This window comes from Dasypus novemcinctus, chromosome 13 (genome assembly GCF_030445035.2).
Source record: "Dasypus novemcinctus isolate mDasNov1 chromosome 13, mDasNov1.1.hap2, whole genome shotgun sequence".
Classification (NCBI taxonomy): Eukaryota; Metazoa; Chordata; class Mammalia; order Cingulata; family Dasypodidae; genus Dasypus; species Dasypus novemcinctus.
The window spans coordinates 88427868-88568617 of NC_080685.1; the positions used below are offsets into that span (position 1 = coordinate 88427868).

Genomic DNA, 140750 nt, shown 5'->3' on the forward strand with positions numbered 1-140750 from the left:
CAGCAGCTCCAATGGTGCTGGAAGTTTCAGTGGCAAACAGAGATGCTGTCTGGAGCCTTTGGCAGGCCCCTATAGGAGAATCACAAAGCAGATCCTTAGGATTTTGGAGCAAAGCCCTGCCATCCTCTGCAGATAACTACTCCCCTTTTGAGAAACAGCTTTTGGTCTGCTACTGGGCCCTAGTAGGGACTGAATGCTTAACCATGCACCATCAAGTTACCATTAGACCTCAGTTTCCTATCATGAGCTGGGTATTGTCTGACCCACCAAGCCATAAAGTTGGGCATGCACAGCAGCACTCCATAATAAAGTGGAAGTGGTATATATGAGACAGGGCTCAAACGGGTCCTGAAGGCATGAGTAAGTTACATGAGGAAGTAGCCCAAATGCCCGTGGTCGCCACCCCTGCCATGTTACCTTCTCTTTCCCAGCCCACAGCTTTGGCCTCTTGGGGAGTCCCTTACAATCAGTTGACTGAGAAAGAGAAAACTCGGGCCTGGTTTACAGATGGTTCTGCACAATATGCAGGTACCACCCAAAAGTGGAGAGCTACAGCACTGCAGTCCCTTTCTAGGACATCCCTGAAGGACAGTGGTGAGAGCAAATCCTCCCAGTGGGCAGAACTTCCTGCAGTGCACCTGGTTGTTCATTTTGGTTGGAAGAAGAAATGGCCAGAGGTGCATTTGAACAGTGATTCATGGGCTGTTGCCAATGATTTGGCTGGATGGTCAGGGACTTGGAAGGAACATGATTGGAAAATTCCTGAGAAAGAGGTCTGGGGAAGAGGTATGTGGATAGATCTTTTTGAGTGTGTAAAAAACATGAAAATTTTTGTGTCCCATGAATGCTCAGCAGAGGGTAACATCAGCAGAGGAAGGTTTTAATAATGAAGTGGATAAGATGACCTGCTCTGTGGCTAATGCTCAGCCTCTTTACCCAGGCACTCCTGTCATTGCCCAGTGGGCTCATGAACAAAGAGGCCATGGAAGTAGGGACGGAGATTATGCATGGGCTCAGCAATATGGACTTCCCCTTATGAAGGCTGACTTGGCTATAGCCACTGCTGAGTGCCCAATCTGTCAGCAGCAGAGACCCACACTCAGCCCCAATATGGCACCACTCCTTGAAGTGACCAGCCTGCTACCTGGTGGCAGGTTGACTACATTGGGCTACTTCCACCATGGAAGGGGCAGTGATTTGTTTTAACTGGAATAGACACATACTCTGGATATGGGTTTGCATTTCCTGCACACAAATGCTTCTTCCAAAACTACCATCCGTTGACTTACCAAATGTCTTATTTACCGCCATGGTATTTCACACAGTATTTCTTCCGATCAAGCAACCCATTTCACAGCAAATGATGTGTGGGAAGGGGCACATGCCCATGGAATTCACTGGTCTTACCATGTTCCCCAGCACCCTGAAGCAGCTGGATTGATTGAAGGGTGGAATGGCCTTTTGAAGACTCAATTATGGTGGCAACTAAGTGGCAATACCTTGCAGGGCTGGGGCAATGTTCTCCAGGAGGCTGCATGTGCTTTGGGTCAGCGTCCACTCTTTGGTGCTGTTTCTCCTATAACCAAGATCCTTGGGACCAGGAATCAAGGGGTGGAAATGGGAGTGGCTCCACTCACTATTTACCTCTAGTGACCCACTAGGAAAATTTCTGCTTCCTGTCCCTGCAAACTCAAACTCTGCTGGTCTACAGGCTTTAGTCCCAGAAGGAGGAGTGCTGTCACCAGGGAACACAACAATGATTCCATTGAACTGGAAGTTAAAACTGCCTCCTGGCAACTTTGGGCTCCTTTTACCTCTGAATCAACACTCAAAAGAAGGGAATTACTGTACTGGCTGGAGTGATTGATTCTGACTATCAAGGGGAAATAGGACTGTATCTACATAATGGGGGTAAAGAAGAGTTTGCCTGAAATACAGGAGATTCTCTAGGGCAACTCATAGTACTGCCATGTCCTATGGTTAAAGTCAATGGAAAATTGCAACAACCTAATCCAAGCACAACTAACAATGGCCCAGAATCTTCAGGAATGAAAGTTTGGCTCACCCCACCAGGCAAAGAACCAAAGCCAGCTGAAGTCCTTGCTGAGGGTAATGGAAACATGGAATGGGGAGTGGAAGAAGGTATGATAAATATGAACTTCAACCACGTGACCAGTTACAGAAACGAGGACTATAATGGTCATGAATCTTTCATCCTTGTTTCATTATGATGGTGATTGTATATATATGCAAAGCCAATTTCTTTGTCTTCTTCTCCAAACTTTTCCCTTATCATATAACAAGTTGTATCCACTTCATGTCATAATATTTGAGGATGTCAAGTTTGAGAGTATTACCCAAGACCTTGCACCCTGTTCAGTATGGAATTAATGCGTTTCCTGTTGTACACAGGCGAGTTGAACATTGTTAGGGGGAAATATATATAATTATGCATGTCTGTTATTGTTTTTACTTAGAGACTATGTATGGTTTAAGGTAATGTATATGGTTGCCACGTTGACAAGAGGTGGACTGTGATGGTTAGGCTATTGTGTCAACTCGGCCAGGTAATTGTGCCCCGTTGTTTGGTCAAGGAAGCACTGGGCTAACCGTAATACAAAGGCATTTATGGACTTTAGTCACCATTGACTTCTGCAGTGGTAAAATCATAGATAGCTGGTTATAATTACATCAGTCAGGAAGATTGCCATCAGCAATGAGTGCCGCTTAACTCAATCAGTTGAATGCCTTAAAAGGGGAAGTGATTCCAGCATTGGAAGAGAATTTCCCAGCTCATCTTTGGATAGCCATCATCTCCCAGAACTTGTCAAGAACCTTCACTGGACTTCCATTGCAGCCCCTGGTTGCAGCCTGCCTGCGGAACGTGGACTTGTGCATCCCCACGGCTGCGTGAGAGATTCTTATAGAATCACATACTATTGACAGACATCTCTTGTTGATTCTGTTTCCCTAGAGAACCCTGACTAATACAAAGGGGATCATCATAATTTCCCAACTAAGCAGCATGATGATACATTAAGTAAATGTGAGAAAGGGCCAGGCACAAGGCTTTACCTTTTCTTTTGTTTGTATCTACCTAAGAGAAATGAAAAACATATGTCCACACACAAAAACCTGTACACCAGTGTCCACAGCAGCATTATTCATAATATCCTAAAAGTGGAAACAACCCGTATGTCCATCAATTGATGAATGGATAAACAAAATGTGGTATGTTCAGACAATGAAATATTATACAGCCATAAAAAGGAATGAAACAATGGTACAAGCTATGACATGGATGAACCTTGAAGACATATGCTACATGAAAGAAACCAGACACAAAAGGCCACATATAGTATGAGTCCATTTATGTGAAGTATCCAGAACAGGCCAATCCATAGAGTCAGAAAATAGAACATTGGTTGCCTAGGGCTGGGGGGAGGATGGGAGGTTAGAGAGTAACTGCTTGTGGGTGCCAGGTTTCATTTTTGGGTTATAAAAATGTTCTACAATTAAGTTATGGTGATGGTTATACAACTTTGTAGACAACCGTAAATGGGTGAACATCATGGTATGTAAATTTTGTCTCAATAAAGTTGTTAAATAGTTAAACTGTGTGTCCTGAATTTAATCTGGCAACTCTACTTCTGTATTTTCCCTCTTTCCCCCAGTCTTGATGGCCGTTTTGCCCTCTCTTAACCTACTGAAGTAGTTGGCACGTGTCTTTTTCTTGAGGAACAAGGGTACTGCTTGATGGGTGGGAAGGAATAAGGGTGGCATCAGAGAGTCCAGATGCCACATAATCTCCCCTAACCTCCAACAGATGCCACATAATCTCCCCTAACCTCCAACAGATGCCACATAATCTCCCCTGCCTTGATTTCCCCTTCTGCCCAGTAAGAGAGAGGGGAGCAGAGAATCCCTTGCCCTCGTGCCCTTGGAAGTGGTGTTTGAGGAACCCAGGGAAGGTCCATGTACCGTATGTACTGGTGGGGTGGAGTGGGTGGTGCAGAGGACATGAGTCTGTTCCAAGGTGGGGTGGTGTCGGGTCTTCCAGGCAGGGGGAGGGTGGCAGGTGGGTTGTCCAGAGGCACCTCGTTGGCCAGAGAAGCCAAGAAATCCCTGGTGGCCCCCGGGGGGCTGGAGTCATGGGCCCAGAGATGAAGAGGAGCTGGTGCCAGGGGAAGGCTGAGTCTTTATTTGATGTGTAATTAATTTGGCAGGACAAACTGCTGGCCTTGGGAGAAGGGCAGAGAGGAGGGTCGGTGGGAAGTTTCAGAGTAAAGGAGATTGGAGCGGAAGGCCTGGGAGCTCCCTAAGGACTCAGTTGGCACAGGAGTGGGGGTAGGGGTAAGGAGAGGGGAGTGCCTGGAGATTATGGAGAGCAAGGTACCCCCGGGTCCATGAGCGTTCAGATCTATGTCCCCAGCCTGCTCTCATTTACTCCTTAGGTCCTTGGCAGGTGGGGTCTGGTCTAAGCTGCTGGTCCCTGGATTCATCTCCTCACCACTGCTTCCCTCCCTCAGCCTGGGAGCATGCTCAGATTTCCCTAACACCAACCTCTTTCTGACCCCGCTCTCCTGTAGCGAATCATCTGCCTTTTATTTTCTTTCCTGTTACACTCTTTTAAAGACTTGTCTGCACCCACGGCCTCCACCTTTCCCCACCTGCTCCAGCGTTAACCTTGAGACAGTGCTTCTACTCCCACCCCTCCCCTGAGGGTTTTTTGAGGTCTCCACTCCCTTCTTGTCACCAAATCCCACCCCTTCCCCCTCAGATTTTTCTTGCCTGCTCTCCAGCCCTGAACCTCTCAGCACGGTTTCTTCCTGAAACACGCGTCAGCCGGGTCCTCCCCTCGGGCTGCTCTTCTCTGTATCCCCGGTGCTCTCTGCTTCTCCCTTCTGGCTACGGTGGGCACAGCCCAGCTCCTTCCCAGCTTCTTCTCTTCTGTACCCTTTCTCTGGGTGATTGCCTCCCTCCCAGGGCCTCGACAGCCGCCTTGATTGAAATGACCCAGCTTGAGCTCTGATCGCCCTCTCGGCATTTCCAGAAGCCTGTTGGACCTCTCTGCCTGGCTGTTCCCCTGGACACATCCCTGCCCCCCCAAGCTGTCCAGGAATGGACTCCTCACCCCTCCTCTTACCCTCAAACCAGCTTCTCCTTCTTATCTCCGTTCCAGTCACCAGCATGTCCCAGGAACCCAAGCTTGAAACCTGAGAATCATCCTCACCTCCGCTTTCTCCTCTGGCCCCTCGGGCTGGCTAGTTCACAAGCGTAGGGTTCCTCCTTTGCAACTTCTTTCATGCCCATGTGCTTCTCTGTTCCCCCTGCTTCCTTGCACGGTTAGCTTTTAATCCTGGTTGACCAAGGTCATGGTCTCCCCCTCTCTCCCTCCTCCAGTTCTCTCCGGACAGCATCACTGGGTGAGCTTTCTAATGCACCTCTCAGCATCTTCCAGGACCCTCGCAAAAATCCTCAGAGGCTTCCCATTACCAACAGGATAGACCATGATATTTCAGATTTACAATCTGAAAGGCACCTTCAAATACACAAAATGGGTAATGTTGTTGTTCGCCTTTCTGGATAAGGAACTGAAGCTCAGAGAGATGGGGTGGGTTGTCTGGGTTGCACAGTGGAAAAGGGGGGTGCCGGGGCTGGGGTCAAAGCCTTCTGGCTTTAATTGGGTGCGCTGCCCCTGCCCTCTGCTGCCCAGCCTGAGGCAGTGGCCAGCAGAGCCTCTGGTTGTGTCCTGCACACGCTGCGCAGTTTCCTGCCGCCTTCGCCCAGGCTGTTTGCTCTTTCTGACAGGACTGTCCCTCGAGCCACCAACCCTTCTCCACAAATCACAGCATCCTCCCCCTCCTCCAAGGCCCAGGCTAAGTGTTCCTTTCTCTGAGAATCCTTCCCAGCCCATGCCAGCTTTATGTGCTCTCTCTTGTCACATCACCTTGAACTCGAGCTAATTCTGAACAGGGCTTGACACCAGCCCTGCCCCCCAGCCCCTTTGCGTTAAGATTTTGGAGTCACCTTAGGAAAGTGCCATCTTCACGGTAGGCCCTAAATAAATGCCAGCGCAATAGATAAATGAATGAATGAGGCTCCTTGAGAGATGTCTCCTCTAAGAATCCCACTGAGACAACCCTGGGTCCGTGATTCCAATCATCCCCCTGACCCTTCCCCATGCCTCCGTGGGTAAAACACATCCCACATGGGTCAGGCCTCGGATGACCTGAGTTCCAGGCTCAGCTCCACCAGAGGGCTTCCCTTTAAGCCCTCTCAGCCTCAGTTTCCTCGTCTGCAATTAGGGACTGAGACCACCTGCTTTGCTCTCTTGCAGTAATGGTGAGCATTAATTAGGATCCTGTAAGTGAGAATTTCTTTATAAGCACCACACGGCTGTGCACCTGGGAGGGGCTATGATATAAATTTGTGTCTACCAGCACTGCCTCCCTCTCTGTGAGCTGGGGAGGTTGTGAGAAGACAGGAACGGTCACTTCATCAAGTTCTGTGTTTAAAGGGCTGGATGCTCAAGGAATTCCGGGGCCAGGGTGCAGAGCACGGCTCACCTCCAGGTCCTCCCCAGGCCCCAGGCTCTGCCCTGGGTGGGTATGGACAAGTTCACTCTCTCTCTAAGCCTCCGTTTTCTTGTCTGTACTGTGGAAGGTTTGGATTAGAGCTCAGATTTTCAAGCCGATAAAAGCCATGGAGCTAACTCAACACAGAGCTGATCTGGCTGAAGCAGGGACTGGTCCCTGGGCTCCCGTGACGTGACCCTCCTGCCCAGCCTTGGGTTTAATTTTGGGGTTATGAAAATGTCCTACAATTAAATTATGGTGATGGTTGTGCAACTTTGTAGACAACCGTAAATGGATGAATTTTATGGTATACAAATTTTATCTCAATAAAGCTGTTAAAAAGAAATTTAACTATGCATCCTGAATTTAATCTGGCAACTCTCCTTCTGCCCTTCCTCCCTTCTTTCCCCAGACTTGCTAGCCATTTCTCCCTCTCTTAACCTACTGAAGTAGTTGGCACGTGTCTCTTTCTTGAGGGGCAAGGGTACTGCTTGATGGGTGGGAAGAGATAAGGGTGGCATCAGGGAGTCCCAATACGCTCCTGTGCTTAGCTCAACAAATGCTGAAGGGAATGAATAAATGAATGGATGAATGATGAGGTGAAGGATGAAACTAAAGCAACACCCTAGCTTCAGGATTCAGGAACATGGACTGAAAGACCCCGACCTATCCCAGACCTCCCCTCCCTGTCATAGACAGACAAGGGAACACTTACCCTGTGCTGGCTTCTGGTTCTTCCCATAGACACAGTGTTTTCTCCACAGGAGTCTCTGGCCTGGGAGAAGGCAGAGGGAAGGAGGAAGAGAGAAAGGGGAGCTGAATTCCAAATCTGAGAAGGGGGAAGGGGAGGGAAAGGAGAAGAGGAGGGAGCTTCAGGGAAGTTACTGCAGGGGCAGACGTGGCTTGGAGGCGGGCACCCTGGGGCAAAGGCTGGGGGCTTCCCTGCCACCCAGAAATCTTTTTGTCTGAACTTGCTTGCCCTTGTCCAATTCCCCTCCTCCTTGCATATGCACTGCCCAGAACAATGCTAAAAAATTAGTCAGGGACCAAAAGAACCTTCCACCTGCTGGAAAGGGACAGACGTGAATCCTAAAACCTCATCCACTCCCCAGAGAAGCCCCTGGGGGCTGAGCCAAGCCTTGACAGCCAGCCCCGCTCTCCTGGCCACCTAAGGGATGGGCAGGGGCGGGCTCAGCCTTTCCTGACCTGTGGCTTTGAGTCTAACTTGGAGGACGTGCAGGGCCGCTCTGCTGAGCAGCCTCGGCGTCACCCCTTCTGCCTCCCAAGCACCCCTGCCGACATGGGGAGCCGGCGGTGTGGAGGGAGGGGCCCGTGCAGAAACCCAGGACAGGGGCTTTGGGAAGAAAGAAGTTGGGCCAAGTGGTAAACAGGGAGTGGGGATGAGGACAAGCCCTGGGGATCTTCATACTTACTGTGACGTTAACTTGCCCCCAAAGTCACAGGCAAAACAGAAACCTTTCACTGGGTACCTTTAAGGACGCCTGGCCCTGGTACCTCTGGGGTTTGATGACATTTCTAGGCACCCTGGCTGGACAGAGCAGGTTCCAAAATTGTGCATTCCCCTCCCTTTTCCACCCCCACTACCCCAGCTGCCTAGTGCTGCCTGTTTGACTTTTTGATAAATCTGTGCTAGGTCATCTCCATAAGTCAGCTCATTAAATCCTCATAGCCCTCCTGTGAGCGGGTATCCCTGCACTGATTTCGCAGAAGAGAAAAGCAAGGCTGGCTATTAGGAGGCAGGGTAAAGTGTGCAGGCAACTCTGCAGAGGCTGTGCATGGACCTTGGAGAAGGGAGGCTCACGTACCAGAGGTCCTGCGCACACTGGGAAGGCCTGAGAACTTGGCTCAGTGTAACTTCTTTTTTTTTTTTTTTTAAGATTTATTTATTTATTTATTTCTCTCCCCTTCCCCCCCCACCCCGGGAGTCTGTTCTCTGTGTCTATTTGCTGCGTCTTCTTTGTCTGCTTCTGTTGTTGTCAGCGGCACAGGAATCTGTGTTTCTTTTTGCTGCTGTCATCTTGCTGTGTCAGCTCTCCGTGTGGGTGGCACCATTCTTGGGCAGGCTGAACTTCCTTTAGCGCTGGGTGGCTCTCCTTACAGGGCTCATTCCTTGCGCGTGGGGCTCCCCTTTGCGGGGGAGCATGGCACGGCACTCCTTGCGTGCATCAGCACCGTGCATGGGCCAGCTCCACACGGGTCAAGGAGCCCTGGGGTTTGAACCGTGGACCCTCCATGTGGTAGACGGACGCCCTAACCACTGGGCCAAGTCCGCTGCCCAGTGTAACTTCTCTTTGACCTTGGTGCCCCTGCTCCACCTACCCCTGCTCCGTTGTCCACTCCCCACGACAGACCTCTGAGCTTGCACTCCCTCAACTTTTCCCCACCGCAAGTCTCTCCTCCTCTCAGCCCTGAGATCTGCCCTTGGCTGGGGTAGCAGGACTTAGAAGGTTTCCAGGTGGCAAGGTCTACCTGGTGTCCATCTGAGCCTGTCTTTGCCAGGACTTATTGGCTGTCGGCGCAAGAAAGGTTTACAGACATCAATTTGTCTAAGTTTACTGATGAGCAAACTGTGGTCAGGAGCAGAAGAGTGGCATTCCTGCAGCCACACAGATAGTGGCAGTGAAGGGTCTGCAACAGCTTCCAGTTCTAGGCAGCCCCAAATGGCCCGGCCATCCAGGAATCTGTGTGCGGTGTGGCCACTCCCTGGCCACAGCGGCTCCCCGGGATGGACCTTGTCTTGGCCAGCTCTGCTCTCATACAGGCTGGGCTGAGCCCTTGACAAGGCCCGGCCCTGGGAACAGGCAGGGGTGGAAGAAGGTGTGAAGGGAAAAGGATTTTAGCTTATTTTGTTCAGAACTGAGGAGCAAACAAATTACCTACAGATATTATGCAAATGTATCTATTACATGTCAACAGCTCACGGATAAGAAGAATTGGGGTGAGAATGGATGCGTGGGTGGGTGGGTGGGGGGGGTGGTCAGGTGCCCCCTGGAGCTGAAGAGGCTCTGAAGGTTAACAGGGTGCCTGTCACCCACCCTCTGCCCCGAGCTGGGCCTGCCTGGGTCATTGCAGGCTTCTGACAGCGGGGTGATTCTGAGATGCTGGGGACTGGGCAAAAATTAGGAAGAGCTGTGAGAGGACCAGGGATGGGAACCCTTGAGTCAAAAAGGACTTGAGCTAAGGAAAGGACTAAGAGGCAGGGGAATGGACACAAAGACCCATCTGCTCGTGGGGCTGGGGAGTGGGCAGGATGTCGGGATGCCACTTGTGAGAGTATTGATGAAGTCTGCAGGGGAAGTGGAGAAGAAAGAGGGGGAGTGGTTCTAGGGAAAGACTCCAGAGTACAGGTTACCAGGAAATGGGTTCTAGGGAAGGGTTTCAGTTTTGTTGTTTAAAGCACAGATTCCGTGCTCCCCCTGAAGGCAGAAATGAAAAGTATCCCTCCCCAACCCCGGCTCCTCCTCCTCCAGGCAGGAGCCTCCAGCCATGCTCTGCCCCCTCCCCCCACCACTCAGGTTCCCATCCTGCCCTGGGCCCCGCGGTGATTCTGCCAGGTGCCCAAGCAGTCTGCCCACCCTCCTCTGGGCAGAATCCCTCTCTTGGCATCCTTGGATCCAACAAGGGAGGCAGTGTTGCCGAGGGCTGGGCATGCCCACCTGGCACAGCAGGGTGCCTGCCTGGTTCTCTTTGCCCCTTCAGGGCCTTTTCCCAATACCCATGCACAGAATTTCTCAGGTCTGGATCCCTGCAAAACACCTGTTCTGAGTGTGGGTCTGTCGCCGGGCTGGTCTAGTCAGCCCAGTGTGCCACGAAACAGAAACTGGGGCAGGAGACACGGTGGGGAGAGCACTGTGCAGAGAGCACTGTGCCAGGGGTCAGGAGCCTGGAGTTCTTACCCTGGTTCTGTTATGATTTGCTGCGTGACTTTGTGGTATTCCTTCCTTCCCTGAGTCTGCTTCTTCACCTACACCAGGAGGGGACTGGGCTAGATCTTCATGCTTAGGTACTGTGCTATGAATAGAAGGCACAAGAGGAGGTGGCACTGATGGAGCTCTCCTGGGAAGCTCGGTCACTTGCCTGTGCCTCAGTGTTCTCATCTGTAGAATGGAAAATGCCAAGAGACTAAAAGGCAGTTCTGAAAGATGGACGAGAAAGGACTGTAATGACTCAGGATGGAGCAGGAAAGTGACATCCCCTCCAAGGATGTTGGTTCTTGAGACTGTGTGGGGACTGGTGTCAATGGCAGGAGGTTTTTTGTTTTTTGTGGGTTTTCTCGATTTTTTTTTTTTTTTTTTTTGATTGAAGGGTGCAGGAGGACACAGGACAGGTGCCAGTACTTCCAAATGATTGTTGGGGCCCCGAGAGGGGCATTACGGAGCTTGCTGGCGAGAGGCTGAGCTGAGAGGGTGGAGCGAGCTCCTCAGGCGTGTCCTGTCTCCGGGATCCCGCACCCAGCGGCGACGGAGCGGAGACCCGGCGGCTGCACCTCTACCCAGTCCCGCGGCTGGATTCACACACCAGACCTCTGGAAAAGCTCACATTTTTCCTTTCTCAGCATCACTTCCTTTGTTTAGGAGGAGGGGGTGGGGGAGGAGAGAGAAGAGGGAGGGGCCCGCGGGTGCCGCCGCCGCCCCCTCCCGCCGTGCGGAGCCGGGTTGTCACTCAGCTCCCGCACCGGGGGCGACGGAGGCGCCGGCGCCCGAGTCGAGACCCAGGCAGCTACCATCCCCTGCACCTACCAGGCTGGCCCTGGATCTCCGGGCACCCCTGGAGCGAGCGGTTGCCGAAGGCTTCGAGGTGGGGGGCCACTTGGGCAGCGCAGTTCAGGTGGCCAGGAGCTCTGCCAGCTTTGGTGACCTTGGGTAAGTCCGTGCCTCAGTTTCCCCCTGGGGCTCCCCAGGGGTGCGGGAGATGGTTGAAAGAAGGGACCGGAATGCCCCGTGGGATAGGTGGTGGGAAAGAGTCCCTGGCAGAGCCAAGCGGGACCAGGGGATCGTTAGGAGCCAGGCACCAACCATATCTCGGTGGGTGGGTGCAGGCGGGAGTGCGCGCACGCTGCTGGGTGGGGAGTCTGCGCCCTGGCTTTTCCCTGGGCTCTGTCCCCCAAACCCACGTTTGCTACCCCTGTCCCAGGTGCGGAAGAGGGGTGCTACCTCTTTAAAAGCTCCTGGCCCGAGGCTCTGCCGCACCATGTGATTGCTTGAAAGGCCGGGCTGGGAGCGCTGCGGCGGGAGCCTGGAGGACGATGAGCCACCGCGCGGTGCCCAGAGCCCAGCCCTGCCCAGGGCGGCCCCTGGGCTTTGGGCGGCACCAGGTGCCTGGAACTTTGGGCACTGTCGCCGGGACCCGGTGCTTGCCAGCAGGCAGGATGGTGAGCTCTCTGCATCCTGTTCCGTGGGCAGGGGTGGGCAAAGTCGGGCATGGGGGACCCCTGTGGGCTGTGTGTGTGCTGGGAGCTGCCTCACACCCGATGAAAAAAGCCAGTGGAGGAGTGAGCTCTGCTATTTTAAGTTGCTGAATGGACCCTCTCGGGAGGATAAGAAGAGGGCACAAAGATTAGCAGAGAAAGGGCCTGGGGACCCCTGCCAGTCTGGGCAGGTGCTGGATGTGCCAAGTGGGGCATGTCTCCAAAGGGCAGTGGGCGTTCCAGAGGTGCCTGGGCTCCCCGGCCCCTCCCAGGCGGGCCTCCCCACCCCGGCCTTCCATGACCACAGGTATCTGCCTCATGCCCCTCGGCGCCTGCCTGCTGATGTGCCCAGCCTGTGCCCGCCATGCCGCCCTCCATCTCGGCCTTCCAGGCCGCGTACATTGGCATCGAGGTGCTCATCGCCCTGGTCTCTGTGCCTGGGAACGTGCTGGTGATCTGGGCGGTGAAAGTGAACCAGGCGCTGCGGGATGCCACCTTCTGCTTCATCGTGTCGCTGGCGGTGGCTGATGTGGCAGTGGGTGCCCTGGTCATCCCACTCGCCATCCTCATCAACATTGGGCCGCAGACCTACTTCCACACCTGCCTCATGGTCGCCTGCCCTGTCCTCATCCTCACCCAGAGCTCCATCCTGGCCCTGCTGGCAATTGCCGTGGACCGCTACCTCCGTGTCAAGATCCCGCTCCGGTGAGTGTGCACCAGCAGATGGTGCCCGTTGCCAGTGCCCCCGCCCCATGGGCACCCTGCCTTCCCAGGGCCTTGGGTGGTGTGAGATGTGCTGGGTGGCCTTGAGGGCCACCTAGAGAGCAAGAGAGGAGAGCACAAGACCACCCCTAAGCCACCCATCTCGGGGGCATTGCGTCCCAGCCTCACCCTGCCTCCCCACCCTGCTCTGCAGTGCCGGGCTGAACTGCAGTGGGAGAAGTGGGAGGGGAGCCAGGGCTGGAGGAGGGTGAACCTGGCACTGCCCAGGACCCCAAAGCTGGAGCAGCTGCAGTTCTCCTGACCCGGGAATCCAAGGCTGCCTGCCAGGCCTGCAGTGGGTGGGGGGGGATTTGGAGGGGTCACCACCATGGCCAGGTCCCAGTGAGCACTGGATGGGAGTGAGCTGAGCTCCACCAATCTCCCAGGAAGTGGAAGAGAGAGCAGAGGGCTAAGGTAGGGGGAGGACGTGCTGGGAGTGGCATGCTGGGCGCAGGAATGCTGCCCGTGCCCCCAGACCCAGGCCGGCTTCCTGAAGGCACTCTTCGGCTCCCTCGTTCTCCGGGTATCTCTGTGCCAACCACTCCCCGCTCTGGGGCTGTCCTGCTGAACCCAAGTGGTCTGATTACCTTTGCTCGGCTCCCACTTAGGGGATTTGTCACAGGCAGGAGGAGGGAGAAATGGTGGCACCTGCTCTTGATGTTCCTTTTGCAAAATTGTGACTTTGCTCATCACAGCAGAGGTGCTTGTCCTGCTTCCAGACCCACTGGGTTGGAGGCTGGATGGTGTCAGTCCTCAGTGCAGGTGTCTAGTCCACGTTGGGGCTCCCTACCCTGGCCTGCCAGGCCCTGATGTCGTCACCAGGCAGTGCCTGGGCCACCAAGTGCCAGAGAGTGCCTGGGCGCACTGCCAGGAACTCGCCCTGCTTGGGACGATCTTGTCAGGCATGCTTGCCCTCTCTCTAACTTCTTGTCACCAGTAGATTCCCTTTCTCCTAAGGAGCTCCGGTCATCTCCGGCACCTGCCCTCTGCGGCATAGCTTCCATATCTGGGACGTGGGGCCTCTGGCCCCCCTCGGCGGCCTTTGCAGGCAGGGCTAGGTACCCACGGGTCTCCTTTTGCATTACATTTCACGTTTGATTTTTGAACGCCTTTTCACACACTGTTTTTTCTCACCGTGATCCTGTAAGGGAGGTGGAGCAGGAACTGGTAAAGGGAGACTAAGACCCAGAGGGTCTCCTGAACCTGTTTGGGAGCAGGGCTCCGATTCCACCACCCACCTGCCTTCCTGAGACCCCTGTGCCCCGGCCCCTCCAGGCCCGCCCCTCCTCCCGGTCTCCCAGGAAAGGTGGGGCGAAAACTGCTGCTGAGGGGAGAAGGGCAGGGAAGGCTGGCCGGGATCCCAGGGCCCGTGCGCACTGGCACGTGGGCAGCCGCCGCCAGCAGCCCCCGGCTGTTGTTGGGCTGCGCGGATGACGCTGGTCTCAGCTCATTAGGATGGGCCGAGCCTCTGGCCCGTCCATTATAACCAAGGGTCGCCACGTTAGCAAACTCCTACAAATGTGCAGATGCGGGAAGCTGCTGGAGAAATCCTGTCTGCTGAGCGGGAGCCAACACAAGCCAAAGGCCTGGTCCTAGTGTGGCAGAGGTCAGGGGTGGGCAGAACGTGCCCTGCCTGCCCTGTGGGGGTGGGGCTGGCGCGCTGGCAGGAACCGCAGGCTCGTTCCTCGGGGGCAGTTCCCGTTCCTCGCTCCGGCCTGGAGGAGCCGGGGTCTAGAGGAGCTGTCTTCTGGGCAGCAAGGTGGGGCGTGGGTAGGCTAAGAGTACAGGTCTGGGGAGCCGGTGTGGCTCAGTGGTTGAGCACCGGCTTCCCACATACACAGTCCAGGGTTCAATCCCCGAACCCGGTACCTCTAAAAAAAAAATACAGGTCTGGATTCAAGTTCTTACTCTGAATTTCTAGCCGTATGACCTTGGGAAAGGCACTTCTTTAAGCTTATGTTTCTCATTTATAAAAGGGGAGTTAATAATGCTACCTACTTCCTAGAGTTATTGGAAGACTATAATGGCCTCATACATATAAAGCACCTAATACTATGCTTGTCACGTTATAAGAAAGCAGTAAACTGCAATTTTTATTTTTATTTTCATTATTAACAAATGGCACAAAGTGGGTCTGGACGGAGAAGACCCCCCACCCAGACAATTTATGCAGGTGGCACACACGTAACACAGTCCCAGGGAGTGCTAAGTACCATTATATCTATAGATGCTTCCTGCCCCTTGGTGGCTTGTCATTGCTTCAAGGGCAGTGACCAGAGCAGCGACCACATCTTGTTTGCTTCTGTTAGTTCTCCAGGATTCTTAGCACCGTATCTGGCACATAGCAGACACTCAGCAAACACTAAATTGGACTGACTGAGTTTCCACAGCTCACATGGTTAAGCCTCAGGAAGGCCTTCCAGATGTCTGACCTCTAACCTTCTTGCTGTGGGCTGGACCTGTTCCCCCTTCTGCCTCAGGACTCTGACCACGCGTGCCCCTGCCAGCTCAGACACGGCTCTTTTAGAGCCGCACGCCAGCCCGGCCAGCGAGTGGAAGGCTGCTGAGGCCCCGCGGCCAAAGGGGGATCCGAGAGGCTAAGCTGAGGTGAAGTGCCCCTCTAGGCCCGTGCCTGTCACCCTCAGGGCCCCCCTGGCAGCGTGCTGCCCTCTGACCAGCTGGAGTCAGGGGGCTGCGGGGTCTGTGAGAACACCTCCCTGCCAGAGGGCCCCCGGGCGCCGGGCTCTCTGCCCAGACAAGCCAGTCAAAGGCGGATGCAGCCCGGGCACCAGGGAGCATTACTGAGCGAGCGCTGGTGAGGCGTGGACTGGGCATCCAAACGACAGGGGTCTGCAGAGCCCCTCACCAAGTGAGGCATGGTTTGAGCGGAGGGCTGCTCAGTTGACCACAGGTTTTGTTTCCTTCCACTTACCAACAAGCGAAGAGAAAGAGGGAGTCACATCATGTAGGGTGATCCAATTACAAATTTTAAGAAGCTCAAATTGTTGATTCATCAATAACCTGTAGTCATTTACATGTATTTTGCATGCTCTTTGCATAACACCACTGCATGTCTGGTAATTGATACCCTCATCCCCTCATCTCCTAGTTCCAGGGACTCTCTGGCAGTTCCCCCCTCCCCCAACCCCACCCTGGGCTTTCTTGATGGCACCCTGTAGCAACTTGATCCTTACTCCAATAGGCAGGTTGCAGGGAGGACTGCTAACAGAGGGCTCCTTGCCCAAAGCCAAATGTGGGAAGGACACATTAGAAAGGGCTGCTCACGGCCCAGTGGGGTGGGCTGGGGTGATGGGGTGGTAGGGGCATTTGGGAGTCAGACATGAGTTTGAACCCTGCTCCGTCACCAACTAGCTGTGCAACCTTGGACAAGTTATTTGGCCTCTCCGAGCCATTTTTCCCCTCCATCTGTTAAATGAAAGGGTTGGATTAGAGGTCTTAGATTCCTTTCAGCTCTAGCTCTCTGTGGTTGTTTCTTATCGTAGCTCTTGCCAGCACTGTGCTGGGATGTGAGAGTGTTCTGCTTGTGCTCTAACCGCTTAGAGACTGTGAGCTAGGCACGATGGTGTTTGGATGCCTGATCTCCTTCACTGCTCACAGCCTCTCCCTGGTAGGTTATAGTTACCCTTGTTCTATAGATAACTCTATAAGCTGAGGTCTGAGGCTGGGAGAGTTTCTGTAATTGGCCCAGATAAACAGCTTGTCAGGAGCAGAGCCAGGGTTTGAATCCAGGCTTGTCTAACTTGTGCCTTTAACCAGTAAGATCTTCTGCATCTTGAATTAGCCCCAAGAAGCGGTAGGATTTATAAGGCAGTTTCCCCAGGGCTGTCTGTGGGGTGATTTCTCTGGACTTTGCCGATGGCCTCTGTACTCTGCTCAGCTACCCTGGCGCCTGTGCCTCCCTCCCCGGCAGAGGCACCTTCACTCCAGTGGGCAGGGGAGCCCCTGGCAGCGCTGCCTCTGGCCACAGCTGGACGCCTGCCTGGCTGGGCTGCTGGGCCAGACCTGGGGCAGGAAAAGGCATCTGGTAGATTAGGGCGGGTTCTTGAGGGATCAGTTTAGCCTCCCTGCCCCGTCCTAGGGCCTGGCGTTTCCTCCAGGACTTAGTGCCTCGTGGGCTCGTACCCTGGCAGGCGATGGTCTGTGGCCTTCAGGGTTCCAGAACATTTGCTCTCTAGTTGTGCCCGGCCGTCTCCAGACCTTCTGTCTAAAGATGGATTAGTCATAGACCTTGAATGAGAGAGAAGAGGGGCCGTCGGAAGCCTGGAAGCCCCCCCACCCCACTCCAGAAAAGGAAAGAAGGCCCAGAGAGGGTACGAGCTGCTGGAGACCACTCAGCCCTGAGCTCTTTCCTGCGACTCCCGAGGGCTGCTCCCTGGCCCCGGATGCAGAAGGCTGGGACAGGAGGGGTTCTTAGCAGTTGCTCTGTTCCTCAAGGAGCAGAAAAGAAAAATGAAGCCTCTACAGGTTACATCAGCAAATTAATGGAAGACTTAGAGGGGAAAGGGGGGTAACTTTGTGTTGCAGGAAAAGAATTCCTTTGTTTGCATTAGGGAGAGCCTTCAGGGGTTCTGTAGAGTGTGCTGAGCCAGGGGGCCCTGGGCTTTAGCCGTGGGGTGATCTGGATTCCTGGAACGATGAACAGGCATCCCCCAGCCAGCATTGCAACGGCTTCCAGGAAGGCTGAGTGTGTGAGGGGCAACCCGCCCAGATGCTAGCGCTGCTTGGAAGCAGGGGAACGGCCAGGATGCCTTCTGGAGAGCCCTTCCAGCCCGGGGTCAGAGGTGCGTGCGCGCGTGTGTGTGCGCGCGTGGGTAGGGGCCACACTCTGACGTTTGATCTTTATTTATGAACAAATAGCAATCCATATTTATTGTGGAAAATTTGAAAAAAAAGGGGAAGGATAACAAAGATGATAAAATCACCAGTAAATCTACCACCTACTGCTAACCACTGTTAACATTTTGGTGCTCCAAAATTTTTTTCCACGTGTATATATATAGATAGATTATTTTTACCTAGTTGAGAGCATCTATATATGGTTTTATTTCCCGTTTTATCGCTAGCATTATATTATAAACATTTTCCCATTGCAATAAAAATTGTTCAGTAAGGATTTTTATAATGGCTTAATATTAGATCATACATTGCTACTCATCTCAGCTAAAATAGCCCTTCCTTTGGGAGGCTTCGCTGAGCCCTCTGCACCGGGAGCAGGTTAGTTTCCTTTGTTAGGTACTCAGGTTGGATCCACTTCTTCCTCATCACTCATCTCCCGGCAGTTTTCTATTTACTGACTCTCTAGGACTTGGTAAGCGCCTGAAGGGCCAGGGCCAGACCTGCTTTCGTGCTCAAGTATCCTCCGTGCCTGGCTCAGAGCAGGCATGCCACAAATGTTGGTTGAATAGATGATTATTTGATTATCATTTTATTAATTCCTTCTTATACTGTTGGGTATTTAGATTGTTACCAATATTTTTGTTATTACAGATAACACTACCTCGATATCCACAGCTCACATTGTTGATAGGGTTGGACACCTCTGGAACTGTGGGCTGTGCGGCCTAGTAAGCAACACGGCCTCCACCTCTCCATCTCTAAGGCTTTTCATTTGAGTGTCTCACTCCCACACTGCACATCCCTGGAGGTGTGTCTGGCAATCCTCAGCCCATTGTCCTTCCAGACTAGATCTGGCAGGCCTGGAAGGACTCCTGGGGACTAGCAAGGAGGCCTGGGTGGTTGGGATGGAGCAATAAAGGGGGAGAGTGGTTGGAGATAGAGCAGAAATATGATGGGCTGCTGGTCCATGCAGGGCCTTGTAGGTCACTGGAAGGACTCTGGCTCCTACTCTGGGAAATGGGGAGCCATTGCACGGATTAGAACAAAAGGAGTGACATGGTCTGACTTAGGTTTTTAAGGATCGCTCTGGCTGCTCTATTGAGAACACATGGTAGGGGGCAAGGGTGGAAGCAGGGCACTAGCTAGGAGCTATGACAGTAATCTAGGAGCAAGGAGGGTAACTCAAACCAGTAAAATAGCAGAGGAGATGGTGAGATGTGGTTAATTCTGGATGTACATTAAAAAAATTTTAACCTTTTATTTCCTTTTTATTGAAGTAAAGTAAATCTTTAGTACATAGCTCAGTAAGTTTTCACACAAACACACACATACATATCTATGTCACTACTACCCAGATGCTATTCAGTACAGTTTCACCTCACAAGGCTCCCCTGTGCCCTTCCCAATCAGTAATCTTCCCAAAAGTAACCACTATTCAGACCTTTATCCCCATAGATTGATTTTACTTGTACTTGAACTTTTATGGATGGAATCAAGTAGTATGTACTCTTTTGTATTCGGATTTAGAAGCTCACAATTATGCCTGAGAGTCATCCCTGTTACTGAGTCAACAGTGATTGGGGGCTTTTCCCCCTCATGGCTGTGTAGAATTCTATTGCATGAATGTACTACAGTTTTGTTCAAATTTTGAGTATGTTTTGAAGATGGGTCTGAAGGATTTGCTTATAGACTGGATGTGAGTATGACAGAAAGAAAGTGTTAAGTAGGACCCCAAATTTATTCACTAATGTTATAACATATGCTTTTTTCCATGTCAATACAAATTTCCAACAACTGGAAAGATGGACTTGGCATCATGGGAGGTGGGAAAGGCTGCAGGTGGTGCAAGTCTGGGGAGCAATGAAAGAAGATTAGATTTAGACACATTGCGTTTCGAGTATCTATCGATGCCTCAGTGGAATGTGGAGCAGATGGTTGGATGTGATTCAGGAGATGGAGCTCAAGAGAGAGGTCTGGACTGTGGATAGAAATGTGGGAGCCATTGGCATGTAGATGGTTTCAAATTCATGAGGCTAGATGAAATAGCCAAGAGAGAAAGTACAGAGAAAGAACACAAGGCGATGAAGGACTGAGCCCTGAGAGGGTGGGGAGAAGAGGAAGCACCAGTAAAGGAGAGCAAAGGAGAATCATGACGTAGGAAGAAAATCAAGGGCCAAGAGTATGTCCTGGAAGCCATGTGTAGAAAGTATACTGTTCTAGTCTGCTAGGCTGCCAAAACGCAGGGACAGTGAAATGGATTGGCAGTTAACAATGGGGATTTATTAACTTACAAGCTTACAGTTTTGAGACTGAGAAAAATGTCCAAATCAAAGCATCATCAAGGCAATGCTTTCTTCCAGAAGACCTGCTGCTGGCGATCCTGCACTTGTCTGTCACACTGCGAGGTGCCTAGTGGCGTCTGCTGGTCTCTCCCTTCTCTTCCAGATTTTGTTGCTTTCAGCTTCTTGCTTCCGTGGCTTTCTCTCTGTCCAAATTTCATTCTCTTATAAAGAACTTCAGGAAGAGGACAAAGACCCACCTTGAATGAGGTGGGTCACATCTTAAGATCCTACTCATGAAAAGATCCACTTATAATAGGTCCACACCCACAAGGATGGATTAACTTTAAAAAATGTACTCTTCTAGGGTCCATTCATTTCAAACCACCATATGTACCAAGGAGGAGCAAGAGAGCACTGCTTCAGGTGCTGCCAATGGGTCAAGTGCCATGAGAACTGAGAATGACCACTAGATTTAGCCAGGCCATTGGTGACCTTGACGAGAGCAATGTGATAGAATGATGGGCAGAGAGCTTGATTGGAGAAGGCTCAAGAGAGAAGAGGGATAGAATGGAAGTCAACAGGTAGAGATTACTCTTTGGAGGAATTTTGTTGCAAAGAGGAGCAAAGTAATAAAAGCAGCTGACAGAAGAGGTAGCAAATCATTTTGTTTCTGTTTTGTTTTTAAGAAAGGAAGGATGTTAGCATGTTGTGTGCTGATTGAAGTGATTCAGTAGAGAGTGAAAATGCTGGAGCAAAGGAGAGCATTTCTGAAGTGATGTCATCGTTTAGGCAGGGAGGAATTGGCTTCAGCCAGGAGCAAGGAGGTTTATCTATGGGAACAGACAGAGCATGTGGGTGCAGAAGATGGCAGGTGAAGTTCTCTTCTGATTGTTTGGCTTTCTTAGAGAAGTAAGAAGCAAGGTCATCAGCTGAGAGTGAGGATGTTGGAGAGAGTAGCAAGTGTGAAATAATTCTCTAGGAAGTGGAAGAGTGAGTAGAAGGGGGAAGCACTAAGGGCCCACCCCGAGCTCATGGTGGTGAAGTTAAAGTGAGACCAGGCACGTGGTTGTGTTGATCACAGCCACGTTCAGCTACACAGGCGCAGCTACGGGCGAGGCGGAGGGTTCATTCCTTCACGAACTCAGAAGGGTCTGGTTCCGTGCCTGGTATTGGGTCTCTCACAGACAAGAAGTCGGTGCTGGGTCCTGCCCTCGTGGAACTTAAAGACCTGCCAATACCCACGTAAACAGACGGCTACAATTACAACTAGAGAGTGTGAAGAAGTACGCCACCTGCTCTTGTCTGTCACAGGCCTTTCATGGCTTCTCCAGAACGCTTTCTCAACGTCCCGAGAGACCCATAAGGGCTGAGGATTTAGGTAGGGCCCAGGTGGCCTCGTGGTTCATGGTCAAGAGTTTGGATTGTATTCTAAGTGCGCTGTGAGTCCTCTGAATGCTTTAAGCAGGGAATGGCATAATCTAAATTACATTTAAAAAGGTCAAAAATCCTTAACAAAATATTAGCAAATCAAATCCAGTGACCTAATAAAGAGACTACATCATCACCAAATAGGGTTTATTTCCATATGCACAAGGGTGGCTCAGCATTTGAAATACTAACGGTGTAATTCACTGCATTCACCCTTTGCTGTGTGGAGGGTGGACTGGAGCCCGTCAGAGTTGTGTGGGGACACCAGTTAGGAGGGCATTGCTGTCGCCGGGGTGGGGGCAGGCAGGGCACAGAGGAGGCCGTGGAGACGGAGAAAAGCGGAAACGGATTGGACGAGCAAGGCGGGAGATGGAGCCAGATGTGACTCCCCAGGTTTACGGCTGTAAGCCCCGGTGGATTCTGGAGGCGGGGAAGGGGAGGGAAGGAAGAAGTGGGGGGAGGCTGAGACCCTGTTAGATAGGCAGGCGGAGGCCCTGTGACGGCAGCCCCACTGTGGGCCGGTGGCTAGGCCGCTCCTTGCTCACAGCCTCTGGGGAGGCGTTCCTCACACCGACAGCAAGCTTCCCAGCTGCTCCATCCTCGACTCCTACCCCACTTCTCCGCAGGCTACTGGCTTTCTCAGCAGGGACCGCAGCAGTGAGGACACGTGGCACCGGGCTCCCCACTAAGCTTCAGAAGGAGGCAGCGGAGTCGAGGCTTCTTCTCTTGACTCCATTCAGAACGGATGCAGTGGATTCTGGGATAGCTGAGCCCCTCCCCCCAAGCCTCTGCCCACCCATGTGGTTGGGGTCCAGTCCCTCATTTCCCACCCCCGCCCCCGGAATCTCCTGCACAGGGGTGGTGCCTCCCCCAGCCAGCGATTAGGGCCCTGGCATAGCCGCCACAGGGCACTGAGGCCGCCAGCAGCCTCCTCCGCTAACGCGGCAGCGAGGATGGCCAGGCGGTAGGCAGGCACTTACAAGCACCAGCTCTAGCCTAGTGCTGATGGGCAGAGCAGGCGGGAGGGGGGCAGCTCCAGGACTTCAGGGGGCCCTGGGTCCCTGTCAACCTGACCTGCTTGAGCAGCCAGCAGCCCATCCATGGAGCAGGGGGGGCCTTGCCTTGCGCCCTGATGTGCAGCCTGCTCTCGGACGTCACCAGGTTCCACTTCTCAGCTGCCCACCCCTGGGAGAGCAGAGGCTGAGGCTGCAGCATGATCAAGAGCTGGTACTCAACCCCTGGTTTTTTGTTTTTTTACCCAAATTGAATCCAGGTCTCTGATGCACATGCATCCAGTGTGAATAACTCACCAGGCAGTGATTCTCTTGGGGGCAGGAGAGGGAATGGTGTGTTTGAAAAAAGCTCCTCTACCCTGAATGTTCCCAATCATTGCCCATCTCAGAACGGTATCTCTCCCCTCCTGCTGTATGGAGATACACTTAGAAACAAAGAGCAAGAGATGTCTCCCCAGGCAGACAAATTTGTATAAAATTCTATTCAGGCACTTAGAGCTGTGTTGTGTTCAAAGAGTTACTTAACCTCTCCCAGTCTCCATTTCCTCTTCTGCAAAGCAGACTCCTTAATGCCTCCTTCGTAGGTTGCATGATAAAGGCTGTGCTAGCAGGCTCTCAGCGCAGGGGACTATTACTATTGTGAAATAACCCAAAGCTTGTGTTCGGTTTCCGTTAGCAGTTGCTGTTATGTGACTGCCTAATCCCGCTGGGTTCAGGTGTTGTCAAAATGAGTTTGCATGCACCACGTTCTAGAAGGGTATAGTTCTAGGCTTCTCTCCTGCTCATGGTATTTCAGTACCTAACACATGCTTGACCGGCACTTAGCAGGTGCTTAGTCAATGTTTGCGGAGTGAAGGAATGAGAGAACGCTTAGTGGGGGAGATTAACCTGCCCGGTTGGGAAGGAGTCAGCCAGATCTTTCACATTCACCCCCAGAGGGCAAGGGCAGGAAATAAAGAATGTAGGGTTATTTAATGACGACATTTCCAAGAGTTTAGGAGGGGTGCTAGCACAGAGAGGCGAAGGGACTCACCCACGCTTTCCTGGCAAGGTGGGAGCAAGTGGCCTGGTCTCCTGGCTCCAGCCCAGCCCCCTCCTGTCCCCGTGCTGCCTGTTTCCTCAAGGGGAAGGGGCTTGATGATGCCCCCCTTTCCAGGGTGTGAGCAGGCCCCTCATTCTCTCAGGACCTCATCCTTTGAGCCCCCTGGGGAGGCTGGCAGCTGAGGAAGCCAAGGCAAGGGCTCTCCTGGGGGCTGGCAGCTCCGTGAATCAAATTGTCCCCCGGGAGGAAACCGTTCAGGGTGTTTGGGGACTTGCTGGGCTGGGCAGACATATGTGCAGAGCAAACACAGGCCTGCCTGCCCCCTCCCCAGCCTGCCCCCTCCCCAGCCTGCCCCCTCCCCAGCCTGCAGGCCGAGCGTCTGTATGGACTCCTGGGGAGCACGGCCTGGAAGCATTCGGAGCTGCCCTGCAGGCCCCAGGGGCTGTGAGAGGCCACCAGGCCCACGCCTTCCCGCCCGCCCCCCATTGTGACAGGAGGCCAGGGTGGCTGGAGATTCTCAGTGGGGGGCGGGGGGGGGGTGCTTAGTGGGGAGGTCTGGGTTCTCGTGGTCACACGGGGGAGGCAGTGCAGGAGGTACAGCTTTTATTTTCACAAATCAAACGAGAATTTTCTGAGCTTCCAGACCTTTCTGGACTCTTCTTGCCCACTCCCCTCCTCCATTCTCCACAGTCCAGAGGAGTCCCAACAAGCTAATCTGCTTCCTGTTTGTGCCTCCCCCCAATTCTCACCCCCTGCCCCCGCCGTTAATGGCATTAATCCTTCTTAATGTACTAGCGCAGTTTACACGGTCAAGTCAATGAGCGTTTTCTGACGACACGAGTCCTATCCTCAAGGGCACAGACCCACAGCCAAGTCGGGGAGACTGACGAGTTACCACCTGCCACGCTGGCAGGAGGCCTGAGCAGGCCTGGCTCCCATCCAGGCATCCAGGGCCAAGGTCACTCCCCTCGCCAAGGGTGCCCAGCCCCACCCTCTTCTACACGTGCTCAAAACTCACTTTCCCTGCCTCCCAGTCAGCACTTCTTAGCCTATCCAGGCTTTAATTGAGGAGGAAAAAAAAAGATTTGGCTTCTAAGACACCCCCCCACACACACACCTGACAGCTATTCCCTTCCCTTGTCTAATTCCTACCCTTTTCTTTCTTTCTTTCTTTCTTTTTTTTTTTTGAGGTACCAAGGCTGGGGATTGAACCTGGGACCTTGTTTGTGGGAAGCCAACACTCAACCACTGAGCCACATCAGGTCCCCCTACTCATTTTTAAAACTCAGCTTAGGTGACACCTCCAGGAAGCCTTCCTTGTTTTGCCTTCATGTCCCTCAGCTCCCAGCATTTCCCTTTAGCATAGCCCCATTCAAATTACACTTTGGTCATCTCTGTCCCTGGCCTGTGGTAAATTTCTGAGGGAGGGGTCCAGGCCTATTCATCTCCATATCCACCCACAGTGCCCTGCCCACTTCCTGCTCATTTTTCATATACGATAGCGGATCTAGTCACCGAATGAATGTTAATGGTAGCAAGTGACTCCCGAGCGCCTCTCTTTGCTAGGCCCTGTGCTAAATACTTCCTAGAGGTGATCGTATTTAAACCCTGGCACCATTTCATGAAGAGTTACCAGCAGCATTTTGTACTAATGGTATGATGTCCTCTCCATTTTCCACTTGAGGAAGCTGGAAAGGTTAAATGACTTGCTGTCAGTTACCGATGAGCATGACCAGAATTGCTGAAAGAATGACTGAATGGATCAATGAAAAGACCTCTGTCTGAACCTTGACTTCAAAACTTACTGTTGGGTGACCTTGGGTAAATCACGCACGTCTCCGGGCTCAGTTTCCGCATCTATATTTTGGGCATAATTCCAGTCACTACCTCAAAGAGTTGTCTGTGAGGCAGTGTGCTTGGGGCGGGGAGGGAGAGAGGCTTCCTTGTTTGGGGTAAGTTGTCTCCTGTGTATTTGGGGGGGCACGCTTTGCCCTCCATTCCCAGGCTGGTCTCCTGCCTGCTGTTCAGAGCCCGGCCCAGGGCTGGCCTGACTGGGTGGAGGCAGAGGAGCTGGTGTTGGCTGCAGGGCAGGGGGCCTGAGGGGGGCAGAGACCTGCAGCATGAAGCAGGAGCCCCTGAGGATGAGGAGCTTCAGGAGGGGATGAGGCCTCCTGCGGAGGGGCTGGGTTTGCCTTCAGAGCTGATGTGTGACGGGAAAGCCTCCTCCCTCTCCATGTCTCACGAGGCCGCCTGCCTCCTGCTGGGGGCTGCTCTCTCTCCTGGCTGCTGGGTGACCGGCCCTCGGGCCCCAACCTGGTCAGGCAGTGGGCTTGGCAGCACGGAGGCTTGGCCCCAAGGGCTCCCGGAGCACAGGAGGGGCGAGGAGGGCCTTGGAGCTCGTGGTGCTCTGGGCGCTCACTCCTGACGGACAGGGCAGCTCCCGGGGTCCAGGGGTCTGCACAGAGTTGGGGTGTGAGCCCCTTTCCCCTCCTGTGCCTGACATCCCGTCGGCAGGGAGTGGGCACTCCTTAGGCCCCTTCTAGGCCCTGAGTGTGAACTCAGTCTTCAGTCAAGACTTGGAGAAAAAACGTTCAAGGGAAAAACCAGCGAGGAGAATCAAGGACAGGAGAGGCTGAGGGAGAAGCGGTTTCCCACAATCCACCCAGCGCAGAGGAGGGACTCGGGGTTGGGGAGAGCAAAGACTCTGAACCCTGGGCCTGGCTGCCATCATGCCCCTTGGACAAGCCCCCTGGCCCCTGGGCTGTACCCTCACCGCTGAGATGGACTTCCCGGGGTTGCTGCAAAGGGTCCAAGGGCGGCGTGTGCGGAGCCCAGGAGGAAGGCAGGTGTGGGGAGGGGCTCCGGGTCCCTGTGCTCCCTGGTGTGCAGGCCATTCGTCTTGCCCCGTGGCCTTGGCCAGTCTCCCTGAGTCTCAGCTTCTTCGTCTCTAAATTAGATATGACAATATCTACCTCCCGGAATTGTCAGGAGGATTAGAAGTGAAAACGGATGTGTAAGGCCGACATCTGCCGCCCGTGTTGGGGGCCTCATTCCTCTCCTTCCCTGCCTTGTGGTGGGAGGGGGGTGCTGGTCAGGGTGTGTGTGCTTCTGTCTCTGGGTCTATGTCGTGGCTGCCTGGGCAGTTGACACACCCGCCCACCAGCAGGGCTTGAGACGCTCCCCTGTGAGCTTGCTGGGGCCTCCTTGTTGGCTCAGCCCTCAGGAAAGTGGCTGTGGCGACATTGGGAGACATACAGAGCCTTCCAGGCAGGTGAGGGTGTCATCGTCACTGCCCTGGGCACGTCCCCCCTGCTCTGAGCTCCTCTGTGGGCCCAGGAGCCCGGTGGGGGAGCATCTCCTGCATGTCAGGCGTGGCATTGGCTGCCTTCCTTGGAGGGATGTTTCATTCTCTTTAGTCGTGAGGTTGCAGCAACACCATTTTACAAATAAAGAAATTGAGAACCAGGGAGATAAGGTAACTTGAAAAGTGTTACCCGACAAGTAAGTAGCAAAATTGGGATTTGAACACCTGCCTGCCAGATGCTAAAGTGAATGCTTTTTCTAATACGTCCCACTGCTTCCCACCCCACCGTCCTCAGGGGTTCCCAGACCGTGGGGAACAGCCCCTTGTTCTGAGGGAGCATCTACGCTGAGGAGAGACAAAAGGGTGCAGGTGACAAGAGAAGTCAGCATCGGTCAAGCTAAGAAGGCTGACACTTCTGGAACAGAGGCAGCTAGGAGCATGGACCTGGCCTGCCGCCTGGTTTCTTTAAACCCTGCCTGCTTTCTCTCAGGCCTGAGAGCTGGCATGTGCTCATTTGCATGGCTACCTCAATCACAAGAGCTGGGAAGCTAAATCAGGAGGTGTTGCTAGCTAGCATCACTGCATCAGAAATACTCCCACGAGGTCCACGGAGGTGAGGGTTGTGGAGGTAGGCTGGAGAGACAGCCCACCAAGCCCCGGGCTGGGTCCCAAGGAGACCCACCCTGCCACACTTCTGACAGGTGGGGCTTCCTGGAAGGGGTGCTGGCCCCAGAGTCAGATGAATCAGGTCAGGCTCAGCTCAAACACTAACCACCCAAGCCATGTCCTTGACTGTACTGCACCTTCCTGGGCCTTGATCTTCCCACCTGTAAAATGGCAACAACAAAACCTGCTCTTATCTTTCAAGCAGAAGTGTGTGGGTCAAGTAGAGGAATGGGTCTGGAAGTGCTTTGTGAGTGGCGCTGTGTGGGCCACTGCCATATGCTGAGGCTGGAGCCTCTTGCCCATTCTCTCTGATCCTGGCTTCTAGGATCCTTGCCTCTCCCCATATGTGGGTGGGGGTGGCTGTTCATTAAGAAAAGTAGGTCACGCTGGTGGACTTGAGATGGGCCCGGCAGGGATTTGAATCCCTCCTTCCTGCAGCTCTTAGACAATGCCCTTTCTTTTTCTGGTTCCCTTGGTCACCCTCCCCCAGCAAGGGTGGGGAGAGCTGGTTTTGTGCCAGCTACGAGGCTGAGTACCACTGGGCCTTGCTGCTCAAAGTAAGGTCCAGGGACCAGCCGCCTTAGCCCCTCCTGGCAGCGTGTTAGAAATGCAGGTTCTCAGCTCTGCTAGACTTGCTGGCTTGGAATCTGCATTTTAACAAGCGCCCCAGGTGAGTCCCTGGCACATTATGGTTGAAAGTGTGGGTCATAAGGAAGGGTATAGCAGAACCTAAGACCACAGTTCTGGTCCTCAGAATCCTCACAGCCTCGAGGGAAAATCCGTGCAGGAACCCAGCACCCTGGTTGGGGAGCCTACCTGTTCCAATGTCAAACACTAGCTGCATGACTCTAGCAGATGGCCCGGTCTCCTCGTCCATGGAGGTGGCAATGCCGTCCTCCTAGGATGACCTAAGAAGAGGAGACGAAAGAGTGTGTTTAAGGTTCAATGACACACGGTAACTCCAGAGATACCGCGAGCTGGGCTGGGCAGATAATAGCTCCACTGTACAGAAGAGGAAACTAAGGTGCTGAGAGGTGAAGCGATTCGCTGGCATGGCAAGTCTGCTGTGGAGCTGGGCTTCAAACTCAGGCCCCCTAAAACCCTTGGCCGCCTTTCCAGTTCCGCTGCGCTGCCTCCCTGGCCATCCAGCGTGGCTCGGTGGGAGATGGCACCGACGTGGGGGTCAGGGGAGGGAGACGAGCGGGGACTTGGAGGTTGGGGCTCTTGAACTGGACCCGAGGTGTGTGTTTCTCTCAGGTCGGGGAGGGAAGCTGCGTGGGTGCTCAACACCCCATGTGCACCCAGCTGCCACGGCTCACATCCTGCCGGCTTCCTGCCCGGCTGAGTCCCCCAAGGACCATTGCTGCTGGCTCTCTGCATTTTCTTTTTCCAGCCGTGAGCATAGCATTTGACGTTTTCGTGAATGGTGGATGAAAACGGAAGGCTTTGGCTGAATAAGCTTCCTCTTCCCCACACCTCCCAAAGTGAGAGTCCCTCATGCAGGGTCCTGGCAGATGCGAGTGCTTTACACGGGCTTTGCAGAAGTGGGAGGAGGGACTGAAAATGAGTTTATTGATCAACCCCCAGAGAAGCTGCCTGGCCAGGCTCCTGCTCTGGGGCTCTGCCAGGCGCTCCGTGCTGCTCCATTCTCTCGGTGCAAATGGCAGGGACCCAGGCCAGCTTCCCACGGAGGAGGAGAACAGGCTGTTCCCCAACCTCCACCCAGCTCTGGAGATGAGAATGGGCTGGTCTTGCAGCAGGAGGAAGTGTGGTTAGACTCTTGCTAGAACTACCTAATTAAGCGACTTGATATGTTGGAGCTGGGTGATTGAGGCAGGACCTTCGATGGGCATCTCGAGGGTTCTCTGCAAAGCCCCTCATCTGTTAGGCTGGGTGCAGGGCTCCTCGGCCTGCATGGGGGGGGGGGTGCTGCTGTTGAGGTGGGTAAGGAGCCGCAGACTGGCCTCCCTGCCTGCCCTCTTACTTTAGACACATTTAGTGATTGTTGACATAGTAGGAGTCGTATCTACCATGTTGGTCATTGTTTTATATTCGTTGTAGTCTTCCTCCCCACCTCCCACCCCTCTTTCTGCCTTTTCAGGTTTCAATGGAGCGTTTTTATGTGATTCCATTTCCTTCCCCAAATATTATCGGGCGCCCACTGTGTGACAGGTACTGCAGAGTGTGCTAGGACTACATTAAACAGTGGTCTCTGCCCACGGGGTATTTGCAGTTATAAGCTCAAAGAGGAAAACAAAAGATTTTACTGATTGTCTCACCTGGGGGGTGGGGTGAGGAGGAGGGAGTCAGCCCCCACCATGATCCAGGGGCCCCCGCATCCTCCTCCTGCTGGATGTGGTCCTGGGAAGGGGATTCTCTTCTCACCTGCCTCTCCCCTTTCCACTGCCTCTGGGTCCCTCCTTCACCTTAGCCCATCCTGCAGCCGGGCAGAAGAGAGGGGGAGAGCCCTGAGCAAATGCAGGGGTGCTGGGAAGGGTAGGGCGGGCATGGCTCAGGGTGGGCAACTGTTGCTGAACCCTTCTGTGTACTGTTGCAAAAACCGGCTCCTTGACTGGGCCTGGTTTCTGCGTTCCCGTAAGTGCCACTGTCCAGCTCTGCAGTGGGGCTCAGTGAATACTGGGGTGAGACGTAAGGCAAAGAAGCATCAGGAAGCACTAAGCAAGGACAAGGGCAACTGCTGGAGCTAGTCAGTACAGCTGTTACTTGGCCTCAAAAGCCCACTGACCCATTGTGATATGAGGAGAATGGCCAGGACCTGGGAGAATGTGACTTAGCTCCTTCCAGGTCCCAGGAGTAGTGCCTCCTTGGGTTCTGATGCAGTAAGACAGACTGAAGTTAGACACTGGTAAGGACTTTCTGATGCAGAAGCACAAGCTGTGGAACAGAGATCTGAGGTGGGGGCGGACTCATTCTATGTAAAGCTCCCCAAGGTGGAAAGCTCTCTGTCTTCCCTGTCCACCGCCCGGCCTCCCACACCCTGGCGGCTGTCGCTGTTCTAGAGCAGAGGGCCACATGCGTGAACTTTAGGGAGCAGGACCAAGGAAGGAACCCAGGTCCCCGCGAAAGCAATGGCTCCTCACAGCCGAGTGTCCGCTTCCTCCCAGGCCAGGGATGGTCCGGGAGGAGCACGCCCCCCCCCCCCCCCCACCGTGTCTCCCTACTCTGAGCTCCAGCCCAGCCTCCTGGAGGATGGGATAGGTCAGGGTCAGGGTCAGGGCGGGAGCTGGACCATGGTCCCTCGGTGGAAGGAGGCCTTCCAGGAGGGGACGCCTGGCTCCAGGCCAAGAAATGCCGGGAAGGGAGGTGGGAGGAGGGCCACCGGCGACCCGAGCACCCTGATCGACCCCCCGCGCTTCCCGGTCCCCGCGTGCAGCTTCTCGCGCAGCCCGTGCCGGGCTTAGCGCTGGGCCGAGCAGGCCCCTCGACCCCCGCCCACCACCAGCGCCAGGCCCAGGGTGCAGTCAAGTTAGCGCAGGGAACACAGGCCAATCCTGGGCCCGGCGTGAATTAGGTGGGAGAGCCCCGGCTGCAAAGGGGAAATGAAACCGTGCGATCTGCCTTCCAAAGTGAAACAGAAGCAACTTCTTGTTTATCTATGTCCCTGCAACCTGTTTCCTATCTTTTCAAGAGCCTCGAGTGTATTTTCCAGTAAAATCAGGGATGCCCTCCCCGTGGTGATTAACAGTCGACACCAGTTGCTACTATTTATACGGAGACCGGATAAATCACACACATCCAGCCTCACCCTGAGGGAGCCGGCAGGGCAGGTCTTCTGGTGCCAAGCACCAGAGGTTCAAACTGAGGTTCAAATCACTGTGACTTGCTCAAGGCCAGGAGTTGTTAACTGATGTGACCACAGACTGAACTCAGATCTGACTCCAAGCATACCTCATTCATTCATTCATTCAGCAAGTATTTTCTCTTTCCATCCCATGTTGCTCCCAGTCTTCCTTTCCCTGGGGGCACAGCTGGAGTGTGAAATCATCTCATCACAGGGGGGACTCCCTGCTCAAGAGTCATAGGTGCCTCTCACCGGCACCGTCGGGGTTCCTCGTCCCCAGGCTGCTGGGAGGAGTCTGGCTCTTGTGCTCTTCCTTCCCTTCTTCTTAGAGCATGAACCTGACACATTCCGGAAGAGGGGAACCCAGACCTGCCATCCCTCATCCACCAGACGAGGCTGCGTCACCCCAGGTGCTCCCGGCAGAGCCTGGACCAGAGCTCAGCCTCCTGACTCCCACCACCAGGAGGTAGGCCCAGGGAGGCCTGCCCTCCTTTGGGGGTCCTGACATCGGCGGCTCTACACACAGGCACCCCCCCAAATGGGCAGCCTGGCCCCTCTGTGCCTCTCGAGCCCGGGAAGTCCTGCAGCTGGGCTAGCCAGGGCTCGAGGCTCCCTGCTGCCTCTTGTAAGTGAGCCCCTCCTACAAGGCCGGAGAGGCTATGGGGCGCCGAGCGATCCATCAGCCTCCCTTCCCCCATAACTTCAGGCCTTTCCACTTCACTGGAAAAGGAATTTTGCCTTTTTTGCCACCACAGTCATCTCAGTAAGGCCTCACTGCACCAGCCACTCACAGGCCATTAAATCTGAATGCAGAGAGGATTTTTTTTCTCGTCCCACCTGATGAGTCAGAAACGGTCACCCACGGCAGGTGGGGCCCTTTGGCCTTGGTCCTTTCCCTGTCAAGGCCTTACCCTGGGAGCAGGAGAAAATCACCTTGCAGAGCAGGAAGCGCCTGAGGTCTGGGTCCAGCCTCGCTCATTTACTCTTGAGTCAGACGTCCTCCTCCTCAAGTGCCTCCTCTTCCTGGTGGAGGGGCTGCATTTGGCTTTGGGACTCGACGCTGGCGCTTAGAACCACCCAGGGAATTGTTTCGAATGCTTGGGCCTCCTGTCTGTGCAGGAACATTCTGACATATCCTAGACCAGGGGAAAGGGAAACGGGATGGCAGACGAATACTCTTGGAAAATGTGCCTTCCCAAACTCTGCCAACCCCCCTCCCTACACCCCACTCCTGCAGCCTCCTCTGGAGCAGAACAAATCCAAACCCCTCTCGGCAGAGACAGAGAACATATCTAGAGAGAAGCGATGTGTCACCTCCAGGTCTGTGGCAGAACTCATGATGCCAGGTACCTGGGACTTTTGAGTCTGCGGGTTTACACCTGGAACTTGGACCTTGTGTGTTTTAGAGCTGTAAGTGCTCCCCCCTCAGACTGGCAGCTCAGGGGCTGTGCCTCCCCCATCAAACTGAGAGCTCCTTATGGGCAGGAACTGCATTTCCTCTGCTTTCTCCCAGGGCCCAGAAGCTCTGAAGATGAAGGAGGGAGGGTGGGGGAGACTGCTCAGAACAGGGGGCGTTACTGAGTCACATAAATGAACATAATTGTCTTTCCTACCAGCCTGCAGTGTTATTTGTTCTCAGCAAGTGACCTGCAGCTCTTTCCAAGGCCCATTACACTAATAACCTAATCAATTTATGCTGCTCTTTTCTTTCAAGGCACTCTGCCCCTCCTCTCCGCAGCCCTGCAGGCTGGTCCTGGAGGACCGCACTGGTGTCCCTTTTGGGGACAGATGTGGATGATTCCACAGGGCCTGAAGCCAGCAGGATTTGAGGCAGGATTCTTAGGACCCAAACATCCTGGCCCCCGTCAAAGCCCCTGAGCCGACTCCCCTGGGCAATATTACTGTTAAATATTTGGCCCCTGGAGTGTGCCCAGCGTCTTTGATTGCATCTGGTTTCCGGTTCTCCTTTGGGAGGAAGAATTGCTCTGCAGGAAGTAGTTTAAGAGTCTGAAAGCCTTACTTCCCTGGTCTTGAGATTCAAGTTACCAGTTGCAAGTGGCTGAGATCTTTGATAAGAGGAGAGGCAGGAAGGCTGCGGACCAGTGCTCAGCAGTATCACTCCTTCCAAGACGCCGAGGACGAGGGAAGGGAAGGCGAAGGGGCTTAGTCCCTGACCATCTGAACTGCGGCACTGCGCAAAAGGGCCGCCCTTCCTGCTTCCCATGGACCCCTCAGCCTCGCGGCCCCCACTGCCCACTGCCTAGGCCAGGAGAGGGTGGGGGGGACAGGGCTGCCAGGCCCGAGGCCCCGGCCTGGTCTCAGCAGGTGGCAGGTCATGCCCTCACCCCTGCCTTCAAACAGACCCACCTCAGCCTTTTCCAGACCCATCCCGTGGACTCTCTCTCCCCTTCTTGGTGGACACATTGATGAAGAGTCTGGCCAGTTGCCTCATACCTCTGGCTGGAGTTCTCTGTGGTGACTGTACTTAAGTCCATCTGACCCATCTTCACTCCCAAATAGTCTAACCAGGAACACGGGGATCGTTTCAGGGGCCCACCATGGAGAGCTGATGGGTTACAGGCAACGAAGCGGCTGAGAAGCCAGGCAAGAGACAGGCATTAGCAGAAAGCAGCCCCGAGGTGAAGAGGCAAAGCGGGGAAGTGGGACTCCTGGAGCCCAAGAGCTGAGGTCAGCTGCTGGAAGCTGGAGCCACGGTGGGGCTGTCTGGCGGGAGCTACAGCCCAGGAGGAGATGCAGCCACTGGGACAGAGAGGGGCACCTAGAAATATCTTGGCTTCTCTCTTCCTCCATCTCCAGCCAGTGCCTGCCATGGACGCAGCTGACTCAGACCCTTGGGAAATGCACCTTCAGGGGCTTGTCCCGCGGGGATTGGGAGCAGGGCATGGAGTGAAGACACGGACAGATAGGTTCAGGCCCAGCATGCACCCCGGTTTGTCTGTCCCATGATGGGGCGGTTCCTCTGCTTGGGAGTCCCTGGTCAATCAAAGAGGGTTCTTTATGGCCTCTACTCCCACCCCAGTCCTTCTCTCGCTCATTTAATTAGAGAACTTATGGGTTTACAGAACAATCATGCATAAAACACAGAATTCCCATATACCATCCTATTTTTTACCCCCTTGAATTGGTATGGTACATTTGATGAAAACACATTTTTATAATTGTACTTTTAATTATAACCCACAGTTTAACTTGAGATTCACTTTTTGTGTTGTAAGTTCCATGGGTCTTTTTTTTTTTTTTTAAGTATTCTAGTACAATAAATGCAACCTAACATTTCCCCTTTGACCACACTTAAATATATAATTCAGTGCTGTTAATTACATTGACAATGTTGTGCCACTACCCATTATTAAAACGTTTCCATCATCCCAGATAGAAATTCTGTACATTATATGCCTTAACAACCTCTTCTCTAACCCCACCCCATCCCCTGGTAACCTATAGTCTAGATTCTGACTCGAAGCATTTGCTGATTCTAATTATTTCATATTACATAAATATTTGTTCTTTTGTGCCAGGTTTATTTTATTCAAAATGTTGTCTTCAAGGTTCATCCATGTTGTTGTTTGTATCTGAATTTCATTCCTTTTTATGGCTGAATAATATTCCATTTTGTGCATATACCGCACTTTGTTTACCCATTTATCAGTTGGTGGACTCTTGAGTTGCTTCCAACTTTAGTAATTATGATACCACTACAAACATTGGTGTACAATTATCTGAGTCCCTGCTTTCATTCTATGAGGTATATTCATAGAAGTGGGATTGCAAGGTCATACGATAATTCTAAGGAACTGCCAACTGTCTTCCACAGCAGCTGCACCATTTTATGTTCCTAACAGCAATGAATGAGTTCTCCTGTTTCCCTACATCCTCTCCAACACTTGTAAATTTGTTCGTTTGTTTTTTGTTTGTGTGTGTGTGTTTTATGATAGCCGTTCTAGTAGCTGTGAAATGGTATTTCATTGTGGTTTTGATTTCCATTTCCCTAATGACCAATGATGATGAACATCTTTTCATGTAGTTTTTGGCCATTTGCATATCTTTGGAGAAATATCTATTCAACTCTTTTGTCCATTTTTCATTTGGGTTGTTTAATGTCTTTTTGTGGTTGAGTAGAAGGATTTCTTCATGTATTCTGGTTAGTAAACCCTTATCACATATGTGGTTTCCAAATATTTTCTCCTGTTCTGTGGATTGTCATTTTACTTTTATGATAAAGTCTGTTGATATACAAAAATTTAAAATTTTGATGAGGTCCCATTTATCTATTTTTTTCTTTTATTCTTGTGCTTTGGGTATAAAAGTCTCAGAAACCATTGCCTAACACAAGATTCTGAAGATGCTTCCCTATGTTTTGTTAAGGAGTTTTAAATTCTGGCTCTTATGTTTAGATCTTTGGTCTATTTTGAGTGAAATTTTTTATATGGTGTGAGGTGGGGGCCCACTTTCATTCTTTTGCAAATGGAGAGCCAGTTTTCCTAGCACCATTTATTGAAGAGACTGTTCTTTCCAAATTGAGTTTTCTTTGCTCCCTTGTCAAAAATAAATTGGCCATAAATATAAGAGTTTATTTCTGAACTCTCCATTTGACTCCATTGGTCTACATGTCTGTCCTTATGACAATACCATGCTGTTTTGACCACTGTAGCTTTATAATCGATTGGGAAATGTGAGTCCTCCAACTTTTCTTTTTCAGAATGAATTTTGGTATTCAGGACCTTTACCCTTCCACATAAATTTGATGATTGGCTTTTCTATTTTTGCAGAGAAGGTTGTTGGAATTTTGATTGGGATTTCATTGAATCTGTACATTGTTTTGGGTAAAACTGACATCTTAACAATATTATGTCTTTCAATCCTTGGTCACAGAATGTTCTTCCTTTTATCTCAATCTTCCTTGATTTTTTTTTTTTTTTTTTTTTTTGCAATGTTTTGTAGTTTTCTGTGTTCAAATCCTCTAGATCCTTGGTTAGATTTATTCCTGGGTATTTGATTCTTTTAGTTGCTAATGTAAATGGAATTTTCTTGGTTTCTTCTGATTGTTCATTGCTAGTGTATGGAAATGAATTGACTTTTGGGTGATGATCATATGTTCTGCTACTTTGTTGAATTCATCTGTTAGTTCCAGGAGCTTTGTTTTGTATTTTTCAGGATTTTGTGAATACAGGATCATATCATAGGGAAAAGTTTTTTTCTACATTTCCAACTTGAATGCCTTTAATTTATTTCTCTTGCCTAATTGCTCTAGCTGAAACTTCCAGTACAATGTTGGAATAACAGTGGTGACAGTGGGCATCCTTGCCTTATTCATGATCTTACAGGGAAAGCTTTCAGTCTTTCACCATGAAGTAGGAGGTAAGCTGTGGGCTTTTTATATATGCCCTTTACCATGATGAGGAAGTTTGCTCCTATTACTAATTTTCTAAGTGTTTTTATTAAGAGAGGGTGCTGGATTTTGTCAAATGCCTTTTCCATGTCAATTGAGTTGACCAAGTAGTGTTTTGCCTTAATTCTACTAATGTGGTGTATGACATTGGTTTTCTTATGTTGAACCACCCTTGCATACTTGGGATAAATCCCACTTGATCATAATGTGTAATTCTTTTCTTTTTTCTTTCGTTTTTTAACTTTTTATTTTGAAATAATTTCAAACTTACAGGAAAGTTGCAAAAATAATTCAGAAACAATACATGGAACTCCAACAAACCCCCTATCTACACAGTGAGATTTACCGTCAGCATTTTGCCACATTGATTATACTCCATTTAGTTGTTTGTTTGTTTGTCTTTAAATTAAGCCGTTTTAATATTGACACACCATACAATCTATCCAAAGTGTATAATCAATGGCTTTTAGTATAATCACAATGTTGTGTATTCATCACCACAAAAAATTTTAGACCTTCATTACTCCAAAAAGAAAAACTCCACACCCCTTTAGCTGTCCTTCCCCAGCCCTAATAACCACTAATCTAATTTCATCTTTATAAACCTATTTATATCTACATTTTATGTAAATAGAGTCATAAAATATGTAGTACTTTGTATTTGATTTCTTTCACTTAGCATAATGGGTTTTTTTGGTCCGATATTAACATATTATAGTATTAACATACACTTGTTCAGTTTCAAAAAAAAAGTCTTCACACCCAGAGGAACAGACCAATTTAAAACAAAACAAAACAAGAAAGTCTATATATTCATATTTCATATACTGTTTTACTATGCTGTATAATTCCATGTTACATTTTTTTAGCTTTCTTTTTAATAATGTATATGACCTTAGACTTTCCCTTGAAACCACTTTCGTACCCACATAATATTACTGCTAGTTACAAACATTATGTTGGGTTTTCCTATTTTCATTCATTTCCAGAGATTAACACACATCCTTTTTACCAATTCTGCACAAATTAACCCTTTTAATTCTTTTAATGTGCTGTTGGATTCAGTTTGCTAAGATTTTTGCATCTATATTCATAAGAGATATTAGTCTATAGTTTTCTTTCCGTGTGGTATTTTCATCTGGCTTTTGCTACGAAGGTGATACTGGCCTCATAGAATGGATTAGGGAGTGTTCCCTCCTTTTCAATTTTTTTGGAAGAGTTTGAGCAGAATTGGTGTTAATTCTTGGAGTATTTGGTAAAATTACTCTGTGAAGTCATCTGGTCCTGGGCTTTTCTTTGTTGGGAGGTTTTCAATTATTGTTTCAATCTCTTTACGAGTTATTGGCATGTTGAGATCTTCTGTTTCTTCTTGAATCTGTGTAGATAGTGTGTGTGTTTCTCAGAATTTGTCCACTTCATCTAGATTGTCGAATTTGTTGGAGTAAAGTTGTTCTAGTATCCTTTTACAGTCCTTTTTATTTCTATGGGTTCAGTAACTCCCCTTTTTATTTCTGAATTTAGTCATTTGTGACCTTTCTCTTTTTTATCTTCATCAGTCTAGTTAAGGTTTATCAATTTTATTTATTTTTTCAAAGTACCAGTTTTTGGTTTTGTTGATTCTCTCTACTTTTATTTTATTCTCTATTTCATTTATCTCTGCTCTAATCTTTGTTATTTCCTTCCTTCTTCTTGCTTTGGTTTGGTTTGCTCTTCTTTTTCTAGTTCTTACATTTTTGAGATTAGGTCTCTAATTTGAAGTCATTCTTCTTGTTTTTATTTAGAGCTATAAATTTCCTTCTTAGCACTGCCTTTACTACATCCCATAAGTTTTGGTATGTTGTATTTCATTTCATTTGCCTCAAGTTATTTCCTAATTTCCCTTTCGATTTCCTCTTTAACCCGTTGGTTATACTTGAGCATGAGAGTGTATTGTTTAGTTTCCATGTATTTGTGACTTTTCCATTTCTTCCTCTGTTATTGATTGCTAGCTTCATTCCATTATGGTCAGAGAAGTTATATTGTCTGATTTCAATATTTTTTAATTTATTGAGACTTATTTGGTGACCTAAGATACACACTATCCTGTCATGATCTAAGTGTACTTGGGAAGACTGTATATTCTATTTTTGTTGAGTGAAGTGTTGTATGTATGTCTGTTGGATCTATTTGGTTTAGAGTATCATTCAGGTCTAACTTCCTTACTGATCTTCTGTCTAGATGTTCTATCCATTATTGAAAGTGATATATTAAAGTCTCCCACTATTAATATATTATTATCAATTTCTCTCTTCAGTTCTGTTTGGTATTTGCTTTATATATTTTGGGACTGCTGTTAAATGCAAATATATTTATAATTGTTATGTCTTCTTGTTAAATTGCTCCTTTTATCAGTATATAATGACCATCTTTGTCCTTTGTTACTTATGACTTAAACTCTATTTTATCTGATATTTGTATAGCTACCCAAGTTCTCTTTTGACCAATACGTGCATTATATACATTTTTCTCTCCTTTCACCTTAACCTGCTTTGAATTTACAGTGAGTTTCTTGTAGACAGTGTCTAGTTGAGTCATATTTTAAAATCCATTCTGCCTATCTCTGTCTTTTGACTGGAAAATTTAATCCATTTACATTTAAAGTCACTACTGACAGTGCAAGACTTTTCTTCTGCCATTTTACTCTTTAGTCTTTGTAGTTTTATACATTTTTTTTTGTCCCTCACTTCTTCTGCTAATATCTACTTTAGTATTTATTTGATTTTTTTTGTACTATACCATATTGAATTCCTTTTCATTTCTATCTGGATATATTCTTCATATAATTTCTTTGTGGTTACCATGGGGTTAAAATTTAACATCCTAAATATATAACAATTATATTTGATTTGATAACAACTTGATTTCAATAGCATACACATACACTGTTCCTATAGTATTCTGTCCCCCCACCTTTTTTTTTACTTCTTACAAATTGTACCTTTGTACATTGTATATCCAAAACCATAGATTTATCATTACTTTTTATGCATTGCATTTTATCACCTGTAGAAAGTAAGAAGTGGAATTACATACCAAAAAATACAATACAATTGCACTGGCATTTATAATTACCGAAATGATTACCTTTAACACAGAGGTCTGTATTTCTTTATGCTCCTTTGAACCACTGTCTTGTGCCCTTTCCTTTCAGTCTGAAGAATTTTCTTTAGCATTGCTTCTAGGACAGGTGATGAACCCTCTCAGCTTTTGTTTATCTGAGAAAGTCTTAATCTCTCCCTCATTTTTGAAAGAAAGTATCACCAGATATAAACTTCTTGGTTGGCAGTTGTTTTATTTAAGCACTTTTAAGTATTTCAACCTACTACCTTCTTGCCTCTGTGGTTTCTGTTGAAAAATTGGCATTTAATTTAATTGAGACTCCCTAACACATGATATGTTGCTTTTCCCTTGAAGCTTTCAGAACTTTTTCCTTATCCTTTGCATTCAAGTTTGATTAATATGTGATAGGGTGTATTTTCCTTCAAGTTTATCCTGTTTAGTGTTCTCTGGGATTCTTGGATGTGCATATTCACATCTTTTGATGTGGAGTTTTCTGTTATTATTCTTTTGAATATTCCTTCAGCCCCTTCTTTCTTCTCCTCTGGGACTCCCATAATATGTCTATTTGTATACTTGATGGTGTCCCAGGAGTCTCTTAGGCTATTTTTTCTTTAAAAAAAAATTTTTTTAGGCGGTATGGGGGATCGACCCCAGGACCTCATACATGGGAAACAGGTGCTCAACCACTGAGCTACATCTGCTCCCCTGAATTTTTTTTTTCTTCCTGCTTCTCAGTCTGACTCCATTTCAGTGGTCTTCGGGTTTGCTGATTCTTTCCTCTGCCAGCTCCAATCTGCTGGCAAAACCCTCCTGGGAATTTTTTATTCAGTTATTGTGGTCTTCACCTCTGTTAGTTCTGTTTGGTTCCCTTTTAAAATTTCCATCTCTTTATTAAGATACTTATATTGTTCATTCATTGTTTTCCTATTATCCTTTAGTTCTTTCTCTGCATTTCCCTTCACCTCCTTGAGCATATTGATCATTTTTAGAAGTCTTTATTCAGTATGTCCACAGTCTGGTCTTCTTCATTGGTGTTTTCTGGATTTTTATCCTCTCCCTTTGGGTGGGCCATCATTTTTTGTTTCTTTGTCTTGTAATCTTTTATTGCACATTGTACATTTTAATATTTTTCAATGTTAACTCTGAAAATTTCCCCTGAGATGTCCATTTCTTTGCGTTTGTAAGCAGCTGGTGATAATGACAGATTTTCTTGAGTGTCGGCCCTTCTGGCAGGAAGGTCTGCCCCCAGCGAATGCAAAGCGCAGGGTCCTCCCTGTCTTTACTGGGCCTGTGCCTTGTCCTGGGCTTGAGCTTTCTCATGGCTTAGGAGCCCCTGTTTTCAGGTGTTTGAATGCCTCTTCCATTTCCCTGTACAGAGGTCTCCCTCTCGCAGGTGTTCCACTGCCAGCCTTACAGCAGGCGAGCCTTGCCCCAGGATGCCCACCTCAACTGTTCCTTACACTGCTCTCATTGTCTCCAGCTGCTTTGCTTGGAGACCCAGTTCTGGGAAGGCAGAGCACAGAGAGGAGTCTCCCAAGTCGGACCCTTAAAGGGAGTGTGGCAGGCTCCAAACTGCCCTAGAGAGGGCATGAGGCAGGGGTCAGGAAGGGCGCCAGGAGCTTCTTTCAAGGTTCCCCAGAGCTGCGCTTTCGTGAGCTGCCCAGCAAATGCAGGCCTTCAGCTGCCCTCCAGCTCTGAGGACATGTGCCATCCATAAGTCCCGTCTGCCACCTTTGTCTGGGGCAGGTTGGAACAATGGCTGCAGGCCCCAGTGATCCCAGGTCACTAATCAAAAGCCATGGTCAGCAGTGGCCATGCTCGCCCTGGACCTTGGGGAAGTGGATTTTTAAATCCCTTTCCGGCACCAGCAAGCTATACCGGGGGCCGGCCCCCACTGCTGCCTGCCGTGAGAGTGCGTGGCGGGTGTCAGTCTCTGCTGCGTGGGAGAGCATTTACCGTAATTTACCAGCCTCTCCCTCCCGCTCTTCCCTGGATGCTGTGTGGGGTTCTGCTGGACTCTGGAGTTTTGAAATAGTTGATTCAGCAGACAGTCCCTGCTTGTTTAACAGTTGTTCTGCTGGAGGGACTGATTCCTGAAGCTTCCTACTCCACCATCTTCCCTCAATTCCCATACTTTCTCTTTTTTCTGTCAAATGCTCCTTTGCCTGCCTGGTTCCCATGATCTGCTCATCATCTGATGGCATTCTGAGCTTTTCCTGTTCTAAGGAGGCTTATTGTTCTTGTACTCAGTCTGTCACAAAATCAGTCCCCAGTGTGTCCAGGAAGAGTTCTCCTCTGTGCACAGTTGGCTTCCAACTGGAAGTGAGCTCATCCATGAAAGGGGACTATTCATGAGGCGAAGGGCTGATGACAGCGCTCAGGCACACTTGTGACTCCTGCAGGGATTTAGCTGGGGGTGGAGACACTGCTTTTCTCGGCTGAGTTCTAGAAACCTCTGGGGAGGCTGGTTCTGGCCGGGGGACCTCTACTGGCCTCACAGTATGCAGGGGCATTGCTGGGGCTGGGGGCTACCGTGGACATGTTGGTGGCTGGCTGGTGCCTGGTGGCATTTGCTCATACCTGTCAGAAGAGGCCCTTGTCACAGCAGCCTCTGCACCTCATCTCCTGCCCAAGTGCCTGCGACAGCCTCTCAGCTGGTGTGGCTGCTCCCCCTCTTCCCCTGCTGCAGCACGTCCTCCACACAGCAGCCTGGGTAATCTTTTAAAAACAGAAATTGGATTATATTCCTCCTTTGCTTACTATGGCTTCTCCCTCCACTTAGAATAAATCCAAGAAGTTTGACTGTGGCTCCCAAGGCCCTGAGTGACCGTCCTCTGACCTGGCCTTGCTTGTCCCTCACTCCCCAGGCTCTTGCAAGCAACCAGTAGGTGTCTGGCTCAGTGGTGGGCCTCCTCCCGCTCCCAGCACCGTGGGCCCTGAGTGAGGGAATGACTTTTCCCACCCACAGCATTGTAATTGCCTCCAGGGCTAGGGCCATGCCACTTGAATCTGACCATCTCTAATTGAGCACCTACTATTTAATCCTCTTCTCTAGTTCCCTCACGTGGTTGGTCCTCAATCAATCGTTTCTGACCAAATGGATGCATGGCTTTGTTTATCCATTTTACAGTTTTTCATGTATTTATTCATTCATTCAACACATTATGAGCCCTCTCCTAGGTCCTGGGATGCCGTCATGAGCACATAGAATGAAGTCTCTGTTCTGATGTTCTAATGGAGAGACAGATATTAATTACAGAAGCAACATATATATGCGTGTATCAAGAAAGCTAAACTGGCTGGAGGATAGAGTGACGGGTTATTTTAGTGGGATTAGTTGTCAGGGATTCTTCTCTGAGGAGGTGACATCTGAGCTGAGACCTGGGTGAATGGGGAATGAGCCTTCCCAGACATCTTAGGGAGACGAGCGGGAAGCACAAAGGTCCTGGGGTGGGAGGGTGCCACAGACATGCTTCTACAGGAGCACCCAGGAGCGTGTTAGTATTGCTTTCCTAGGCGACTAGAGTGGGGTTCAGAGTGAGGGGAGGTGCCCCTTAGAGAGATACGGTCAGGGGAGACTCAGGGGGTGGTACCATCTTCCACCCAGTCTTCAGGATGAAAACCTGAGAGTCATCCTCAATGACTGCCCCGCACCTCAACATCCACGATCAGCTGCAGGTCCTGCCGGCCCTGTCTCCAAACACATCTCGAAGCTGTACACTTCTCCCCATCCGCACTGTCACCCACTGGGCCACCGCACCTCATCTCCTGCCCAAGTGCCTACAACAGCCTCCCAGCAGGTTTGCTTGCTCGCCCTCTTCCCCTGCTGCAGCACATTCTCCACACAGCAGCCTGGGTAATCTTCTAAAAACAGAAATCAGGTTATATTCCTCCTTTGCTTACTATGGCTTCTCCCTCCACTTAGAACAAATCCAAGAAGCTTGACTGCGGCTCCCCAGGCCCTGAATGACCGTCCTCTGACCTGGCCTTGCTCGTCCCTCACTCCTGGGCTCCTGCCCGCTAGCCCTTCCCCCTGGCCGGGGCTTCTGCCTGGCAGGTCTTCCCATGCAGAATTCATAGCACTCAGCTCCTCACAGAGGTGGTCTCGGTGTCTCCCTGCCTTGTCATTCTCTCATGGCCTCCTGCTTATTTCATTTGCTAGATCTTTTCACCCTCTGAAATGATCTGGTTTATTTGATCACATACCTCCCACCCAGCTCCCTGCCTCTAGGGTGTTACTTTCACAGGCACCTGGTGTCTTTTCTGTTCCTAGACCCGATCACCTAGTACCTGACACCTGAAAGGCACTGGACGAGTATCTGTGAGTGAATGAGAAGAGAGAGGCTTCACCTGCCTCGTTGCTCCCAGCAGGAGCAAGACAGCCAACAACAAAATGAGTCGATCCGCACTATTTATGGATTCCATATTTGCAAATTTGCAGTAGCTTTAGTGCCACAGCTTTTGCATTTTTCTGCTTTCTGTTGGTGTTTCACTCTGTATAATGGCCCCCAAGTGCAGTACTGAATTGCTGTCTAGTGCCCCTAAGCCCAAGAAGGCTCTGCTGTGCTTTATAGAGAAAGCACATGTGCTAGATAAACTGTCCAGGCAGAAGTGGTAGTGCTGTTGGCCTTGAGTTCAAAGTTAGCGGATCAACAATACATGTGCAATATGGTGTGCACAGGAAACATAAAGCAAGGCTAGGGACTGAGGAGTTAATGGCATGTTGTGACCGGAACAGGACACCAGATCCTAACCCTGTATTTCTCCCACAAACAGTGGTTCAAGATTCACTAATTCCAAATTCAAAGTGACTCTATAGAGCATAACTATGTGAATAATTAGAATCGTCTGTACCTGGGAAGCTTCTGAGCAGACCAGTCTGACGGCTCACAGTGAGGTCCCAGGCAGGTTAAGACAGTAGCCTCAGAGCTGCTGAGGCCAGGGAGGTTTCCTGGAGGAGGCGAGGCTTCCTGTGCAGGCCTCATCACAGCTGCCTTCTGCCCTGAACCTCTGCCCTCCAAACCTCCCTTGTCCTCCACCTCCCAGGCTGGCAGAGCTGGGTCCAGCGTGGACTTCAGACACTGACAGATCTCAGTCTTAGAAATTCCTTTTCTGCCTCTTAAGGGCTGAGTGGGCATGTTTCCTAATTTCTCTGAGCCTCAGTTACTGCAATTTGAAAATGGCAATAATAATAGCACCTTACTTAGTGCTTGTGCTGAGATGCCATGAAGTCATGTCTATAAAGACCCAGCAGGGAAGCGGACTTGGCCCAATGGATAGGGCATCTGCCTACCACATGGAAGGTCCGTGGTTCAAAGCCCAGGTCTCCTTGACCCTCGTGCAGCTGGCCCATGCGCAGTGCTGATGCGCACAAGGAGTGCTGTGCCACCCAGGGGTGTCCCCCGTGTAGGGTAGCCCCACGTGCAAGGAGTGCGCCCCGTAAGGAGAGCTGCCCAGTACGAAAGAAAGTCCAGCCAGCAGCAGACTTGGCCCAGTGGTTAGGGCATCCGTCTACTACATGGGAGGTCCACGGTTCAAACCCCGGGCCTCCTTGACCTGTGTGGAGCTGGCCCATGCGCAGTGCTGATGCGCACAAGGGGTGCCCTGCCACGCAGGGGTGTCCCCCATGTAGGGGAGCCCCACACGCAAGGAGTGCACCCCATAAGGAGAGCCGCCCAGTGCATAAGAAAGTGCAGCCTACCCAGGAATGATGCCACACACACGGAGAGCTGACACAACAAGGTGACACAACAGAAAGAGACACAGATTCCCGTGCCGCTGACAACAACACAAGCGGACAAAGAACAGCAAATAGACACAGAGAACAGACAACCAGGGTGGGGGGGAGGGGTGAAGGGGAGAGATATAAATAAATTAAAAAAAAAAAGAAAGTGCAGCCTGCCCAAGAATGGCGCTGCACACATGGAGAGCTGACACAACAAGATGATGCGACCAAAAGAAACACAGATTCACGGTGCCACTGTTAAGGATAGAAGTGATCACAGAAGAACACAACAAATAGACACAAAGAGCAGACAACTGGGTGGGCGGAGGGAAGGGGAGAGAAATAAATAAATGATAAATCTTAAAAAAAAAAAAAAAAAAGACCCAGCACATAGAAAGCATCCATATTGTTAGCTCTTATTAGCTTCTATTAATTTGCTATTTTTTTAATCCCACCCCTTTGCGCCTTTTTTTTTTTGCTTGCTCTCTGCTCTCTGTGTCCATTTGCTGTGCGTTCTTCTGCGTCTTTTGCTTGTCTCCCTTTTTTGTTGCGTCACCTTGCTGAGTGGGCTCTCTGCGGTGCTTGGGGGCGGGCAGCACTCAGCAGCTCTCCGTAGCGCTTGCAGGCCGGCGGCTCTCTGCAGCGTGTGGGCCAGCCTGCCTTCACAAGGAGGCCCTGGGATGCAAACCAGGGCCTCCTATATGGTAGACGGGAGCCCAACTGATTGAGCCACGGCCGCTTCCCTGAACTATTAATTTTGAACTTCCTCTAACTCTTCCAGAATCTCCCTCCCCTCATTTGGCAGCCCTTCCACTGTGTCTTGCATCGTATTTGGATGCCGGATTTGTAGACCTCCTTCCCTAATTTCTACTCCTAAACCACACTCACTCTTGCAGCAGCTATGGTATGAAATGTTTGTTTAGTCAGGCCCGTTCTTGTCAAATGGTGAAACTCAAAGTAGCCCCACTTCTACCTCTTTCCTCAAGCTCTCCTTTTCCCTCTCAGGAATGGTACCCTGTTACACTAGGTGCTCAGTCTTTTCATGTTACATGTTATCATTGAGAGAAAGTATTGACTAATAAACTAATTCATACTATGGAGTTAATGTTGTCTTGTTTTTTCTTTGTTTGTTTATCTCTCCTCCCCATTGTCTGCTCTCTTTGTCCATTTGCTGTGTCTTCTTCTATGTCTGCTTGTTTTCTCTTTAGGCAGCACTGGGAACTGATCCTGGGACCTTCCGGAGTGGGAGAGAGGTGCTCAATCTCTTGCACAACCTCAACTCCCTGGTCTGCTGTATCTCTTATTGTCTCTCCTCTGTGCCTCTTTTTGTTGTGTCATCTTGCTCTACCAGCTCTCCACTCAGGCCAGCTTGCTGTGTGGGCCAGCACTCCTGTGTGGGCCAGCTCTCCACTGAGGCCAGCTCATCCAGCTCTCCACTCAGGCCAGCTTGCTGTGTGGGCCAGCATTCCTGCATGGGCCAGCTCTCCACTGAGGCCAGCTCACCACGAGGGCCAGCATTCCCTCACCAGGAGGTCCTGGGAATCAAACCCTAGACCTCCCATATGGTAAACAGGAGCCCAATCGCTTGAGCCACTTCCACTTCTTGTTATCTTGGTTTTTAAAGATAATACAGAGAAAGGGAAATTCTTTGTTTTTTTTTAGATTTATTTTATTTATTTCACTCCCTTCCCCCCCCCCCCCCCCCGTTGTCTGCTCTCTGTGTCCATTTGCTGTGTGTTCTTCTGCGTCTGCTTGCATTATCAGGTGGCACTGGGGAACTGCGTCTCTTTTTTGTTGCATCATTGTACTGTGTCAGCTCTCCGTGTGTGTGGCACCACTCCTGGGCAGGCTGCACTTTTTTCAGGCAGGGCGGCTCTTTGCAGGGCACACTCCTTGTGCGTGGGGTTCCCCTATGCAGGGGACACCCCTGCGTGGCACGGCACTCCTTGCGCGTGACAGCACTGCACTGGGCCAGTTCACCACACGGGTCAGGGGGCCCTGGGTTTGAACCCTGGACCTCCCATGTGGTAGGCGGACGCTCTATCAGTTGAGCCACAACCACTTCCCTAAAAAGGGCAATTCTTCACCCAAAGAATAATATATATTATTATCCCAGTGGTGGGATTTCATACGCTGATGAAGGAGATGCTGTTGCGCTCTCCTGGTTTCTTCAATTCCGTGTTTAAGGAGTTGCCTGCCCTGCTTCCTTGTGTACAGGCCCACTTGGATTAATTGTCCCTTCTGTTGCTTTTCTTGTGTCTGCCTGGGACTGCACGCTCCTGAGGCAGGGGTGCCTCTGGCCTGGCCCCAGGATAGCCATGGGCGTGCTGAGGCCGTGCCCCCCAGCAGAGGGAGCGAGAGCCCCACGTGCTGGAGGCCCGGTCCCCGTGCCGCTCCGCTCCCCCACGCACAGGCAGAGGCGAGCTCCTCCGCTGGCCTGGGAGGCAGCCCTCCCTGTGAGAGCCTGTCCCACCGCAGACGAGGTCCTGGGCCCAGCCCTTTCCCACAAAGGAGAAAATAGCAAGAAAAACAGATCCCAGCTGATACCCTAAGCCCCAGGGTCCGCTGGGACCTGGTCCTGGAGGAGCCGCAGGAAAGCCTTCCCCCCCGGGCTCCAGGCAGTCGGAAAGGGGAGAGGGCCTCGCTGGCCAGAAGTTGCTGCCTCCCTCGGCACGCCCCCCACCCCCGGCAGTCTTCAGCCCCCCTCTCTCGTAGACCATCAGTGCCTAGGTGTGGATCCTGGGCTAGACATGCCCCCAATCCTCAGGCTGGATGGCAGCACCAGAAGTCATCCCCTCCATTTTGTTCCCATTTTAAAGCTCTTCCCAAAGGGTCATTCTCACTCTGCCGATCATCCCCACATCTAAATGGCCTAGAGTCAGCCAGGTGCCCAGATGGAGAGCTTGTTTTGGAGTGAGGAGACCTGGGCAAGTTATTGCCCATTTCTGTGAAGCGAGGATTCCATCGTCTTTCGTGTCATCTCGCACGGTGGCTGCAGGTGAGATATGAATGGAAAAGGGCTTCGGACGGGGTCAGTGTGGCACGAAGGGCAGGTGTGATGGTAGCGAGGGGAGGGGCCCTGGCCTCCTTCCTGCTGCAGCTGCAGCTCTGTTCGGTCCTGCTGAGGCTGCCCCAGGACCTGGCCCCCCTCCAGCTGGTGACGACTGTGGCAGTGTCCCCCACCCTTCTGCCCAGAACTTCTTGGATCTGAGAAGACATGTGGGCAACCCTGAGCGGCAGGAACAAGACCTGAGCAAGACCAGTTAAGAGCTGTTAAGCTGTGTTTGTTGAGCATCTAGAGAGACTGGAGTTTTCCCAGGTGTGAGTTCTTCCAGGGCTTTGAAGGGGCAGGAGCTGAAAGGACTAGTTGTGACAGCACCCCCTATCGGCAGGGTGTTTACAGAGCATTTTCACATGTTTTATCCCATTTGATCCTCCACTCTGAAATAGGAATTTATCTGGTGGACCTGAGGCCAAATTCAGGTCTTCTGACTTCCAGTGTGTGCAGCAGGCCCTGGTTATTCTTCTGGAGACATAAGAAGACGAAATGGGCTTTAATTACGCAAAGGGCAAAGATTATATTTAAGAAAGCCTTTCAATGGGGATCCAGTATTTTATGCATGATTGTTCTGTAAACCTACAACTTCTTTAATTGAAGAAAGGGAGGGAGGAAGGAAGGAAGAACTTCCATTCAAGGTCCCCCTTGGTGGTTGAGGGTACAGGGTTGTACAATCAAAAAGGGGGGATGAGGGATGGGTGGAGGCACCACACAGTTGGAGTCATCAGGGTCCTCAGTTTCTCCATTGGAATGATGAGGAAATGGAAAATGAGGTTCTAAAGGTCTCTTCTAGATCGGGGAGGGGTAGGACACCTGGTTTCTCCACCCCCCAACTCGTTCCGCTTCCCACCCCTGTAATGGAGCAGGTGGTCCCTGATGGGGGGAGGAAGCTCATCACATGAAGGAGAAAGCCCAGGCCCTGCCAGCGCTGGACGCCTCCCCCTGCACACCCAGGAGCCTCAGAAGCTGTTCCCATGCTCAGGAGGCCACTCCATCCGTCTCAGAGGCTGCACTGGAAAAAAATAACTGGGCAAGCTGCTGCCACTGAGCTGGCACTCGCTCCGAGGCTGGTGTGTGGGCAGAGGACACGGCGGCTGTGGGCTGGTTTGATTTGAAAGGAAGTGGGAGCTCCCGAGATATGGAAACCTGTGTCATCTCTGGCCCATGGCAGCCTTATCCGTCCACCATGCAGGATACAAATGGTTTCATCTTCAATGTGTATCATGACATAAAAAAAGTTCAGACAACTCTGTCCCTTGACATCTTCCTATTTTCTTCAAGGAACATATCACAAACTGTAATTGTCTTATTTATTTCCTTACTTTTGTGTTATCTGTTTCTTCACCCAAAACGTAAGCTATCTAGAGGCAGGGATCTTTTTTATCTTATTCCCAACCCAGAGAGCAATGTCTGGCACAGAAAGCACTTAATAAATGTTTGCTAAATGAATGCACACATGCATGCGTGAATGAATGGATGAATAGACAAAAATATCTAGCATGCAGTAAATGCTCAGCGGACGTAAATTTTCTTTCCAGGGAATAATTCCTAATTAGATTGGGGGTGCAGGGCTGGAAAAGATGGAGATGGGGGATGGTTCAGTGCAGGGGAGTGAGGGACAGGGTCAAGAGAAGGGGAGTGTGGGCAGGTATTTTCTGACACTGTGTCAGCTGGAAGGGGAGGAGTGGTTTGTCAATCACCTGGCTGTTTCGGTCAGTGCATGTTTGTGTTCCGAATCGCTGCACAGAGCTGTTGTCTTCTGTGCGGCCTTGGGCAGATCAAATGACTGCTTTGAACCTCAGTTTCCTCGTCTGTCAAATGGACCCTCATTCTGCCAGTGTTTTCCCACCTCATGAGGGCCGTGGTGACGTGATGGTGAGATTGCCAGTAGGAATGTGTCGAGCCCATGGGAGCGATTTGGGAGTCCTCATTACGACTCCCAAGGAAGTCCTTTGTTATTTTCTGTGATTGCCTTTACCAGCATTAACCAAGTTTCCCTCCTTCCGCAGGACAGATGAGCAATGCACTGCCAGCTCTAGCCTAGCTCCTCCAGCCGGAAAGACGTGTCCCTCCCCGCGTGCGGGGGCGCTGGACCGGGCGGGGACCCAGGGGGCCCTCGTGGCAGCTTGGCAGCGGCTCCTCACCCTCTGCCCTCCGCTCCCGCAGGTACAAGACGGTGGTGACGCCCCGGAGGGCCGCGGTGGCCATCGCCGGCTGCTGGGTGCTCTCCTTCGTGGTGGGCCTGACGCCCATGTTCGGTTGGAACAACCTGCGCGAGGTGGAACGCGCCTGGGCGGCCAACGGCAGCGCGGGGGAGCCGGTCATCAAGTGCGAGTTCGAGAAGGTCATCAGCATGGAGTACATGGTCTACTTCAACTTCTTCGTCTGGGTGCTGCCGCCGCTCCTGCTCATGGTCCTCACGTACCTGGAGGTCTTCTACCTGATCCGCAAGCAGCTCAACAAGAAGGTGTCGGCCTCGGCGGGCGACCCGCACAAGTACTACGGCAAGGAGCTGCAGATCGCCAAGTCGCTGGCCCTCATCCTCTTCCTCTTCGCCCTCAGCTGGCTGCCCCTGCACGTCCTGAACTGCATCACCCTCTTCTGCCCCTCCTGCCACCAGCCCAGCATCCTCACCTACATCGCCATCTTCCTCACGCACGGCAACTCGGCCATGAACCCCATCGTCTACGCCTTCCGCATCCACAAGTTCCGGGTCACCTTCCTCAAGATCTGGAATGACCACTTCCGCTGCCGGCCCGCACCCCCCGTTGACGAGGACCCCCCGGAAGACAGGGCCGAGGACTAGACCCGGCCTCCCGCGGCCACCCGCCCCTCGCCCAGCAGCGGCTCCGCCCGGCCGGGCCTCCCGAGGTCCCGGGCCGCCCCCCCCACCCTGACCTCCCCCCCCCCCGCTGGGCTGTGGGGTACGGGGGAGGCTCTGAAGAGATGCCCATGGAGCAGCGCCCCCCAGGGGGCCACTTGCCCTGCACCTTTGGGTCCTAGAGGAGGTGGCAGGGGGCTCAGTGGGGGAAGGAGCCTGGCACCCCGGGGAGGAGGAAAGTGGCTTGAGCCTGGCCCACGTGTTGCCCTTTAGGGCCAGGCGGGTCCAGGGGAGACTGCGACTGCAACAGAGCCATCTGCGCGGGGGACAGCGTGCTCGGGCCCCCACAGTGAGGCAGGGGAGTCTGCTGGTCTCGGGGCGGGGGCAGCCGGGGACCGAGCTCACGGAGGGAAGGAGGGAAACAGAGGGTGTCCTGGCTTGTTTTCCTGCCTGTTCTGTCTGAGAAGGTGGCCAGAAGTAGCTACAGGGCAGGAATCAAGGGCGCCCCAGCCCCCCCGCCCCCAGGACTCCGTGCTTCCATGCGGGGTGCCAGGGTGCCTGCGCCCCTTGCCCTGAAGAACCCAGGATGGTACTTGGGAGAGGCAGAAAGAGCGGGCCCAGCAATCGCTTCCCACGTTTTCTTTATTCTCCACCAGCCCTTGGACCCTGGGTCGGGGGCTAAGCGTTCTCCCTAGCCCTGGGAGTGAGTGTGGGGCAATGAGTGTGGCTCTCACACAGCCCCCAGGGGGCAGCACCGAGCCCCCATTCTTGCCTGGCGCTTCCCTAGGAGACGCCTGGGGTGCGACTGCCAGTCACCTGGGCTCCACCTGCCGCCGCCACCGGGCTGGACTCTCCCAGGTGACACCCATCTCTGCTGCCTCTGGCCAGATGCCCAGGAGAATCACAGATGTGCCAACTCTTGGGAGCGTTCTGCCTGTCTGGGGAGGGGGGTGGGCAAGGGAAGGGTCCTTCGGGGTTCCCAGCGATGACTGTGGACACTCCTGGGATGAAGCGACAGACTGGCCCAGGCCGGAAGAGACCCCCCGCTGAGGTGGGGGGTGGGAAGGTCCTGCTGGCATTTGGTGCCCCTGGCAGTGAGCCTGGGTTTCAGGGCTCAAGTCAGATTCTAGGCCTCTGGGGCCCTGGAAGGGATCAGCCCACACCCTGCCAGGCCTGAGCCCCTTGTTTGGAGGGGGCACGGGGAGGGCGTCGCGTTGTCTGGTCTTGAGTGTCAATGCCGACTCCAGGCCCGCCCCTCTCTGAGAGGTGGGGTCTCCCTGGCCCCCAGGGAGGACCACGAAACTATTAATAATAAAAGACTGAACCCTCAGGGAGAGCACAGCGCTGGCTGCCCATCCCCCCGCCTCCCCCCGCTGGAGGGCAACGCGACCACCTCAACAGAGAAGATGCAGTGGTGGGGGGGAAGGAAGCTGGGAAGGGGAGGGGGCCACGGAGGCGTTGGGAGCAAGGAGGGGGCCAGAGAGGGTCTGTTCCTATAGTTACATACTCAGTGGGGGCGGGGGCAGACCCTGAATCTGAAAGCAGGATCCTGAGTATCGCAACGTGTCTGGAAAAGCCCCACGGCGTCCTGAGACCCCTCCCACGGGCACCTTCCTCATGGTGACGCATTTAAGCCCCCTCACGGCGACGCTCGCTGTCACAGAGGCCCCCGCACTCCAACTCCACACACCTTTATTGGAGCGTGTCTTGCTCAGAGCACAGCCCTTTGCAGGGACGCTGACGTCTTTCCCCTCGTGTCGGGGGAGCCTGGCCCGTGGCCCGCGAGGCCCCCGGCTGGGGACTCCAGCCCGTGGGGGCGGGAGGCAGGCTGGTCCCCGGAGCTGCTCCATCAGCCGCTGCTCTGGAAACGGGGGTGTGGCATCTGTGGGCTTTGACTCTGGCCTGGGGTGCCCGAGCCCTCGGGTCTCCCGCCCCTGGCAGAGGACACACCTCGTGGGCCCATGGGGTCGGGCAGAGCTGGGCAGCCACACCCGGCCTCAGGAGGTGCAGATGGGGCAGGGAGAAGCAGCACCCCCTTCCCTTCCTGGGTGCTTCCACCCCAAGGGCCCAGTGCCCAGGTGAGCTCTGCCCACCTCAACTCTAGGACATTTCCTTCCTTCTCCAGAGCCTCAGAACCCCTTGGGGAGAAAGGCAGGGCAGGGACTGTTGTCCCCATTTTTCTGATGGGAAAACAGGTCCAAAGAGAAAGCTCTTGCCCAAGGTCACCCTGAGCCGGGACTAGACCCCCATCCTGTGGCCATCACTGAGTCACCCCCTCCAAGCCTCACCACTGTCGCCCTGGCCCTGCGATGCCGCGAGCCCGCCCAGAGCTGACTCCCCTGCCTTTCGTTCCTCACCCTATACGCTGCTCCCGGGACCACCTCTGCTAGGTGCCACCCAGAGCTAGCAGGGGGTGGGCCCGCCATTTACCTCTCTCCTCATCACAGCCTCCTCCAGTCGCTCCTCAGTGAGTGGCTGACGCTGGAAGAGGTCCAGAGATGGTGCAGGTTAGAGCTTGGGAGAGTGGGGGGCTTCTAGGGACGTGCGGGGACGAGAGGGGCTTGAGGTAACACGCCGCCACCCAAGCAATCTCCCCCTCTGCATGCAGACCCCACGCCCTCCTTTCCCGACGTTGCACCCGCTCTCGCCCGGAGAGCCCTGTGGACAGCCGACCTCAAGTCTTCACGCCCCCTTCTCTGCTGCCTTGCTTTCAGCGCTCAGTCTTGTCTAGTCCAGCCCCAAGAGGTGGCTCCTACTGCCCTCTCATCTGCAGGAGGGTCCCTAAGACGCGACCCTCACCTTTGACCTCCAGCCGGCAGTCCACAGACGCCTCCCCCAGCACGTTGGTGGCCTTGCAGGTGTAGACGCCAGAATCAAAAGGGCTGGGTTTTCGGATCTCCAAGGAGCAGATGCCTTGCTCGGAGACGGCTCGGTACTTGGGGTCTCCCTGGATGTCCATCTTGTTTTTCATCCAGATGATCTTGGCCTGGGGAGCACGGTTGGAGGAGAGCCGAGGCAATCCTCAACCCCACTGACCTCCAGCACCCCGCACCCCCAGGGCCCAGCGGGGCCTGGCCCCTCACCTTGGGCGAAGCCCGGACACTGCAGAACAGCTGGGTGCTGTAGCCAGGGGTGGAGGTGTGGTCAGCCAGGGGCTGGGTGAACGAGGGCGCTTCTGAAAAGTCTCGCTCGATAAACCCTTTAGGTTTGGCCACAATATCTGGGTCCAGGGGAGAGAGTGGGACCAGAGAGTGAATTTGAGGCTACAGGAGTGGAGGACTCTCAGGACTATTGACCTAAGATAATCACTAGGGCTTATATCTCCATATCTCATTTGGTCTGCAGAGCATTCTTCTGGAAGGGTAAGTTGTGTCATCACCACTGGACAGAGGGCCCTTAGTGGGGAGTGACTGGCCCACAACCACTTAGTGAGCTGGGGCTGGAGCGATGGAAGGTCCCATGTTGACTATGGCTCTCTGGGCAAGGGCTGGCAGTCTGGGGGCAGATTTTAGCATCATGTGGGACAGGAACAATCCATTTCATCTCTGCCCCCTTCCCTGGGGCTCGGGGGCAGGACCCCAGATCCTGGGATCTTGGGAAGCAAGGCCTAGCCTGTTTGTCAAGTGGCATAGGAAAGTGGAGCCCAAGTCCAGGTGGGCCGGGCAGGTGAGCGGAGAGGAGGGCCGGTGCCCCAGAGAAACGAGCGGGCCTGAGCAGGGCTGGAGCCCAGCAACCCAGGAGCCCGCGTTTCATTTCTGTTTGAGTTGGGAGACATCCCTGGCTTTCCTTTTTTAAACAAAATTTTCTTCTTAATTCTGTGCAGCTCAGGCAGATAAGAAGAGTGAGGCTTCCCGAGCCCACACAGACTCTAGGTTGGGTTAGGGGTGCTTGGAGTGTGCGGGGTGACAGGGCTTGGGTGCCAGCATTTGATGCAAGAGGGTCACGTGCCTGTGTGGAGACGGTAAACACCTGTATCTCTCTGTCCATCTAGGCTGTGTTATTAGCAAACTCGCCAGAGTCCACCTCTCCACAGGCACGTCATCCTTCAGAGCAGGGCCCCTGGGACACCGTGTACACGACAACGGTGACCACTGGGATGCTGGCAGCCACGTGGCCTCCTTAGAGAAAGTGCACGGCCTCCCAAGGGGTCGTTTGCATGGGTTTGCTCTGATGTGTTTGCCAAAATCAGCCGACCACATCCACTGCTTTACAGCCACTCTGTGGATGGGCGCGCGGAGGTGGGGCGTGGGCTGGGGAGTGCAGCAAATGTTCCCGGGCGAGGGTCGCTGACACACCCGGGGCACGAGGAGATGGGCGCAGGAGTCTGCTCGCCAGGCCTGCCCGGACCCACCTGCCTTCTGGATGTGGGCGAGCGCCTTGGTGACTGCGGCAGAAGTGCTGAGTCCACACTGGTTTTCCGAGAAGACCCGGAAGGAGTACGAGTTGCCCACGATGAGGTCGGAGATGGTGCAGGTGGTCGGGTGGTAGCGCTCCAGCACTGTGAACCATTGCTGCGGGGGCCGCCCTGTCACCCCCACCTTCGCCCCTGCCCCTGCTCCCCAGAGGGCTCATCCTCGCCTCCCACCCTGGGAGGTGGAGCCATCCAGCTTTGGGCCCACGGGGCTTTGAATTGGGAGAATGGGGTGCTGAGTCGCTCAGGTGAGCCGTCTGGGGTCCTCAGAATTCTAGAACCTTACTACACAGAGTGTGGCCAAGGACCACAGCCTCAGCAACACCTGGGAGCTTAGAAATGCAATCGCAGTCCCCATCCTGGGCCCGAATCAGAATCTGCATTTTAACAAGATCCCCAGGTGATTCCTACACGCGTTAGGATTCCAGAAGCACCTCTGGAGCTTGGGAAGGCTCAGAGAGCCCAGTCCAGTCCCCTCAGTCTTCATGAGGAAACGGAGGCCAAAGAGGTAACGGGTTTTGCCAAAAAAAGTCACGTGGAGAGTCAGATTAGCTGCATTTCAGCAAGGGCCCGGCCCCTAGACGCTGGGTGGACCCGGCCTTCCCAGACACCTTGACCGCTTCCCACCCCCACCCTGGGCAGCTTTGCTCCCGCCCCCGCTCCACCCTGCCGGCCTCACCCCTGTCTTCTTGTCTGCCTTCTGCACAGTGTAGCCCAGGAGCTCGGTGTTGCCTGTGTCCCGGGGTGGCGTCCACTCAAGGGTGGCATTGCAGCCCCAGACGTCCAGCAGCCTGATGCTGCCGGGGGGTCCAGGTTTCTCTGCGAGACCAGAGTGGGGGTGAAGGCAGGGCTGGCCACAAAGCCCCACACCCAAGCCTTGGCCGCTGGCCCCCTCCCGTGACCGGCCCCCATCGGCTGTCGGCCCCGGGCCCCGTACCGATGACCAGGACGTCGATGGCCGCCTTGGTCTCCAGGTCTTCCAGCCGCAGGGTGAGCTCGTAACAGCCTGAGTCAGAGCGCTGGGCCGAGCGGATGAAGAGGATGGAGTCCTGGTCCCCCGTGCGCACGTTCACGCGCTGGCTGTCCAGGGCATGGCCGTCGTGTGTCCACGAGGCCTGAGGCCTGGGCTTCCCCTGAAAGGGAGGAGCCCTCGGGGTGGGTGCGGGCAGGTGCTGGGCCCAGTAACCACCTCCAGGGGTCTCTGCCCACCCCCGGTCCTTCCCAGGAGGGGCACAGAGGCTGGCGGCTCAGGTGCTGCCCAGAGCCGTCTCCTCCAGGTGGAGACTCACAAACGAGTCATGGGCACGGCCGAGGGAGAGGAAGGCTGTTTGGACGCGCCCCAGGCAGACCCCCTGGGGGTCCGGACGTTTCCTGGGCTCCCTGACACACCTCAGATGGTGTCTCTGACTCCCACCCAGGAGAGGCTCACCTGGAAGGGGATCTGCAGGTTGACGGCCTCTCCCACCTGGCGGATGTAGGTCTGACGAAGGTGGCGGGGGACGCGGATCTTGGGGGCCTCTGCATCAGAGCAACAGTCCGGGCTTAGCACAGCAGTGGGGGAACCACTGAGGGACTTAGGAGGCAGGCACGGGGCAGCCCTGGGTGCGCGCTGGCCATCTGTGGCCACTACTTGCGGGAAGCGCAAAGCTCACTCTCGAGGTCCAGGGGCCCAAATCCCTTAAGGTCCTCGGGGAGCTGAGAGCTGGGAGGTTCCGGAGGGGGGCAGGGCCCCCGTGGTGTGAAGTGGCAAGCAGCCCGGCACTCCCTTGATGCCCCGGCCTTGCCAGGCTGGGATCTGCCCTGCAGCCCGGGCGCTCCCAGGCTCCAGAGGGGCCCCAGCCCGCTCTCTGTCTCCCCCTGGTGGACAGCAGGTGCTGCACCCTCCCTGCTGCGTTCGCAGGGAGGGGAGGCAACGCCCCCTTCCTAGTAATCAAGCAGCATCCCCACCCCAACGAAGATTCAGAGAAGCCCCTGTTAGGCCCGTTCCTCTATCTCCAGACCATGTTGGGGGAATTCGGGTCTCTCTTCTTAAACAAGACCAGAGCAGGGATACCTCCTCCTTCCTCTGTCACCCTTCCCACTACCTTTCAATCTCACCGCGGGGAAGTCCTTCCTGAGATCTTACTTCAGCCCCCTGCTAGGGTTGGGAGCCTACTTCCTGGCCATCACCTAATCAGGTATAAACACGTGTGGCAGCCACTGGGCATTCCAAGGGGCGCTGCAGCAGCTGCCGCCCGGCTCTCCCTGAGCAGGGGCCAGGGCTAGGGCTCCTCAGTGGCAAACAGGTGGCAGCAGTTGGCCGGTGGCAGGGCAGAAGGGCGGGAGGCAGAAAGAACACCGTGTCTCTTCGGATTAGACGTGCGGGCCCTTGGCTCTGGGAGCATCAGGGTGGAATGCTTTGGTGGCAGCTGCAGGGGGTCAGGAATGCTTGGCAGCTCCAGGTGGCCACTGAGGGACAGCTGAGTGGCCACTGATCCTGCACAGGGCCACTGCCCTGCCCTGCCCACGAGGACAGCCTGGCCGATCCCCACTTGCTCAAGGCCTCCTCCCCCTCTTCTCTCCAGGAAATCCCTCCTGCCAGAGGAATTTCAGTGGAGAAGTGGAGGCAGGGTCTGGCTAGCTCCCAACCAGGAGGGCTTCCTGGCCCTTGGGGGCAGAGTCCGTGTGCCCATACCGCAGCTTCCAGGTGGGGCGGTCACGCTCTGACTCAAAGAACAGGAATGGGGCTTGAAAACTACCAGAGAGGACCCCCCCGCAGCCTGGGGGGGACATGCACAGGGCTGTGCGGAAGGTGAGGTCCTGCCCTCATGGGCTGGGTGACCTGGAGGAGAGGCCTTGGGGACCTCGGAGCCTGCTTCTTCACCTGGAAAATGAGGGGCTTGGCTCAGGGGGATGGGTCGTGATAGTCCACGATTCTAAACCGGTGCATCTCTCAGGCCTCAGAGATGAGAAGCATTTCCTTGAACCCAAACTTGGTCCCCATGGAGGCCCTGAAACCCCCTCTCTTTCTGGAAGTTTGTCCAGAACTGTGGGTTCTGCCCCAGCCTCTGCCAGGAACCGTCCAACCAGCAAGAGGGAAGGTGGAGAAGGCCTCAGGCCACCTGCTCGTCTATGTCCTTCTTCACCCTGGGGCGCTGGGCTGTCCCCGGAGACCTCGGATCAGACCCAATGACTCACTGCCATTAACAGACTGAAACCCGATCAGCCCTGGGAGGGGAGCAAGGGGAGGACTGAGGAGAAAGCACCCTGCAAATAGAAATATTAGCAGTGAGGACAGCAGCTGGCCTCCCAGGTCCTCCGTGGGGCCCTGCCCTCCGGGGATGGAGAAGCCTCTTCTTCCACCGGGTCCCTGGTGGAACAAGGCGGCAAGCAGGGCCTTCTCTCTCTTCCCAAACCTTTGGGAGAATCCGGAACCCAGGCCGTATGACATGAACAGAAAATGAGCTGGAAGGAGTAAGATTAGACAGGAGGAAGAATAGCCTGACTCTGAGCATTGGGAGCCCGAGACCAGTGACCGGGGGAGCTTGAGCTTTCATTTCTGGGGGGCAGGGAGGTCCACCCACAATGCCTGGGGGCCTGGACCCCTCAGGGACTTGTCCTCCTTGACGCTCAGCGGCCCCTCGCTGCGGAGGGACCTGGCACTCCAAGGCAAGACGGCAAGAGCAGCATGTGGCTTGTGCACGTGAGTGTGGGGCGGGGGGTGCCAGCACTGTTCCTCAGCCCACTCGCCTCAGTTTCCCCATCAGATAGGGCGTCTTGGAAGGGTTGGGAGCAGGAGGTGGGAGGACGGGCTTTTACCGATGATCTCTCGGATGTGGATGGCCTGGTCCAGCACGGCCGGGGGGCCAGCCCCTGCTGAGCTCACCGCGGCCACACGCAGGGAGAACTTGTCGCCCAGAGCCAGGTTGCGCAGGATCTGCTGGGTCACCATCGCGGGCCGGGCATTCACAGGCACCCACTCTGAGGCTGAGGGAGATGGAGAGAGGCCTTGAGCCCCGGGACCGTGGTCCCCAGGCCGCGGCCCCCTCCTCAGTGGGGCCTCCCTTCTGGCTGGCGATCTGAGGGTGCCAACCTCCCTTCCCGGCCTTCTTTCCCCACCCTGCCCCTTCCCTGCCGTCTCACTGTCGAATGGCATCAGAGACCCCTGATGTTAGAGCCCAGCTGTCCCGGAATCACGGCCAGAGGTGGGGTTGCTTAAGTCCAGAGAGGGTTGGACACATTTGCAAGGCTACACAGCAAGGTAGAACCAGAGCCAGGCTGAACTTGACTGCCATGGAGGTGGGCAGTGTCCACAGCATGGTGGCCAGGGCACCCCACCCCACCCTCCCTCCTTACTCCCCTCACTCTGCCTCCAGCTGCTTCACCCTCCATCTCCTGCATTGCTCTCCCCAAGCAGAGTCCTCGGAGACTCAGCACCTCCTCAATTTCTCATCAGACCAGTGCCCCAGGGTCCCCAGCAATTCTTTCTCCATTACTTAGAAGTTCCCTGGAGCTTGAGGAGGAGGAGCCTCCGGAGGTCATTTTGGACATCCCCCTGCCTTCGTAGGTACACTGGTGGAGCAAGGGGACTGCTTTCGCTCCCTCCTTCTGTGTCTCTACCCCCACCCCGGCCCTGCGGCAGCACCTGGGGCCCGATCCCTGCTTCCCCCTGGGCTCTCTCCCCCTGGGCTTAGCCGGAGCTCACCTCCCTCCCGGCAGAGCTCCAGCACGTAGCCCAGGAACCCCTGCTTCCCCAGCCTGTCCGGGGGCTCCCAGCTCACGGTCACCGAGCTGCTGCTCACGTCCTCCACGGTCAGCCTCGACGGGGTGCTGGGGACATCTGGGGGAGAAGCCAGGTGAGATGGACGGCCCCTTCCCGCTCCCTGCCACACCTGCCTTCCCTCATCCGCCTGCCCCGCCTCTTGTCACCTTCATTTGGGGGCGCAGGCTTGCTGGCTGCGGGGGCGGCGGGGGCAGGGACCTTCGTCTCAGGCTCCCGGGGCTCCTCCCTGGAGGGCTCTGATGCTGCCACCTCCTCGGTAGGCTCTGCAGTGGGCACCCCGGCAGGCTTAGTTGTCGTCTCCCCTGGAACACAGGTGGGCGCTTCGGAGGGGCCTTTTCCTGTCATCGCTGGGTTCTGGGAGGGGTCTGCAGTGGAGGGTCTGAGCGTCCAGGCTGCCTGGACACCTAGGTGCAGGCTTATATAGTCAGGGGCGGCCCCACCCCCAGCCAAACTATTCCCAGCTGTGGGGTCAGGTCGGGCAGGGACCTGGGGGGCGGGGAGGCGTCCAGTCCAGGAATAGCTCCCGGGAGGAACCACAGGGGCCCCTTGAGGAGCGTGCTACCTCCTCCGTCACCCCAGCTGGGTCTCAGCACCCAGGCACCTGGTGCCCAGATTGGGGGAGGGCAGCGATGGGCGAGATGCCTGGGGCAGGTCAGGGCAACGGGGCAGCCAGCGTCCATCTGGAAAAGGAGCCCGGGTCTGTGTTTGGCTTCTATAGTCCACTTGTGCCCAAGGAGTCTCAGACCGAAGCAGCCTCTGTGTGGAGTGTTCCTGAGGTCCCAGGAACCGGGGACGCCCCATCACCCGGGGACTCTTGTGCTGTATGAGGTGCGGGCTCTACAGAAGGAGGGGGTTCAATGCCCAAGGTGGGACTTGCTGCAGAAAAGTCCTTAGGAAGAGGGACTGAGCCCCCTGGTTACTGCTCCTGTGGGGGAGGCTGGCAAGAACCGGTCCCCCTTAATCCCTGCCCTGGGTCTCAGTTTTCCCAGTGCCTGCGGAGAACATCTTGTACCGTCCCTTAGGCCCTGGGCATGGGATAAAGTCACAAGCAGATCTTGAAAAGACCCCGAAGGAGGACCGCGCCCTGAAACTTCTAGACCCTGAAATAGGACGTGAGCATGGGTACTTGTATGGGGGGAACAAGGCAAGTCTGGCCAAACTTCTAATCATTGATTCACTCATTGATCCCTTCCTTCAACAAAACTTTGACTCGTCGTAATTTAAAAGCCAGAAAGTGCCAGGTGTCAGGGAGGAGGCGGAGGGATAGGGAACGCTCGCAGCTGGTGGGTGTGCGGGTTGGAACCACCACTCTGGAAAAAGTGGGACTATCTCTTACAGCCGCAAATGCGATATCCTGCGGCCCCGCAGTTCTGCTCCTAGAAACTCCAGCGCGCGGGCCCTGGGAGACGCGCGCGAGAAGGTCCTAGCGGGATTATTCGCAGTCGCCACGATCTGGGGAAAACAGCCGTCCATCAGCAGCGGGATGGATAGAGAGCTGTGTGTGTTTATGCAGCTGGAAAGCAAAATACGGAATGGAAGTCCACAGGTGACTTCACAGACGTAATGGTGAGCAAAAGAAGCGAGGCTCACAGAAAGGCCTGTGGTGTCATCTCACCCACATCAAATTCAGAAACAGGCAGAACCAAGCTCTCTTCTTCAAGGTGCAGACATAGGGGGCGAGACCATGAAGCAAATCAAGGACAAGGTTATTCTGAAAGTCAGGCTAGGGGTTGCCTCAGGTGGAGGGACAGGGAAGCAGGCGGCGGTGGGGGCTTCAGAGGATACTAATGACGTCACACTCCCTGACCTGGTGGGGGCTGCTCAGGTTTTCACTTTCTAACACTTCCTTAAGTAAAATACATTTTGTGCCATCTTTAGCATGCATGAGATGTACCACACCTTAAAAATACATAAAAACTGAACCTACCCTGCCCCCGGCCTGGCACCAGCCATTTCTCCCAGGATCCCTGGTTCCCGTCAGAGGGAACGGGTGTTAAGGACCCAGATCTGGGCACCTGCGGAGCACACACCTTCGTTAAGCCGCCTCATCTCCAAGGTGAGGGTGGGGGCTACTGAGGCTGGGGGCCAGAGCTGCTCCCCGACCTCACCGTGCTGCCGTGGGGGTCCCTGCTGTCTGCAGCGTGACACACCCAACCCACCCTCACCCAGCATCAACACAGATTATGTGAGCGCGATTCCCTGCGGCACCTCTTGTTAGCTAGCGCTCTGTGTGCACCTGTGATCATGCCAAGGGGGCCGGCCTACCCGGCCATAGAGGCCCAGTGCTCCTTAAAGAGAGGAACCCATTACCCTGGATAATATGTGAGCACAGGGCCCTGCTGGGTTTTAGGTGGGCTGTGTGTGTGTGTGTGTGGGGTCTACAGGGTGAGAGTTTGAAGCTACTTGTTTACTGCCCCGTTCTTTCCACAAGACTAAGGGCTCTTTGAGGAAGGCTTCTTTCTTCACCACCAGCCCCTACAGCAGAGCCGACCCACGGCTGGAACTCTGGAAGGGACTGTCGGGCAGATAATAAAGGCCAAGTGTAGCTCCTGTATCCTGGGCACTTACTGGATGCCAGGTGTTGTTCAAAGGGCTTTAATCCTCACCACGAGCCCTCTACTAGCACCCCCACTTTATAGATGAAGAGACAGAGGTTCAGGGAGGTTGAGTCCATTGCCCAAGTTTACACAGCCAGGAAAGGGCAGTGTTAAATTCACTCCCAAGCAGTCTGGCTCCAGAGTTGATGCTCAAATTAAAAGGGGAAGTGGACTTGGCCGAGTGGATAGGGTATCCGTCTACCACATGGGAGGTCCATGGTTCAAACCCCGGGCCTCCTTGACCCGTGTGGAGCTGGCCCATGCGCAGTGCTGATGTGCGCAAGGAGTGCCTTGCCACGCAGGGGTGTCCCCGCGTAGGGGAGCCCCATGTGCAAGAAGTGTGCCCCGTAAGGAGAGTCACCCAGCGTGAAAGAAAGTACAGCCTGCCCAGGAATGGCACCGCACACATGGAGATCTGACACAGCAAGATGATGCAACAAAAAGAAACACAAATTCCTGTGCCGCTGACAACAACAGAAGTGGACAAAGAACACGTAGTAAAATGGACACAGAAAACAGACAACTGGGGCGGGGGGAGGGGAAGGGAAGAGAAATAAAATAAATAAATAAATAAATAAAAATACAAATTAAAAAATTAAAAAAAAGTAAATAAGTAGGGAAGCAGATATGGCTCAAGTGATTGAGCTCCTGCCTCCCACATGGGAGGTCTGGGGTTCGGTTCCCTGTGCCTCCTAGAATAAATGAGTAAGACAGTGGACTGGAGTGATGGGCAGGCACAGTGAGCCGGCACAACAATATGATGCAACAAGGAGACACAAAGAGGAAAGACAATGAGAGACAGAACACAGCAGGGAGCTAAGGTGGCGCAAGCGATTGAGTGCCTCTCTCCCACATGGGGGGTCCCAGGCTTGGCTCCTGGTGCCTCCTAAAGAGAAGACGAGCAGACACAGAGAGCACACAGTGAATGGTCACAGACAGCAAACAATGGGGGGAGGGGGGGGACCAGGGAAGAAATAAATAAATCTTTTTTTTAAAAAAGTAAATAAATAAAAAAACTAACTTGTAATGAACCCGTGTGCATTTTGTTCCCTTCCTGGGGGTGCAGGTGGGGCGACCCGTTGTGGGAGTGTGGCTGCCTCTCACCCCTGACTGTCCTTGTTGGAGAGTGGCAGTGGAGGGTGCCCGTGCCCTTTGCCAGGTGACTCAGTGTCCTGCCTGGCAGGGGTGGGCCCAGGAGACCCAATCCCCATCCCTGCCTGACTCTGCAGCTATAAGGGTGTCTGAGTCAGGATCCTGAGTCAGCTGGGAGGCTTGTCTGGGGCTGGGGGAAGGTTGCCCAGGGCTGAGGGGACGGGCTGCCTGGTGGGGCGGGGGCAGCTCGTGGTCCTGGGATTTCACAGCCCCCGTGGTGTGGGCTGGGCAGTGGGCAGGGATTGGGGAATGTTAGCTCCTCTGACCAGCAGTGAGATGCCAGGTACCCTGAGACCCCGGCCAGGCTCTCACTTTCTTTGCCTTTAGCCGGCCTGTGACCTTGGGATCAGTCGCCTGTGCCCAGCTCCAGCAGGTTCAGATTTCAGGGCAGTCAATAGATATTTCCTTCCCTACACCCAAATCAGTGTCACAAACACTCAGGCCAATTTGCGATTATCCAAGTCACAGATAATCCCGACATCAGGGAATCCCCCAATAAATTCTCTTTGGTTTAGAAGTGGGCATCTGGGTTCTCTTTGGCTATGGGTATGTCTGGGACCCTAAGAATTCACAGAAACTTGGAGAGAGGATCTCCAGCTCACGGAGGCTGGAAAACTGATTAGTCTTCAAGTCTAGCCGAGCCCGGCCCGTTACCCCCTGCCTGTCTCCCCCTGTGCAGAGGAGCCTTGAGCTCTGCCGGGAAAGCCGCGGGAGCGAGGGTGGCGCGTGCCCCGAGCTGCTCCGGGGGGATGCCCCCGGGTTTCAGCCCTGCGGTGGAAGGAGCTGCCCCTCAGGTGATGAGCAGCCATCACTGGGAACATCAGGCGGAGGTGAAGGCCGTCTCTCAAGCCGGCCCCGAGAGCCCAGGGTTCAGGGCTCTTTGAACTGCCTGGCCCCCACCATCTTCCTGGGAATCAGAGGAGATGAAGTGTTGGGGTTAAAACCCCTCCTTCCCCCTCTCTGCTGGGCTTCAGGAAACAGAAAAGGCTTCTTTCAACCAGGAACTTAACTAAGAAGACCGGTGACGATGCCTTAAGAGCTGGTCATAGGTTAAGTTAACCTCACAGGTTAAGTTCAAGGCAGATGAGTCAGAGGCCGCTGCCCACCCATCGGGGCTCCCAGGGGCCCACCAGAAGCCATGGTGGCCTCCCCCTCTGCAGGCAGCCTTGGCCACCAAGGCCCAGGAGAGGAGTCCAGAAAAGATGGGGGAGGCGAGCCCTGTGGGGCCGGTGGGGCCACCAAGATGGACTGAAGCAAGTGCCATTTTGCTGTTAAGTTTTGTACTTTATTGAACAGCTGCAGAAGTAGAAAGGGAAGTGGGATGGGCGACATGATTATGTTTCTGGGTGAAGGTTTCAAAATGGGCTTTGCATAGGATATAATTAGTAAAGCCATTTGCTTTGTATAAGATGCTTGGCTATTTGGTGGTAGAGCTTGCCAAAAGAAAACACAAAAAACATCTTTTGGCAAGGAGGGCTGGAGGGTAGCTGGGTTGAAGAATTCCCCTGTTGCAGCCTTGGGGTCTGTGAGCATTTTCATCAATCAACAAGTGTGTACTGAGCCTACGTCTTATAGCGAGGGGGTTATGAGGCCTCCCTGACCCCCAAGCCCAACCCCCACCTCCTCATCCTCAGAGCTGAGTTCAGATCAGAGCTGTGGCCCTCTGTGCAGGCTCCAGGGAAGGGAGGCTGAGGCTCGCTCAGCATGGAACGCAGCAGGACAGGCCATCAGGCCAGCTGGAGCCAGGGCCCCGTTGTGAGAAGGGGAGGGGCTAGCGGCGGGAGGAGAGGCTACGGCGCATGGAGGGTGTCCCTGATGCTGCTGGTGAGAGGGAACCTCATGTTCTGGCCACAGAAGGAGCCCCGGAAGTCGTCCAGGTCCAGGGCCCACACCATGGCGCCTGCCAGCTGCTTCTGCCTCAGGTACCGTACCTGCCAGGGGAGGCCTGGTGTGAGGGGGGCTGGGCGCCCAGGGCCAGGGAAATGGGGCCACCCGCTCTGGGGGCCCCTCCCCAGGGGAGGAAACGCAGGCACCTAAGAAGTGCAACACCGCCCGGGCCTGGTGCTGGGACCCGAACCTGGGCCTCCCCCACCCTCTTCTCCTGTGGCCTTGGGGGACCTACCTTGCTCTTGACGCTCTCCTGGTCGTCGTACCCCACCCACTGGTTGCCCTTGGTGGCGTAAGGGACCTGCTGGTTGCTGAGTTTGTGGACTGTGGCTCCACGGAGGAAGTCACAGATCTGAGCAGAGAACAGGGCAGGGGAAGAGGCGGTCATGCTGAGCCTTTGCAGATCACCGGGAGATGTCACTCCCCAAATCTCCTCCAGCCCCTGGCTTCCTCCTGCAATCTCACTCTCTCTTGAACTTGCAGGCTGCACCTGGTCTCATGTAGGCTTCATGCAAATTGATGCAAAATAGAGGCAAAAGTCCCAGAGAAAGTGCTCTATGCTTTGGGTGGAGGGTTTGGAAAATGTTAAATGGAGTGGGGGAAATGTTGAGCTGACACTGAAGACTGTCCCCAAGCCACCAAGCCAGAACCACAGACTGGACTAATGCGCAAGAGCCTGCCTCTTGGCCATTGTTTTCCTGGGCTGGCAGGAAGGCCCCACCCCTGGGGCCACAGGGATACCCAGTAGCTTCTCCCTGGGGGGTGGTGCAGACTAGTTGCCCTGGGAGACTGTTAGGAGCAAGGCTCTGTAGCCCCTTTCCTCTTCTTCAGCAGTGGTAGGTCAGTTAGGAAGGAAAAGTGTGGAGCAGCAGGAAGCAGCTGTGGCTCAAGCAACTGAGCTCCCGTTTTTCCATATGGAGGACCTGGGTTCGATCCCAGGACCTCCTGGTAAAAAAAAGAAAAGAGGCGTCCCAGACGTGCGCCGTGAGGCCCAGGCCCAGGTTCCCCGCCCAGTGAAGCAACGCACCAAAAAGATGATGACGCAACCAGATAGAGGGAAAAGAAAAGTGTGGGGGCAGGGTGGAAGCATCACCTTCCCCGGGGCTGCTGGTGGTGTCGGGGGGATCCTACCTTCTCCCCCAACGCCATTACCTCGTAGTAGGCGAGGGTCCCTTCTTCCTTGGTGAAGCGGCCTGGTAGCCCTGGCCCCGAGATCGGGGCTCCGATACCCGTCTTGGAAGATGCCAAAGTGAAGCTTTTCCCGAAGGTGGGGATGCCCATTACCAGCTTGCTGGCCGGGGCGCCCAGCCTCAGCATGTACCCCACAGCATAGTCCTGGGGGGGGAGGGGTAGGACGGGAAGAGGATGCGCCGTTAGCGGGGCTGGTGGTCGGTGGATGAGGAAGGCTGTGCAGTTAACGCCGCTGCCTGGGAGGGTGGGATGACTGGTAAATGGTACACCTGGGATTTCTCTTCCCTCTGGGAACCACTAACATCCCTTTAAAATGTGTTTTATGGTTTCGTTCCTTAAAAAATCCTTTTGGTCTGGGAAGGGATGATTACTGTTTGACAGGTGCAGCGATCTGGTGAGGTGCTCAGGTTTCACAGCCAGCCTCCCGAGCCCCCAGCCACTGCTGCACTTTCTCCACTCTGCCCCTCCGCCTTCGCTCAGTCCACCTGCAGAACCTTCTGTAGATGCCCTCATCCTCTATGGAGGTATCGCCTCCCTCATTCCAGGCACTGTGGAGAATGCACAGATGTGGGGCCTCAGTTTCCCCAGAACTCCTCCCTCATAGGACTGTCCTGAGGACTAGATGGACGGATGTGTGAGCACCAGCACGTGGCAGGTCCTAGTGGACCTCTCCTTCTGGGCACTCACAACATTGCTGAATCTGTTGGAACTTGGGTCCTCCGGGCCTTTGAAGAGGGGACTGTGATGTCCTGTGCTCTGGCTCCAGCTTCCCTGAAAGTCATAGGTCATGAGGCTGATGAAATCCAGGTATCTGTGGAGGAAGGGGATGGAGGGCGAGGCGGGAAATGAGAAACGCTCTTGGCCTCCAGTCCATCACGCCGGTGGGATGTGAGCAGGACCAGCAGGCAGCCGAGAGACAAGCCATCCTCAGCTGTCTGCTATTGTGTCTGCTGGACCCCACCTCTGTGCCACGAGAGGCTCAGGGCCCCACAAAAGGGCTTAGTACAAGAACAACATTCTTCTGTTAGACCTCCAGCCCACTCTCTGGTGTGGCGCTCCATCTCACCCTCCTCCCATTAAGAGTAGCGAGGACAGATAGCTTCAGAGCGAAAGAGCAAGGCCAAAGGATGACCTGAGCCTAAGGACAGCTTGGGGTAGGGAGGAAGTTTTCCACACCTGCCACGGGAGGTCACAGGGGCTGCAGGCATAGGGCACTGTAGGTGGATTCCAAGTGTATGAGCTGCAGATGTTTGGAGCAAATGTTTGAGAGCTTCCTCTTTCCTACCCTCTCAATAACTGATTAAAGGATCAAGTCTAAACCTCTCTGAGACCTTAAATAAGATTCTCAAGTCGTATTAAGAGCCTCTGTTCCTTACTTCTGAGTTTCCAAGATTTTTCCTTTGCTCTACCAAGGATCAGGCTGCTTGATCTGTTATATCCATAAGCATGATGGGGCAGGGTGAGGAGGACGGGTTGGGAGAACTGGAAAGAAGGTTGTCTGCCTGTGAAAGCACCTGGAGGACTCTCCAGCATTCTAGAAATGAGGAAAGTATTACTGCTGTGTTGTCTCTCCAGAGCCTAGCACTCTGCTCAGCCTGGAAACAAGAAAATGCCCAAGTGGCGGACTTGGCCCAGTGGTTAGGGCGTCCGTCTACCACATGGGAGGTCCACGGTTCAAACCCCGGGCCTCCTTGACCTGTGTGCAGCTGGCCCATGCGCAGTGCTGATGCACGCAACGAGTGCCCTGCCACGCAGGGGTGTCCTCCGCGTAGGGGAGCCCCATGCGCAAGGAGTGCACCCGTAAGGAGAACCGCCAGCGCAAAAGTACAGCCTGCCCAGGAATGGTGCCACACACACAGAGAACTGACACAACAAGGTGACACAACAAAAAGAAACACAGTTTTCCGGTGCCGCTCACAACAACAGAATTGGACAAAGAAGACGCAGCAAATAGACACAGAGAAGAGACAACTGGGGTGGGGGGAGGAGGGGAGAGAAATAAATAAAATAAACAAATCTTTAAAAAAAAAAAAAAGAAAGAAAGAAAGTGCCCAGTAGTGGCTAGCTGGTTTATATAGCTTTTCCTACATCCTTTTCCAAAATACATTCATAGAAACTCTCTCAACTGGCCAACATGACACCCAAGGGAAAAAAGAAGGGCAGGGATCCTTATGTCCCATTGGACAGATGGGGAAACAGATACAGAGAGGGGAAGCGACTTACTCAAGGTCACACGTCCAGGTCTTGGAAGAACTAGGGCTAGAAGTTTAGCCTCCAAACTCTACATGAGTGCTAGGGCAGGGTGGGAGAGCGAAGGGGTATCTGCAGAGGCTTCTAGAGAGATGCCTGAGGGAGGACACTCACTGGGCTATCTGGGGGATGTTGTAGCCTTGGTCAATGTTGACCTTCCCTGCAGACACTGCTGCACTGAGCAGGAGCTGCTCTGCTTCCGACTGGGCTTCCTTTGCAAACTCAGCCTTCATTTCCTAGATAGGAGAGAGACAAGTGAGTAAAAGCTGGCCCAGGCCATGTGAGAAGGAGATTTGAGGAGGGAGGCCAAGGTCTCTGGCCATCCTCATTGGCCTTCCCCATATGCTCTGATCCCCAACCTGTTTGGGGCTCAATGGAAATGATCAAGTGGCCCATCAGTGGCCCTATGCTCAGGATCACCCATTCTTTTCTGAAAATACTGTTTGGACCAATCTCCTCTCCATCCTATCCGGTCTGTGATTAATTATTCCCAGTCCAGAAGGGACCATCAGACCAGTGGGTGATCCCAGCTGGCCCAAAGATGATATTGGAAGAAGTGTACCTTTCAGGCTGCTCTGTTCAAGTTGGTATGTGAAATCACAAAATTAACGTGATTTATAGTTGGTATTGTGGACAATTTGTCTAGACTCTTGCACTGGCCCTGGAGTAACTGGAGATGCTTGAGCTGCTCAGATGGAACTGAATGTCCAGGGGTGCCGTGCCTGCTGGGTAGTGGGTTCGTGCTGAACAGTGGGCAATGACATCCCCGAGTGGGCAGTGATGAGTGGGTGCTTGCCTGTCACCACCTTTGGCCTCTTAGCCCCCCTCCATCTCCCTCTGTATCACAAGGTGGCTTCCTTGCTGTGGGAGGTCTCCAGGACACATGGCGCCCTGTCTAGTTCCTGGTACAGGATCCCAGAGCCCTGTAGTAAGGACACGGCCCCCATTACCTGCTCTCAGGACCTGACAACAGCTTCAACCCCCCCCCTACTGGCTGATGCCCGCCCCCCTCCCTGCCCCTCTGCTGGACCCGACCAGCACCTTGAGCAGGGTGGTGAAATGCTGCTTGTCTCTCCGTGCAGGGTAGAGCCAGGCGAGGTCCAGCCCATCAAAGCCGTGGGTCCGCAGAAATGGTGGCACTGACTTGATGAAAGTCTGGCGACTTTGGGTGTTGGAGGCTAGTTCGGAAAATCTAGAGGCAAGATCAGCCCGGTGGTGTTCTCAGCACCAGCGCGCCGGGCATCTGGCTGGGTTTCTGAGCTGGGGGAAGCCAGGAGCCAGAGCCCACCCGCCCTAGGAGGCCGTGGTTGGAACCAGACCCCCCTCAAGGCTCGTCTTGGAAAGAGCAGGCCTGGAGCCAGACATTTCTGATTTCCAATCATGGCTCTTATCACTAACTAGTCAAGCCATATGGTGGATTGTAACCCGAGTCCCAGTAAAATGGGGATAATCCTAATATCTCACGTACTGTGGTGAGGATTACATGTGATACGGTTGAAGAGGGTATCTGGCCATACCTGCCCCTTTACAAGCTCTGCTTCAACACTGCCACTCCAGGACATCCCCCAGGGTCTCACACCCCCAATCTTCCCATTCTTTTCTAGCCCCCCTCTTCAAGCCCTCACAACAGTAGCCCCCAGCAGTTCTTTGTTCTCAGGTTTTGGGGGTAGTAAAAAGAGCACTGGCAGGGATCAGGTGATCTACTGTCAATGTGCTGTGTGGTTTTTGGCAAGTCCTTATCCCTCTCTGGGCTCTGGCTTCTTGGCTAGACCGGAACTTAAGACCCTTGACAAGCATCTAGGCTTCTGTGCCCAGCCAGTCTGGGCTTCTGTGTCCCCCCAGGCCCCTTCACTTCTACCACATCCGCTGTTGTCCTCCTTCTGAGGAACGGGTCCTACCTTTGAGAGCCAAAGCTCCATCCTCCAACAGACAGGAGAGTCTTCAGTTTGGGGTTCCTGTAGGCAGAGGAAGAAGGGGAGGGCAGGGACAGAGTTAAGTGGCTGTGACACTGGGTGGCTGCATGTCGGGGAGGTCATAGCAGGCTTCACGCGTTGGATGGGAGGCTTAGACCTCTGAGGTTAAGAGGTCGTGGCAGTTACTCTGAGGCATGCTGCCCATTCCCTGTTCCCCGCAGCGGGGTAGCAAGGGTATGCCAAAGAGTCACGAATGGAAATCGCCTTCTCTGGAGAGGCACCCCCGGAGGAAGGAGCGGCCTCCCCCTATCCCAGGGGAGCTCAGCCAGCGCCGCCCCCTACAGCCTGCCTCTATCACCACCCCAGACGCCGCTCAACACCCGCCCTCGTCACCTTCTCTCGTTTAAGCCCAAGCTCCTCCAGCTCTCCACGCCCAGCTGGGTCCCCTGGGCCTCGCCACGCTCCGGGGAAGATTGCCCTGCCCCTGGCCGCTCGGCTAACTGTCCTCCTCCCGTCCTGTCGAGCCCAGGATCACCTGTTCTTGAGAGCGTTCAGTGTGTCATAGAGCGACACATCATTCCACTCCCAGGTGTCGATCTCGTTGCTGCTTATGTTGGCAAAGCTGTAGATGACGTGGGTGCAGAGGAAGGGGTCGATGGCGTCGGGGAAGCAGCTCGCGTCACCCTCCCGGTACTGGGCCCAGTTGGTGTAGTAGCAGACCAGCTTGTAGGCGGAGCCTGAGGGAGAAGCCTGAGGTGGAGCCGGGGCTGGGACTCCCCAGGAGCCCTCTGGCTGCGCCCCGAGGCGAGCGCCAGTGTGGTTGTGGGGTGGGGTGGGGGGCAGGGGTGGAAGGGGAGACAGAATTCTAAATCACTTCTGCTTCTGGGGAGTTTCCTGACCAATGAAAGTAAGTCCTGTTCCAAAAATGCTTAGAAAAGATCAAATGTAGCAGATGAATACTCCGCAGACTAAGAATGGGCCCTGCATAAAGGGGGGTGGGGACTGACGAATAAAAGTAAAGTAAGGAAGGCTTCCTGGAGGCAGTGACTTTGAGGGAGAAGAGGGACTCGGCCCAAGGAAGCCGTTGTCAGAAGAGTACCTGGCTGTCAGGGGACAGCCTTGCGGGCCTTGCACTGGGCCGTCTCTCCCGTGTGCTCTGCCTCCGGCGGGGGGGCACCCTAACAAGCAGCCCACCCCACGCTGCGGACCCCCAGGCCCCTCCAGCCGGTCCCCCTCGCTGGGACCTAATAAATATCACTAATGACCAAGAAGTTCTTCCTCTCCTCTAATTCTAATTCTTCCTGCTGCAAATCGAGACTTTCTGGCTCTTTTTGTTGTGCAAGAACCAGGGGGCATCACTCACCCCGTGTGGTCTATAGGCTCATGTGAATGGGTCCCAGCGGGCCATTAATCCAAGTCTTCACTGAAACTGAGCCTCAAATTCACAGAAAAGTAGAGAACGGTATGAAAACTACCTATATAACTTAATATTTCTGAGCAGTTCAGGTCATAGAAAGAACTAGAAAAGTGTTCCCCTGGCTGGCCAAGACCTTCAAACTCATGCTTTAACCTCACTGCACCCCTATTTCCCATGATTTAAAAAGAAGGGGGTGCTACAAATTAAAAGGGGGTGGGAGTACTTACAGCACTGGAGCAACACCAGGACCACAAAGCCTGAAGGGAAATCCAAGGTCAGGATTGTCGCCTCCACGGACATCCTGCCCTCCCCTCTCCCCCCTCTTTCCTCCCCCTCCCCCCCCCCCCCCCCAGATAATCAAGGACCCAACACCAGCTCCTCCCGCTGCTGCCCCTTCCCCTCCCCCCTCCCAGCCTATTCCTGCCCCCTAGCAGGTGGAGGCCACTGCTGTGGGCTGTCTGTGTCCTGGGTCCTTGAGTCTCAAAACCCAAAATCCCTTTCCACCCTGCTCAGCCCAGAGACCTGTCTGAGCTGCCCTCAGAGCCATCCTGGCCGCAGCAGATCCCCGCACGGCGCGGCCTCTTCCTGTGCCTGCCTGCCAGCTCCTGGGGCCCCGCTGCCTGGCCAGGGCCTCTTCCCCAAGCTTCCAACTTCCTCTTTATACCCATCCCACTCTACTCCCCTGCACCCTAAACCATCCTTTACCGGAATGGAGCTGTGTGTCAACCCAAGAGCTACAAGGTTGGGAAGTGGAGGCGGGGGGGGGGGGGGGGGGGGGGGGGGGGGGGGGAATTTTGAGGCCACTAGAGGAAGATTGAGAAACCCTGGGGAGTTTTGAACTTTGGTCAGGTCTTCTAGAGCAGCATTCCAGCAAGCCCGGGTGATGACCTGGGACCTCCCGGGCCTCATCTCCAAAGGCTCTGCACAGCCCCACCTCTCCCCCAAGCCCCTGCCCACCCCTCCCCACACACACACAATTTCCCGGCCAGCATTTTCCCGGCTTTCTTTGGCAGCCCCTACCTTTGCATCTCCAGCCCTCAGTCCAGGCTCTTGGCCAGGTTGAAAGTGGGGCACAATTAAGTTGTGTAATCCGACGTGCCCCAAGCAAGCCTATTTTCCGCCTGAGGCCCAGAATCACCCTGTCTGACCTCCCCTCCACTCAAACGTTCTCTCTGTCTCCAAGCAGTTTCCACAGCCTGTTTGGAGTCTAGGTAAGGGCCACGGAGCATGCGGGGGAGGAGAGCAGAGTCTGGTTCCTCCCTTTTTGGTCTATCTTCCCTTCTTTTAGCAATTTAAATATTTGACTATTTAAGGGAAAAGCTGAGAGAAGAGAGGGAAATTCCCGGGACTGTTCTGCTTCCTTTTGGAAATGCCACTTAAGAAGAGTGAGGAAAGCTTTGTTGCCAGCCTGGGGCTGCAGTGGAGAACTGCAACCCAGTGGGCTCTGGACATCCCGTGTGAGGCGTTGGCACAAATCTCCTCAGAAGAGCGGTGATCTCTACGCCTTTCTCACTGATGTGTTTGAAAACCAAGTCCAGTGACTCCATCCCTCTCTAAATCTTTCAGTGACTTCTCATTACTCTTTGGATAAGAACAAAATTTCTTAACAAGGCCCTGCCTGGTTTGTCCCCTGTTTGTGGTTAAAATTTTTGGCCAAAGATCTAGGACAATTCCATTCTTTGCAGGATGTAAATTAATTAATAGGCAGGGAGTGAAAAGTTCAGCACGCTGAGAGCCAGCCTGGGCCGGAGGCTTCTCAACAAGTCCCTTTATTTTTGCAATAACATTAAGTAATAACCAAATATTATCCACTCTGGTTTTGAAACCCTCTCTCCCTTTTTAATTTCAAAATTTTAAAGAATCATGCATACCATACAGAAACCCTCTCATTTTTTTGTCTTTATTTTTTAATGTTACACTGAAAAAAAAAGAGGTCCCCATATACCCCCCACCGCCCTCACCCCACTCCTCCCTCAACAACCTCCTCCAACATCATGGGACACTCACTGCACTCGGTGAACACCTCTCTGAGCACTGCTGCACCACGTGGTTAATGGTCCACATTTAAGTGAAACCCTCTCTTTTGAGGTCTCTCTTTCTCCTCTCTCTTTCTCTTTCCTTCTTTCCCTCTTTCCCTTTCTTTCCCACTAAAACTGGAACTCCCCTTCCCTTCCACGATAAAAGGAGTGGGCTAAAGCCTTTTGTCCAGAGTCATTCAATGGTTACTAATGGGCCACTGCTTCTCCCTTTTAAGGTGACTTTTTCTTTGTATACTCAAGATGATTGACAGCCAATGATAGCTTTTCCTTGTTCATTTGGGGTGCTAAGAAGTGAATTTACTCTCATCTCTATATTTCAAAGTAGCATGCATGCAAAATTTTTCATAACAGGTGCAGGATGTTACGAAAGGATCTCTTATTTTCACTCTCTTCCTATGTTGAAAAGTATCCCTTTGGCTCATATTGGCCCACCCCAAGGTCAATGTGTTCATTCCCCCTGTTCTCACATGAAGGCAGCATCGTCACAACAAATAACCAAGCACCTCCTGGGCCAGCCCCGGCAGGATTGGCCAAGGATCCTATGGCCTGCCACCCCTTAGCCTCGTCTCATACCATGTCCCTTTCACTCTCTTTCCTTCAGTCATGCAAGCCTTCTTTCAGATCCTTATATTTTCTATACTCTCTCTTACCATAGAGCCCTTGTGTGAGTCATCTACTTTCCTGGCAGTAACAATGAAGAGTCTGAGATTGTATCTCTCTTGCAAGTTAATGAGCTAGCCTGCCATAGTTTCGTGGATGCTGGCGGAAGACATGAGACTCCTAGGTCAGAGACAAAGGGCTTTTAACATCCATGGCACAGCAAGCAGCATGAACTTCAGGTTTGTCCAGTTTCCTAGGGAGCTGACATTTGAACAGCTTATACTACGGATTAGTATCACAGCAGGGGAGCTCTGAGTTTAAGGAATCTGAACATTTCTGTGGGCGGGAGGGAAATACTGTCTTTTCTATACTGGGTAGTAAACAAACTTTCCTTTTGCTCTTTATCCGTTTTCCAAGCTGTTTGCTATATAAAATTCCTCGAAAAGATACTCTAGAACAAAGGTAGACTGTGCAGAAACACAAGACCCATGGAGAATTGTCTTCCAGCACTGCCCTTCATTGGCCAGTTTACTTTTACTCTTCCCTCAGTTTACAGCTCACGCAGGCACAGGCTCCTATTGTAACCGTTAGAGTCCTGTGTACCTTTCTTTCCTACTGCCTGACTCAGTTATCATTTTACATTTTGTGATTTTTGTGCATGGGTGTGTATGTTTTATTAACACCTGTCTCCCCCACTAGACGCTAAGCCCAGTAAAGGCAAAGACGGGTCAGTTTTATCACCTTTGTATCCACCCCCAGTACTGAACGCACAGTCAATGCTTAGTAAAGGACTAACTGAATGAGTGAGTAAATGAATGATCTTAAACTGGTACATAATGCCAAACTCATATTTTGAGTTTGAAACCCAATGTTCTCAAAAATTAATCTCTTTTCCTAGTTCTCGTTACCCTCTGAATATCTGATTCAGGAAGTACCACAAAACTGACGAGCATCTTGACTTAACTTCCCTGATCCCATTTTTCTCTGGCCATTCGTTTGCTCATTCAACAAACATGTATTGAGTATTTGTCTGTTGCTTTGTTCTGTGGTAGGTGGTGAGGAAAGAAATGTGAGTAACACAACAGAGTTGTCTGGCCAAGTCAGATATTGAACAAAGAATCCTGTAAATAAGTAATTTACTACAATTGTGAGATGTCGGAGTCGGAGACCCAAGGGTATGGGGAATGAAAGACAAAGAGAGATTGGGTTCAGGGGATCTGAGAGCATTGGTTTCTCAAGCTCATCAGACAACTTTATTGAGTTGAGGGCCTAGTATATATACCCCTAACATACGTGACATTCAGCATAAAATCAAGTTACCTATTACCCTTACCTCATTCTATATTAACTAGTGATTGATGAACACCAACAAACTTTACTGGAACTATTATTATAAAAATCAGTAATTATACTAAAAAATCTTGTTACTCAGGTCATTCAAGTACCTGTAGGTGTACTTTCCCAGCCATGATTGTGATCTGCACTGATAATCATAAGGGACAGCTTGACTCAGTGGTCAAGGAAGTAACTTGCTTCCATGGAAACAACATGCCTTTGTTTCCCACAGTAAGAAGTCACATGGAAAAGTGGACCAGGAGCCCGTGGGGGACAGAGCCACCTCTCCCAGGACAGCCGCCCCTGAGCATAGCTGTCTTGTATGGGGTGTCAGCGCAAACCCAGGAGGTGTGGCCCCTCACCAAGCGTCTGAGGAATCAGTTTCCTTTTTCCAAGCAGGCGCCTTCCCCCAGGCGGTGATCTTCCACCAGGTAGGGGTTCACGCACATTTCCAAATCCGTAGCTCGGTATCACGGTAGATGCCATCAAAGAAGACTCAGAGGCAGAAATGTTTAGACCAAAAACAGTTACTTGAGCAAAGCGAAAGAGAGTCAGAGTGCAGAAAGACTGGATTGGCCAACACAAAACGCAAGGACTGGAAGGGGGGGCAATGACGAAGTTCCCCACATTCACGGTGGAAGTCGGCAGCTCTCTCACTTGTTCGACATATTCCCAACATGCCTTTATTCAGCAGCACCACAGAAATAGGGATGCCACTGTTTTTAATTGGTTTTTCTTAGGAGGTACTGGGGTTCGAACCTGGCACATGGGAAGCAGGCGCTCAACCACTGAGTTACATCTGCTCCCCAGTAAGAGTTGTTCTTTTCATTTGTCTGCTTGTTTGTTTATAGGAGGTACTGGAGATCAAACCCTGGACCTTGTACATGGGAAGCAGGTGCTCAATCACTTGAGCTACAGCTGCAACCCAAGGAGTTGATTTTTGTGGGAATTTTGTATTATCAGTTAGAATCAGAATCAGTCAAGATGGTCTATCTCCAGGGACAAAGCGTCCCCAGGCTGTCCCCTGTGTTGCTTAGTCATGCTAGAAGCAGAGCTGATGTCTGTTTTTCTTGTACAGGTTTTCCTTCCTTTGGGCAATGTTCCTGCCATTGAGGCATGGACTTGACCATGTAGGTTGTGTAACAATTTTCTGACTGAGCATCATTCAAATCGACATTTTGTTTTATTTTACCAGCTTACATACACAGGCATAACAAATTTCCTCTTTTTGTATGGCAAACAAAACCAGAGCCACAAGCTATTAAGGCTTTGAAAACTCCCAGGGATGTAAATTTCTTCTATGCATCAGAAGAATTTTTATCATCCTTATCCACACCATTTCCTCGAAGATTCCCATATTTGTTAATATTCCTGGACGGCTGTGGAAAAAATAATTCTTTGCTGCCTGTAAGACTAGAATTTTGAAGTCATGAAGCCCTACATGACCAATTTTCCTGGGAGGACTTTGTAGATGTCATTCCCACATGTAAATTGTAGTTCTTGAATAGGGGTCTTACCTCACCCACTAAATGGAATTTTTGATATGTCAATATCCAATTATATTCTAATAAGTAAAAGGACAGATTCTTATTGAACCTAAGTAACTATCTCCCGTGGTCATAGATATTAATTCCCTCTAGAAGTGGACAAGTGATATAATTTGTCTGGTTTCATTTTCTTTTCCAAATTTATAAAACAGGAAATTTGGTCAGAAAGTAAAGGAATGTGAGAGCGGATGTGGCTCAAGCAGTCGAATGCCTGCTTCCCACATAGTAGTTCTCAGGCATGGTTTCCAGTGCCTCCTAAAAACAAAAAAGTTCACAACAATCAAACAAACAAAAAACCAACTCAAGGAAGCTAATGTGGCTCCGTGGTTAAGCACTGGCTTCCTACACACAAGGTCCCAGGTTTAATCCCTGCCCCCCCCCCAAAAAAGTCAAAGAACTTACTAAAGGCACTTTCCATATTATTTAATCTTTGTTATTGCTTTGTAGACAAAGCCAATCAATATATATCATTATAATGTACAGTATTATTTTTAAATTGTCCTGATGGTATATCAGCTTATAATCTACGTTAAGATCTCTCACGGAATCTTTTTTCTTTTGAATTTTGAAAGTTCAGTTGAGACAAAATATCATTTAAAGAGTGCTTCATTCCAGTTTGTATAGACATAATCTGTTACATTAAGGGTGAGAGGTAGATTTTACAAAAGGCTTTTGTCTTCATTTTAATTAAAATAAAATATTAGTCATAATAAAATCAGTGCAATTAATCCTAGATAATTAATTTTTTTTTGTTACTCTTGGGCTAGGCAGTCACTTTGACAAAGTTGTATGTATGTTTTATACCAGGAGTCAGCAACTTTTTCTGTAAAGGTCCAGATAATAAATATTTTAGGCTTCCCTGGTCTTACGGTGTGGTTACAACTATTCCATTCTGCCCTTGTTGTGGGAAAGCAGCCTTAGACAGTACATAAGCGAATGAGCATGCCTGGACTCCAACAAAACTTTATTTACAAAACAGGTCACTGGTTGGATTTAGCCCAAGAGACATAGTTTGCTGACCTCTGTTCTAGAATCTAGACCAAAACTGCTCTAGATATTCTGACTCAGTCACTTGGTTCCCTCTAAAGGTCCATGGTGATGCCAGCTTGTACTCAGAAACCTGTATCCATGGTGTGCATCGATTGTCTGCAGGACCAGGTTCAGCCCTTCATTGATGTTCCTTTGATGTTTCTTCCAGAAGACTCAATCTCTGATCTTTAGCTTGCAGCAGAGGTCTTTGGATGAATGCAAGAAAAAAGGAAATATCATCTGCGAATGAGCAGATTAAATGAGTCTGGTTTACCAACAAGAATGGAGGAGAGTGGAGTCCTTTATTAAGGTACAATTGGGACCAATTTGTGTGAGAGAGTGGAGAGAGTGAGGGCATTAACAAATCCCCAGGGCCTTTCCTTTATCACATAAAGTAAGAATGTCACCAATTAACAAGGGTATTTAAACTTAAAGGCAAACAAATTTTTAAAGAAATGAATGTGTTGATAATGACTGTGTCAGTCTTTAAACATGAACACCAGAATACTTTCTTTAAAAAGTAAAATGTGAATATGATTGTTTCAGTAGAATCATTGAAATATTTATATTAACACACTTTACTTCTACAAACTTAACCTAGTAAAGCCGACTGTTTCTTTTTGATAAATAGCAATAAACTTGATGGCTCTTGTTATTGGATTGAACTAGTCATTCAACTAGAGAATGTTTGACATACCTTATTATTTTTAATAGCTGCCTTCTTATAAAGTGGAAGATTATATCTTTGTGTTAATTTTGGCTATCTTAAAATCCCATCAAGTGGCTTAATTTAGGTAAGATAAAAATCTGGAAGACTTATCAGAGGAGACGAGATAAGAACATATATGGCAAGTATTTAAAGGCAATGTGATGGTTAATTTTACTATGTCAACTAGGCTACTCGGTGATGTCCAGTCATTTGGCCAAACACTAGTCTAGATGTTGCTATGAAGGTATTTTATAGAGTTGATTCACATCTATAACCACTTGTCTTTAAGTAAAGGTAATTGCCCTCGGTAACGTGGGTGAGCCTCATTCAATCAGCTGAAGGCCTTAAGAGCAAAACACTGAGGCTTTCCAGGGAAGAAGAAATTCTGCCTCAAGACTACAACAACCCTTGCCTGAGTGTCCAGGCGCTGGCCTTGCCTGCGCATTTCCAGCTCCAAGACTGCAGCCTTAGCTCTTGCCTGCACTTCCAGCCTGTGAGCCTGCCCTACAGATGATGGATTTATCAGCCCCCCACAATCGCAGGAACCAATTCCTTAAAATAAATTTCTATATATACACACCACACACATATATCTTCCTGGTTCTGTTTCTCTGGAGAACCTTGACAGATACAGGCAGGAAGCAATTAGAAAAATATTTTTTAAAAACACAGCAATAAAAAGCAATATCGATATGAACTTTAACTTTTTCATAAAGAAGGAGCTTTTGCTAAAATGTAAAATTAGCCAAAAGCACAGAGAATTAACAGGCTATGTGGGTGATAGGATTTCTGTTGTCTGGGAAGGGATTAAATTGGTTATACAAACAGACAGAAAATCCAAATTCTAGTTTTACTCTTTGGCATGTAATTTGTATAACAATCTGCAGTAAAGAATACAATACTAATGAACAAATTAACATTGAGCCAACTTTACTTAACACAAAAATTTAACACATCATTGCTCCCTTTCAAACTCATTGTTCATAGCTATTATAACCCCAAGAAAATAAAGTTTACTTCTCCTAAGACCTTCTAAACTTGTGGTAAAATCTCAAATTTGTATTTTATCATCTTCTTTTATGTTTGGCCCAACCAAATTATTTTTATTTAAAGATAAAATTCTTTTTTCTTTCCCTTGATAAATAAAAGCAGTCATTACCTTGCAAACACACCCCCTGTTGTCACATTCTTTTACATTTCTTAAAAAAACAATATGCACATTAACATAACCCAAAAGCATTTGTTTAAGCTCTTCAACCTGTTAACTGATAGTTATATGATAACTTACTGAATAACAGCAGGGGCATTTTTTAATTATAGGGTTCTAGTATCTAAAGATTATTTATTATTGACTCAAATTCATATTAGTGAAAAAAATCTAATATTAGCTTACAGTCTTAATGTTAATTAAGGATCTGGACATTATAATTTAAATTGACTCATTAAGTCCATGTAAATTTTCAAAGTATATGAAAAAATCTCTTTTTATAAAGATACTACTTATTAATTTAGCAAACCACTTAATTTTTCTAATTTATAATCTTTTTTTTTTTTTTTTTTAAAGATTTATTTATTTATTTAATTTTCCCCCCTCCCCTGGTTGTCTGTTCTTGGTGTCTATTTGCTGCGTCTTGTTTCTTTGTCCGCTTCTGTTGTCGTCAGCGGCACGGGACGTGTGGGCGGCGCCATTCCTGGGCAGGCTGCTCTTTCTTTTCACGCTGGGCGGCTCTCCTCACGGGGCGCACTCCTTGCGCGTGGGGCTCCCCCACGCGGGGGACACCCTTGCGTGGCACGGCACTCCTTGCGCGCATCAGCACTGCGCATGGCCAGCTCCACACGGGTCAAGGAGGCCCGGGGTGAACCGTGGACCTCCCATATGGTAGACGGACGCCCTAACCACTGGGCCAAAGTCCGTTTCCCCTAATTTATAATCTTAAATAAATTTGTGTTAGTGTATATGACCAGCAAAACCAGTAGAAAAAATTCAGGAAATTCAAAATAGTTGGATTTTTCATGAGAAAATAAACACAAGAATTGTATAAACTAGAATATTGTGTTCACCATCAGGGAAAAGGCATAGAGCTGCTTTTAAACCAAAATTATTAAATCAGTCTAATTTTTCTAAAGACTCATCTTTTTCTTCTTATACAATTCTATATCAAGTTTTTGAAACTTTTAAGTTGTTTAACAGTAATGTTTTGCTTCTTATTTTGTAACCTAGCAACCAAGGTCATTAAACTCACAGTCAAACCTTCTTTTCTCTTTTTCCCCTGAATTACATTTTCGCAAGGAAAAAAAATTCAGAGTCAACACAGTTAAAACATAAAAGTAGAAACTTTATTTTAAAAGAAATATTTGAATTCTTAAATTTATAAGGGTGCTTAATATGGTAATACAGATTTTGGAAAAACACTATTTGGAACAGAAGCTCATTCCATTTGATTTTTTTTTTTCTTCTCTATGAACAAGTTTTATTCAACCAAGTTGTGAATGGATTATCCAAAAAAAGGAGAAACTTTAATTTTAATTTTTGTATATATTTCCACAATATATAAAAGAGAAAGAGAGAATGAATGTCATTAAAGTGTTTCCAGTTCTCAGGGAAACAGACATGTAAGTTGGAGGAGCTCTCCATATTCCACTATGACATACAAGGTCCTGTTTTTCAAAAATTTATTTTATTTACTTTATTATTTTTCTTTATTTATCACCCCTGCCCCTAGATGGTTCTCTCATCTGTCTGCTTATTGTTTGCTTGCCTTTTCCAGGAGGCACCAGGAACCTAACAGGTTGCCCAACAACCTGAGCCACATCCACTCCCAGTGGGCTGCCACATCTGCTGCTTGTGGCATCTGCTTGTTGTGGCATGGGCAGAGTCTAGCTTGTTGTGGTGGGAGGTGGCGTTTGATCATCTTCTCTTAAGAAGTACTGGGATTGGAACCCAGGACCTCCCTTGTGGTAGGCATGTGCCAAAGGGATTGAGCCACATCTGCTTCCTACAAGGTTCTTTTATGTTTTTTTAAATTTTTTAATTTTTTGTCTTTATTTTTTTAATATTACATTAAAAAAATATTAGGTTCCCATACACCCCCCAACCCCTCACTCCACTCCTCCCCCCATAGTAACATTCTCCTCCATCATCATGAGACATTCATTGCATTTGGTGAATACATCTCTGAGCATTGCTGCACCTCATGGTCAATGGTCCACATCATAGCCCACACTCTCCCACATTTCATCCAGTGGGCCATGGGAGGACATACAATGTCCGGTAATTGTCCCTGCAGCACCACCCAGGACAACTCCAAGTCCCTAAAACGCCTCCACATCTCATCTCTTCCTCCCATTCCCCACATCCAGCAGCCACCATGGCCACTTTCTCCACATCAATGCCACATTTTCTTCGATTACTAATCACAATAGTTCATGAATAGTATATCAGTAAGTCCACTCTAATCCATATTCTATTCCTCTATCCTGTGGACCTTGGATTGCTTGTGTCCACTCCACACCTATATCAAGAGGGGGCTTAGATTCCACATGGATTCTGGATGCAATCCTCCTGCTTTCAGCTGTAGGCACCCTTGGCTCCATGGTGTGGTGGTTGACCTTCTTCAACTCCATGTTAGCTGAGTGGGGTAAGTCCAATAAACCAGAATATAGGAGCAGAAGTCCGTTGAGGCTCAGGGCCTGGCTATCATATGGTCAGTCCAGAGATTCAGATGCCCTGGGTATATATTAAACCCCAGCACCAACTACAATTCTGGTAAAGTAACAGGAAAGGCTTGTGAAAAAAGATCACATCTGAGTCCAGCTCCATCACACAGATACACAAACTCCAAAGAAGGGCCAACTGACATGGCACTGAACTCCATCTGCCATGATCATAGAACCTGTGGGTTTCTGTAGCCCTCAAAAGAACCAATACCCGAGGTTGTATCTACTTTATCTGTCTCTGGGACTCTGCTGAGGTGTGCATAAGGGCAACCCCACTGATGACCTCCCAGCTCTTTTTTGGAGACTCATAGCCATATAAACTCATTTGTCCTTTCCATTTCCCCCTTGGTTCAGGTCAAAAAGCATTTTTAACTCCTGGTATTATATGTAGACTGAGATATTCTGATGGTCCGAGTTGACCCTTTTATTCAAGGTCATTTTCTAGTTACATCATCAGCTGGTACTTGGCAGTAATCCCTTGGTGCCAGGGAAGTTCATCCCTGGGAGTCATGTCCCATGCTGGGGGAAAGGCAATGCATTTACACGCTGAGTTTGGCTTCGAGACTGGCCACATTTGAGCAACATAGAGGCTCTCAGGAGGTAGCTCTTAGGCACCCTGCAGCTCTAGGCCATGTACTTATTTCAGGTGCACAGGCTCACAAGCATAGTCATTAGTACCAAGGGCTCATTGTTGGACCTTCATTCTTTTTTTGGTCTTTGCCATTGCACTTGGGGGATTGTTGCTGTTCCTTTAGGGACTGTGATAGAGCTCAGCACTCCCTCAGTTGTTGTTTTTAATTGTTTCCACTATGAAAATATCCAAACATTTTTATGTACCCTGGATATATGCCCTGTAGAACTCCTTGCCAACCATGTGTTCCCTGTCAATAACACCCCACACCAGTATTCCTCCGCTGCCATTGTTGAACCTCTCTGTGATCCAAAACTTCCTGAAAAGTGAAGCCCAGTATATTGCCTGGTTCCCTTAATAGTAAAATGGAATATAGCAATGAGTTTAAAGGTTAGATATAGAATACATAGTAATTGGGAAAAATTCTACATCCTATCTTTTTCTTTTCTTTTTTCTAATTATTAAGCTTATCTTCATAAGAGTTTTAGATCCCAGTAATTTATATATACAATATACCATACTCCCACATATCTAACATAAAACCTTTTCCCTTCCGCAGCAATAATCTTTTTACATATTCATACTATATTTACTGAAACTGATGTACAGATATTGAGACAATAGCTTTCAAACAAGGTAACATTTGTGTTTATATTGTGGTTTATATTTTAGACTATACAATTTTCTAAATTTTTGTTATCTTATGTTTTACATTATGATTTACATTTTAGCCTATCAACCCCTATATATTTTTGGTGTAATTTTACATGTCTTATATCCATCCTTGTGTATTGTTGTGAAACACTTCTATTGCCCACACAGTTACACTGGTTCCATCTGTTCAATACCTCTTTCCCCCTCCCCTTAGAGCCCACAGTGGCAGTCAATCTTCATTGCTTGAAGGACCATGTTCAGAGATACTTGCGACAGTGTTGAAGGCTTGACGTGCTCAACTGCCCTAATGCCCTGGGAACCGCCATTTCTCTTGAGAGACAGTTCCCTCTATTTGATGGCATCGGTCCTCCCCAGGATTTGGGTATACCTTCACTCTCATTATATGGGTCTCTATCCAATGATATAACCCACTATGGGAAAATGAGCATTCACACATTCCCTAGAAGACTGTACTCCATCAGATTATCCCCTTTAAGCATCTTAAAGAGGTAACTTTCCTTATTATATTTTTGAAAAGGTTTTCTCAGCATTATACTCTCAACCTAATACCTGACAATCTCCTATGTTCGTATATTGCCCCACCCTCCCCCCAATCTTGGGCAATATTACCCATCCTCCCATCCCTAGCCCCCCTCAAGCCTGCAAAGCTGCACCCAAAGGTAACCCTATGCACCCATTTTATCCCTTCCTTGTACAGTACTTACCTCCAGCTTATCATAGATTTCACCCATGTAGGTGTCAGCTTACATCCTTCCTCTACCTCCCAATTTCCTGTAAACCTAGTATCCAGTCTCTAGCTCTCTGAGGCAGTTTGGTTTACTTATTTCATATCATTGAGGTCATGTAGTATTTGTCCTTCAACGCCTGGGTTGCTTCACTCAACATAAGGTTCTCAAGATTCATCCGTGTTATCACGTATGCTTGTAGTGTATTTGTTCTTAAAGCCGAGTAGTATTCCATTGTATGTATATACCACATTTTATTTATCCATTCATCTGTTGATGGGCATTTGGGTTGATTCTAACTTTTGGCAATAATGAACGATGCTGCTATGAAAATTGCTGTGCATATATCAGTTTGTGTCCTTGTTTTCAGTTCAAATGGGTATATACCCAGCGGTGGAATTTCTGGGTCATATGGCAAATCTATGGCTAGTTTTTTGAGAAACCGCCAAACTGTTCTCCAGAATGATTGGATCCTTCTGCATTCCCACCAGCAGTGGATGAGTGTTCCCATTCCTCCACATCCTGTCCAGCATTTGTAGTCTTCTGTTTTTTTCATAGCTGCCAATCTTATGGGAGTAAGATAGTATCTCATTGTAGTTTTGATTTGCATTTCCCTGATAACTAGAGATTTTGGTGCATTTTTTCATGTGCTTTTTAGCCATTTGTATTTCTTCTTTGGAGAAGTGTCTGTTTAATTCCCATTTTTTAAATGGGTTGTTTCTCTTTTTATTTTCAAGATACAGGAGTTCTTTATATATGCAGGTTATAAGTCTCCTATCTGATAAATGGTTACCAAATATTTTCTCCCATTTTTGTAGGCTCTCTTTTCCCTTTCTTGACAAACTCCTTTGAGGTGCAGAAGGCTTTAAATTTGAGGAGGTCCCATTTATCTATTTGTTCTTTTGCTGCTCATGCTTTTGGTGTGAAGTTCATGAAGCCATTTCCTATTACAAGGTCGTTTATTCTTCCCTACACTGCTTTCCAAAGTCTTTATGGTCTTGGCTCTTGTATTTAGGTATTTGATCCATCTTGAGTTGATTTTTGTATAAGGTGTGAGATGGTAATCCTCTTTCATTCTTTTACATATGGATATCCAGTTCTCCAGGCACCATTTGTTGAATAGGCCATTCTGTCCCAGTTGAGAGCGTTTGGTGCCTTTATCGAATATTATATGGCTATATATATGAAGATCTATATCAGAACTCTCAATTCGGTTCCATTGGTCTGTGTGTTTCTCCTTGTGCCAATACCATGCTGTTTTCACTACTGTAGCTTGGTAGTATGTTTTGAAGTCAGGTAGTGTGATTCCTCCAATTTCGTTTTTCTTTTTCAATATGTCTGTGGCTATTTGGGGCCTCTTTCCTTTCCAAATAAATTTCATTGTTAGTTTTTCTAGTTCCTTAAAGAATGCTGTGTTGATTTTTATTGGGATTGCATTGAATGTGTAGATCAGTTTTGGTAGGATAGACATCTTAATAATGTTTAGTCTTCCTATCTATGAACAGGGAATATTCTTCCATTTATTTAGGTCTTCTTTGATTTCCTTGAACAGTCTTGTGTAGTTCTCTGTGTATAAGTTTTTTACATCTTTAGTTAAATTTATTCCTAGGTATTTGATTTTTTATTTACTATTGTAAATGGTATTTGTTTCTTGATTTCCTCCTGAGCTTGCTCATTATTGGTGTACAGAAATTATACTGATTTTTACGCATTGATCTGATAACTTGCGACTTTACTAAACTCATTTATGAGTTCTAGAAGCTTTGTTGTAGACCACTCAGGGTTTTCTATGTATAGGATCATGTCATCTGCAAATAATGAAATTTTGACTTCTTCCTTTCCAATTTGAATGCCTTTTATATCTGGTTCTTGCCTCAGTGCTCGAGCAAGTACTTCTAAGACAATGTTAAATAGAAGGGGAGAGAGTGGGCATCCTTGTCTTGTTCCTGATCTTAGAGGGAAGGATTTTAGGATTTTACTGTTGTAAACGATGTTGGCTGTGGGTTTTTCATATATACTCTTTATCATGTTCAAAAAATTTCCTTGTATTCCGATCTTTTGCAGTGTTTTTATCAAGAAAGGGTGCTGTATTTTGTCAAATGCTTTTTCTGCATCTATAGATATAATCATGTGATTTTTTTCCCTTCAATCTGTTTATATGGTGTATTACATTGATTGATTTTCTTATGTTGAACCATCCTTGCATACCTGGAATGAATCCCACTTGATCATGGTGTATAATTCGTTTAATGTGCTGTTGAATATGGTTAGCAAGTATTTTGTTGAGGATTTTTGCGTCTAAGTTCATTAGAGAAATTGGTCTGTAATTTTCCTTTCTTGTGGTGTCTTTGTTTGGCTTTGGTACTAGGGTAATGTTGGCATCATAGAATGAGTTAGGTAATGTTCCTTCTGTTTCAATTTTTTGGAAGAGTTTCAGCAAGTTTGGCGTTAGTTCTTTCCGGAATGTTTTGTAGCATTCACCTGTGAAGCCATCTGGCCCAGGGCTCTTCTTTGTTAGGAGGTTTTTAATGACTGATTCTATCTCTTTACTTGTGATTGGTTTGTTGAGATCATCAATTTCTTCTTTTGTCAATATCGGTTGCGTATGTGTTTCTAGGAATTTGTCCATTTCTCTGAATTGTCATTTTTGTTGGAATATAGTTTTTCAAAGCATCCTCTTATGATAGTCTTTATTTCTCTGGGGTCAGTGGTGATATCTCCTTTCTCATTTCTTATTTTGTGTATTTGCATCTTCTCTCTTTTTTTTCTTTGTAGTCTCACTAAGGGTTTGTCAATTTTATTGACCTTCTCAAAGAACCAGTTCTTGGTTTTGTTTATCTTTTCAAGTGCTTTCTTATTTTCTATTTCATTTAGTTCTGCTCTTATCTTTGTTATTTCTTTCTTTCTTCTTCCTGTGGGGTTACTTTGTTGTTTTTTTTACTAATTCCTCCAAATGTGCAGTTAGTTCTTCAATTTTTGCTCTTTCTTCTTTTTTGATGTATGAATTTGTGGCTATAAATTTCCCTCTCAGTACTGCTTTTGCTGCATCCCATAAGTTTTGGTATGTTGTGTTATCATTTTCATTAGTTTCAAGGTAGTTATTAATTTCTTTTGAGATTTCCTCTTTGATCCACTGTTTTTCTAAGAGTGTGCTGTTTAATTTCCATATCTTGGTGTGAAATCTGGCCCTCTGGCCCTTGCAGATTTCCAGCTTCACTCCACTGTGGTCAGAGATATTATTTTGTATGATTTCGATTTTTCTGAATTCATTAAGCCTTTCTTTGTGGCCTAGCCTATGGTCTATCTTGGAGAATGATCCATGTGCACTTGAGAAAAATATATATCCTGCCATATTTGGGTGTAATGATCTGTATATGTCTATTAGATCCAGTTCTTCTAATATACTGTTCAAAGTTTTTGTTTCTGTAGTGATTCTCTTTTGAGATGTTCTGTCCAAAGTTGATAGTGGTATATTAAAATCTCCCACTATAATTGTAGAGGCATCTATTCTTTCACTTAGTTTTTCCAGTGTTTGCCTCATATATTTGGAGGCGCCCTTGTTAGGAGCATAAATATTAATGATTGTTCGTTCTTCTTGAGAGATTGTCCCTTTCACTAATATGTAGTATCCTTCTTTGTCTCACAATTGTTTTGCATTTAAAGTCTATTTTGTCTGATATTAATATAGCTACTCCTGCCTTTTTTTGGTTATTGTTTGCTTGTAAGATTGTTTTCCAACCATTCACTTTCAACCTCCATGAATCCCTGGGTCTAAGATGTGTTTCTTGTAGACAGCATATAGATGGGTCATATTTCCTTATCCAATCTCCCAGTCTGAATCTTTTGATAGGTGAGTTTAATCCATTGACATTCAGTATTATTACTTTCAAGGAATTATTTATGTTAGCCATATTTTGTTTGGACTTGTGTTTGTCACATTTTGTTTGTTTTTTCCTTCTCTTTTTGTCTTTTTTTGTTGCTCTTACACTCTCCTCCAACTCTGTTTCTCCTGTTTTTTCCTTTCTTCCTGCAGGACTCCCTTTAGTATTTCTTGAAGGACAGGGTTCTTGTTGGCATACTCTTTCAGTTTCTGTTTATCTGTGCATATTTTGAACTCTCCGTCATTTTTGAATGCTAGTTTAACTGGGTAGAGTATTCTTGGTTGGAAATTTTTTTCTTTTAGTAGCTTGATTATATCATACCACTGCCTTCTTACCTCCATGGTTTCAGATGAGAAATCAGCACTTAATCTTATGGAGCCTCCCTTGTATGTGATGGTTTTCTTTTCTCTTGCTGCTTTTAGAATTTTCTTTGTCTTGAGCATTGGATAATTTGACAAGTATATGTCTTGGGGTGGGCCTGTTGGGATTTATGATGTTTGGGGTGTGTTGTGCTTCCTGGACATGTACTTCCATCTCTCTCAGTAGATTTGGGAAGTTTTCAGCCATTATTTCCTGCAACACCCCTTCTGTCCCCTTTCCCTTCTCTTCTCCTTCTGGGATGCCTATAATACATATGTTTGTGTGTTTTGCATTGTCATTCAGGTCCCTAAGTCCTAGCTGGAATTTTTCTATCTTTTTATCAATCAGTTCTACTATCTGTTTGATTTCTGATGTACTGTCTTCCACATTGCTAATTCTCTCCCCTGCCTCTTCTAATCTGCTGCTATTTGCTGCAAGTGTATTTTTGATTTCTTGAACTGTGGTGTTCATCCTCATCATATCTGTTATCTTTTTGTGTATGTCTGCAATTTCTTCTCCAAGTGTTTTCTTCATATTGTTAATCTCTTCCTTTACTTCATTAAGTTGGTCTCTAATATATGTTTTGAGATCTTTAATTACTTGTATTATGTTCTGCTCCCCTTCCTGGTTTTAGTTTGTTCATTGGATTCAGCCATGTTTTCCTGATTATTGGTTTGGTTCATAGTTTTTTGTTGCTGTCTGGTCATCATTTTATCTTGACGGGTTTAATCAGTTCCTTAGTTTCTTTGTCTAGTCTTGGGGATTAATTAGTTGTTGTTCTTGTGTAAGTGTTATGTCTTCTCTTTGTCACTTTGTTCTTCTTACTCTATTTTCTTGTTAATGGCTAAGTACACTTTGAAGGAAAATATTAGGGCCAGGGAAAGCAAAAGCAGTAAGGAAAGAAAATGTGTAAAGTAGTATTGGTAATGAATGTTAACAGAGCAACAATGTGAGATCTGGGAGAATAGATATTAGATTCATGTAAGTTGCGTAGAATTATAGCAGTAAGTAGAGTACCTATAATGAGATAGTCAACTGAATATGGGGAGGAATATAGTATGAATTAAAAAGCCAGTGTTTTCATGAGAGAGGGAAAGAGAAAAGAAAGACAGTAATATCAAGTGGATAAAAGACAGAAAACAGAACAAAGGTATTAGAAATTAAAAGTTGGGCAATTTGGGGGCCAAAGAAAGGGAGGTGGGATGTAAGAGACAGTAGATGATGGAGGATAGCAAGATGTGGGGGAATGGGGATAGTGTAGGTGGCCAAAATCAATTCACACAGAAAAGAGGAAATGGAGGATGAGGAAACACAGCAAATGTGAAGCACTCCCTGCAGCACCTATTATTTAAATAAAATAAAATAAGAAGAAAAAGAAAGAAAAGAAAAAAAGAAGAAAAAAAGCGGGTGGGCAAAAAAAGGGAGGGAAACAAGCAAGAAAAAGAAAAGGAGAAAAAAAAAACTAAATAAATGAAAAAGGAAGTTGGGGGAGAAAATGGGAGAAAAGACCAGGAGATAACACAATATTAGCAACCAAAACAAACAAACAAAAAACACAAATGCTGAGGGCTAGGATAATCAAGGACCTCAGATGGACCTCAGAACACGGTGGATTCAGGGATGGGAAGTCTGTGATATTTCAGACTCAAGATGTGTGAGTCTCTGGAATGTGGGACACCAGGGTTTAGGGGACACAGACCTGGGAACCCCGCATCTGGTTAACAGGTTAACAGGGGGTCTGGGAGCACCGCAGCACAACACAGCCTTCAAGGATCCCCGTAGCTGGGCGCCAGCCCTAGGGGGTGGGGTCCCGCCTGCAAACTGACCTCCGTGTCAGAAACCCAAAATTCCACCTCTCACAAGAATCTTTTCTGTCACTGTCTCACCAAATTGACATGCAGATATCTTCTGCCCTGCAAGCCCCCAAAACAGGCTGCTGGTGGTGCTGCCATACTACAAAGAGTTCAGGGACCACCACAGATGGGCCGCCAGCCCTAGGTGGAAGTATTCCTCTTAGAACTTCTGACCTCTGTGTCAGAAGCCGAAAGTTCCACCTCTTGCAAGAATCTCCTCCATCACTGTCTCACCAAATCGACTTCCAGACACCTCCTACCCTGCAAGCCCCCAAAACAGCCTGCTCAGGGCTTGGGAACTCCCCAGAGTAGCAAAGCCTCCAGAAATTGCCACCGCCGGGCTGCCAGCCTCAGGAGGAAGGGTCCTGTGCACAGCTCTGATCTCCGTGAAAGAGACCCAAAATTCTACCTCTTACAAGAATCTCCTCTGTCACCATCCCACCAAATCGAGGTCCAGACACCTCCTGCCCTGCAAACACCTGAAACAGCCTGGTCCAACAGGACTCCAACCCTACTCAGCCGCTTCTTTGCAGGAGAGATTATAAGGTGCACTCACTTAGACGCCATCTTGCCCCGCCTCCTCCATTTGACTTTAAAAGATCTTATAATATGATTTATGAAGTCCTTCCAGAAGTAGATAATTTATGTCAATTTTGTTTGCTCAACATTTTTCCATATGTATAAAAATTTAAATTGTATCAACTCTTGTACCAGTTGGAGGAGCTAACTGTTGGAACACAGAATCTAATATGGAAACAGGCGCTACTAGGATCTATTAAGAAAGTTGATTGGTTAATGTTATAGAAAAAAAATGGCACTCACTGGAACATGGAGACTGAGGATTGCAGGCAGGAAGTTTATTGGGAAGCTCTCCCAAAGGAGGTGGGAAGCTCTCCCCAATGGCATGGTGGGGGTCTGAACAGATACTCCAGCTGGCTCCTGGAGGGTGGTGGATATGGCTTTATAGGTGGGAAACTGAGGATGGCCTGTAGTCAAATGGTCAGGGGGAAGCAGGCTCAGAGGTCTTGGAGTGTGGGAGGGGTTGGTGGTGCCTGGGGTAAAGGCCCTTATCTGCCCTAACCTGCTCCACTTTGGTTATTCTTGGGAGGGGATGGGCTGCCTCCCGGCCCCCATAGGCAGCTGGCTCAATGGAGCAGAATGGAGTCACAGCTTTAAGACCTGTTAATTATTGCAAACCTTGTAAGGGAGAACTCTAACAGTTAATATATACAATTAAGTACCATTAGGGAGCATCATTATTGAAAATCAACATAATTTTGTGATTTCATTCTGAATTTAGCAGAACAATCTTTCTTTCAATGTCCGTATCCCTTATATTACCGACAATCTCCATTTTAACACTAAATTTCTGAAGAGACCATTTTTAAATTATTCAATTATTTAGAGAAATTAAAGAAAGCTGATTTGTTTCCTTTCATCGTGGTATGGAAATTTCACTTTTGCAATTATCAACAGCTATTGAGACCATAATGAACAGACTTTAAACCCAGAGCTTTGGCATAATGAAAGGAGGCTCTGAGACTGGAGTTAAAAGAACCTATACTAGCCCAAACATGGACTACATAAATACAGAGGAGCGTATCCACAGTCATAGGAAAACTATAACCTTTCAACCTGCGTTCACAAATGCAAAGATATATCAGAAACCTCTGACAAATACATTCACCCAAAAGACTACCAGAAGAACCAGATTCCAGATACCCTGTGAGCTGCTGTCTGACAGAAATCACTTAAAAGTGAGGCCTTAACATCAAAACCCTGACTTCTTTCCTGCTGCAATCAGTGTGGGTACAATTTGGCCATGTGTGAAAAGAAAGAAACTTGGTCAAGAATCAGATTTAGCTCTGGAAAGTTAGGAGGCAGTGGTCCACAAGACCACCTTCACTTCTTTTTGCCAGTTTGGAGGTCCCAAAGGCCACTCTTAGGTCCAACAATTTCTTAGAAGAACTCATCAAGAATTGTTGTACTCATAGTAACAAGTCTATTACAGTAAAAGGATACAGATTAAAATCAGCCAAGGGAAGAGATGTATAGGGTGGAATCCAGAAAAGTCCAAGCATAGAGCTTCCAATTGTTCTCTCCCAGGGGAGTTACAAACAACACTTCTTTCCTGGAAATAATGAGTGACAATATGCGCAGAGTTTTGTCAACCAGGAAAGCTCACCCACCCCCTGTGTGCAGAGACTTAACTGGGCTCCAGTGTTGGATTGCCCACATGGCTGACCTATGGTCTCCAGCCTCTCTAAAAGTAGAGCTGATTCCTTTAGTTTCCAGACCTTGCAGACGTAAAGTGGATACCACATTGCCCAAAGACTCCAACATAAATCCATTGCTAGACTGTTCAGTGTGGCCCAAGGTCCTTAGGTAAAAAAAGGTAGTCTTATCAGGCAGGACGGTCCAAGGGCTAGAGATTATCTCCCAGCAGCTGAAGGGCAAAGGCCAGACCTCTCTTTGAGTAAGGTTAATTTCTTTAGTACACACAGCACATGAGGCTCCCAAAGGAGTCTGGGAGGGTGAGCTAAGGACTCAAGTGGTCCAGGTCTGGACAAGGTACACTTTAGGCTCCCCTGGTAGGGTTCAGGTGGCCAATAACTTGGGGGAACCTCCAGGAATGAGCTGTCAAAGGAGGACCAGAGACTAAGGCATTTAGGAAAGGAAAGAAATTGTTCACTTGCAGAGAGTGTAAAGGAGTCAGCCTTCAGAAGGATTGACTTGCCAAATACAAAACACAAGAATTTAAAGTAAAAAGTCCAAAACAGCCAAGATTACCAAGTTCACATTAGTCTATTCATGGTGGTTTTAAAACAGCAAACTTTTCATGTAATCATCATATTCACAGCATATCCTCAGACTTTAGCATAGCTAAATTACTTTTGTTAGGGAGTCCAAATACATGGCAAATATTGAAGACTTATTATTTTGGGGACCAGATCCAGTTAGGATGACCCCAGTTGGTTTGTTTTTTTCCCTTTTTTTCCCCCTTTCTGTGGATTGCAAAGTACATATGTTACTGAATTTTGTTTAGGTTCTTGACTATGCTGCAGAAATGAAATTTAAGAGCACATCAGGTGAGTTAGGCCAGTAATTTATTCAGGTAGGGAGGGATGAGGAATTGGAAAAAATAATAGATCAGGGGTCGCAGGTAAAGAGGAAGGGGCTGAAAAGTGATCAAGAGGACTGATTTATAGACTACAATTCTCCATTATAGGTTATAAATCTCCAGGTTTACTTGTGTGACCACATGGCAGAGGAAAAACAGCGAGAGCGGTATGCAGAGGACAGGAACAGGGATCCACAGGCGAGAGAGCGCATGAGAGAGAGCTTGGGCCTGGTGCCTGCCTTTTTGAGCTGTTGATTATCCCACCCCTTTGCTAATGGCAGGGGAGGAGTTCCAGCTGTTCACCATTTTGATTGCTTATTTCTCTCATCAATCTCCCAGGAGAGCCCAATGATAAAGTCCTTGGGGGAATATCCAGGGCTTCTCCTGGCTTCCAGAGGAAATCTTGTTCTGAATGGCAGAATCTTGGGGTGGGTCTTCCAGCAGCCCTCTTGGGGGTTATTGATGTCCATTTGGACTCTCTGCCAGGTTCCAGACCCATCTATTGATTCCCTATCTTACCAGCTGTCTTCATTCCCCCCTCAGAGAGTTTACACCTTTATTCTTAAAGCATTGCTGAAGGGAGATGATCTTTCTTCTGTAGCTACTTCCTGCTGGTTAGGGGCAGTTGGCCCTGCCTGACAAGGTGTAAAACCCTCCTGCTGTTCTATATCAGTTGGAGGAAGATGGATCTGGCATCTTGGGTGAAGCTGGATGAAGTTCCCATATGGCTAACTAGATGCTGATTCTGGAAGAAATAAACTTAATTAGAATTTTGAGAATATATGGTCCTACTAAGAGGACACTGGACCACAGAAGTAGAAAAGGCCAGGTGCCTACAAAGGCTGCGTTTTCCCAAAATTGATGGGAAATAGTATTCATCCTTTAGTAGAATGGGAAGAAGCATTGCCCTTTTTAGTTAAGTTAAAGAAAACAAAACAGTAAGATTTTTCAAAGGATGTCTGGTTTGCCCTCCCCCTAGCAATAGGCATTTGGGCTTGAGTTAGAGGGAACAGCTGATTTTAACATAGACACTACTTAGCTTTTTCTCTTGAAGAGCTATTTCAGGCCATTCAATGACTGCATTCGTGCATCCTGTCAGGTGCTTCTGGTAAGCTGGCACTTTCTTAGGTAGCTGGCTTTACTCAGGATTAGGCACCAAGCTGGAAATTCTTTAACTGCTATGGGAGTGATCAGAACTACAGAATGAAATTCTTTACATTTTGGCTCTAATTGAAAACAACTTTGTGAAGTTTCTCTGCTTTTCTAGCAACTGAATAAATCTCACTTGTGATTTATACATTAAATCCACTCACAAGACAGTATTGACATTTAAAGACTTATCTTTAGGTTTCCTTCCACCATTATTCAATTTGTAACAGGTGAACCCCAAATCTGATTTCCTAGGCACAAGCAAACCGACAAAGCTAAACACAGATTTCAAAGTTGAACACAAAGTTAAGCACAGATTAAAACAGAAGAGAGAGTTTTATACCTTTAGCATTTCTAGGAACTCTCTGATCTTAATTAATGGCACATGAGGTTTCTTATTTTCCAGGAGAGGTTTAGTAACAAGTCTGGCTCTTGATCTCTATTCACACTTTTTATAGGCACAACTGAGTTTAAACTGAGAAGGCTCTTTCTAAAAAGGAGTTATTCAAAGTTGAGATTTCTTTCCTTATCTCTTTAAGGAGACACAACATATAGTATCTGGGCCTCAGATCTATCTGTCCTCTTTTCTTACACTGGTTTAACTGGAATTCAGGGTTTCATACAGAGGCTGCTTGTGGCTATACTGTGGTCGTGTGGACAAGTAGTAGGTAAATTTTCCTCACTCTTGAGAAGACACTTCTATGGGGAGTTTACTGGTGGGCTAGAGATCATGCCCATTATTCTAGGAAGAATGAAGAAGCATGTTTTAGTTGACTGATCTGGCATTCCAGAATCATAGTCTGACTAAAAACATTCACCACTCCACATAATTTGGAGCTGAAGTTCTGTCCCAGCATCCTGAGAATTTCAATTTTCAGAGCCTGCCTGGCCTACAGGCATCCCTGTGGGCAGCCAAGGTCCTGGGGGATATCTGATGCTTCCTCCGGAGATCATATCAATGCACCCAAGCCGAATTGGTGGGAGACTGAGCAGTTGCCCCAAATCAAAGCACCTGAGATGTCTGTCTTAGGGAATATTTGTCTGCTTTCCAAATAGATGGGCCCAAGGAATGGGGGCCATTCAGTTTACTGCTCTTGTTCTGACATTTCAGGGTCAGAGACTGACCACATGATTACCCAAACAGAATTTCCTGAGTTAAATCTCAGGAAACGTTTGGCTGCTCTCTGATTCCTGTCACCCTGAGAAATCACAGAGCCCCTGCTGCCAGGCATTCCTGGGGCCATTGTGGACTGGGGGAGACAGGCTGAATAGATTTCAACCTGAAACTGCCAAGCCTAATATTGCTCCTTCCTCGAATATTGCTCTTTCCTTGGAGAAGGGGCAAAAAAGCTTCTTTCTATTCTTACAGAGGTTCTTAAAACAGTCTTAGTTTTCTGACTTTACTGTCTGATAGTTTCCCAACTAAACCAGCCATCAAAATGTCATTAAGGGCGGCAGACTTGGCCCAGTGGTCAGGGCGTCCATCTACCACATGGGAGGTCCGTGGTTCAAACCCCAGGCCTCCTTGACCCATGTGGAGCTGACCCATGTGCAGTGCTGATGTGCACAAAGAGTGCCCTGCCACGCAGGGATGTCCCCATGTAGGGGAGCCCCATGCACAAGGAGTGCACCCCATAAGGAGAGCCGCTCAGCATGAAAGGAAGTGCAGCCTGCCCAAGAATAGTGCCACCCACATGGAGAAATGACACAACAAGATGATGCAGCAAAAAGAAACACAGATTCCCATGCCGCTGACAACAACAGAAGCAGACAAAGAAGACACAGCAAATAGACACAGAGAACAGACAACCAGGGTGGGGGGGAAGGGGAGAGAAATAAATAAATAAATCTTAAAAAAAAAAGGTCATTAAGTGATTAATGACCAGTTGTTCTAGCTAACAGGTTTTGGGACTCTGAGGCAATAGCTTCCTTGCTGGCAAAGGTAGTTGCCCAGCTATTAAAACATTCCATCCCTATTTCCTGTAAGCCTATCATCCAGTCTCTAGCTCTCTGAGACAGCTTGATTTGCTTAATTCATATCAGAGAGGTCATGTAGTACTTGTCCTTCAATGCCTGGCTTGTTTCATTCAACATAAGGTCCTCAAGATTCATCAGTGTAAACTGTGGTCCATGCAGTGTGGCAGTACTCCAGGGTATATTCACCAAATGCAATGAATGTTTCTTATTGATGAAATGTGATGTTTTTGTGGGAGGAGTGAGGGTGGGGTGGGGGGGGAATGAGATATATGGGAACCTCTTATTCTTATTTGTTTATTTTTTAAATTAAAGTTAATAGATTGCAAGGAATGTTATAATAAAAAACATAAAAAAACAAAAAACATAAGAGGTTCCCATATAACCCACTCCCCACCCCCACCACATCATTTTTGTAAATTGTATTTTTTAAGATATATACATCACAAAAAAAAGTTACACTAAAACATATAAGAGGTTCCTGCATACCCCCAACCCCCCACCCCACTCTTCCCACCCCAACAACCTCCCTCATCATTTCAGCACACTCATCGCACTCAGTGAACACATTTTGGGGCTCTGCTACACTACACAGATAATAGTTTACCCTGTAGTTCACACTGTCCCCCAGTACATTCAGTGGGTTATGGTAGGATATATACAGTCCAGCATCTGACCCTGCAATATCATTAAGGACAACTCAAAATCCCCAAAATGCCCCCACATCACATCTCTTCTACCCTCTCCCTGCCCTCAGCAACTACTGTGGCCACTTTCTCCACCTCAATGCTAAAATTTCTTCTATTACTCGTCACAATGGTTTTATAGTAGAATATCAGTAAATCCATTCTATTCCATATTTTATTCCTCCATTTTGTGGACCCTGGGATGGTGATGTCCTCTCCACCTCTAGATCAAGAGGGACTTAGATTCCACATGGATGATGGATGCAATTCCTCCACTTACAGTTGTAAGCACTCTTGATTCCCTGATGTGGTGGTTGACCATCTTCATCTCCCTGTTGGCTGACCCGGGTAAGACCAATGAACCAGAGTAGGAGTCACCACTTTGCTGAGGCTCAGGGCCCAGCTGGCACATGGGCAGTCCAGAGATTGAAGTCTCCTGAGTATGGACCATCCCTAGTGCCAACCACAGGTTCAGCAAAAGTGACAGAAGAGGCGTGTGTAGAAAAGTCACATCTGAGTCCAACTCCGTCACACTTAGGAACACACATTTCAAAGTAGGACCCTCTGACATGGCACAGAGCTCCAAATCCATCTGCTGTGACTATATACCCTGTGGATCTCCATAGCCTTCAGGAGAACCAGTACCTAGGGTTGTATCTACTTTGGCTTTTTCTGGGGTCCTGCTGTTGTGGTGTGCATAAGCGCAACCCCTCTGATGACCTCCCAATTCATTTTGGAAGACTCTTAGCCATAGCAACTCATTTGTCTTTGCCATTTCCCCTTTTAATTGAAGGTCAAAGAGCAGTTTTTAACACTTGATCCAACGTGTAGGCTGAGATATTCTGCTGGTCTGAGTTGACCCTTTTATTCAAGGTCTCTTTCTAGTTGCTTCTCCAGTTAGTGATCAGTAGTAATCCCTTGATGCCAGGGAGGCTCATCCCCAGGAGTCATGTCCCATGTTGGGGGGAAGGTAATGCAATTACATGCTGAGTGGACTTAGAGAGTGGCCACATTTGAGCAACATGGAGGCTCTCAGGAGGTAACTCTTAGGCACCCTACAGCTCTAGACCTATTTCATATTTCAGGCACATATGCTCCTAAGCATAGCCATCAGTATCAAGGGCTCATTATTGGACCATCCTTCCTTGTTGATCTTTTCCATTGCACTTGGACTCTTATGTTATTAATGTAACATTTTGTCTATCTATTTAACTTTTTTTAAAAAAAGACAATAAAAAAAATTCCAAAGCATTCTAACACAAACCTGTAAAGAGATATTAGGTAGCAAGAAGTAGGGAAGTAAAAACATGGGTAAAGGTTAATTATGCAAGCTTTTCCTAGCCTGTAACTGCCCTGGGGAAGGGAACTTCCACAGCATCCATTTGGGCTCTGCCTACTGCCTTCCCACTTCATCCCCCAGGTATCTTGGTGTGGTCAGATAGCAATGCTGTTTGCAAAGGCATGGATCCAGGAAGTCCCTGGATTTCTGGCTCTTCATCACTGCCGTGCACCCCCTAGGGGAGAGGGTGGGAAAATGTGATGGTCACCGGCCCTGAGGGCAGAGACAACTGCTGCTAAAAGGGATTGAAAGAGCAGTGCAGTGAGCTACTGTCCTCTGCCCCAGCCCTCCCAACCGTGTTCAGATCTAACAAGCCTGGGTGTGCAGTGCAGACACAGAGAGTTCCTGTACCCTAACCCCTTCCCTCCTGGGATTATATCCTGTGGGGGCTGGTAGGTGAACCCATTTAAAATGGAGAACTAAAGGAAGGCATTAAACATGCTAAAGGCCATAGTTTCACTCACCAATAAGCTCCTGGCTGGCTCACCAAATATGTTACCAGATTTTGTTTAGGTTCTTAACTATGCTGCAGAAATGAATTTCAAGAGCACATCAGGTGAGTTAGGTCAGTAATTTATTCAGGTAGGGAGGGACGAGAAATTGGAGAAAATAACAGCTCAAGGATCCCAGATAGAAACAAATGGGCTGAAAAGTGATAAAGAGGACTGATTTACAGACTTCAATTCTCCATTAAAGGTTATAAATCCCTAGGTTTACTTGTATAGTCACATGGCAGAGGAAAAATGGCGAGAGCGGTGCAGAGGGCAGGAACAGGTGTTCACAGGTGAGAGAGAGCATGAGAGAGAACTTAGGCCTGGTTCCTACCTTTTTGAACTGTTGATTATCCCACCCCTTTGCTAATGGTAGGGGAAGAGTACCAGCTGTTCACCATTAAACAGCTGGATTGCTTATTTCTCTCATCAATCTCCCAGGAGGGCCCAATGATAAAGTCCTTATGGAATATCCAGGGCTTCTCCTGGCTTCCTCATGAAGTCTTCTGAGTGGCAGAATCTTGGGGAAGGTCTTCCAGCAGCCATCTTGGGGGTTATTGATGTCCGTGTGGACTCTCTGCCAGGTTCCAGATCCATCTATTAATTCCTGTCTTACTAGTCTGCACCACTTAGTCAAGTGGGAAACAGGGCGAAATGTGGATTTCTGTTTTTGCCGTGGTCCATCACATGTTAGTGAAACTGAACTGAAGTGAAGTTGAGGGTTCCTCATAGGACTATGAAAGCCATGATCTCCCTGGATGAGTCACCTGGGTTATTGGGCAAATGATTATACAGAGATCCTCTCAGCTGTCCTAAAATAGGTTTCTTGGGAAGCAGACAAGGGAAAACAATCCCAGGAACCATATCTGCCTTGGCAGGTGGACAGCCTTATCTGTAGTGGATCTGTTTACCCAGCATGTGAGCATGCATGGGCATTGGACTGGGAAAAGAAAGCTGGGTAAGAAACCACTCTAACACTGAGACTGGCAGGCTTCAGTCATCCGAGGGCACCAGGTCAACTCCAAATATGTTTACATTCCCCAAGGGCCCCTGATATAACTTGGCTCATCTTATTGATGAAGTCCTGCCTGCTGCAACAAATCCAAGAGATTCCTCATTAGGGCTGGGCTGGCTTAGATCTACCTCTCTTACTTACACAGATCCCCAAGATTGGGTGAGCTCTTTTTGCTGCTTCCCCCAACGCTGGTGCCAAGCCCCCACTTAAGTTATTTCTCTCCTTGTTTCCTGACTCACCTTCTGAAAACCTTTCCTCCTTCATCAAGCTTTTCCTCTGGCTCTGATTTCACAAAAATTGGATCCATGTGGGCTTATGAGCACCTGCCTCTGTTGTGGAGTTCTTAGTACCTGTGTTATATCTTTCTTCTCAGACTAGGAGCTCTCTGCAGGAAGGGGCTGATTCTTTCCCTTTACCCCCACTCCCCACAGAGATCTCCCTGAAAGTAGATGTTCTGTCCCCATTTCATTCCCAGATCTGGTACTTCTTAAGGGCAGGGGTTGTGTGTCTCCTTCCTCTGGCCTTCTCTACTGCCATAGGTTATATAGAAGCCAGACTTGCTCAACAGATCACTCCAGCCCAAGGACCAGTGTCTCTGACAAATCTCTTTGGATGAGGGTGATGGTGATTTCAAACCATTCTTTGAGGGATATTTTGGACCCATCCACCATGAATGCAAAGGGGTTTTTAGTGGTCCATCATTGGGTCTCTCCCCCTGTCTAGGATGTCCCAAATACTGGACATCTTCCCCCTCTTCCTTTCCATCCAAGTATCCAGAAGTAAGTAGGAGTTAATTGAACACACACATGCACATGCACACATACACACTTACTACAAATTTGCTATCTCCTTATGTTCTAAATCTCCTCCTCAAATGTGCAGCCCTAACTTGCCTGAACAGCCCTCTTTGCCATCAACAGTGGGTCTATTCATTGGAATTATTTATAATACCAGGAGAAAAGAAATCCTAGCAAAGCCAGTGCCTCAGTGATCACAATCCCACATTCTGCCCTGGTGGAATCAGAAAAAGCCCCCTCCCAAAGCCCCTATTCAGCTATGCCATTTACTGACTTTGGGAACATTACTCATCCTTTCTGAGCCTCAGTTTCTCATAAAGATTGTTTTAAAGATGAAATAAGATATTATATGCCTATCTCAACACATACTAGTGCCCTTCCTTCTCCATCCCCCATGTTAGTTTCCCACTCTTCCACAAGATTTATATCTTCTGCAGTTCAGATGTTTCTTTTGACTCCCACAAGAAGTACAGAATTTGTGAAGCACATAGCCTGAGTAGAGCTTTGAGGATCTTTTCTGTCTTCACCAAGAAATGAATTTGATAACAGCAAGAACATCATTTAAAGGTCTTCAATACTAAAACATGGTCTAAGAGGTATTTATAGACCCTCTATCCTTTGGGATCCTTAAGAACATGTCCTTTGATCATTGGATTAGCCAAAGTGGTGCCAGCAAAGTACCAGAAATCTGTTGGCTTTTATAAAGGGTATTTATTTGGAGTAAACACTTACTCTTATAGGACCTAAAGAGTCCAACTCAAGGTACCATAAGAGGTACTTCCTCACCCAAAGTCTGTTGCCATGTGTTGAAGCAAGATGGCGGGTGATGTCTGCAATGGTTCAGCTTTCCTTCTTCTTCATAAGTCTCCATGATCCCAGCTTCTTGAGAAATGAGCCTGACAGTTTACAGCCGGCCTTGTGAAGAAAACAGAACAGCTGAGCCCAGAAAGAAGTGAGCCCCAGAGGAAGAGAGATGAGCCCTATGCCAGCCTACAGCTGAGATCAGAAGAAGCTGGGACCATGGAGCCTTAAAGGGAAGAAGGAAGGCTGAACCCTTGCAGATGTTTTCCGCCATCTTGCTTCAACACATAGCAACAAACTTTGAGTGAGGAAGTACCTCTTACAGGACCTTGAGTTGGACTCTTTAGGGTAGTAACTGTAAGCTTCCACCCCAAATAAACACCCTTCATAAAAGTCAACAGATTTCTGGTACTTTGCATAAGGACCCCTTTTGACTGACTGATACAGTTGTTACCAGATTTTGTTTAGGTTCTTGACTATGCTGCAGGAATGAATTTCAAGAGCACATCAGGTAAATTAGGCCAGGAATTTATTCAGGTAGGCAGGGATGAGAAATGGGAGAAAATAACAGATCGGGGGTCTCAGATAGAGAGGAAGGGGCTGAAAAGTGATAAAGTGGGCTGATTTACAGGCTACAATTTCCCATTATAAATTATAAATGCCCAGGTTTACTTGTGCAGTGGTCCAAGTGGGGGAGAAGGCAGCCAGAGTCAGGGTCCAGAGAGGAGAGAGTGCAGATTCAGGCCTCGCCCCTGCTTTTTGAACTGTTAATTATTCCACCCTTTTGCCAATGGCCCAGGAGGAGTCCCAGCTATTTGCTGTTTTGATTGATTACCCTACCCATCAATTTCCCATGAGAGCCCATTGATAAAGTCCTTGGAGAATATCTGGGGCTGCTCCTGGCTTCCGAAGAAGTCTTTGCTCTGAATGGGAGAATCTTGGGGAGAGTCTTCCAGCAGTCATATTGGGGGTTATTGATGTCCAAGTGGACTCTCTGCCAGGTTCCAGATCTATCAGTTGATTCCCTACCTTACTAGCCAGCTTCACATCATGTTATGGATTGAATCATGTTCCCACAAAGGCATGTTAAAGCCCTAACTACCTATCCTGTGAATAGGAACCCATTTGCACTAAGGATCTTCCAAGTTATTAGTTAAGGTGAGGTCAAAAACGAATCAGGGGGGTTCTTAATCCAATATGACTGGAGTTCTTATGAGGAGTGGAATTCGGATACAGTCAGAAATAGGAAGAGACAGAAGGAGACAGATGGCCTGCGATGGAAGCAGAGAGTGTTATGGATTGTGGCCCAGTCTCCACCAGAATACTACGGACTAAAGAGAAAGCATGACCTTGATTTTGGACTCACAATCTCCAAAACTGTGAGGCAATAAATCCTTTTTATTTAAGCCATCCAATCTGGTACTTTGTTACAAACTAAGATTGTCTGAGATGAGGTGAGAAGGTCTTTCCTGGAGTCTGGAAAATGGATACAGTTTGAGAAGAACAGATTTTGTAGTAAGGAGAGTGGGGCAAACAGAATCACAAAGATGTCCACCTCCGAATCCCCAGAACCTGTGACTATGTTACCTTACACGGTAAAAGGGACTCTGCACATGTGGTTAAATTAAGGACCTTGAGATGGAGAGATAATCATAGATTATCCCAGCATACCCAATGCAATCACAAGAGTCCTTAAAATGGAAGGTCAGACACAGAAAAGAGGATGTGATAATGGAAGCAGAGGTTGGAGTGACGCACTTTGAAGGTGGAAGAAGGGACAATGAGCTAAGGAATACAGGCATCCTCTAGAAGGTGAGAATAGCAAGGACATGGATTCTTCCCTGGAGCCTCTAGCCCTGCTAACACCTGTATTTTAGCTTCATGAGATTTATTTTGGAATTCTGACCTCCAGAAATGTAAAACAGTGAATTCATGTAGTTTTTAGCCACTGAAGTCTATGGTAATTTGTTATAGCAGCAAGTGGAAACTATTACAGATAATTTTTTTCCATCTGACAATAAGAAGGTAGAGTAGGAGACCTGCCCAGGTCACCAAGCTGATGGTGACAGAGGCTACCCTAGTGTCCAGGTCTTAGTCTTTGTTCACCAGGCACAGCCCAAAGCAGGCCTGAGGTCAGGGAGCATGAGGACATGCCTGAAAGTGACCTTTCTCCTGCTAAGCAGGGGCCTCAGGGAGGTGAAACCTGCATGGTCTAGAATGCCCCTAAAATGTTGAAAAGAAATACCATCTCCCTGAATAAAATAAATTCCAGGCAGAACTACTGAGGTTGGCACTGGAAGAATTCCTACGAGGTGGGTGGAGAGCAGCTGACCACATGTTCCTTCCTCTGTCCCTTGATGGGCCATTACTGAGGGGGCTGAGGGGTACCAGTTGTCCTTTAATGCTCCAGCCCAGGAGATGGCACAGTCCTCCCTTTGCAGGGCTTAGCCTGAGTTCAAGCACTCAAACAAGACTTTAGTGGAGACTCTGAGATAACAAAGTTAAAACACACCATGAGCAATGGATGCCAGATAGCTGACCTCCAAGCTCTGCTCTGTCTTGGGCTTCCTCTTTCCTAACTCTGGGGTCGAGTCCGCCAGCCCTAATTTCACATGAAGGGCACCATCTTACAACCTTCTATTCAGGGAATCATACCAGCTCCCAGGTTGGGACCTAAGAAAACCAGCCCAAAAGATGAGAAACCCTCTCCTACCTGCCAAGGGCCAGTCTTCTGAGCAATCATTTCCAACAAAGATTTACCCCTTCACCAGTGACTGGCACTGGGTGCCTCTCTCTTCTTATAGAGAGATGGGCCATGGCCTCACCATTCAGGCCACACACAGAATGAGTGAGTCCAACAGAGTCATCCAACATTCCCATCACTTACACGTCACTTACATGCCTACATTTTTGGGTTAAACTATTCAATTGCTTGCTAAAGCCCCAGAGCCTTTTGGCTAGAAAACTGCTTTATACCATTTCTCCACTCTGAGGGGAAGAGGAGACTTTTTATGGATGCCAGGCACTTAACACATAGGTGATGGTAGCCCCACCAAATCCTGGAATGGAGATTGTTCTGACCCCTATTTTACAGATGGGCAACCTGAGGTTTGGAGAGGTTGAGTATTTTAGCCAAACACACAGATTTAATATGGTAGAACAAGGACTCAGACCAGACTGTGTTCTTTCTACAGCTGAGGGGTGGTGGTGGTGGTTTAAGAAAGGCTGCGCTCAGCAGGGAGAAAAGGATAGCAGAAGTGACTTAAATTGTGAGAAAATCCATGAGTCACACAATGGAACAGGATCGTTGAAACTGGGACTGTCCTAGATAACTGTATAAATCTTGCCAAAAAAGGAAGTCAGGAGCTAACTATAGACCAAGGACCGTGACCATGACCCTAAGCTCTGCAAGTTTCTGGGCTCTGCCACTTCTCCTTGCTGCTTACTTTTCATTCTCCTTACTGTTTTTCTACAATGAGTAGCTTTTAAGCCCTGAAACTGAAAGGCTAGCAAGTGGGTAGCCAGAGAGCCTTTGTCCAGTTCTGCAGCTCTTTTTGGAGGAATAAAGAACCCCCACCAGATGGTGTTAGTCGGGGTGGTTTTGAGAAATTTAAAAATAAGGGGAGCAGGGGCTGAATCCCTAATGCTTAGAAGGAGGAAAAAAGCTCACAGGAGTTGCTTAGGCCTAACGGCTACACCTCTCCTTTCTTTTAAGGAAATAATAATGAGACTCTCTTAGTGCCAAGTCCTGGGCTCAGCTGGGTGGGTGGGAGGACCTGCTTTAGTTAGGATGGTTGGGGGCCTCTAGGAAGAGGTGACCTTATGCTGGAGCCTGAAGGATGACAGGCCATTAGCCATGTGACGAAGGAGGAAAAGAGATCTAGCAGAGAATAATATATGCAAGTTTCCAGAGGTGAGAAAGAGTTTGGGATATTTTTAAAAATGTGAAAGAAGGCCAGTGTGGCTAGGGCAGATTGCAGACAGAGCAAGGGGGAGAGAGGCAGGGTCTGGGGCTTTTCTAAGAGCAATTGGAAGATGCTTAAGCAGGGGGGTACAGGATATGATTTATGTTCTATAAACTTGACTCTTGCTTCTCAATGGAGAATAGACTCAGAGTGGGACAAGAGTGGAAGAGAGCAGATCAATAGCTATAAAAGGGATCCAGGCAAGAGACATTGGTGGAAGTGGAGATGAAGAGAAGTGGGCAGATGCTAGACATTTACTGGAGGAAAATCAACAAACTTACTGATAAGTTGGATGTAAAGGCATGAGGGAACCGGAGGAATGGGAGACAGCCTTGGGGTTCTTCTGCCTTTAGCCAGGTGGAGGGGGCGGTCATGATAATTTACTGAGATGGAAAACACTGGAGGTGGGGAGAGGTTTCAGAGTTCAGAGTTCTGTTTCAGGCTTATTAAAGTTGAGCTGTTTATGTTTCATCTGAGTGGAAACAGCAAGTAAGCCAGTGAATATATGCATCTGGAGGGCTGGCCAGAGATTTATAAATGCAGGAGTAATTAGCATAAAGATGCTATTTAAAGCCTTGGAGATGGATGAGATCATCAGAGAAGGGCAAAAGGCCCATGTGGGAGCTCTGAGGCATTCTGTCATTTGGTAGAGCAGGTGAAGGTGGCGGAGATGAGAAGGTATGGCTGCAATCATTTCGTCCAACCAAACATCTGTAGAGCACACAGGCTCAGTTCCAGAGCTCCAGATGTTTCAGGGGAATGGAACAAGGACCTTGCCCTCATAGTCTATGCAGGAGGTAGTTATATGCTCTGAAAATTATGACACAATATGCTGAAAGTATTTGTAGAAATGGACCCAGAAGGGATAGGAGGAAATGTCTGTGGTCCCAGGTTAGCACTGATCTTGGGTGCTGGGGTTATGGCCAGTCTAGGGGAGGGGACCTTGACCTTTAAAGGGCAGAGAAAAGGGAGACAGAGGCTGGCAGCTACTCCGGATCTGGCATTCTTCCACCACCTCCTACGTCCTCTTGACGTTGGCTTCACCTCTTACCCCACCCTCCATCTGCAGCCCAGCCCGGCACTCCTAGCTGGTTTCCTGTTCTCCTCCCACCAGAAATCCCACTGTCCATGACCTACAAAAGGGAACCTGCTCATTCCTCATTTCTATCCCCATCCCCAAGCCTTGGTTCTCCAGTCCCTTCCCTGACAGGCCAGCATCCTTAAGAGGGAGAACTGTTTTCTAAAACCAGGATTCACTCAACAGGTAAATGACCATAGCCTGCAGCCCTGCCCTCCATCAAGCAGGACATTGTCTCAAAACCAGTTGCTTCATTTCCTGAGGTTGAGAAATCCTGCGTGTTGACCAGTTTGGATGTTATACCAGTTGAAGAAAAGAGAGAAACCTGCCCTTGTGAGCTTCTCAGAGAGAGATGAGCCTACCCCCTTGACCTGCAGGTGAGGGCCCCCCACTCACCAGCCTCTGGGCTGCACAGCTCACTTCACTCCAGGGTCCTTGCGCCCATGTAGCTCACGCTCGCCCGTAGCTGTGTTCAGCCCTGGGACCTGCCCAGCCGGACCCCCAGCTCTCCCTCCCTCCTTATCTCACGCTGCCTCCCTCCTGTGGACAGGCCTGGGGATTCTGGTTCTCAGTCCCTGCCGGGGCTGATTGATGCTCTGCCTTTGGGGCTGCAGTAAGGTCTTCGCCCTCATTCAAGGCTCCATTCAAGCGCCGACGCCTCTATTTGTTAGAGCCTTCACTGATCACCCAACCAGAAAGAATTTATCCTACGAGCATGTTTAGTTTGCTCCTTTTTCATTGCTTATGGCTCATTTCATCTTGAATTATAATGATTTGTGGGCACATCTTATCGGCCCTTCAAGACTCTGCAAACTCCCAAAGAACAAGCCTTGAGTTTGGGGTCAAATCTTATTTATCTTCATCCACAATCTCAACAAAGAGCTCGGTCATACTTGTGGAACTGGTGGATCTTGATTAGCATTCTGGGGAGGGACCTTGAGCTGCTGTGGGAAATGCAGGCTGGGGCTTGATCTTTCCTCTGGAAAAAAAATGCTCCTGAGAGCTGAAAACAGAGCCTATAAAGGAGTGGAGAGCTGTTTCTCCCTCTCTCTCTCTATCTCTTTCTCTCTCTCTCTCTCCCCCAAACTCTTATTAAGCATTTACTATGTGCCGAAATTGTGTTGGATCCTGGGGATAGAGTAATAAACAAGACCAATGAGATCCTGCCCCTATGGAGAGTCTATTCTAGCACACAGACAGATAACAAGAAAAAGGAAACATCGCCTAGTGGTTAAGTGCCATCAGAGTATGTGATAGAGTGCCTGGGAGGTGTTTGGAGAAGGATTCTCTGAGGAAGTGACACTCATGCTGAGACCTGAAGGAGGAGATGGGGAGGCCACAGCACAAACAGGCCAAGGAGAGGAAATAGATGGTACAAAGCTTTGAGGGTGGTGAAGGCAGAGATGGACTGAATGTGCTCAAGGAACAGAAGGAAAGGAAGGGTGACTGGATCTTGTGAATAAGCAGACATGGATCAAAGGTAATCAACAGCTCAAGAAAGACATACAGGTGAGATGGCCAATAAGAGATGGTGTCATAAAGAGCTTTGCATTTAGGTGTGGATTTGAATCTAGATTCTGTTCATTATTAGCTTTGTGAACTTGAGCAAGTAACCCAATTTTTCCAGGTCTTAGTTTCCTCCTTATAAAAGACCTATCTTTAAGACTTCTTAAGACTATTAAAGTAAATGATAAAATAGAAACAAGAAACTACCATGTAGGTTCTATACAAATGGAAGCCACTGAGGCAATAATATGCAATTCAAAGTCAAGGATTATGCCAGAAGCTTGAATCCCACTGAGTAATGAGTTAGTAGCTCACCTAAAGAGCTTTCCTCACTTTCTCCTAGCTTCATCTTTCTTTCTCTTTCCACTACTCTGCCCTTTTTCTCCTCTTTGATTTTTTATCTTTTAATCTTTCTTTTTCCACCACAATTTCTTACTCTCTTTCCCTCTCACTCTTTCAAGTCACTGCATCTCTCACTGTCCAAAATTTGAAATAAAAACATTAAAAAGTATTTACGAATGTTTATTTATATTTATAAATTTATTTATATTTATAAATTATTTATAAATAAATATTTGTTTATAAATATTTATAAACTATGTTTACGCAACATAGTTTTGTTCTCCTTTAATATCAGATGTGTTTAATACTTTATACATATCTTTTAATTAAAAAGGAAGAGGAGGGAGAGGAGGAGGAGAAGAAAGAAGTATTCTCCTCCTCCACACCTAAAAGAAGCAATTTTATATGATTGTACGGCTCTTGGATGATTATTTTTTTCCACTGAAGTCACTGTCCCTTAATAGAAAATGGCTCCCACCACTGGATTAAAGGATCAGAGAGAGATTGTCTCAAGGTATCCGGGCCCGGTGTGCCAGGAGGTCTCTCCAGGCATGGGGAGTGGAGTTTGGGAGGCTCTCCAAAGGCCAGTGATCTCTGAGTCACCCCAGAGGTGCTCTGGAATGGCTGCCCAGGAGCCGTGCTCAGCAGGGGCGGGTTCTGGCTGTGGCAGCCCCTGCAGACTTGGAAGCCAGCAGCTGGGAGGGCAGGCAGGCCTGCTGGTGCTGCTGGAGGCTGGAGCCCTGAGTGAGGGCTATGGACGGGCCCTGGTGCACCGCGGGCTGTGAGGCCCTCCTTTCCACACTCCAGCAGGCCCCGTGCTTGGCCAAGAAGGAACACGTTTCCTCTGTGGGTGCACATGTGAGGTGCAGGAGGAGGGGGGAGCCCCAGCACAAGACACCAACTCAGCTCAAGGTAAACATTGAAAGGGGCCTCTGGGTTGGGATAGCGAGTGGGGGGAGGCAGCACTGGGCGCCGAGTGGAGGGCTGGCCCTCGCTGGCTTTCACTGTGTTCTAAGAAGGGGAGTCCAGCGGCTGGTTGGGGCCAGTAGGTTGTCTAGTCCAACCTGTCCACTAGGGAGTGGGAAACTGAGGACTCTAAGGGAGAAAGGACTTGCCCCAGGCCACACAGGGAGGCTGAGTGAAGGCCCTGTGCTCTGCCCTCCATACCGGGTTGCCTCTGAGGCTGGGCGGTGCTTTCTGGGCTGACTTTAGAGGCCCTGGTGTCTCGTTTAAAGCCCTGCCCGGCTCGTGTCAGGGAGTCTGAGTCCCCCTCATACTCAGAGCCTGCGTATAGAGGTGGAGCTGGGGGAGGGGCCCCTGCATTGTGGATGTGCACCAGAAGGTGGCATGGACACAGATAAGCCACATGCAGCGAACTGAGAGCCAAATCGACAAAATGGAGAAGGTGGAGATTTCCATCCCTACCGAGGGCAAAAGGAGGTCATACGAACTGTCGCTACAGTTTGAGGTTCTGAAATTCAATGCCAGGAAGGAGTTTAGGGAAAACAAAGCCACCAGCCCTTGGGCCTGGGCTGGCCTGGACGAGTCTGGCTGGCAGTGCCCGGCCGTCCACTTCAGAGGACGGCAAAGGCCAAGCAGCAGCGCTGGCCGTAGTCAGTGGCCTTGAGCCCGTCTGCCCGTTCCCTCTTGATACATCCACCTTCTCCAGCAGCCACCTTTACTGTTCCTTCTTGGACTAGGGCCTCCGAGGAACCAAGGGGCTGGGCTGGGGGATGTTCTCAGCTAAGCCCAGGATTCCGGCTCTTGGGCCTCGTCGGTTTATTGTTGCCTTGGGTGACAGCTGGGAATGGCGAGGACACGCTGGAAGAGGGAGTGGGGTGGGGCTGGGGCTTCGTCTCATGCCGCCCGAAGCTCCTGAGCCCTCACGTGCCATGTGGGGGCGCGAGGAGGGCAGGGGAATGACAAGAATGCCCATATGCTCTCCCTTCCCCACTCCCACCTTCAAGGACAGGAGGCATGGCCTAAAAGAAACTTAACAGTGGGCCTTTGGAGGGCATCTCTCGCTTGAAATATCTCTGCTCAAACATTTGCTGTCCGAATGACTGAATTAGTCCGGAGGGAGCTGGCTATTTTCCCTTCGTGCCAAGATCTGAATAAGGACAAAATGGGCTTTACTTACAGCAAGAACATAGGTGAATGGACGCAGGGGCTTCTTCGTAGTAAGTCTGCGTGGGCCAGGTCATAGCGTCCAGGAGCAGACGCTTGGACAAAGCAGCTGCACGTGCAGCATAACGGAGGAGGGGGGCCTGGGGGCCTGTAGCCACACCCCACTCCCGACAGCTTCTGAGGGGTGCTCCTTTTCCATGCTGTGACTTCGAGGGTGCTCCTTCTGGCTCTCTGCCATGCACAGCCTCTCCCACTTCAGGGTGATCCTCGCAGGCGGAATGAACCCCTGGTCCAACTGCCTTCAGGTGTCTTGTCCTTTGTGGGTGATGTATGAGCCTAAGGAGTGTGTACCTGGGAACCTGGAACCTGGCTCCTGAGAAACACGTGCACACACCTGGGTAGGGCGAGGAGAGACGTCTCCAGGACCCAGTTCATTTGAGCATTAAACCAGGCGGCTGAGAGAGGGAAGGCAGTTGGGCACCAGACAGGAGGGTCGTGAAGAGGACATTCAGGGTTCTCGTAATCAGCTGGCATGGGGTCAAATCCTGTGTTCTACTAACCGAAATCAGTGTCCACCCATCCATCCACCTATCCATCCACCCACCCACCCATCCATCCATCCATCCACCCTCCCACCCACCCACCCATCCATCCACCCATCCACCCATCCATCCATCCATCCACCCACCCATCCACCCATCCATCCATCCATCCATCCATCCACCCACCCACCCATCCACCCACCCATCCATCCACCCACCCACCCACCCATCCATCCATCAATCCATCCATCCATCCATCCATCCATCCATCCATCCATCCACCCACCCATCCACCCATCCATCCATCCATCCATCCATCCACCCACCCACCCATCCACCCACCCATCCATCCACCCACCCACCCACCCATCCACCCATCCATCCATCAATCCATCCATCCATCAATCCATCCATCCATCCATCCATCCATCCATCCATCCATCCACCCACCCATCTGTCTCTTTATTGCCAGCTCTGCCACTTACTTACTTTCTTATTTTGGTTTAGGCAAGTTTCTTACCCTCTTTGAGCCTCAGTTTTTTTTCATTGAATATGAGCTGATAATATCCACCTACAAGATTCCTTTTTTTTTTTTTTCGATTGACCGATGCAGGATCCTGAAAGAAATAGAAATTATCTATATATATGTAACTATTTATATATAACTATATATATACATATATGTAACTATATACACACACACACATATATATACATGGCTCCTCACACAGCATCTATAGTGGTAGAGTGTAATAAATGCTATGAAAATAAAATAGAATTATTAAATGATATATAGGAAAGCATTTAGCATTTAGGAACTCAGTACAAGTTCATTCCTTTCTGTACTATTATAGCATAAGGGGAGGAGTCGCAAATATTCTGAAGGACACAGTAGATGCAGTCTACTAAAAAAAAGCCCTGAGGGAGAACTGCCTGAGTGAGGTGGTGAGGGCTGCCTGTGCCTCACTCCCATACTCAGTGACAGCAGGCCCTGGAGTCGGGGCACTCTGTGTCTCCCCCAGGTGAGAGCCTTGCAACATAGGAAAAGCGACATTCTAAGGCGTCGCCTAGGGATAGTGGGAGTTGGGGCAGAAGAAGGAAGGAGAAGGAAGTGGAAAGAGTTGGTTTACTGAGCCTAGATTTCCTGGAGATGGCTGGGGGCATGTGTGGACATGCCCACTGGGAGGAGCAGAGGTGCCTCAGGCTGCACAACTTCTCAGGAGGTTCCTAAGTGGTGATGTGACCTTTAGCAATCTGGGTCTGCTCCAGTGACCTCTGGGAAAATTACAAGTTTAGTGTCTGATCCAAGCCCCTCCAGGACCACTTTGGAGAGTCAGAAAGTAAGGAGAGAATAAGGGCTAATATACAGCCAACACTGAGATGCCAAGTTCTGAGCAAAATAGAAGCACATTCAGTGCCAGCCTTAGACCCATCTGGGAAGGAAGGTGAGGATTCATGGTCTGGGGAAAGATATTTTTCCTTGCTTAAGGAAAAATAGAAGATGGAATACTTCTATAGCCACTAAAGACAGTGAATCAGCAGTTACAAACCATCCTCAAAAAAAAAAAATCAAAGTCAAGAAACTGATCATTCCTTTTAACGCATCTCTTTCAGAGAATGGAATGAGGGAATCTCCCCAACTTATTTTATGAGGCTACCAACATCTTGATACTCCAAATCAGTTTATTATTGGCCTGGGGGACAGCTGGGACTGACAAGGACATCCTAGAGTATAAGAAAGAAACAAATAAGCCCATCTTACTCATTAGTATCAAAATGCAAAAGTGTGACTCAAAATGTAAGCCAAGTCCAGTAATGTACAAAAAGACAACATAACAAGACCAAGTTTGATTAATCCTAGGATTGTAAGATGAATTTAAAAGGAGAAAAAATTGATGAACATAATTTACTCATTGAAATAATACGAGTAAAATATCTATAAATAATCTAACAGATGCAAAACACCATCTGGCAATATTCAACATTCATTCTTTAAAATTCATGGCAAACTGGTAATAGAAGGAAGCTTCCTTAACCTTTTAAAAGGCATCTATGAAAAATCTATGATAAATAGCATTCTTCACATTGAAATATTGAAGACATTCTCTTTTAGGCCAGGAATAAAATGAAAATGCCCATTATCACCATTTGTTTTTTTGTTGTCATTGTTGCATCATCTTGCTGCATCAGCTCTCTGTGTGTGCGGCGCCACTTCTGGGTGGGCTGTGCTTTTTTTTCACGTGGGTCAGCTCTCCTTGCGGGGCACACTCCTTGCACTTGGGGCTTCCCTACACAGGGATGCCCCTGCATGGCATGGCACTCCTTGCATGCTGTAGCACTGCGCATGGGCCAGCTTACACCCCGGTCAGGAGGTCCTGGGGATCGAACCCTGGGCCCTCCATATGGTAGGTGAATACTGTATCAGTTGATCCATGTCTGCTTCCCAATTGCCACCCTTTGTATCTACTCTGTACTAGAGATCTTAGTGCAGTAGCAAGCAAAGTAAACAAAAGGAACAAGGTTAGGAACAGAAGAAACAAAACTCATTTATGCAGATGATACAATTGTCTACATAGAACACTCCACAGAATCTGCAGAATAATAGTCAAAATTAATAAGAGAGTTAGAAAGATTGCTGGACCCAAAATCAATACACAAAAGCCAATGGTGGAGGGAAGCGGACTTGGCCCAATGGATAGGGTGTCCGCCTACCACATGGGAGGTCCGTGGTTCAAACCCTGGTCCTCCCTGACCCATGTGGAGCTGGCCCATGTGCAGTGCTGATGCACAAAAGGAGCCCTGCCATGAAGGGATGTCCCCTGCGTAGGGGAGCCCCACGCGCAAGGAGTGCACCCCGTAAGGAGAGCCACCCATTGTGAAAGAAAGTGCAGCCTGCTCAAGAATGGCACTGCACACACAGGAGAACTGATGCAGCAAGATGACGCAACAAAAAGAAATACAGATTCCCGGTGCCGCTAATAAGGATAGAAGTGGTCACAGAAGAACACACAGTGAATGGACACAGAGAGCAGACAACTTGGGGTGGGGGGAAGGGGAGAGAAAAATAAATAAATAAATAAATCTTTTTTTAAAAAGTCAATGGTGGGGAGAGGATGTGGCTCATGCAGTTGAGTACCTGCCTCCCACATGGGAGGTCCCAGGTTTGGTTCCCAGTGTCTCCTAAAGAAAAAAAACAACAACCAATAGACAACAAGCAAAAACAAAAACAAATGAACAAACAAAAAACAACAACAAACAATTAGTTGACAACTAGCAAAAACAACAAGCTGTCAAGTGCAAACAATGAGCAAAAACAATGAGAAAACAGACAAGGGAGCCGTCTTGGGGCAGGGAGAAAATATCAATGGCATTTCTATACAATAGCAACAGTTAGCTAGAAAATATAATCTGTAAAAAGGAAAATTTATAACTGCAATAAAAAATATAAAATATCCAGGAATAAGTGTTATAAAAGATGTAGGAGATCTTTTAAGAAGAAAATAATAACATTTTGTTAAAATATATTTAAGGCAATATAACTAAATAAAAGAGATACACCATGTTTTTAAATGAGGAGACTCAATATCATAAAAATGTCATTTCTCCCTGAATTGACCTATAAATTCAATGCCATTCTAATCAAAACCTGAATCAAATTTTTAATGAAATCTGGCAAAATGATTCTACCAGGCACATGAAAGAGTAAAAGATTAAAAATAGTCAAGACTTTCCTGAAACAAAGAGCATGGTAGGAGGACTTGCTCAACTAGCTACCAAGGCTTATTATAACATTTCAGTAATTAATTCCTGGAACAGGGATAGAAAAATAAACCAGTGGAACAGAAATATACTCATGCATGTACAGAAACCCGAGTTATTTCAGGGGTAGTGTATTGATTCCCCACGGCTGCCATAACAAATCACCATAAACAGGTGCGTTAAATCACTGAAATTAATCTCCCCTCAGTATGGAGGCCGGAGGGCTGGAATCAGGTGCTGGCAGGGCCTTGCCCCCTGTGGGGCTGTAGGGGGTTTCCATCCCAGGCCTCCTTCAGCTTCTGGGGGCAGCTGGCATGACCCCCGTCACTGCCGCCAACTTCCGCGGCCTTCTCCTCTCCCCTGGGCCCTGGCGTCTTCTCCTCTTCTGTCTCTTCTAAGGACGCTTGTCCTTGGATTTAGGGCCCTCCCACATGATCCAGCAGATCCTTAACTTAATCACAACTGAAGAGACTTTTTTTCCAAATAAGGTCATATTCAAATGTTCCTGGAATTAAAGCATGCGCCTATCTTTTGGGGGGCACCATTCAACTCACTGCAGATGGCATTATAGGTTAGTGTGAAAAGGATAGATTATTCGATAAATGGTGCTGGACAACTGGTTATCCATGTGGAAAAAAATTAATTTGGATACTATCCCCCAGGCTAAACACACACAAAAGTTAATTTCAGAAGATTTAAAGACTTAAATGAAAAAGAAAAAAAGTACAAAACTTAGATATAGGAAAGAATATAAGAAAATATCTTTTTGATCCCAGGCTAGAGAAAGATTTCATAAATAAGGCATAGATTACATTAAAAGACGTAAAGAAAAGGAAAAACCAAGTCACAAATCAGACAACATATAGCCAAACCTGTAACCATCAAAGAACGGTATTAAAAACATGTAAAGAACTCCTACATTTCAATAAAAAAGAGGCAAACACCTAAACAGAAAAATGAGCACGAGATACAAATGATCTACTCACAAAAGAACAAACACAGGGAAGCGGATTTCGCCCAATGGATAGGGCGTCCTCCTACCACATGGGAGATCCGCAGTTCAAACCCTGGGCCTCCTTGACCTGTGTGGAGCTGGCCCATACACAGTGCTGATGTGCACAAGGAGTGCCGTGCCATACAGGGCTGTCCCCGTGTAGGGGAGCCCACACGCAAGGAGTGCACCCCATAAGGAGAGCCGCCCAGCGCGAAAGAAAGTGCAGCCTGCCCAGGAATGGTGCCGCACACACGGAGAGTTGACACAACAAGATGATGCAACAAAAAAAAGAAACACAGATTCCTGGTTCTGCTGAAAAGGATAGAAGTGGTCACAGAAGAAAACACAGTGAATAGACACAGAGAACAGACAACGGGGGCGGGGGGGGGGGCAGGGGGGGAGGGAAGGGAAGAGAAATAAATAAAAATAAATCTTTAAAAAAAAACAACAACAGGTAGCAGACTTGGCCCAGTGGTTAGGGCGTCCGTCTACCACATGGGAGGTCTGTGGTTCAAACCCCAGGCCTCCTTGACCCGTGTGGAGCTGGCCCTCACGCAGTGCTGATGCGCGCAAGGAGTGCCGTGCCACATAGAGATGTCCCCCGCATAGGGGAGCCCCACACACAAGGAGTGCCTCCCATAAGGAGAGCCGCCCAGCGCAAAAGAAAGTGCAGTCTGTCCAGGAATGGTGCTGCACACACGGAGAGCTGACACAACAAGATGATGCAACAAAAAGAAACACAGATTTGCATGCCGCTGACGACAACAGAAGTGGACAGATAAGAAGATGCAGCAAATAGACATAGAGAACAGACAACCGGGGTGGGGGGGAAGGGGAGAGAAATAAATAAATAAATCTTTAAAAAAAAAAAAGAACAAACACAGGGAAGTGGATGTGGCTCGACTGATAGAGCGTCCGCCTACCATACAGGAGGTCCAGGGTTCAAACCCAGAGCCTTCTAGCCCTTGTGGTGACCTGGCCCATGCACAATGCTGTCATGTGCAAGGAGTGCCATGCCACACGGGGTGTTCCCCATGTGGGAGAGCCCCACACGGAAGGAGTGTGCCCCACGAGGAGAGCTGCCCCGTGCAAAAAAAGCACAGCCTGCCCAGGAATGGCGCTGCACATACAAAGAGCTGACACAGCAAGATGGTGCAACAAAAAGAGACACTCATTCCCAGTGCCACCGAGAATGCAAGTGGACACAAAAGAACACACAGTGTGGTGGGAATGCAGAAGGATCCAGCCTTTCTGGAGAACTGTTGGCGGTTTCTTAAAAAGTTAGCTACAGGGAAGCAGACTTGGCCCAGTGGTTAGGGCGTCCACCTACCACATGGGAGGTCCGTGGTTCAAACTCCGGGCCTCCTTGACCTGTGTGGAGTTAGCCCATGCGCAGTGCTGATGTGCGCAAGGAGTGCCCTGCCATACAGGGGTGTCCCCTGCGTAGGGGAGCCCCATGCGCAAGGAGTGCACCCTGTAAGGAGAGCTGCCCAGCGTGAAAGAAAGTGCAGGCTGCCCAGGAATGGTGCCACACACATGGAGAGCTGACACAGCAAGATGACGCAACAAAAAGAAACACAGATTCCCATGTGTGTTCCCAAGAAGATGCAGCAAATAGACACAGAGAACAGACAACTGGGGGGGGAGGGGTGGGGAGAAATAAATAAATAAATAAATCTTTAAAAAAAAAAATAAGTTAGCTACAGATCTGCCATATGACCCAGCACTTCCAATGCTGGTTATATACCCAGAAGATCTGAAAGTAAGATCACAAACTGCTGTATGTACACCAATGTTCATAGCAGCATTATACACTATTACCAAAGGTTGGGATCAATCCAAATGCCCATCAATGGATGAATGAGTAAATAAAATGGTATATACATACAATGGTATATACATACAATGGAATACTGTGCAGCTGTAAGAAGGAATAGACATACAATGGTATATACATACAATGGAATACTGTGCAGCTGTAAGAAGGAATATACATACAATGGTATATACATACAATGGAATACTGTGCAGCTGTAAGAAGGAATACAGCACAAACACATGTGATAACATGGATGAATCTTGAGGACCTTATGTTGAGCGAAGCAAGCCAGGCATTGAAGGACAAATACTACATAACCTCTCTGATATGAAACAAGCAAACTGAGCTGTCTCAGAGAGCTAAAGACTGGAAGATAGGCTTAAAGGAATTTGGGGAGGAGAGGAAGGTTGTAAGCTGACGCCTACATGGGTGAAGTCTATGATAAGCTGGAGGTTAAGTATTTGTACAGGGAAGGGATAAGATGGGGGCATAGGGATAACTTTGGGTAGGGCTTTGTGGGCTTGACGGGGGCTGGGAGGATGGGTCAGATGACCCAAGGAATTGGGGGGGAGGATTGGGGACAACTGTTGAATATGGGAGAATGTCAGGTATATGGTTGAAACTATAATGTTGAGAAAACTCTTTACAAAATATAATAAGGAAGGATCACGTGCTTAAGGTGCTGGGGGGGGGGTGCATCTGGTACAGGGGCAAGCTTCTAGGGAGCTTGTGAGTTCTCATTTTGTCATAGTGTGTTATATTATTGGGTAGAGACTCATACAATGAGTGTGAAGGTGTACCCACATCCCCAAAGAGAGGGAATTGTGTCTTTCGAGAGGATCGCTGGCTCCAATTAGTTAGGGCAGTCTAGTATTGTTGCATTGTCTGTAAATCTGGTTCCTCAAGTAGTGAAGATTGAGTGTCATGGTGTGCCCTGAGGAGAGGGGGAGAGAGGTATAGCATGGATGGGAGCAGGGCAACTGGGGGGCAATGGAAGTGCTCCACAAGATCTTGCAATGATGGACATGTCAACTTACTTCTAAAGTGTATAAAAGTCTATAAACTAAAATGTAAACTATAATGTAAAACATAAGGAAACTAAAAATTGAGACATTTGTACAGTCTAAAAAATAAACAATAATGTAAACCGAAATGGAACCATGTTTGATAGATATGTTTCAAAATTTGTACATCAGCTGCAGCAAATATAACGTGAACACGTAAAGAGATCATTGCTGGGGAAAGGGGAAAAGGGTTTGATGTTGGATATCTAGCAGTCCCCTATATTGTGTATGTGAATTACTGTGATCTAAAACTTTTTTGAAGACAAAATTAAAAATTAAAAAAAAAAAGGATGTAGACACTGAGGAAGAAATGAAGTGCCTTGCCACTATACATACAGGGCAACACCTATTATAGTGATGAAAGGAAAAACATTAGAAACAAAGCTTTATAATATTTTTCATTTTATTAATACACTAATTTATTTTTACTTTATTTTAGTATTTCTAAATTACTATATATTCTATTTCTAAACTTTAAACCCATCACTGTATTTCAATTTCCTATTAATTGAATTTGGCAATATATTAGGATTCTTTGTTGAAGAAGTTTTGGACCACAGAGAGGTTCAACTATGGCAGGGGAAGAACTCTGGTGTGGGGTGTTATTGATGGGGGCACAAGGGGCGGGGGGAGTTCTCCAGAGCATGTATATAGGAAACATAAATATGTTAGGATATATGTTGGATATTTTTATAGTATTTACAGTTACAAACGTCCACTGAGGGACTGCTGAGTTCCCACCCAGGGGAGCTCTGTCACATTCCCCAATGGAACAACAATAATCCCCCAAGTGCAACGGTAAAGATCAACAAGGAAGGATGGTCCAATAATGAGCCCTTGATACTGATGACTATGCTTTGGAGCCTGTGTGCCTGAAATATAAAATAGGTCTAGAGCTGTAGGATGCTTAAGGGTTACCTTCTGAGAGCCTCCATGTTGCTCAAATGTGGCCACTCTCTAAGCCAAACTCAGTAAGTAAATGCATTACCTTCCCCTCAACATGGGACATGACTCCTGGGGATGAGCCTCCCTGGCACTAAGGAATTACTACTGATCACTAACTGAAGAAGCAACTAGAAAGAGATCTTGAATGAAAGGGTCAACTCAGACCAGCAGAATATCTCAGCCTACACGTTGGATCAAGTGTTAAAAACTGCTCTTTGACCTTGAATAAAAGGGGGAAATGGCAAAGACAAATGAGTTGCTATGGCTAAAAGTCTTCCAAAAAGAGTTGGGAGGTCATCAGAGGGTTCATGCTTATGCACACCTCAGGAGGACCCCAGAAAAAGCCAAAGTAGATACAACCCTAGTTGTATCTCCTGAAGGCTACAGAGATCCACAGGGTATATAGTTATAGCAGATGGATTTGGAACTCTGTGCCATGTCAGAGGGTCCTACTTTGGAATCTGTGCTCCTGAGTGTGACGGAGCTGGACTCAGATGTGACTTTTCTACACACGCCTCTTCTGTCACTTTTACTGAACCTGTGCTTGGCGCTAGGGATGGTCCATACTCAGGAGACTTGAATCTCTGGACTGCCCATGTGCCAGTCGGCCCTGAGCCTCAGCAGAGTGGCAACTCCTACTTTCTGGTTTGTTGGTCTTACCCAATCAGCCAACAGGGAAGTGAAGATGGTCAACCACCACACCAGGGAATCAAGAGTGCCTACAACTGTAAGTGGAGGAATTGCATCCATCATCCATGTGGAATCTAAGTCCCTCTTGATCTAGAGGTGGAGTGGACATCACCATCCCAGGGTCCACAGAATGGAGGAATAAAATATGGATTAGAGTGGACTTACTGATATTCTACTATAAAACCATTGTGACGAGTAATAGAAGAAATTTTATCATTGAGGTGGAGAAAGTGGCCACAGTAGTTGCTGAGGGCAGGGAGAGGGTAGAAGAGATGTGATGTGGGGGCATTTTGGGGATTTTGAGTTGTCTTTAATGATATTGCAGGGTCAGATGCTGGACTGTATATATCCTGCCATAACCCACTGAATGTACTGGAGGGAGAGTGTGAACTACAGGGTAAACTATTATCTGTGTAGTGTAGCAGAGCCCCAAAATGTGTTCACCGAGTGTGATGAGTGTGCTGCCATGATAAGGGAGCTTGTTGGTGTGGGAAGAGTCGGGGGCGGGGGGAGTATACAGGAACCTCTTGTATTTTTTAGTATAACATTTTTTTTGTGATGTAAGTATCTTCAAAAAAAATACAATTTACAAAAATGATGTGGGGGGGTAGGGAGTGGGTTATATGGGAACCTCTTATGTTCTTTGTTTTTTATGCTTTTTAATGTAACATCCCTTGTGATCTAGTAACTTTAATTTTTAAAAAAAGAACACACAGTGAATGGACACAAGAGAGCAGACAACGGTGGAAGAGAAATAAATAATAAATCTTTTTTTAAAAAAAGAACAAACACAAAAGTCTTAGAGAAATGCAAGTTTAAGCTATAATGAGATAGCATTTTACACCTCTCAGATTGGTATAAAGAAAGTGGTTTGTAATGGCCAGGATGAGCTGCAATGGGAACTCTGCTAATGGGAGGGAAAACTTGTACAACCACTTAGGAGAAAACCTGCCTATACCCGGTAAAGTTGGACATGCACATACCCCACATCCCAGCAAGTTCTAAACATATCCACTAGAAAATATGTTCATAGGTGTTCATGGCAATATTGTCCACATTCACTAAAAACTATTGCCCATTGATAATCGAATGTATAAATTGTGGTATAGTCATATGGTGGAATATTATACAGCAGTGAAAAGAAGTGACAGCTGTGTAGCTCTGTGAAGCATAAGACATGGGTCGCAAAGATACACAGTATGATTCTATTTGCTTAAGGTTCAAAAACAGGCTAAACTAAATTATATCTTGTTTAGGAATGCTCACATAGGTGGTAAAACTGTAAGAAAAATGAGGGACTGAGAAACCAAAATCTAGCTTGATGGGGTATGGGATGAGGGAGGGACATAGAGGAGCTTGGAAGATGCTGGTAAAGTTCCATTTCCTTACCTGGGTGATGGATCCATGGGGGTTCCTGAACATATATGTTTTAAACACTCTTGTGTGTATGTTATTTTCCATAATTGAAACAAAATAAAAATAGTTTCCTCTCTCACTGCGTCAGATAGAGGGTGGCGCATGCTGACTGCGGAAGTGGGGGGGTGGGGGCAGGAGGACATCCTGGCAGCCTGCGGGCAGATGAGGAGAGCTGGACCCGCCCCCTGACAGAGGTAGATTTACCTGGGGTTCCAGCAGGTGTAACAGACATGGTGGTGGATGCTGTGGGTGTGTTCTTACCCCAAGCCTCTCAGAGAGAAGGCTGGAGGGACTGCTCCTTTGTAGGACTGAGTGGCTGTCGCCATTCTGGAGCATGGCCGGGCGTTGGTGGGTTAAGCTGCCGTAGAGGAGCACGCTATTCCTTTTGAACAGTATTGCTCCAAGCAGCATTTGTACCTGGCCTCAAAGACCTGCACTATGCAATTTATAATATGAAGGGGGTGGGGAGAGGGAGGGCAGCCTGGTGGCTGAACGGAGAGAGTCTTCTTTTTTAAAAAATGTTATTTGCTTGTGGGGGAGGACTCAGACCTCATAAGGGGGGTTGTCTTGGGTGTTTGCGTACCAAAAACTGAGCACTGGAGCGAGAGGGCCACCCCAGGGGAGGCACTAGCAGGGCCTGGTATGTGGGTAATTTAAAAATCAATAATAAAGCCAGACTTGCCCTGCTTTTTATTATCCCCATGATCATACAGCTTTCGGCCTTAAATGAGATCGGTGAAAAAGTGCCCCGCCCAGCTGATACCCCTCCCCAGCCCTGGAGGTCCCTAACTGGAGTCCCCCACCAACCATAGAGCCTGTCCGTGCAGGGCTGGCCTCGTTCATTTCTGCACCCCACGTGGGTGCTCCCAGCTCCTGGTCCATGGGAAATGCTCGGGAAAGGGTCATTGTTTAAAGTGTTTTCAACCTTTCATGCCCAGTGAAACTATAAAACCAGGTTTTAAGGAGGGCAAGAGCTGTGAGGAGGAAGCCGGGGTAGAGACGGGGCGCACCTCGCCAGGCCCCGACTGCACCGCTCACTTGACTTGGACAAGCTCCTTAACCTCCGAGCCCTGGTTTCCGTGTCTGTGGCCGCCAGGAGCCCACAGGATGGATGTCCGTGTTAATTCATGTGCTCTTTAATCTCTAGCCCAGCACAGAGAACGCCCCTGAGGTCTATACACCAGTGACAGGGTCAAGGAGATAAATGAACTGATCTGATGTTGGCTGGGGGAGTAAAAGCCAGCAGTGTGCTGGAGAGCAAGGCTCGGGCCCTGGGGTCCCACCTAGACCAGCAGCCTCTTCCCAGAGGGCCGTGCGCTGCCTCGGTGGTCCTGTGAGTGAAACTGAGATAATGATACCGACTTTGCAGGGATTTGGTGAGGATGAAATGAAATAGCACCAGTTCCATCACTTACTGTTGGTTCAGTAAATATTTACAGCATACCTAATATGCACCCAGCATAGTTCCTGGTCACTCCAAAATCTTAATTCCCCTGTCCCTCAAAGTCCAGCGCGACTCATGCTGGACACAAGCCTTAAAAGGGCAAAGACATTCAATAGGAGGGTTTGGGAGAATAGCGCTCTGTCATGAAATTGTACTTTTGTCTGGAAATCCTCTAACCTGACTGCAGAATCCATATGCAGGATTAAAGAAGGAAAAGTCATAAGTTATATGGCTCAATATTTATAGACATTTATTGAGCCTCGAGCATGCCTTGTGGACTTCAGGAGCTCAGAGTCTAGGGGAGACGATTCATATCCTGGCACACATCTACAGTACGTGCTGTAGGTAAGGGGGCCCAGTGCTGGAGGGTGGCAGGGGTGGCCACTGACTGTCAGGAGCCTGAAGGATTTTCCTGCAAGAGGGGAGCCTGCGCTAACTCTTTAAGGGTGCCTAGAAGGAGCCTGGCAGGGAACAGAGGAGGGCACAGGCAGGTGTGAAAGTTAGCACGAGCCAGGCTTCCCCGAGGGCATGGCCTGTGGGGACCCCCGAGGCATCCGTGGGCCAAGCGGCTCCACACAGGATCTGGGCGCACCCGTGATGGCTCCCTGGCATGGTCCCGAGCCGATGAGAGGAGAGGGCATTGAGCCCGCGCAGGACGCTGGGCACCAGAGCATGCCAGGGGCTGATTCCCAAGTCTGGGCATGTGGGCCAGGAACAGTGTCCAAGCAGCCCTGGACTCGATGGCTGTCACTAACGGTCCCTAATCAGGTAGGAACTGAGGCACCAGCAGACCAGAGGGTCGGGCGGTGGGCGTTGTTCCCCCGGGGCCCCACGGGATTGGGATCACAGCCTTCGGATTGGGGTCCTGGACAAGGCGCCCAGGCCAGAGGAGGGGATGGTGAGCACAGGGTAACTGGGGGGCATTGCTAAGAGGAGGCCGAGGCAGGAGCCCTGTCCTAGAAGCTGGGCCGGCAAATGGGGCCAGAGAATAATGGTCCCAGGCTCATCCCTGAGGACTCTGGATCACTGAACTGTGTGGGCAGCTCTTACATTTTAGATCTTAGCTCAAACGGGTCCTCCACAAGGGACCATCTCTGATCACACTGCATAAAGTAGCTCTCCACGCCCATCCTTTCCCTCTCTAGCCTGTATTGCTTCCTTCCCAGCACTCAGTGTTGTCTGGAGTGATCTTACTTGCCCATTTGTTCATTGTCTGTCTCCCCCAGTAGAACACAAGTCCCAAGAAGGCAGAGCCCACCTCTCTGGTCCCTGCCATGCCAGCCGGGCACCAGGCCTGGCAGGCTGTGGCACTTGGTGTCTGTTGGGTGATTCAGTGGCTGCAGGAAGACTAGGGAGCCATGTGGGCGCAGTGGTGAGGGGGGGGCCGTGAGAGCCTAAGTGGGTTTTAGGGTTCTTTTTCCTGCCTCAGGCAGGATCCGTTCAGAAAATGGGGTGGCCCTGAGCTGGCAGGGTAACAGTAGACATCGGGGGGGGGGGGTGGAAGAGGAGCTGGCAGGACTGAGGTGGACCTGACAGCGGGGGTCTGGTGACAGTGCTGGGGTGGGGATGTCGGGGGTGAGGCCGGGAGGAGGTCGGGGCCTGGGAGGGAGGCGCCGTGCCGATGAGCGGAACTCAGTTCTTGTGCCGAGGGAGGCTGGGCCAGTTCTCGGGCAAGAGAAGTGACGGGCTGGACCTGGTGGCAGGTGGAGGCTGCATCGAGGAGGGAGGCCCCGGAAGCAGGAAAGCCAGGTGGGAGACACTGGCCTGAGCTGAAGCAGAACCACGGATTTGCAGAGAAGCAGGGGTGTTGAGACAGAGGGGTCCCGAGAGAGCCGTGGGCAGTGCTTTCCTGAGGCTACGACCAGCACGGATGCCAGCTCTGATATCCAGGGCTACTGGACTGGAGGGCCCGCTGCTCACCGCCTTCCTGAGAGGAAGAACGGCCCCCGTCTGACAGAGCTCCAGGCTCCGTTCTCTCGCCTAAAGTCACACAGCTGGGACGCCGTGGGTCCAGAAGCCAAGCCCGGGCCGGGCTGGGGCTCAGGCATCCCCCCACCAGGAAACCACGACCCTGGACTCAATCTGAGCAGCAAGGGATGGAGCTGTAGCAAGGGTCCTTCCGGTCGGGGGCCTCGGAGGAAAGGGGCGTGAGAGAAAGGAGGCCTGTGCTCTGGACCGAAGAAAGGCCGATCGTAAGAGTTCTGAGAAGGAGCAAGGCATCGCATCGCGGCAGGGGCGGGCTGGCTCTCCTTGGGGAGGTGCCGGGCCACCTCCTGCCCTTCCCACTGTCCCTGTTCCCGGCTGCCAGCCTGTTGTGGGCTAATGACAGGCTGGACCATGAGGTTATGTGCAGATTCCCTTCAAATAGAACGACCAAGACACAAGCCTACCCTGCGAGGCATTTAGACTACTCTTTATTTTTCCAGAACAGCGCGCGTGCCTGCTCTTTTCCCAGTGCTTCCTGACAGATCGGCCCGTCTTCTCTCGCTTAGGCCTGGGTCCCCGACATGGAACTGGTTTAGAATCAGTCTTCAGTTTAAGTCCCTGTAAAATGAGAATAATAATTATTCCTGCCTCACCTGGCTAATGCGAGCAGTAGGAGAGATGAGGCACGTGAAGGGTCAAGCACAGGATTAATTTAACATGCTCAGGTTCTCTATTCTCGTTTCAGTGCTGCCGAAGGCAAGCTGAGCCCTAGGGGCAGGAAAATGCTCGTCTCTGCTGCCACCCAGTGTGTATCTTGGGATAATACCTGAGTGGAGGTCAGCAAGAAAAGCTCTCTTCCCAAAGGCTTCTGAGCCAAAGAATGTGTCTCACCGGGGCTGTACCCCGGAAGTGGCCCCCTGGGCCCTGGAAGCTGCCCACTGCACTGTGGACCTGCTGAGCTGAGACCACCTTTCCACCTGGCTCTGACCTGTCACCCCTCTTGATTCCCCACCTTCCCCAGAAAGCCGCAGGGTGCATAGAGAGCTCTGTACCTCACAGGTCTGAGGGGAAGGTGGGTGCGAGCCAAAAGTTTCTTTTTTTAAAAGATTTTTATTTTTTATTTATTTCTCTCCCTTTCTCCCCCAGTTGTCTGCTCTCTGTGTCCATTCGCTGTGTATTCTTCTGTGACCGCTTCTATCCTCATCAGTGGCACCGGGAATCTGTGTTTCTTTTTGTTGCGTCATCTTGCTGTGTCAGCTCTCCATGTGTGTGGCGCCATTCCTGGGCAGGCTGCACTTTCCTTCGCACTGGGCGGCTCTCTCTACAGGGCGCACTCCTTGTACGTGGGGCTGCCCTACGCGGCCCCCCCCCCAACCCCCTGCGTGGCACAGCACTCCTTGCGCACATCAGCACTGCACATGGGCCAGCTCCACACGGGTCAAGGAGGTCCGGGGTTTGAACCTTGGACCTCCCATGTGGTAGACGGACGCCCTAACCACTGGGCCAAGTGCACTTCCCCAAAAGGCTTCTTTTGCTAGTGAAAGAGGAACAGCAGAGAAGACAACGCAGGGCTGAAAGCCTGGATGGGAAGAGCACAGGGAGCCTGGAGGGGCCAGGGGGCAGCTCCCAGGGAAAACTGGGCAGGCAGGCTGGGCAGTGGCTGACCTCCGGGCTGGTGGTGCAGGGGCCTTGGGGCTCAATTCCAGGTGCAGCACTTGCAGGAGGAGCTGAACACCAGGCCTGCTGGGCAGCTTTGCAGGAACAGCCGCCCGCCTGCGCAGCTGTAGAAGCTGGACCGTTCCTGAGGGTTGGGGTAGAGGCCGTCAGCTTTGCCCTGGCAGAAGGCCTCTTCTCCAGGGCTGGGGCCATGCTCGGGCTCGGAGGGCTGGCCTGCTGTGGGAACTTCAGGCTCCATGGGGTCAGAAGGCACGTACGGGAGACCTGCGAAGACAGTGGAGATCAACCAAGGGTCCCCCAGGAGAGAAGCTGAACCTGCAGGCCAGCACAGGCAGCAGCGCAGTCAGCCCCAGGCAGAGAACAGCCAGCCAGCCGCTGGAGCACAGCTGGAGCACCGCTGGGCAGGAAACACCTGCAGCCGACGGAGAACAGCCGACGGGCGCCGCAGCCCCTGGTGGAGCACAGCCCTATACCGGCGGGCAGGGGTAGGCCCACACGGGGTCGGGGTTCAGGCTTTCTCCTTGATGAGAGGAACGAACTGGGGCTCCCAGGCTGAGAGCACCCTGGAGGGAAGCCCTGGGTACAACCCCAACGCGGCCAGCATGGCTAGAACCAGGAAGAGGGAAGAAGAAAAGCAAGAGGGAAAGAAGCACTTCAACAGTTTCCTCAGCACCAGGGGGTTGGATGAGATTTGGGAAATCACAGAATTGGGGTAAAGTCAGTTCCCCAGAAGGACCTGGGACCTATGGCTGAGCGGGGAGGCTGCGCACTGCCCCGCCCCCTGCCCCCAGCTTCCGTCCAGGTCCCCATCCCCCCACTCACGCAGCTCCCGCCTCAGCGTCTGGATGAGGGGGTAGCGACCCTGGGTGCAGAAGGAGCCAGTGAAGTCGTCCAGGTCCAGCGTCCAGACCATGGCCCCGCCCAGCCTCTTCTGCTTCAGGTAGCTGATCTAAGGGGAGGGGGCAGCAAGGGGTGAGCCCGCTGGGCCAGCCCGGGTCCCGCCCCCTTGGCCCCACAGGGCTTTTTCCTCCAGCACCCCCAGCTCCCTGCCTGGTCGAGGCTGGAGTCTGGAGGACAGCTGAGTCCTTGACTCCTGAGCGCCCCAGTCACTCTGGAGGCCCCTTGTCCTGGCACAAGCGTGGCCTGGGGTGGGGGTGCGGGGGTGGGCTGGGGGCCAGGAGAGATGGGGTGTGGACGCCTGTGTGGCTCTCTCTCGGTCGGAAGCCTCAGCGCTGGGCCCTTTTCTGGGCGGTGCTGTGTTTGGGGGTGCTGTCTGCTGGCTGTGCAGCTACCACAGGGAACAAGGAAGCTTCCCCTGAGCTCCCAATCAAGCTTTGCTTCCTGGTCTTCTTGCCTGAGCTCTCCCTGAGGGCCTTCTCTCCTCCCCTGGATTCCTGAACACCACCCCCCACAACCCACCCCCCAGCCGTCTGTTCCCTCAGGATAGGCTCCTCTGTCCCCCCACCCTGGCAGGGGGCCACGGTGCTGCCACCAGGACCCAGCACAGGGCCTGGAGGGCAGGGGGGCTCAGAGCCCCTGCTGGCCCCAAGCTCCCTCTCCAGCCGCCTGCCTTCCCATGCCCGTCCCTCCTCGGGGTTCCAGTGACACGGGCCCACATCTTGCTCACAGGACTCAGCTTCCGCTTTCCTCTCTGCCATGTCTTTGGGGGTGCAGTTTCCTCCCCAGAATCCCGGCCACGTTCTCTGCTTTAAGACTCATCTCAAACACCCACCTACCATGACCCCGGGCCTCTCCTCCCCCTGCCAGAATCAGGCTCCCTCCCCAATTCTCCTAGGGCATTTTGTCTTCACTTCTCCAGAACCTACCACTGTCTTCCCCACATGATAATTGATGTGGCCTAGACAGATAAACGAAGACAGCCTTCCTCTTTGGGAGCAAATGACCTCATGAGGGAGAGACACGTGGAAACAGATGCGCTAAAGCTTTGAGCCACCAGTTTTGGGGCAGGGGGAGGGGGGCATCGAAGTAAATCAAAAGGTCTGTAATTTAAACCTGCACCAAATATTGCCAATGGACTGGATAAAACGGTGTGCCTCATTGTATATCTCCTCCTGATATTTCTGTAAATTTTTAGTATTTAATAAAATACAAATCCTTTGAGGAGTTTTACTGAATGTAGAACACATTTTTGGTATGTCTTAGTCAGTGGACAGTAATAGTGCAAATGCTATCCCATGGAAATCTGTGAAATATTGGGTTATCTAAAAGGAGACTCATTGCAAAAGTTCAGTGTTAATGACAGACTTGGGCCAACCCAGGGCCACCCCCCTGCTGTCAGGGCTGGACCTTACCTTGGCTTGAAAGCTCTCCACATCATCAAAACCCACCCACTGGTTGCCCTGGAAGGCATAGGGCACCTTCTGGTCCTTGATCCTGTGTTTGGAGGCCCCCTTCCAGGAGCAGACCTGCAGGGGCAGAGGCCTGTGCTGGGGAGGGCAAAGGAGGAGGCTCCCAGCGGCACGAGCTTGTGCCCTCCAGGAGAGGTGAAGGATCAGGAGATCCCTGTCCCAGGGAGCCTGGAGAACCTAACAAGTCCCAAACTGCGAGCTCTAGACTCCTGGATTCAGCTTGAGGCATCTGGGTTTCAGGAAACATCCAAGAAGACAGGCATGGGATGGACTTCAGCTGGCTGGAATTTGCCATCCTTGGCATCCTCACTCAGAAAAGGTGGGAGAAGGAAGCCTCACCCCTCCCAGGGCCCCCCGCGGCCCTCAGGGCAGCCGTGGGCTTTCATACCTCGTAGTAAGCCAGCAGCCCTCCCTCCCTGGTGAAGGGGCCGGGGCTCCCAGGCCCCGTGGCCGGGGCCCCCACTCCAGTGTCTGACGAGGAGGCCAGGGTGAAGGTTCGTCCATAGGTGGGCATGCCGAGGATCAGTTTGCTTGCGGGGACCCCCTTCTGCAGCCAGAGCTGCACCGCAAAGTCCTGGCAGGGGAGAAGGAGGGGCAGGGTTAATTCCTTCAGCCTCAGCCTGGTCTGACCACCTACGACTGAGGCCTCAGGCGGTACAGCTAGGAGGGCAGGGACTCCCTCAGCGGGAGCTCCAAGGGTCAGCACTAGTGTTCCAACCCTGTTCCGTCCTCTTTAGATCCTGGCTTAGACCCTGTACCCCAGAGAGAGAAGCTGCGTGACGCTGTAGCCAAGTGCACAGGCTTTGGGGTCAGCCAGTCATTCGCTGAACAAATATTTACTAATGGCCTACTGTGTGCTGGTCACTGTCCTAGAAGCTTGGGATCCATCGATCAAGGAAGCAGACAAAGGTCTCCACCCACAAAGGGCTTCTCAGCATGATTTAACCTCGTCGAGCCTGCTTGCCTGCCTATTAACTGGAAACCAAAAAATGTCTACCCGTAAGAGTGTTGTGAGAATTAAGGGATGTGATGTCTCAGAGTCTGACCCAGTTGTAGCAAAGGGAAGCTGGGATTGTCATTGGTCTCATTCTAGTGGCTGTAAACCTCGCCCCGAACACAAAAGCAGGGAGTTGGGTCTGCTTTATTGATCGCTGTATCTCCAGTGCCTAGCACAGTGCCTGGTACTTAGGGACTCAAATGGAAAGAACAAACGAGCACATGGCTGGCTTCCTTATCCACCTCTGAACAAGACCTTCCCCCATCAATCACTACTGGACTTGATACTCCCAGGCCTGGGACATGAGGAGGTGCCCAATAGAATGTCTAATAAGTGAGTAATGAGGATTCTTCCAAGTTGGGTTTGTAGACTCACTTCCTCCACGAAGTCATCCTATTTGAGTCCAGGCCCTCTGGCTACCCTGAGTCCTCTTAACACTCAGATGAAGAAGAGTTTCCACTGTTTTATTTATGTTTGTTTCTTTTTGTCAGTTTGATTTGCCTTTGAGCAGACTGAGCTTCCTGAGGGCAGAGGCCAAGGTCCCCTGCTAACTTATCTAGAACTTTCACGCAAGTTTGGAAAAGTTGCTCCTTCAGTCGGAAGCAGTCAGAGTGGGGAGCAGACAGCCTCTTTGTGGGAAGGAAAAGGCCTCCCTTCCTGCAGAGGGATCCCGGGCACACAACCTGGAAAGCAGCGTGCCCGTGGGACTTCAAACCCACTCATCTCTCACCCCACCCACATCGGGCTGAGGGCAGCTCAGGGGTCTATCTCCCCCGGAGTCCACATAGTTTTCCAGATGGGGGTGGAGGGGTAAGGCTCAGTGGGGACCCTACTCACCAGCCCCAAGAGGAGCACTTTATTTGCAAAGAGCCACAGCAATCAAAGATGCACACACACACAAACACACCACGCTGACCTGTAGGCCCCACAAAAGAGTAAACAACATTTTAACTGTGGCCTTGTTGTTGCTTGGTTTCACTTGTTTTAAAAAGAAAAAGGCGTTTCTGACTTTTAAAATTAAAAACAGGCTTGTAAAAAGTGGCTAGCCCCGTGAGGAGGTCTTTGAGTGGGCAGTAATCCCCAGTCCCCAAGCCCCCAGCTTCAAACCAAGCCTGCCCCTGCCGGGCCTTGGGGGGGAGGGGGTGCGGGTGTAGTTCTTCCCGACATCCCCCGGGATGTTATCAACTTCAGAAAGCCCCAGTCCCAGGAAGCACCTTCCAGAAGCTCAGGCAGGGACTGCAAAGCAAAAGTCCACCCACGATGTTGAAGGCACTGTGTTGGGGGAAGGGGGTGAGAAGGAAGCAGGAGCCTTTGGCCCAGACCCTCGAGCTCAGTGAAGGCCTCTCAATCAATCACTAGTCTGATGCCATTAAACTGGTTTACGTTGTCTAATATCAGCCAAGATGTCACACGGATCTCAGCAGGGGCGTGGAACAGCAAAATAAAGCAATCAGCAAGCAAGTAAAGAAACCCAAAATGCAGGGGTCTCTCAGTGCCCTGCTTGTTTTTCCTGCTTTTCTTTTCCACCAGGGCCTCAGGCTAGGAAAGCCCCCCAGGGGCCTGACGGCTGTGGAGTCCTGCCCCGGCCCTGCCTGCTCACCACGTTGGCCTCGGCCGCCTGCCCGCTCTCCCCCTGCCTCCTGTAGAGGGGGCTGTTGTGTCCTGTGGCCTTTTCCCAACTGCCGTGGAAGTCGTAGGCCATGAGGCTGAGGAAGTCCAGGTGCCTGCAGAGGCGTGGCGAGAGGGGCTGGTGAGGAGGGGGCGCCCGTTCCAGGGCCACGGGGCCAGGAACGGCCACCCCGCCCCATGGACGGCCCGGGGTCACAGGGAGCACTGGGCTCCGATGCAGCGGTGGCAGGACCTCGTCTGGCTCAGGAAGGTGACGCAGGCAGCAACCCCCAACCAGCCCCGTCATCGAGGCCTCGCTCATCCTAGCTGGGTGGTCAGTGGGGCAGGTCTTCAGGCCCACACCACCCCCACTGGCCCCTCAGCACCCTCGGACACCCTGCCCCTCAGGACACCTAGTGCTGCTTTGCTCTCTGGGAGGGAAATCCAGCTAGTGTTTCTCAGACTTCAGTGTGCGCCTCAACCAGCTGGGGTCTCGTTCAAATGCAGATTTCTGACTCAGCAGGCCTGGGTGAGCCTGAGATTCTGCCTTCCACGAGCCCCAGGCGGTGTGGAGGCTGCAAGGGTCCAGACAACGTGGAGATGTGGGGGTGTCGATCTTTCCCCTCCCAGAGGCACTTTCATTTAAGGTAAGTTCCCAAGGAACAGGGCAAAGATCCAGAAGCAGGAGGAACAGACACGGCGAGCCCTTCCTGGATGGGCTGGGGAGGGCTGGGGCTCTCCCAGAACGGTACCTCGAGGGTGAACACCTGCTCGACCCCTAGAGAAGCTCGGTCTGCCCCTGGACTCTGCCACCCCAGAGAACTACTCACGCAGCGATTTGGTCCACCTCGTATCCGGCATCCACGTGGGCCCGCCCCGCGGCCACGGCCGCGCTCAGCAGGAGGCGCTCCTTCCCTGTGCTTCTGGCCTCCTGCTGGAAGGCCTTGGCCAGGTCCTGCGGGGGCAGCTCCAGTGAGCACAGAGGCGGGCCCAGGACCCCCGAGCCCCTCCCAGGGGTCTGAAAACTGCCCAGGGGCCGGTCTCTGCAATGGAAAGTTCTGGGGAGCCACAGCCCTGGCTGCTGCAGGCGGGATGAGCCTCCCCGCCCAGCCATACCTGCACCAGGACTGTGAAGAGCTGTTTGTCCGAGGCAGGGCTCCCCCGGCTTCCTGGGTATTCCCAGTCGAGGTCAAGGCCATCAAAGCCGTATTTGCGCAGAAACTCGATGGCCGAGTTGACGAAAGTCTGACGGTTTTGGGCCGTGGCCACCATGTCTGTGAACCTGTGAGGGTGGGGTGATGAAGGGAGCCCGGGCCTGCCTCTGGCCAGACAGGGGAGCACTCTCCCCAGAGGGAAGCGGGCACTCCTCGGTTAGGGGTGCTCCAGAACGAGGCCGGGAGGGGCGCTGGGAGGGCTGCTTCAGACTGTCGGGTCATTGGCTGTGAGTTTCAGGGATGGCTAAGGGAAGAGAACAATCTAGAAGCTCTTCTTGCCCCCAAATATTAACATCCCCAACTCGCTAGAAGCTCTGCTTCCCAACACTCCCTCCGGAAGCTTGCTTCCATGTCCCTGATCAGGGAACTGTCCCACCCTGAATCAGAGGTAGCTGCGACCCTGGCGTGGAGGTTTTTAAAAAGAAACTCCACTTCTAAGATGAAGAGGAAGAGAGAAGCTCGGCAAAGGCCTGAAGCCCTGGGCAGCCTGGGGCCACTGTCCTTCCCTGCCTGGTCAGCTAGTCACCAACCTTGTAACTTGCATTTGTGAGCGTTTTGGCTATTACGTATCTGGGGCTCTTCAAAATCCCCAAGAGCCCCAGGAACCTGCTCCCCACACCACCCCCCTTGCTCAGTGTCCCCATAACCCTGGCGTGCTTAAGATCTCAAGGTTTTTGGAGTCTCACTCTGTTTCATGGCCTGGGGACCCTGCATTCCAGTGAAAAATCTTCTGTGATGAATATTATTTGGCAAGGTGAGTCATGACTTTCATCAGATTCTCAAAAGGGTTCATGATGCAAAAAATTTAGACTAGTTTATAGCTTTGGGAGCCATATATGCTAGATTGATTGTCTAGGAAAATTCTCATTTCAAATATTCTATGCTATTGTCTCCATAAATCTTAAAAAATGTCCCGGGGAGGGGCGGGGAATGATGTTTATGTTCAGTTGTACACACTGCCTTTAACTCCCAGAAAGAGAACACAAATTCTTTCTCAGACAAGACATTCCATTTCAGAGCTCAGACAATACAGATCCTGTAAGATGTCTGGGATTATTTGGGACCCCTGCCCCAACCCATTTCATGGAGGAACAGACTGAGGCCTGGACAGAGGCCAGAACTGTGTTCTTGTGCCCAGGCCTCATTTAGCTTTTAGGCCTCTGACAGGGCGGGATCCGAAGCGGCCTGGAGCTAGGGCCACTCCTCTGCCCTCCTGATGGAGCACCCAGGAATCCAAAAGAAACGTCAGCCCAGAGTCCAGCTTCCCTTCCCGCCCCCTCTCCCCCCACCCCCTGCCAGATCTCAGCCTGGCCCCCCAGTCCCTGGCCAGGCCCCCCGCTCGTGCCCCCATCCCCTCCCAGCTGGCTCTGTCACTCGGCTTCCCCACAGACAACTCACGGCCGAGTACCGAAGTTCCAGCCGCCGACCGCCAGCAGGGTCTTCAGCGCGGGGTTCCTGGGAGAGAGCAGAGAGGTGCAGGGAGCTGCCCAGCCAGTGCCCAGGCCCTCCTCGCCGGCTGGGAAAGCCAGGGGCTGTCGGGCGCCTTGGCCGTTGGGCCAGGGTGGTGGTGGGGGCGGAGAAGAGAAGAGGGGGGTAGAGAAGAAAGCCCTTGTGTGCTGAGCCCTGTGCAGAGCACTCTGGGGGAAGCGCTAGGTTAGGAAAGAAAAGACGTGCTCCTGCTGTCAAGCACCTGCAGTCAGGCTGGGGAGACAGCACCAGCTCGGGTGCTCACACACCAGGACTTCAGGACGAGGGAGATCAGGGTGGCTGTCAGAGAGGCTTTGAGGAGGTGGCAGGGTGGGTGGCCTCTAGGAGCAGGAAGGGCTTTCCCCTCAGAGGAAACAGTTTCATCATCCCAGTCCCGCTTACGTCTAAGCTGGAAGGGCCCTTAAGCATCCCCTAATGTACCCCCACTCTTCCGAATAAGGATGGGAAGGCCCAGAGAGGTGATGTGACTTGCCCAAAGCCACACAGCGGGTCCGTGGCAGGATCGCAGTGCTGGGGAAGGTTTCTGGGAGGAGGCGCCCGCCCCCCACCTCCACCCCCAGCTCACATCTTCTTCAGGCCATTGAAGTCCTTGTAAAGAGCGTCGTCATTCTGCTCTATGGAGCTGAGCCGGTGGTCTCTCATGCCGGCGAAGGCGTAGACGAGGTGGGTGCACAGGTTGGGGTCCACATCCTTGGGCAGGAAGCGAGCTGCGCCCTGTCTGTACTGGGCCCAGTTGGTGAAGTAGCAGACCAGTTTCTCAGCAGAGCCTGGCCGATGGGGGCAAAGGGGAGCCCGGAGGTCAGAGGCCCGCTGGCTTGCCCTGACCCCGGGTCGCGCTTTTACCCCTGAAGTTTAGGGATCTGAGTCGGAAAGTGGTTTCTGCTTTTCGTTTGGGCAGCACCTTCCAGGTGACAGTGCATTTTCGGCAGGCCGTGTGATTCACAGAGCACCTTGAGGGGCAGAACCGACCTCCTCGTCCTCCACAACCCAGTCACAGGTAGGGAAGCTGAGTCACAGACAGCTTGGGGTCTGTGCCACCCAAAACAGCTACTAAGAGGGCAGGGCTGGGGCCAGGACCCAGTCCCCCAGACCTTGGTATCCTGAAAGCCACGAGGCTCGGAGCCTGAGTGCCACGCCAGGGGCCGGCAGGCAGGTGGACGGGCTCTCCAGGCCCCACCGCCTCGCAGAAGGCAGCTCTGGACACTCAAATGCGCAGCCCAGTGGGAATTAACCACGGTACATCCATGTGCTGAGCAGAAGCACTGAAGTGTCAAAGCAAGGCTTGGACTACCTCAGAACGTCAATTAAAAGGCAAATACAGGTGGTAGCGGAGGGCAGGCTCCAGTTACAGGCCCAGGATCATGTTTCTTTACTCTTGCTGTAAAGTGGGTTTGCATTTATTTGGTATCCCTTGTAGAGAGTTTATTACATATCACTGCTAAGGTTCTAAGGTTCTGATAAAGAGCTTATTTTATTTAGGAAAAGGCTGCTAGGTTCTGACACCTCCTACAGTACAAGGGAAGACTTTGTGGGGGCCTCTGTTCTCGGTGGGGGACATCCCTGGTGGCCAGTGCTGGGCTGGGTTGACTGGGACACCAGAAAGCAAGACCTGCGTCTGTCAGAAATGGACTGTGGGTCCAGATCTTCTCCAGCCTCGGCCCCAGTGTCCCCATCTGAAAACGGCGGCAGCTTGGTGAGTTTAGACTGAGCACATCTGTGGTGGGCATCTGGACCCTGGGGATTCCCTTTGTCCCAACTGGATCCCCTGCCCACCTCCTCCAGCCCCCCAAAGGGCCAGTGAGAGAGTGGGACAGGGAGATGTGCAAAGTGGCCACAGGAGGGTGTGTGGGAAGAGAAAGCAGGAACATGAAGGCTGGGGACTCCCCTGGGCGCCGGGATGGCTTGGGAGGAGTCCAGAGCTCTTGGGCAGTTATTGGCCCTAACTAGAGGCCACCCAGGAGTGGAGCTTGCTGGTGGGGGCCGAGGATGTAGCCTGTGGTCACGTGAAGGGAGGACTGGTGAGCTCCCCCAAGCAAGAGAAGGGAGGAGATTGACCCAGAGGGCCCACCCCTGAGGTGATCTAGAAGGAGTCCAAGGCTCTTTTCACATCATGTCATGTATATCGTATCAATATCATGTGTGGATTTCTGTATGATAGAGGCAATAAAGTGTGGTGGTTAAGAGCGGAGACTCTGGAGTTTCAAAGCCTGGGTTGAAATCCCAGCTCTGTAACTTACTAGCTGTGTGACTCTGTTCCTCCTCTGTGAAATGGGGATGACCTCGTAGGGTGGTTGTGTGGACTCAGCGTTAATACATGTGAAACACTTAGAACAGTGCCTGACGCACAGTAAGTGCTATTTTAAGGGCTTTTTACTGACTTAGTCCACATATAATAAAATTGTTTTATCATTACTATACTTCAGTAAAACCCAGAGGCTAACCCTTAGCTAGAATAACAAAGAAAAAAAGAGAGAAGATGTAAGTAAATAAAATCAGAAATGAAAAGGACATTACCACTGAGCCAGCAGAAATAAAATAGATCATAAGGGGATCTTATGAATAATGTATTCCAACAAACTAGACAACATTGATGAAATGGAGAAATTCCTGGAATCACACAAATAAACCATACTGACCCTAGGAGAAATAGAAGACCTCAACAAACCAATCGCAAGTAAAGAAATGGAAAGTCATCAAAACCTCTCCAAAATGAAAAGTCCAGGACTAGATGGCTTCTTAGGTGAATTCTAATCATTTAAAGAAGATCTAATACTATTCTTGCTCAAACTCTTCTAAAAATTTGAATAAGAAGGAATTCTACCAAACTCCTTCTATGAAGCTAATATCACCCTGATATCAAAACCAAATGAAGATATTATGTAAAAAGAAAATTACAGACCAATTTCTCTAATGAATATAGATGCAAAAATCCTTAACAAAACACTTGTTAACCAAATTCAAAGCACATTTAAAAAATCATATATCACTATCAAGCGGGCTTTGTACCAGGTATGTAAGTGTGGTTTGACATAAGAAAATCAATGTAATATACCACATGAATGAATTGAAGAAAAATCACATAATCATATCAATAGATGCAGAAAAGGCATTTGATGAAATACATCTTTTCTTGATAAAAACACTCTGAAAGATAGGAATAGAAGGAAACTTTCTCAATATGATATAGTGCATATGTGAAAAACCCACAACTAACATTGTATTCAATGGTGAAAAGACCGAAAGCTTTCCTGCTGATATCAGGAACAAGACAAGGATGCTCAGCTCTCCACTGTTGTTCAATATTGTGCTGAAAGTTCTAGCTAGAGCAATTTAGCAAGAAAAAGAAATGAAAGACACCCAAATTGGAGAGGAAGAAGTAAAACTTTTGTTATTTGCTGGTGATATGATCCTATACTTAGAAAAAAAAAAATCACAACAAAACTATTAGATCTCATATGGCTATTTTAGCAAAGTGGTTAGACACAAGATTAATACTCACAAATCAATGGCATTTCTATACACTACTAATGAGCAATCTGAGGAGGAAGTCAGAATAAAAAATTCCATTTATAATAGTGACTAAAATAATCAAATGTTTAGGAATAAACTTAACCAAGGACATAAAGGACTTGTATTCAGAAAACTATAAAACATTGCTAAAAGAAACCAAAAATTATCTAAATAAATGGGAGGTTATTCTGTGTTCGTGGGTTGGAAGACTAAATATCATTAAGATGTCAATTCTACCTAAACCTATATACAGATTTAATGCATTCCCAATAAAAATTCTAACAGCTTTCTTCGTAGGACTGGAAAAGCCAATCATCAAATTTATCTGGAAGGATAACAGGCCCTGAGTAGCCAAAAATGTCTTAAAAAAGAATGAAGTTTGAGGACTTACACTTCCTGACTTTAAAGCATATTGTTGGGAAGTGGATTTGGCTCAACTGATAGAGCATCCGCCTACCATATAGAGGGTGCAGGGTTCAAACCCAGGGCCCACTGACCTGTGTGGTGAGCTGGCCCACGTGCAGTGCTGATATGCGCAAGGAGTGCCCTGCCATGCAGGGGTGTCCACCGTGTAGGGCTGCCCCATGTGCAAGGAGTGTGCCCCCCAAAGAGAGCCACCCCATGTGAAAAAAGTGCAGCCCACCCAGGAGTGGCGCCACACACATGGAGAACCAACGCAGCAAGATGACGCAACAAATAGATACAGATTTCCCGTGCCGCTGACACGAATGCAAGCCAACACAGAAGAACACACAGAATGGACACAAGAGAGCAGAAAATGGGAAAAGGAGGTTGGGGGGAGGCGAGGAGAGAAATAAATAAAAAATAAATCTTTGAAAAAAAATAAATAAAGTATATTGTCTAGCTAGAGTGTAAAAAACAGAATGGTGGGCATAAAGATAGATTGACCAGTGAAATCCAATTCAGAGTTCAGAAACAGA

The 140750-nt window shown here is 49.9% G+C and overlaps 4 protein-coding genes and 1 long non-coding RNA gene across 6 annotated transcripts in view; 2 read left to right on the top strand and 3 right to left on the bottom strand.

Moving 5' to 3' along the window:
• Nucleotides 1–10987: 10987 nt before the first annotated feature.
• ADORA1 (adenosine A1 receptor) lies at nt 10988–52605 on the top strand. The gene is made up of 4 exons (XM_004481892.3): nt 10988–11461; nt 11733–11970; nt 12314–12711; nt 50621–52605. Exons 3-4 carry the CDS (start codon nt 12371–12373, stop codon nt 51258–51260), a joined length of 981 nt encoding a protein of 326 aa, XP_004481949.1. The 5' UTR covers nt 10988–11461; nt 11733–11970; nt 12314–12370; the 3' UTR covers nt 51261–52605.
• A 345-nt stretch (nt 52606–52950) lies between these two features.
• On the bottom strand, nt 52951–60854 carry MYBPH (myosin binding protein H). Of its 2 annotated transcripts, none has more exons than XM_004481889.4 (11): nt 60595–60853; nt 60371–60505; nt 59485–59652; nt 57116–57204; nt 56624–56819; nt 56366–56505; nt 55627–55786; nt 54359–54495; nt 54075–54261; nt 53706–53756; nt 52951–53136 (listed from the first exon to the last, which is right to left on the bottom strand). In XM_004481889.4, the coding sequence occupies exons 1-10, from the start codon at nt 60791–60793 to the stop codon at nt 53740–53742; spliced, it is 1428 nt and encodes a 475-aa protein (XP_004481946.1). In that variant the 5' UTR covers nt 60794–60853; the 3' UTR covers nt 52951–53136; nt 53706–53739. The 2 variants fall into 2 exon arrangements, with proteins under 2 accessions (XP_004481946.1, XP_004481947.1); XM_004481890.5 differs by having other exon boundaries at nt 53129–53209; nt 60595–60854.
• Nucleotides 60855–65460: 4606 nt separating this feature from the next.
• On the bottom strand, nt 65461–73566 carry CHI3L1 (chitinase 3 like 1). The gene is made up of 10 exons (XM_058274985.2): nt 73378–73566; nt 73083–73112; nt 71974–72175; nt 71424–71480; nt 70567–70717; nt 69640–69761; nt 67963–68086; nt 67237–67419; nt 66320–66436; nt 65461–66128 (listed from the first exon to the last, which is right to left on the bottom strand). Exons 1-10 carry the CDS (start codon nt 73400–73402, stop codon nt 65988–65990), a joined length of 1152 nt encoding a protein of 383 aa, XP_058130968.1. The 5' UTR covers nt 73403–73566; the 3' UTR covers nt 65461–65987.
• Nucleotides 73567–76982: 3416 nt separating this feature from the next.
• LOC139436238 (uncharacterized) lies at nt 76983–80060 on the top strand. Its single transcript, XR_011645328.1, has 2 exons — nt 76983–77260; nt 79465–80060. It is a non-coding gene; the product is annotated as an uncharacterized lncRNA (long non-coding RNA).
• A 47347-nt stretch (nt 80061–127407) lies between these two features.
• Nucleotides 127408–140750, bottom strand: part of CHIT1 (chitinase 1) — a 17771-nt gene continuing 4428 nt past the window's right edge. The window contains exons 3-12 of the mRNA XM_004459044.5: nt 136865–137066; nt 136210–136266; nt 134714–134879; nt 134428–134552; nt 133590–133713; nt 131381–131566; nt 130936–131049; nt 129446–129572; nt 128612–128887; nt 127408–127564 (exon numbers count right to left, since the gene is read on the bottom strand). Coding sequence (XP_004459101.1) covers nt 128643–128887; nt 129446–129572; nt 130936–131049; nt 131381–131566; nt 133590–133713; nt 134428–134552; nt 134714–134879; nt 136210–136266; nt 136865–137066 — 1346 coding nt within the window. The 3' untranslated portion in view covers nt 127408–127564; nt 128612–128642. The remainder of the gene's footprint in view (nt 127565–128611; nt 128888–129445; nt 129573–130935; nt 131050–131380; nt 131567–133589; nt 133714–134427; nt 134553–134713; nt 134880–136209; nt 136267–136864; nt 137067–140750) is intronic.

Bases quoted from the DNA above. Each gene is read 5' to 3' on its own strand.
- ADORA1 (XM_004481892.3), top strand. From the start codon at position 12,371: ATGCCGCCCTCCATCTCGGCCTTCCAGGCCGCGTACATTGGCATCGAG. The intron at 12,712-50,620 runs GTGAGTGTGCAC...CCGCTCCCGCAG, and splicing joins CGTGTCAAGATCCCGCTCCG to GTACAAGACGGTGGTGACGC.
- MYBPH (XM_004481889.4), bottom strand. From the start codon at position 60,793: ATGACAGGAAAAGGCCCCTCCGAAGCGCCCACCTGTGTTCCAGGGGAG. The intron at 59,653-60,370 runs GTGAGCTCCGGC...CATCTCCCTCAG, and splicing joins GGAGCTCTGCCGGGAGGGAG to CCTCAGAGTGGGTGCCTGTG. The intron at 56,820-57,115 runs GTGAGCCTCTCC...CCTCCCTTTCAG, and splicing joins ACCTGCAGATCCCCTTCCAG to GGGAAGCCCAGGCCTCAGGC.
- CHI3L1 (XM_058274985.2), bottom strand. From the start codon at position 73,402: ATGGCTCTGAGGGCAGCTCAGACAG. The intron at 68,087-69,639 runs GTGAGTGTCCTC...CTTCCTCCACAG, and splicing joins AACATCCCCCAGATAGCCCA to ATACCTGGATTTCATCAGCC. The intron at 66,129-66,319 runs GTAGGTCCCCCA...CTCCCCTGGCAG, and splicing joins AGGAGAGCGTCAAGAGCAAG to GTACGGTACCTGAGGCAGAA.